We start from the raw sequence: 108,292 nt of genomic DNA, 5'->3' as shown, positions 1-108,292 counted from the left end.
CTTAAATTTATTAATTTACCTAGTAGTAAGATGCCGTCATCCTGCAGGGAAAAGAGGACAGGGTACTCACCAAATCCACTGCAGTCTGACATCAAACTCCTCTTGGGTACGTTTCACTACTGTCCAGCACTGCTCATTTCCTCACCTCCCTCATTATCAGTCATCTCCTAGCAAGAAGTAACTTGGAGGGGATGAGGGAAGAAAGGGAGGGGATGAAAAGAGCATTTGTAAAATTTGGTTCCACTGTAGGTACTTCAGCATCACAGATTAAACACCAAGATTTGACATCGGGAAATGCAAAAGAAAGCACTATTCCATATAAAACTGAAACTTCATCAACGTCCGTAGGGGAATCTCAAAGGGTTATATTTTTGTCCAGACCATCCCTACAATATTTTTCTTCCTCTAGTAAATGTTTAAGTAGTTCACATCAGAGAAGCATGACTTTTTGATCAAGCTATACCTCACACACTTTCTGAAAAGTATACACTTGAGCATCCTCCAGTGAAAGAGGCTTTTCTCATCTCTTCTGCATTGCTATGACTGGCAACAAAGCTGCATTAACACCTGTTTCTGTACCACAAAAGAAGAAGAAGAGAAGAAGTAATTTTGAACTTTTGGACATACTCTGCTGTCACACATTACCCAATTATTTCTCACCTGCTTGTTGCTAAAGAGAAAGTAAAACAATACGTGCAGTAACTCAAGTATACATTAGCCCCTTTGAGTTTTTGCACTTTTTGCTGTGCTGCAAATTCACGCATAAGAGCTGCACAAAGTACTATATCAAAATGAGAAGGAAATTCTACAAATTTGTGAATGCATACAATTGAAACATCTTTGTTTAAAGAGTATTTAACAACCACACACCATTGTGTCATTAGAATAAGCTGGCTTAGATGTATTTAAGTTATTTGAAGAATGTATCCTGGCCAGAATTGAGTTAATTAATGCTTCTTTTTAGGACAAATTTATTTTTCATTAAAATTAATCTTAGATTAATTTAAAAATGTAATGTAAAAGTAGTTCCTTTATTAAAACTGAGCACAGTGTAGGCCAGGCATTTGGTTTATGAATCCACCCATCTTGCATCAAAGTGTGTTAATCACAAATTTCTTGTTTTTCCAACCTTGTTTTCTGATCTAATCTGATTTTACTGTGCAGTACAGTGGAAAAACAGGCTGAGAAAAACTTCACTGACAAGTGCACACACACTGTGATCCAAATTAAACATCAATTCCTATGTCCAAATTAGGGCTGGGTATCGCTAAAAAAAATGTGATACCGGTACCGATAACAATACCGTGACTTTGATACCGGTTCCTGAACGATACTTTTTTTCGATGCCAGTTTTATAAAATCCATTTAAAAAAAAAAAGAAATTACAACATTACACATTATGGCACAAATCTTTTTATTTATTTTTCAGCTCCTAGTACATACAGCCCCATCTCTGTGCGTAACGTAGATCTTTTCCTGCAAGTCTCTACAATGTGTAACAGCCAATCACTAGCATTATTAGATCTTGGTAGAAGCATGCTGCGTGCTTACTGGCTCACTGACGCTAATGAGATTTACTCCTTAGGTAGTGGAATTTGGTATTGAATGACGTGGCATTTTTCGAGGAGGCAATTCGGTTGGTGCCTAAAAAGTATTGAATTTGGTACCCAGCCCTAGTCCAAATGGCTGATAGAAGAAGAGAAACTAAACAAAATTCAAACTAAAACAGGAAACATTCTGGTTCTTTCAAAATAAATAATTTGGGAAAGTCGATACCAGTGAAGCCACAACCTCAAGCGATACTTAGTATCACATACATTTCTAGAATTTCCTTTCATACATTAATATTTTTTCTACTTTATATTTCATCTTTCTATTTAATGATAAAAGTATGTGAATTAAGGATGGACTAAAAGTGATTTTTAACACAGCATCTATGGTATGGAACGCATCAATGCATGCAATTAAGTTCCTAATTGTTATGTGAGATTATAATTGTGATAGTTGTGTTTCAAATAGTAAACTTGAATTTTTTAATTTTTGAATTACATTTATAGTTTTATTTGTCTTGTTTTATAAATTTTATAAATAGGCTTCCTTTGATAGTTTTTGTCCATTTTTTCATTATGTTACTTATTACCACTGCTTTTAATTTTATATTGATTTATTGTATGCAGAGATGCCCTTCTAAGGTGTGAAGCCTTGTTTATTTTTTTCTGTTGTACTGATGTACAGAAAATGTTCAATAGTGTGAATGAATATAATCTCAGTGAAAAGCAACTTTCAGGCTGCCAAAGCATGATAGCATGGTTTTCAGATGTTAAATTAAATGAACACAAAGAAAATCATGTGTCGCACTTCAATTTAACAGGAAACATTGTACTCTGGTTATATTTACTGCTGATATTATTATTGTTACAATTTAGCTTATGGTTATTTTTCTTCCTCTGTTTCTGGTTCTTGTAGGGTCTACATGCATATTTCAACAAACAAATATAATGGATTTTATCTTGCAACATTTTTTATTATCTATGGAAATATGTTTTGGCATTTGACTTCTTAAATGATACACACATTGTAAGCATGCCCTATGGGACAAATCACATTTTTTTACTCTTGAATAAAATATGCATGAACAAAAATGTGTTGCATAGTCTCTAACTCACTGATGGAAGTATTCATGCTATTTTAAACTTTGACCCTGACTTACATCCAGATAGGCTACAACAAGGCCTACATGTATTAGCCATGTACTGTATGTAGCCAACCAAGAATATTAACTACACTTAAAGTTGATTTCTGTATCAGAATCATCACACTACAGTAACTTACATCTAACTAAATCTGCCTTAAATGTGCCTAAACATGTCAATGAAAGATGTAGACAGTTTGCCATTTTATAATGTTACCATAATCCATATTAGCTAGGCTAAATGCATTTTTGACGGTTGATTGGTTGGTTAATTAAAAATATCCAATGCATACCTGCTGAACTTCTTATTCTGCCACTGCAGGCAAAGGCAACAATGTACCACTTGATGGATTTATGGATTTTAGGAACACCTAAAAAAGCATTCACCAAAAAAAAAAATTCATAGCTCTGTTTTCCTCTTTCACGGGCACTTGAATGCACCACAAGTAGGTTTCAGATGTACGTCTTTAAATGAAGTGCTGCAGCAGCATCATGCTACACCTGCTGATGTTACTCAACCGTCTGTTCTTGTTTTTGTAAGTACAGTTAGTTAATTGACAGGGAAAGCAATGGGATGGACAATACTAATTACATATAAGTTGCGAACATAAAGATAACCAAGTAAATAACATTTTGACTCAAGATCAGGGCGATTTTCTACAGATTGCAGAGCTCACTCCACAGGATATGACGTATTGCCTCATCTCGTCCATCACAGGTCAGGGGGTCCAGTTTATTAACAGGGTGGCCCGTTAAACGCCGCTAAAACAATCAGACAGCAAAAACAGTCCATCTTTAGGCCTTCAGCTTAAAAAAATGGCCCAGCTGCAGGCCTGTTTGCAGCATGACAACAACCGCCATCGTCTGTTTATCGGATAGTGCGAAGGACTTTGGGTGGCTGCAGGCTTGCACCTAGCTAACGTTACGCAGCTGTCTGAAACCAAAGCTAATCGGCTATCTAACGTTAGCTGCAGCGGCTCGCTTTGCCATATGATATTGACGCACATTGCAAAGGCACAGACCTCTACAGAAAGCGATTGGATCAGCAAAACAACATCCGCAACGTTGAAATGGACAAAGAAGAAGCAGACCGGCTGATAGAGAAGGCGAAGCTGTGTTTACGGTCAGGAAGGAAGGATCGGGCGCTGCAGCTGCTATATGAAGCCCAGAATATTTATCCCAGCACCCGGGCCAGAGGTAAAATTAGCCGACGCACATTCTGCAATTGGAGTCTGACTAGCTAGCTAACGTTGCTCAACTAATGTTAGCTATTTTACTCGACTGTATTAACTGTAGGAAATGTATTAACAGGTTTTAGGATGGGTGCACTAAATGCTATTTTTAGAAGCAGAAAAAAATCTAGCTATCTGGCTTTAATACTTAATGTCTGTGTAGGCTGCATGCTGTTAAGGGCTCCCTCCCCCCTTGCAGTTCACAAACAGCACTATGATTGTGTGAGGCAGTGCTGTTTTAAAATCTGACTGTGTCTCTAGTTGCCTAATAGCTTTTGCAGTAATGGCATCATCAGGGAATAATGAAGTGGTCATAGAGCTCTTTGGGCACAACGTGCATGAGGCAGTTAAATCCCACAGGGTCCATTTTACAGCAGTTTTTCACATGTAGTGCAAGTAGTGAACAACTTTTGGTGCACAGTCAATATCACTCTGCAGCTCGTGTAAAAAGGGGTGCTAAATGAAAGGAAAAGTCTGAATAAATCAGTGGAGAAACATGAGCAACTGCTTATACACACAGCAAAAGGAATCATTGAATGGTTTGAGTATGACAATTATGGGAATCAAATACTTTGGCCTTCAACTTCACGTGATCTTAAACACTAAAAACATTTTGAGAGCAACATATGTTTGACAGCGCCCTCCACCAGCAGCATCAAAAGACCAAAAGGTGTTCATCCATCCATCTATGTCATGGGACATTGCAGCTGTTCTGGAAGCTTTAACACCTTACTAAAATTCTTAGTTTGTTTTCCCTTTTAATTGTATAACCCATCTGTATTCATCATAGCCAACAATATAGATTTTTGTTGACCATAATTTCTATTCTATCGTTTAAGCTTTCTCGATAATCTTTCCCCATTTCCATCTGAATTGTCAGTTGACCTGAGACACTGTGTTCTTGTTCTTAGTGCTGATAGATGCCATAGTAAGGAATGGAGGCACCACTGCTCCACAAGCAAACCACGTGGCTCCTCCAACGGGCTGGAGAGACGAGGACATTAGAAACAATGAAACAAGTAATGCAGGTGGGGACGACAAGAAGAGCTACACTGAGGATCAACGCCAGGGTGTTCTCAGGTGCACAGTGACTCGACTCTTTTACATTTGTCTTTCACATTGTTATGCAGCGACAGACTGACGACCGCAATCGTTCCTTACTCTATAACTTTGGCTGTGTTACATGCTCTGAATAACCTGTATTTTGGTCATACACTGGTTAAAATCCACGTTTGCTTGTATCTTTGCATGTAGACATAACAGTGACTGTCGGATGGAGCTCTCTGTAAATGTACATGTAGCAAACTGTTGTGGAAGAGTACACGTACGTAACCTCATGTGAGTTTGAGATAGAGTTCAGGCTTGTGTTGACCTCCATTATGCTTTTTTATATTGCAGGATAAAGAATTGCAAGGACTTCTATGAAATTCTCGGTGTTTCCAAAGATGCCAGCGATGAAGATTTGAAGAAGGCGTACAGGAAGTTGGCCCTCAAGTTTCATCCTGACAAGAACTTTGCTCCAGGAGCCACAGATGCTTTCAAAGGTACAAGTTTAAACAGAGGTGAAAGGAAAAACTGTTTTTTTTCCTCCAGTGAGACTGGTGACAATATATTTTTTATTGTCCATTGTTATTGTATCTTAAAAAAAGAAATAACATAACCTCCTTGTTGGAGGTAATGATACAAAGATGCTCCTTATAGCTCCAGAACCACCATCTGGTTCTCAGACCAAGCCCCCATGGACTGAGCTACAGCCCCTGCCCCCCCATTCTATTTAATTTTAAGAGATGGATCCCAGCATATTATATTTTAGTTTGAACTTAAAATATGTCGCAACCAAATGTTTACCTCCTCTCCCAACAGCAATAGGCAATGCATATGCAGTACTGAGCAATCCAGAGAAGAGGCAGCAGTATGATCAATACGGAGATCAATCCGCAGCTTCGAACGCACCCCAAACGTCCAGCCACAGTCGCCATGGATACTACAGAAGCTTTAACAGAGACTTCGAGGCTGACATTTCCCCCGAGGAACTGTTCAACATTTTCTTTGGAGGAAGGTTTCCCACCGGTGAGCCGTTGTGTTTGAGTGTTTGGTTGGATGAAGTGTTAGGTCAACAAAGAGGTGTGTTAAAAGAAGAAGACCAAAACCACTGCCAGGTGGTTTCAAACAGCTGGCATGTTAGAATTAATTTCAGGGAAAAATCACTGAAAGCCCAGTGAGTCATTGGTGATGAAATAGACATGTTACAGCGTTTTAATTTTGTCTTAAAGTCTCTAAAATTGTGTCTCTCTCTACAGGAAATATCCACGTGTACACCAACCAGGGAGCCTCCTACTCTCAGTTCTATCAGCCTCGTCGTCGACGTGCTTATGAGAGGCGCGAGGAGGTGGTGGAGGACAACCAGACTCAGGTCAGTGACTCACAAAACATAAAGACAAATCCCTGTTTAAACAACCACCGTCTTATGTTGCGATCTCCTTGTAGCATGGTATCATTCGAATCATTAACATGCACTGGAGAAATGACACTTTTTGGAGATGCATGTTTAACATGGCTGCAGTCTCATAATGATTGATTTTTATGTCATTCGTTTACGTTCCTCGTAACTGAAGTGCCTTCATTGCTTCATGGTTTGCTTCAAAGACACAGAAGTAGTGTGCTGGCATGAATCAGTGCAGCCTACATACAGTATTATATGCTTTGTAATCTGTGCTGATTTTATCTTCCCACAGAACACCTTCACAGCGTTCCTGCAGCTTCTCCCCGTGCTGGTGCTAATCCTCATATCAGTGTTTACTCAGATGATGGCGACTAACCCGCCCTACAGTCTCTTCTATAAGCCGTGAGTCTGTCGTGCCATTAACCTTCTTCCAGTGACATTTTCGCCAATCCCTGGGTTCCGCCATGGTTGACACCATATTTTCACTGAATACATATTAATCATGTGTTTGGGTTTCAGGGCCATGGGGCTGGTGGTCTCCAGGGAAACGCAGCACATGGGTGTACCATACTATGTGGATAAAAGTTTTGAGAAGGAATACCGTGGAGGTGCGCTGGATGAAATAGAGAAAACAATTGAGAGCGACTATATCGAACACCTGCAGGGAAGCTGCTGGAAAGAGAAACAGCAAAGTAAGGGAGCAGCTCATTTGGCTTAGGAGGAGGGGAGTCTGTTTTAGTTACGGTGCAGAGGTATCACTGACTTAGATAACTGTAAAATCTTCATTCATATGAAGTATTTTATATTGTTTCCTGTCCAGACCCTCAAATTCACATTGCATTCAGTTGGTCACTGTTAAAGGATAAGTGCAATATTTTGAGAGTTGGATAATAAGATTGATACTACATTTAAATATAAGGCTACAGCTGTTTCCAGTCTTTATGCTAAGCTAAGCTAACTGCCTGCTGCCTGTAGCTTCATATGTACCGTAGAGACATTAGGGTGGTATTGATCGTTTCATCTAACTCTCTGCCAGAAAGCTAAAAAGTGTATTCCCCTAACATGTTGCACTCTTCAAATCAAATCAACTTTATTTATATAGCACTTTACACACAACACAGTTGATCCAAAAGAAAAACCAACACGAAAAAGGAAAAGGAAAGGAAAACAGAGTGATAAGTAGTAACGATGATGATAATAATAATAGTAAAGGCAAAGTCACACAGAAGCTATAGTAACAACACAGACCTTTAGGAGAATTACCTGAGCTGGTTAGGCACAGTTTAAAGCTAATGGGTAGAGGTGTGTTTTTAAGATGGCTCTTGGAAGTTCTCAATACGGGGGGGAAAGATTTCCACAGTTTTGGGGCAGCGATTGAGAAAGCCCCATCCCCATAACTGTTAGTCCTGGATCTTGGGACAGACAGAAGTCTTTGGTCAGATGATCTCAGATCTCGGACAGTGAGTTATGGGGACTGGAGTTCTGTAATGTAAGAAGGGGGCAAAGCCATTCAATTCCTTTTAAAAACTAATATTAGGATTTTAAAAACAATTCTGTAGCTAACAGGCAGCCAGTGTAGGGAGACAAGAATGGGAGAAGTATGCTCCCTCTTTTTTGACCTTGTCAGAACTCTTGCTGGTACATTTGGAACTATTTGGAGACAGGATAAACAATACTGGGTGATACCAAAATAACGAGTTGCAATAATAATAAAGGCGGGAGGATATGAAGACATGGATGACTTCCTCCAGGTCAGTACAGAGAATTGACCTGAGTTTGGAGTTGATGCAGAGCTGCATGAAGATTCATTTTACTACCTGATTGGTCACATGCTGTGGTCCAAATAAAAGAACTTCAGTTTTATAATCCTATTCCTTTTAAGTGTAATATACTATATACATTATATAACATGTTGTAATGCATGTTACTTTTGTCATCCTGTCTTTTCAGAATCTGACTTGGCAAACCTTGGACAACTGTACCGAGATGAACGGTTAAAGCAGAAGGCCGAGTCAATGAGGCTGGACAACTGTGAGAAACTGCATCGATTGGTTGGGCGTCAGAGAGGCAAATGAGGACTGTTTGAGAGGAGAACACGTTTCTTTACAGACTTTACAATAATGCATTTTATTGGATTGTCTAATTTATCCAATCTGGCCACTTTGTAAAGAAATCTTTTTTTTAAGGTACAGCGCAGTCAGTGGGAGATTATGCCACTGGAAACAATGTGCCTTCTCTCCTCTTTGATGGTAGAAAATAGAGTTGCATGTTAGCTGCCAACCCTGGATGTGGTGGTAGCAGCATCAAGTGCAAACTCACTGTGGCAGTGTGTTCGATGTCTCAGAGCCTTTAAACTTTCTTATAGAAATGGCATGACATAAGGGGTCTCCCTTTGGGGTTATGAAGGCAGTAGTATGTTCACACATACAATTTTGTTTGTTCAGGTTTTGTAGTATACCTGTTTTTATTTATTTTTGAATGTTTTTGTGTCCTCGCTGACATTTTAGGTGTATTTATTCAATAGTTAATAGAGTGAATGTTACTTGAGATTCCTGGCTCATTATTGTTTTTTTTTCTGTAGGAAGTAATAAAACACAGTGACTTAAATCATACTGTAGTCTTTGGACAAATCTGAGAACTTCTGTACTGAAATGACAGAGGGCCTTTTATTTATTATTAAAACAAAGACAAATCAGGCGCCTGGTTAGCTCACCTGGTAGCACGGACGCCCATATATAGAGGTTTACTCCTCAACGCAGCAGCTGCTGGTTTGACTCCGACCTGCGGCCATTTGCTGCATGTCATTCCCCTTCTCTCTCCCCTTTCATGTCTAAACTGTCTTATACAAATAAAGGCCTTTTTTATTGTTTAATCATAAAAGTAGAAAAAAAGAGCTCCAGTAGAGCTTTCCTCAGTAATTTTGATTTGTCACCAGCAGTGAGTCCAGTTCAATCAAAAAGCCCATTCACAGTCCTGCACTGTTCTGCTGTACCTGGTAGATATGGGAAGCTCGATTGGGAGCAATATCTGTAAGGTAGCAAGGGCTTAAATGGCATGCAATAGCTTCTTTTCCTAAACCGTGCACAAGCCTGAATCATTTTGTTGTTTTTTTTTGGCCCATGTTTTATAACTGTAAATTCTGCACCTTTTTCATTTATACTGTTTTATAAAGAAGACACATTTTGTTTTGAAAATCTCATCTTAAAGAGAATTAACAATTAAAAATTGTGTTCAGAAATTCTATTAAATATCTGTGGAACTGAACATCTTTCTCCCACAGCTAGGAACCATAATTTGACTTTTGTCTTGTCAGTTCTAGTCATGAGTAGGACGCTAACTTTGTGGAGTTAACTTTGTTTATACCAACCACAGATGATTCAGTCTCTCAACATCAACATTTGTTTCTGTGCACTAAGACTGCCAAACTGCCTTAGCTGTTCTCATACTTCCAAAATATTCAGGTTCATCTCAAGCACTTTTAAGTTAATATTTAATCCTGTGTTCCCTGTTACTGTTGCATGCACCCTAGTGAGAGAGTGTTATTAGTTGCATATTTATTTTTCAGAGGACACATCTTAATGACTACTGACCCACTAACAATCTTAACTAATTAGAATATTGAAGTCCACACTGTAACTCACCAACATGTAAAACTTTTACTGTGACATGCAAAAAATCAGGTTTGGGTATCATTTGGTGTGGTAGTACACTTAAGCAACACTGCAGAATTCAGTTTTCAGCCAAATATACCTGGAAATTAAAGATGTAACCAGAATAGGTTTTGGCCTGTCTGATTTGTTCATTCATGATTTGATGTTTGTTTGACTGAACGCTTTGTTTGGTCACATTATTAGGAAAGCAAATGCAGGTGACAGACATGTGATGTGCAACATATTTAGTGATTATTGTTCAATATATAAGAAGACTACATTATCCCACTTAGGGTATAAGAATCAGTATAATAAATAAAGTGTCTTTATTTCAAGTTGATCAGGCAGTAGTCTTGCATTGCCAGATCTATCTCCACAGCGCTGTGGAGTGAAGTCAGTAAATCAGGCAGTGAGACTCATAAATATTTGGATTATTTATCTTCAAAAAGGTAATTAAATAACGTAAAATGTCACAGAAAAGCTGAACCAAACATTTACACTGTCAAAACCACTCACTAGTGCCTTTAGAAAAACATCACACATACAGTAAAGTGTGCTCCAAGGCTTTAATGTGTCTGTACATTCACACTGTCACCTTCATGTGATCTGTCCAGCTGCTTCCTCGAACATAAGAGTAGGAGGTTTGACTTACTTCACACACTGCATGTACAACTTTACGTAGTATCTTACCTTTTCTGTTTGACACTACATTTGAGCTATCAAGCTAATATATATTTATTTTTTCAAAATTGAACAAAAATGGCAAAAAAAAACTAACTGTTTACTTAAGTCAGTGGACACGGTCATAATGAAAACAAACACGATGTATTTGCATGCTCAACAGAAATGTGCAAGGACAAAGTGGTAGTTGACAACAGCAACAATGTGGTATCCTGTACACAAGGTAGCTCTGGTTTAATAAAAAAAAATATGAATATGTTTTAATTTTTTTTTTTTTATTAATCAGGTCAATTGACATAACAATAAACGTGACTAAACAAAAGCCAAATGCAAAACCCTTCCTTATCAACGGTCCTATACCAGAGTGGGAGCTTTGTAAAAGATGGTGTTTCCTGTTTGTGTGTAGCCATCGCTATGTAACAATAGTTACAGAGGTTAGGAAACAACACTGTTTAAAATATTTATCTTGTAATGCTTGTGTTATTCTTAACAGCTTCATGCCATGTTGCCACTGCTGCTTAAACTCGTTCCTGGGGACGGCCTCTAACTCACCCAGTAAGAGCATTCGCTCCATGTTGGCTTCTGCAGCGGTGCGGGTTCAAATCCGACCTGCTGCCCTTTGCTGAACGTCATCCCCCATCTCTCTCCCCCTTTCCGGTCTATCCAGTCATTAAAGGGAAAAGCCCCAAAAAATAATCTTTAAAAAAAACTCATTCCTGAAAAGATCTGCATGCTTTTCACTACTGACACATTACATTAATCATTAATTTCAGGAATTAGGCAAAGCAGACAGATTTAGAAAAATAAGGATATGAAATGCTAACTATTTAAATTTCCCATGGGAAAGTCAAGCCATGAACATTTTTGATTTGACAGCTCTTCAGCAGCAAGATATCAGCAATCTGTCATGGTTACTGCTGTGGTGTGTTTTGTGTTGGAATCGTAGAAAAATGGCAAATTCAAGCTGAACGTGGTGGGTTGGTGGTTCAATGAAGATTTATTGTTTAAACCTTTCCACCAAACAGTTTAATAACATGACGTTTTCTCAAAAATACTAAAATTGACTAAGAATATGCATGTCGGTACTGGTTCACAGGAAGTCTATCCTAGATGAAATCAATTAGGCACAAACAATACAGCCATATTTAAAAATGATCTAAAAGTTTTTAAAATTAGAAAACTAAAAAATAAAACTCAAATGATCCCATACAAAAAATGAAAATGTTTCTGTTTGAAAGTAGTATGACCATTTACAATTTCTAAATTAATCAGACTCTTTGGCCTCTGGTTTAACATATCATCACCAACATGGTATGTTTTCACGAAATCAACCACACTAATCTTAAGTTCAACCAAAACTCATGCAGGTTTAATTTGAGAGTAACTTTTATCTTCATTTATACAACCTGATGTAATTCAGAGCAGGCTAAGCCTAAGTGATCTGCACCACTGTAATCTGGGATTATACAGTTTGTAATCCATGTCTGTATGGCTGTCTCAGAGGAAATAAGCTTCTCCATATCACAGTCTATCTATTTAATTTAGAGTGCAAATAAGGTTATACTGCATTTTATGCAGAGTGAGAATCGGTGCAACTGACAGAATAAGTTCAGTTTTGTGGTTTCACACCTTTCACTTCAACCCAGCGACACTATTGTATACTGTCCATATACTGTTTGTTCATTTCTTCATCTTGAGGTCAGCTTCTATGGCACAACGGCGCCCCCTGGTGCCTCCATCCTGCAGTCAAAGAGAGGAAGAAGCAACCTATTATTAGACCACATCTTCACTCAAAGTATGTGACTGAAGCAACACCAGCGCTTCACAAACAAGTTGTGCTTCAAGATGTTGAATTCACGCATGACTTAGCCAATTATCATATTTAGCTCTATATGAATGAGTTAGCCTTTGTTTTGATATATACAAGAACTGTAGTTTATATTCTGTCTGCTTCCGGAAAAAAAGAAAAGAAAGAAAGGGAGAGTTGGAAAGGCTGTAGGATTGATACTTACAAAAAGAGAAAGAAGGAAGGCAGGAGAGGACATGGAGACAATGTCCTGTAGGAGGAAAACAAAGCACATCAGAGCTGCGACACAAAAGTGCATTTAAGACTCAAGAAGAAGCAAAATAATGCCAAGAATGATACACAGAATATATTCAGCAGAAGGAAAGGTTGAAATAAGATTTAAGAGAAGTACTGTTGCAACACAGACATAAAGTGGTATTTGCCACGTGGCCATTTTATCCATTTACTAATTATTTCCTCACTGCACTGCAATTGCACTACTTATTCACATCAGATATTTACATACACTACAGACATATTCATGTCAGCCATTTTTCAAAGCATAGCATGACGTTTTACAATCATCTCCTACCTTCCAGTCAACCACTTGTTTCAATTAACATCAGTACGCTATGAAACATCAACATTCAACAATGGAAACTTGCATCATTTGTCATCACAACATTTAGGAGTGTTGCTTCGTCACCAGCCAACTAGGTGCTTAAGTAACGAAGGAACAAATCACAGGGTGAATTATAGAATGTGTAAAAATAAAAGTAAGGTTGTTTTGTCAAAGTTAATGTAGCTCTTATCTAGGTGTTTTGAAAATGTTCATTTGTTACTGTAATCAGATTCTAGTACAAATCTAGTCTAATCAATCAATCTCTCTAATGCCAGTTCTTTTTAATACCGTTGTGAAATAATGGAAAACAATAGCTTTCTTGAAGGTAGAATATCAATGTAAAAACTTACTGTATGCTTTGGTAAGAAGTTGTCAGTAATGTTCTTTTTGCATTATTACATGTTTGCTTACCATTTTCCAAAGCATAAATGTTATGTCTTAAAATAAATGTCTTGCTTTTCAGTCAACCATTGGTTTGAAACATACAGTTATCACCACGGTGAAAAATGTATTGTCTTTTTATAGTAATATAGTAATGAATTTAAAGATAATCCGCTATCCAAGATTGGAGTTGAGTAAAAAAGGTATTGCATTAACTAACTGATATCTGTAAAATCAGAGCAATAAGATGAATAACAAACAAATTGTGACAGGTGGATTGTTGCAAAAAACAAACAAAGTTGACTTCTGACAAAAAGATTTTCACTAATGATGGATTACTCATTACTTGAATGTTTCCAGTCTCTGCAAGTTGATTTTTAAAGCATACGAAACCAATGGCTACCTGAAAGGATAGCATTCCAAAAACTAATGTCATGCTTTGGAAAATGTCAGGCAGATCTACTTTAGCATCACTTTCTTCTACCTTTAAGTCAGCCTGTTGTCTCACCCTTGTCTCTTCTTCTGTACTCTCTGCTTTTGTCAAAATTCTAGTGAAGCACCTTGTCAGTAGAGTCCTGTTTGCGTGTGCTCTCACGGCCCCTCAGGCTCTTGGCGCTGATACCAGACTCTGACGTCTCCATGATAAGCTGGGTAGCCAGAAACTGCTGGATCTGCTCCAGGACATCACGCTGCATCTCCAGAGCCATGTGGTACACGTCATGATCCAGGCTGTTGTACATGACCGCATTCTGAAACATCAGCATGATGTCCCTCTGGAACTCGGCAGTGGTCCGAATCACACCAGTCTCAATGTTCTTTTTTATGGCGGCAAGGTCCATGGGCCTGTAGAAGTAAAGAAGGGGGTTCGAGTGTTGTTACATGTCAATAATCCAATGTCATCTAGCAAAAACAAGGTTTTTTCTTAGTGTCTGAGAAGTTTATATTTGTGTGATGTAAGATCACCCCGAGCAGTAACTACTATTATCAACTATTAGTGAAATGAAAATAGCCATAAAATATGACCACCACAAACATATTCTGTGCTTACCTCTGCACAATACTGTGGTACCCAGGTGCAATTTCATCTGTTACTGGCTGCAGGAAGACATTTGCATACCTACAACAGGTTCACATAAATTACAACTGTTTCAGAAATGATACAAAGAATTGCATATCACATCAGAGGCTGAGCATCAGTAGCTAGTGTTACTATTAAAGGAACAGTTTGGATTTTTAAGTGGGGTTGTATGACGTACTTCTCCACAGTCAGTGTATTACCTACAGTAGATGCCGGTTGGCACGCCCCCAGTATGGAGAAGCAGACAGAAGTCCCGGCACAGAAGCTGAGTAATATACAGTACTTCTGTGGACAAGGGCTGCAGCATAACATATTGTAGCCACCTAAAAAAGCCCACCTAAAAAAAACAATATCAGTTTATTTGTACGCTATATTTTGAATTTTTTTCCCTGCTTTACCTTGCCGTCAGACAGCTGTTTCCTTTGGCACTACATTTTCTCAACCATAGAATATCTGTATTCCTATGGACGTTCAGTCTCCCTCTGTAAAAGTTCTTCTGTATTCTCTGGCTCATAAAGGTATCATCTTGTCCACAGTGAACGGCATTTTGTCATCGCTGTCATAATCATAATTTTTATTTTCTTGCATTTGCCTATTCCATAAACCGCTTAAAGTCTGACCCAAACAGCTGAACTGCGACATTATACAGTGTGTGGCACAGTTGCACTTCTGCATAGGAATATGGATACTGATACTGTTTTTTTAGGTGAGCCTTATTTTAAGTGGCTAAAGTGTGTTTTGCTGCTGCCCCCATTAACAGCAGTATATTGCTTTGCTTCCGTGCCTGGACTCACGTCTGCCGCTAAACTGGGCGTATGTCGATCGCCATCTACTGTAGGTAATACATTGACTATTGATGAAGTACCTTATACAACCCCACTTCAAAAGATCCCTTTAAGAGTCATATCTTGACCTGTGATTGGCCGCTGCACGCCACACCAGCATAATGGCTTTCTTCCAGATCTTGTGAGCTTGTAGAGCTTCCAGGTCCTCACTGCACACAGAACTGCACAACAATGGTATGTAAAAAAAGTACAAACAGAAAGGTCATGAGGAAATTATTACAGTATCAAGCAGAACCTGATCTGCGGCAACACACAGTGAAACATGTTGCTAGGTGACAGAACTGAAAAACAATCTTTCCTTGCAGTGTGTGCGCCTGTGTGTGTTTCACTCACAACTGCGATGAGGCAGGGCTGCTGGGGATGGAGTCTGCGGTTGTGTGGAGCTGTAGAGATGAGGAGGCCGTATGGAGGCTGTATCCATCCTCGCTCTCGCTGGCCGCAGGTTCTAGCTCCATCTCGCCGTCTGGCTCTGACAAGAATCCCTCCACCCCATCACCATCTTCTTCTCCACACACGTCTGGCCCATTGAGCTCATTGTACACTTTAGTCCCCGAGGCATTCTCTCCTCCCCCAGCGCTAATTCCATCCTCCGCTTTCATCTCCTGCAAAGACATAGAAAGATGCAGAGATTCAAACACAGCTTACAGTGCAGGAATACTGTGGAACTACGCACTTCTGCATTTCAGTACAGCAATTACAAGCATCATGTTCGCTCTGTCCTCGTTGGGTGCTATACCTTGGGATGCCTTTCTGTCAGTGGGCTATCTTCTAACACTGAGTCTGCCAAGATAGTAAAGATGAATAATAAGAAGGAAATGGTTATGCAAAATGCATAGTTGCATGCAAACTACATGTTATGAAGCAAGTGAATACTAGTATTCATGCATGAGTGTGCATACCTCCATGGGGTTTTTCAGGTCTTTGCTGTGGCCACTTCTTACTCTCACATTTTATAGTAACACCCCTTGAAATTTGGCTTTTCTGGTGTGCCAACCCTCCAGTCTCTCTCATGGCCTCAGGTTGTGGAGGTGCTGCAGTGTGGCAGTGCTCCAAACTCTTTGAGCTGCGTGAGGATGAGGAGGTGGGGGGAAGGCCCCTTAGTCCCATTGGGAATGCTGCAAGACCGTTATCTTGACTGTTGCAAACAGAGGAGAGTGAAGCTGAAGTCCCACGCTGAACTTCTAACAATTCTGTCTTCCCCTCCAGACAACTGTGAAAAGACAAGGACTGTGGGTCCCCTGTGGGTACTGCAGGGTGAGACTCATGGGGCTGGAAAGGCCCAGCCTCCCAGGCACCAGACAAAGCATGGCCGTTCTCCTCACACAGTGACAGCGCAGCCTCAACTGCAGCTGCATCCAAAGCCTCTACAATCTCATCTGCCTGTAGAGGAAGAGATATAACTCTAGATCTTACAGAAAAATTGAGTTTCATTTTATTTTATAGTTTGCATGTCCTGACCTGTAAATCACAGGGATGTTGGTGAGTAAACTAATGTCATAACTGTCTAGATTAATGACCAAAATATATATTTTAAAAGAATGTTTAAAACCTCAAGCAGGTATTTCTTTCACAATTTGTCGACAATTGATCTCAAGTGCTGTAAAAATATATAGTACTTTTCACCTTGTCCTCAATGATGGCAATAATGTCCCCCACTGTCTTCAGGTCCAGCTCATCCCCCATGTAGGACCCAGACACATCCTCCTCACTGAGCTCTGACACTTTATCCTCTGCAGAGACAAGTTGGCATCCAGGGGGCAAAGATGGCACCATAACATCCATCTCTGCACACAAACAACTGATTTTCAACTTTTTTGTTTTCCAAGATACAACTTTAAACTAGCAGTAGTAGCTGTAGCAGTTTGTAAGCACAATAAATCTGAACAATTGTTTGCTTTGGGTTTACAAAGATATTGAGATACCTCTAGATATCCACACAAGAGAAAACTGAACTGAAGTGAAATTAAATTCTCTAGCTACAAAGCAGGTGCCATTAAGGATGCGAGGTTTAGCCTGTTGATTAAGCGCGGAGTGGTTTGGGTCAAAGTGGACGGACCTGTACTTGCAGCAGAGTCAACAGGCACAGAAGTGGCAGCAGAGAGAGGAGCACTGGAGGCCGAGTCAGCACTGACCATGAAACCTAACGGAGCAGAAAACTGGGTTGGACTTGCCTCCAGGAGACGGGATAACATCGGGGCACCTGCCATGCAAGCATTCATACACATTAACACACAAAGTGTAGAGTGCAGACAAAGGAGTGAAGGCTTTGAGCTGGCCAAATGTATGAGCAAATAGGAGCAATTTTCTATAGAAAGCATATATACATTAAGGATGCAAGGAATAAAACTAACAAATATAAAACATGTTCCTACATGTTTTTTTGTGCCAAAGGGGATTCTACTATATATTGTCTTGATTGGAATTAAATCTTATTTCAATCAATTATTTTGTTATTATGTTATTATTATTTTTTTTATTATTTTTACTTACTTTTACTTTTTTACTACATGGAATTTGTCTTGATCAGTGTAAAGAAAATTATGAACAAAAAAAAAAAAAACACTGTATCTGTACCTGTTGCCTGAGAGAGAGGTTGGCTAGGCGGAGCCAGCTGCAAGTCATTTGCTGCTGTCATATTACCGGTGGTCACGTCACCCTCCCCAATCTGGGATATAAACGCATACATGCATGTCAAACATTTTCCAGTTTTCTTGTACACAAAGTGCAAATAAAAGCATTATTATTTATGTTGTATTAAAAAAGAAACTTGTCAAATCAGAAATGTTGTTGTTTGTCACATAGTAATCCATTATGTGAATGTGAATTTTATATGTACACTACATCATTTTATAAATACTAGAAATCTAAACTGAATGCCTTTGTGATATTTCTACAACTTGACTGGAATCCCTGCGTGTATGTTTATACAAAGGGCCATACAGGCAGCACTGCATGTCAGAGCAGAAACATTACCAAAAGAATGTGAGGAAAGATCTAGTAAAGAATATACGTATTCTGACATGTAGGGATTTCACATTAGCAGAGTAGGCTTCATAAAAATGGAAAAAACACAAAACAAGCTGGATAATTCCAGGAGGTAACTGTGACTTGCTGAACAACACTCCCTTAGCTGCAATGGGAAATTATGCTGTATGGAAAACACTGATGACATATGACAAAAGGCTTGAAAGTAAAAAAAAAGGTACATGACAGTAACCTGGAAACAAAAGCCAGTCATCTGCAGTTTGCGAAAAGATGCTTGTGCATTAAAACAAAACACTGAACTCTTCAGCTATGATGGCAATTTTAGCATAAAAACAAATGCAAAATAGATTTAGTGTTGTGTTAACTGTCAAATGATACATTTTTATTTCTTAAAACAAAAAGAAAATGTGTTAAGGATAGGTGTGTTTAGAGTGCATATGACCACAGATAGGCATAATACCCAGGACAAAAACCAGGCATATAGAGAACACTTCAATGGTTTCAAACAGTACTATTAATGAACTTGTGTAGCACAGCCTAAGACAACACCTCCATTCAAAAAGGAGTGGATTTAAAGTGATGGTTCGGAGTAATTTACCCTAGGGTCCTTTGCACCATGAGCTCGAGCCAAACACCCCCCCAGAAGCTTTTTTCACCTGGGTCTAACATTGGGTGAGTTAGCGTAGAGTAGCGTTAGCCGCTGAATAGCTTAGCGCAGGGGCTAATGGACCCACGTTTGTATCTCTTAAATGACCCCACTAATAATGCCCGAAATGATACCAAAGGTCTACACTAGTATATATAGGTTATGCACTCATAAAACAATGGATTGGAAAGTTTGTAAGTACACCAGAAGTTTATGTAAATAACACTTGCCTGCTGGCTTCTGCTCTCTGCTGTTGTAGCTGCTGCTGTGAGACGAGTGCTTAGGGACGTCTACAAATTACAACACCGAAAAGAGATGCAACAAAAATATATAATAATAATTTAATTTAACTTATTTTTTAAAGTAAGTGCTGTAATATAACTAGCAGGAGACAAGTAATCATTGAGGTACGTTTGGAGACATTACCTTATTTAATCATTAAATTAATAAATATTTTTGTTGTATCTCTTTTCGGTGTAGTAATTTGTGGACAGCCCTAAGCACTCATCTAACTGCAGGTAGCAGCAGCAGCAGCAACAGAGAGCAGAAGAGAGCAGGCAAGTGTTCATAAACTTCTGGTGTACTTACAAACTTTTCAATACATTGTTTTATGAGTGCATAACCTATATGTACTAGTGTAGAAGTTTGGTATCATTTCGGGCATTATTAGTGGAGCCATTTACGAGATACAAACGTGGGTCCATTAGCCCCTGCGCTAAGCTATTCAGCTGCTAACGCTACTCTACGCTAACTCGCCCAATGTTAGACCCAGGTGAAAAAAGATTCTGGGGGGGTGTTTGGCTCGAGGTCATGGTGCAAAAGACCCTAGGGTAAATTACTCCGAACCATCACTTTAAGTTGTTGTTCACACATGCACCCCATCCAACTTTACAAATCTATTGAGAGAAAATCCTGACACTGAGATATCCTAAGGTGAAAACTCCAACACATTACAATGCAATACATTTGCAAAGATGACTAAATGCTTAATGCAATTGGCAAAACAACCCACAGCTACGAAAACTACAACAAAAAGAGAAACAAAATGATTAAATACTTCCTAAACACACAGTAACTCTACAAATAATGAGATGAAGATGGGATGCCCTGCTGACTTGAACATTCATTACAGAGATTGGCACTGTTGGCATAATACAGTAAGTCCCCTCCACATACCAGTCTGGAATTTGTGGCCAAGATACTGCCTTTCTTCAATAACTCTGACAGGAGCGGAGATGGTGGTGGTGTGGCTTTCTGGCCCAGAAGCTTCTTTTGGGTGGGGTCATCCAGAAGTGACCCGTGGCTGATGTCATCATTACCGGGTCCAGAAGACTCAGCAATTGACATTAATCTGGCTGATCCTGAAGCCTAGCGACAGAGAGAGAAACGTGATGTCATATTTTTTTTCATACCAATCAAAGGTTGTCTTCACTGATCAACTCTGATTAAGTGTCTCTATTGTAGAGACTGTGGGAATGGTCAAGAATATTAGACCCTTTTCTGAAATATAAATAAAGTCATATTTTAATATATATTAGGGCTGCAGCTATCGATTATTTTAGTAATCGAGTCTTCTACTGATTACTCCATCGATTCAGTAATCTGATAAGAAATTACTTTTGTTTTATAGTAAACAGCAATAGTAAATACATAAACAAGAGGTTTACTTTTTAGAAAAAAGCAACATTTGTTTTGCCTAAATTGCATACAATAACAGGGATAAATACTTATATTTGTAAGCATTGGGCGCACGGGCCACCAAGCCCCTTATTCTGTAGGCCAAAGTAAATTTTTGGTGGCCCTAATGTAAATCTTTCTCGCCCCATTCCCCTTCATGCCTGCATGTCTTTACACTGGATATGCAAAAGAGCTTTTCACTAAGCCCAGGTAAATGTGACTATACAAAGCTTACAGCAGGGCTATTCAACTACTGTATACTGTTCTGGTGGACACATTTTCAGAACGGTAATACTGAGTGAGGAGAAAGAATGAAGAATGCGGACATCACCGGCATCGTCCGATGACGTCATTCACGTGCATATTAAGTAGTAGGGGCTGGTTTGTCTCTGGCAGCAGCTAAGTTTACAAGAATTTGTCCAAATTTCAAGATCCGTAGCAAACAGAGTTTGTTGCGTGGAATGGATGAGTAGACTGATGTTTTCTCCTGAGAGGATGTAGCATTGACGCCCTGCTATTGTGGAAAGCTAGTTCGACTTTACAATAGACACACTGTACAGAGTTTTCGTTTTTTTGCAGCTTTAAATGATCCCAAACTTTCTGTAATTTTCTCTTGCCTGTCTCTTCTCTTAGCCCCTTCACTTGAGGCAAAGAATTTAGTAATCAAATTATTCTAGTTACTTGAGGAATCGTTTCAGCCCTAATATATATATATAAATACCGTACAGCAGTGCTGGCAAGTTATTTCTAACAGTTCAAAGTTAATACACAGGATATTTTATATATATATTTGTCTTTTATCATTTGCCAAGTGCCATGGCCATAGCACAAGGTTTCACTCAGATTTGTAACATAAGCATTACCCCTACTAAAAATACAGTTTTTAAATGTTCCATGCAAAAGTATGATTATTAACAAGTAGGGCAGACTTTAAAGGTATAATATGTAGGAGGTATTGCTTACTGTTTTTAAACACACAGCGTTCAAGTTGGCCCCTCCTCCCCGGCTTAACAAGCCAGAAAAAGAACATGAGAGCAGCGGTGGTCGAGCGAGCTGGAGAGTAAAGGCAGAGAGGGAGCGCCGAACAAAGTAAATCGAGGAAAAAAACGTTATTTTCTGATTGTCTCACAGCGGTTACGCTCTAAAGCATAAATAATCACACCCACACCTCCGCAGGATGGTCTGTGTGTGTGTGTGTGTGTGTCAGTTAAACTGTGCATTGGTATGAGATGCCGAGGGGCGTGACACAGTGGTACCTGGGAATGGGCTGCACACCCTGCACGATGTTATTGGCTGGGTGTTACACACCCATTTGGAGCCCAAAGGCTCTTTGCTGACGCCCATAAATGTCCCGCACACAGAAAAATAATGAGAAAAGAGAAAATACACGCAGAGTGCAGGGTCTCTGCAGATACAGACACCGCCACACACATGATTTAAAAGGATTATTTTTGTATTAGTCTATACATTGTTTTAATATACCTTAAAATTCTTTTGAACCTTCAGTAACTTACATTTTTTGTTGATCCAAGAGCCAGTGTCAAACACTCGAGTGGGTCACCTGGTGAGAACTCCTTGCTTGGGGAGCTACAGTCTGAGGGTGAATGCATGGTGATGTTTGGCACTCGCTTAGGTGTGTTCTTTGCCACCTGTCTGGCTGGAAGAGGGAGGGGCAGCATATAGAGAGGATTCTCTTATCAGTCACACGAAAGCTGATGTTCAACTTTTTTCACAAGAAAAAGGTGCCAGGTTTAGTTGGTGTATTGGTCCAATACTTGACAACTATTAAACATATTGCTGTGAAATTTGATAAGAAAATTGGTGGTCCCCAGAGGATAGATCCTGCTGACGTTGGTGTTCCCCAGACTTTCTAGCGCTATCAACAGGTCAAATTACTAATATTACCAAACTGTCATCAGCCTACTGTGATTATTGATGACACAGGTTACAGTTATCATGTTTACATACATGTTAGCATGCTGACCATAGCATGTTATGAATTTAACAAGCTAATATGCTAAACTTTAGCATGTTATTAACATGCTAACTGTGGGCATGTTGACATGCTAATGTTTGCTGACAAAGTAAAGTCTACGAGCTAAGACTGAGCCAAAACTAGCAATGTTGAGCTGAGCCTGAACAGTTAAATCTGAGTTGTCCCAAAATGGCCATTGTATCAAATGTACCCATTTGATTTTGGTGGTACTAATGTATAAGAGGATAAGCTCAAAGTGAGTGTTCAGCTCCAACGAAATAAGAAATATGTCATAAATTTTTCCTGTGCATTTTTTTTTTCCAACAGTAATCCAGTAAAAGCAGCTTACCTATATAATGTTATCAATCAATCCGCCACCTCTAAAATATGTTACACTTTAAGCTAAGGTTAAATAATGGATAATGTGAGCATACGGGCCAAGTGATTGAAGAACAGCTGAGGATGTTTCAGAAGTAAACATACAATTTATGGAGCATCAATACAATTACGATAATTCTGCATTGGTGTTTTCCCCCTAAAATACCCCTTAAAGTGAAGAAGATACCCTGATAAGAAGCATTTGTGTTTTTTCTTTTCAACTCTGTTTCTTCCTCCTCCAGTTTCTCCTTCCTGAAAGACAAACATTAAGATAATATATTTTGTGGGTTAGTAGATAGTTTCTAATGTCTAAGCTTTACAAACAGAAAAAAAATGTACTGCATCATTGTATAAACAGGACAGATAGAAGGTTTGATGTCTCTTACTGCAGAACTTCTTCCCATAACTCTTCTAGTTTGGAATCTAGACGTCCTGCTTGAATCAGTTCAGCCTCTCTCTTCAGCTTCCTATAACAGAAACATATCAACAGCAGTTTATGATGCAACTACTTTGTTTTTTGGGGGTTTTCAAAACGACAGTGATGTGTTCATGCTGTTAAAAGCTATGCCTGTGCACCTGTGCTTCTCCTGTGTTTCTTTGATCAACCTTTTTAGTTCATCAATCCTGTCAGCTGTCAGCCTGCGTACTATCACGTCCTCCACTGTCTCCACCACTTCACTTTTCTCACCACGCTTCCGCCTTAAGGTAACAAATGCATTATTAGTTTAGGACATTGTTTTCTGGTATAAGACATGCATGTGTCAAACAGTATTAAGCTATGTGATATATTTTAGTTTGCAAGTCTACAAAAACATGCTAGAGATAAAAGTCACTTATGCGCTCACTTTGGGGCCTCTGTTGTTTCCAGGAGCTCAGAGTACTTGGAGGCACAGTGCTGTGAAGAGCCAAAGGTGAATCAAGAACAACTTTGTGACAGGACAAGATATAATTTGCCAAACATTGGTGAATTTGGTCACTGTGTTCTGCGGTAGAGTGAGCTTGGATTTTGTCATACCTTTTGAGAGAACCAGTCAGGTGGTCGCCCGGGTTCTGCAAATGGCTTGATGGCTCGACTGACAGATACCCTGTTGAGATTAAGAAATCAAGACAATCAAAGATGAAAACACACTGCAGGCTACTATTTCTGTTCCGGTTCATTGTATTTTTAAGACATTTATTTCTCCAAAGTCTAAATTATTCTATAGCCTATATAGTCTATTGTGTCCATTTGTTTGTTATTTCTATTTTTTGGAAGGCTTTAAGTTGTAAATTCATGCAAAATGTATGCAAAATTAAAGCCAGCATGCACTGGGCACCACCATTGAAAGCATGTAGCTACAGGCAACCACATGCCTACCTATGATTCAATCTTTTTATTTGCATGTCTTTGGATTGTGAAAGCCAAAGCAACCATCCTTTCAAGCACACATAGGGGCAACAATGCTGACAAAACAGTCACCCGTATTGACAATATCTAATCTAATCTTAAAGGCATGTTATGTAGTAAACATCGCTTACTGTTTGTTCACAGTGTTAAACGTTGGCCCCTCCTCCCTAGCTCAATAAGCCAGAGAGAGAGAGAGAGAGAGAGAGAGAGAGCAGCTATGGTTGAGCAAGCTAGAGAGTGACAGAGGAGAGGTAGTGCCCATTCTTTTTTAAATGAACAGCAAAGCCTAACTTTACTTTTAATGATATTAAACAAAGAGAAATGTTCTCCCCTCGTCTTAAAATGGTCATAAATCAATACTAGAGTAGCTACTTCCTTGTTTACTGCTGCAATGAATGAAATGCAGAGGAGCAGAAAAAAGCATCTGTCTCCACAAAATCATCTGTTGAGTGTTTGATGGTTATTAATTTGTGCTTTAGAATGTAATCACTGTGAAATGTGACCATATCTTAGGCTGAGCAATGTACCATGCTTGAAAAAAAATTGGTCAGTCTCTGTTTGCACTTTGATTATTGAGAGAGTACTACTTACTTTGATTATGGTTTACAATTTAAAAAACAAGTCTAGATTTTTACTGTTTTCATTTTTTATTTGAAGAAACTAAAGTAGTTCAGTTAGAAGGTCACACACAGCTTCAATTAGAAGTTAGAAGCTCAGGCCGCAGTTATTAGGTCTGAAGAGTTTAGTTATACAAGAGCGAAGTCAGTTATTTGAGTTTGTGGCAAAACCTTTCAGTGTGCACATTTTTCATTTTGAGACTTTTGATAGAATAAAAGACTATTTTTCCATTCATATTTCATTTTCTTTAAAATAGTGTTGAAGTCTTGTCTTGTTTCAGCGAACCCAATATGGTGTACCATCTTGTCTCGTCACACCCCTACTAAAATGTCCATGGGGAAAAATGCCAAATACATACATTCAATAATAGCATATTAAATAGCCTAATATTGTGTGACCTATAAGATATGTTGCCAAGACAACTTAGGGACCGTTCGGTATTTATGGAATGTACCACCGGAGGAAAATAGGGGAGGGTCATGTCTTTTTATTCTTTGTTGATGGGAGGGTCATCCAATTTTTTTTTAGTCTAGGGGGGAGGGTCACTCAACTTTTGTATTCATGAGAACAACAAAATTTCAAAGTGGCTTGTTTGGTGCATATTTATCTATGTAGCTCCATGAAGCTCTCTCAGTCTCAGCCCCTATCACTAGCAGATGGGTCCTTCCCTGTTTAGTCAGCCAGACAATTTGAGCTGTAGGAGACCGTGGGATTTCCCAAACTGAATAAATCCCGCTTCCACATATAAACACAAAACTACTTTGCTAGCTCCATCGTGTTGTAACTAAGAATATTTTTTTTTATTCATTAGCATGATTGCCGTACTGTTTAGTTCAAAAACATCCAAAACACTGTACGAAAACACAGCGGACCAGACGCAAGCTTTTATTTTGAAAAGTCGAAGCTCGTGGACAGCACCAGCCGGGAGGGAATGAGACGGAAGGTCTCCAGGCTGCAGCCATACCCGACTCAAATATCCTTTCAGTCGCGGTGATTATTTGTGAAATTATGCAAACAAGTTTTCAAGGCATTTGAGAAGGAAGGAGCGGTAGCATGCAAGCTCCCAAATTGACGCTCGTCTGAGAAATGGAGTTTTGGATAATGTTCAGCTTTGGCAGCTTTACCTATGCTAAAATATACAATGACTGAGGAGAGTCCATAGCAACCAGTGTTGCATTTCTTATTACCCAGTGTGCTTTGCTGAATGGTCTCAATGTTTTATTGTTTTATTTCATGTGAATACTAGTTTACTAGAGGAGTAACTTAGTATTTGAAGTAATGCAGTAATGCAGGAAGTGTGCATTTAATTTCCTAGTTTCCACAACAATGTTAGTGAGTAAATCTACTGAAATGGCCACCACACCATAACAGGGGAGTGTGATGCATAAGATCAGAATGCAGAGGTTTAGTCACATATGTCATGGCTGTAAAAAAAAAAAAAAACAATGGGCATCTGTACATCTTTGCCAAGCACAAACCAGTACAGAAGGCATTAATAAAGTGTTGGGGAGGGTCATCCCTTTTTTCCATATCATTTTGGAGGGTCATCTAAAATGTATTGTTGGTGAAGGGTGGGTCAGCTCTATTTTGTCTAAAGATCCCAAAACTCCTCTGGTAGCCCCTGAAATAAATAACGAACAGTCCCTTACATATAAATTATAATTTATACAAAAGTTGGGTTTTGCCTCTGTTAAGACATTGAGAGATTCAGGGAGTGCTGAGTCAAGCAGTAGAGCACTTCTATTCAATGCAAGCCTCGGAAGAACGAGGCAGTGGGGAGACAGGGTGGTTAAACAGCGTTTGGAGCCAGCATATTTTCCCATCTTACTCTGTGAATTAAGTTTTTTTTTACTGTTGTACAGTAGCCTATATGCTTAGTTTGCAAAGTTTGTGACGAGTTCATTCTGCTGACTTCTGCTGACTTTTAATAAAATTTATACCATGGTCTGGGTGAATACTCAATTCTGATTGGCTGCAGGGTGTCCATTAAAAAGTGATGCAGGACACCTACTAAAGGAGTTCGGTGAAACTGACTGTTTACTGTTCTAAATGAATGCGCTACATTAAATCAATAAGCAAATGTGGATTTATTATTTCCAAATCGTCCTCTGAACACCACAGGATGGCGCCAAAAAAACACAGGCTGCAAGAAGTAAGTTATACTGGCCCTCTGGACTGACTTTGTTTCACAGCGAATAACGTTATCTCTCACGTCCCGTTCACTGTTCAGCTCGCTGCTTCAGGCTGCGCCGCTGCAGCCGACAGTAACGTTACACATTGCGGATCAAATTCTTCGTAAAAGTCGTTATATTGTTTTGGGGACAATGACATGGCTGGATAGCTAGCTTGTCTTGTTGTTCAACATACTGTCAAATTATTTTTACTGATTGCCAACTGTACACAATGTTATTGATTTTGGATCTTGCTAGCATAGCGTTAGCTTTCTGGCTCGTAGCTAAACTGAAGGGTTCTATCAGCTGAGCGGACTATATAAATATCTCCGGTTGCTAAGGAAAGCAAGTCGTATCTAAGGTTCTTCCTAATTCCTGGTGGAGAGAACAACGTTTGCATTGCATAAGAACCTGATGGATGGGAATGATTGTTCCAGGTATTAGTCAAACCGTCAGGCGTAACCAGGGAAACAGAGTTATCGTTTGGATAAACTTTAGATTTCGATTGTAAAACTAATTAAAATATGAACTAATGTTTTAAAAATATGTTATTTGGCAAGTGACCATGGTGTAAGCAGGTTAATGCCCTTCAAGGTGTCCATTGTCAGGTATTAATGGACGACGGTGAGGCGTGAACCATCCGATGCGCAGCGGAGGACGATTGCCTCCGCCATTCAGACCATTAACCCTTACACATTTGTTGGAAATTGGATCATAGCCTTTGTGTGTTCTGTGTTTTATTGCTTTTTATTATACGGCTATTTAAATCATATGTCCGGTAATTGTTAGTGTTAACCCATATTGCCTTATTTTGTGCGAATACAGAGTTCCATCCTGTCTGTGTGTCGGTTAAACTTGTGTGTCTGTATCAGACGCTGAGGGGCGTGACAAAGCGGCAGTACCTAGGAATGATAACGGCTGCACAATGCACTCTGTTGCTGGCTGGGTGTTACACACCCACGTGGCACCCAAAGGCTCTTTGCTGACGTCCATAGACGTCCCACACACAGCAAAATAAGAAGAAAAGAGAAAATACAGGCAAAGGGCAGAATCTGCAGCTACAGACACCACTACACCCCTCTAATGGTTCATAATTGAGAGGGACTATTTTTGTATTATCATCATATTATACCTTTAAGTAAAATATTGAATGTGTAAAAAAAACTGAACTCTTTATACACTGCCATAAAGCAAGTAACCTCCAAAAACTTTAACATATTCATACATGTTCAAATTACAAATGGCTATGTATGACTGTATAATAGACCGGTGACACCCGTTTTGGACTAAAGTGGCAAGAATAGAGCAGTAGTAGCTACAGTACCAGTTCTGGTCTCCACTCTTCATAACAGATGTGGCCAAACACAGCTTCTCCCTCACTGACCATGGCTCTATTGGTCCAATGACAAGTAGCTTGTGTTCTGCAGATGTGGAAGAAAATGAACAAAACATGACACATGCAATATAGTTTATGTTCAACTGATTGTCCGCTGCAGTTCTCAGGCCTGGTAAGGAAACTGTTCATCTCGTAAACTCGGCTTAATTTGTATGCTACCTAAAGCTGCCCACTATACAGGACACTATGGACACATACGTGTTAAAATCAGTGCACCAAAAGCATGTCGTTTATACTGTTGGTGGACCCACCATTAGTGTAAATAGAGCTGTCAACTCGTAATGACAGCCATTAATACTTGCTGGCTCCCCTGCAGGGAGCGGAGGCTGCCGTGCAGGAAGTTAGTAGTGATAACATCAACAGTACGACACGTTCACTGCTAACGGATAGCATGTCATGTCATTTGCTATGTATCAACGTTAACGTTACTCACTTCCAACCCCGTTTGCCATTTTCCTGTCATTCCGACATCCCATACATCTTGGTAGATCGAAACGCAGCAATAAATATAACACTGGCGAGATCCGAAAACGATATACATCAAATTATGGACCTTAACATCAATGAATGTTACGTTATGGGTGTTGAGGCTTTCAAGATTTATCTTTCTAGCTAGCAAGCTCAATCACCGTTGTCCATTAAAGTCACTTGTCTCGCGTGTCTTAGCTCATTGGTAACTTAAAGATTAACTAGCTAGCTCAAACGCTATAACGTTATAGGGCTTTCTATGTAGCTAAACACTCGCAAACACGGTTTAATTTCGCGTTAACCTCGACAGTGTCTGTGCTACCAAGAAACAGCCAGACGATAAAAATGTAGCTTACTATAGTCACTAATGCTATTTGTCATTGTAGCTTGCAGCTAGAAGCGAACTGTTTGTACACGCCCACCACCACAGAAGCTGAATGATGGTAACGTTAGCTACACCCCGGGGTGCTTTTCCTAACTTAGCTAACTAGCTCTTTTAAATCGCTTGTTTTATAGTTTTACAAAAATATGCCATTTTTCTTGTGGCTGTAGAATAACAATACATCAACAACAACAACAACAACAACAACAACAATAATAATAATAATAATAATAATAATACATGTACAAATGTGAGACTAACCCTTTTTTTTTCTTTTTTTTTGCCTTTGAGCCTAAATGTAGGGAAGATATTTGATGCCACTTGAAAAACCTAACCAGTTAACGTTAGATACTTGTTGTCATACAATTAAGTTATGAATCATATCTAGCATAGCAATCATGCATTGGAAAAATGAAACTGCTGTACAGGTATTGCAAATGCACTGTAGCAAATTGCATAGCTTACTATAGCTAGATAAAAGATTGAAAATGCCAAAAAAAAGAAATAAAGTGAAATACAATACACATTCTTATATGTATTTATTTTTTCCCAATGGTTTTACTGTATCATAACATGTTAAAAAAAAACATTTATTTATGTCTCTGTAATAACAAAATTAATTGTTTTAATTGAGACATGACTTTTCCAAGCCCCCTGAGTTGTAGTCAATGGTCTACACAAGAGGGAGTATTTGCTATTCTTAAATTATACCAGAATACATAATTTCTATTTATAAACCACTTACACCAGAGTATTTCTTTTGTGTTATGTAGATCTACTCATAAGGAAATAAAGTATACCCAAAGACAGATCTGTAAATGTCAACATTAAACATGTGTACACAAGTGTTGATGGTATATGCAGGCACTCGGCCCTCCTCTCTGGTTTCAACGATCCTATGATGTAGCTTGTGTCATTAATGAACAATATGAGAGAGGAGACATGCTGGTTGGCTGACTGGATGGATGGAAAGAGTTTATACTTGTCAGGCATAGGAAACAATATTGAGTTGTTACTAAGTAGGACCACAGAATCTGAACAGTCCCTGCTTGGGTTATGCAACATAACACTGGACAAATTAATGACTGACTTTGTGACAGAGGTTGGTTAGATGAAACAGCGGCTCTTTCTACTCATACGGTCCAGTATCTTCCACAGAGAGAGACCAATTACTACAGGGAATCAAATGTTAATGAGGCACTTGACATTTAACTCCATAGCACTGCCTCTTCGCCCCCTGCTGCTGTGTGGAATAACTGTCAGCTCTACAGGAAAGACTGGAAACCTTGTAGAGGATAGGCATGAGTCACATACTGTAAGTCTAAGAAAACTCACACTTTGACAAAAACTCAATCACTTACCTTGCAAAGTTAGTGTCAGATAAAGGTTATTGCATGCTATCCAGTGATCCTGTGCATTTATTGTAGGAAAAAATTACATTTTTTTTTCGAGCTTGATAAGACCCTCTTGAAATGTTGCATTATTACCTGTGAATCATTGTGCATTTAGAGTCATTCCTTACTACTGCTATACTGTAAATCTGCACAATGTTCCATGTAACTTTGTCAGATAAACACCCACAGGTTACATCTGACCTACAGATAAAATCATAAAATACAAAATCAACATGTTTGCTGAAGGCGTAATAATGTGTTACACTGTAAAAGCACTTGAAACTGAAATTAATGTTGATGACATTTGGACGACTTTTTTTAATTTATTCTAACATTAAATTGTGGCAGATAATGAATACTGATTACTCATTATTGATTGCTCCTTCCCAATGCGCCTAAAATGAATGCACTCGGTAAATATATGTATTATCGATTTTGTCTGAGAATGAATTACAAATAGGAAAACAATTAAAGTCATAGGAAACAACATATTCTCTTGAGAGCTTCCTTATTATAATCTAATGCATTTTTATGTTGCTGTCAGGTCAGGTGTTATGCAGAAAAACAGGTGTTTTTTTCATCTCATTATAATAAACTATTAGCTATTTAAATATAATCCCTATTTAGGCATTTAGGCTCTTTAAAACAAAACCTATATTTAATGTTCCATATTGCAACACATGCTCCTCTATCATCTCAGGTAAGCAAGTGATAGGGACTCTAGAGATGAAGGTCACACCACATGTTGCCTTTAACTGCTGTTCTGAGCCAATCCTGGGGGCAGAACCACAGCTAGTTATTTGAAGGAGGGAACGTATTGAAGTCTTTCTCCTCATCTTTGCCATTAATCTCACTTCATTTGTTACTCTAAATTGGAGCGGGGGACCCCGTTGAAGACAAGCAGACCTTCATTCCAGGAGCCGGTTGCTGTTGGTCTGGTGAGTGATTATTATGAGTTAGAATAAATCTTGAAAAAAGTCTATTTTTGTACAGATTAAAATGGAAAGAGCTCATGCCAGACCATATACATCTACATGTATGTGTCTCCAAGTATTAATTATATCAGTATGTAGAAATCATTTGTATTGATAGAATTGACAAATTAATTTCACACCCACAGACACTGACACAATAAATAAAGTGCCTTTTGTTGTTGACCAATGATGGTTTTCATTTACTGCTCTCTAAAAGCAATGATCTCTTGCATCAGTCTACAGGAGCCCCTGAGCAACAGATTAGTAGCAGATTAAAAACATTGATTATAACTCTCTACATCTGCAGTTTATGATAAACCTATTTTGAAAGAGCAAAAAGTTAATGTTAATGTTAGGTGTATTTACAGCTAGCGGATGCCCTCCCCCGGGGAAGCTGCCCTCCTCCTTTGAGACCCTCCCTGTGCCACTTGCAGCTGAGACCCAGGGAGCAGAATTAACAAGCAAATTGAAACTGGCTTTAACCATGGCACACCTATAACTGGCACTGTTATTTCATGTCTGATAACTTAACATTTGATGGTTTCCTGCAGGCTTACTGACTTTAGTGGGAAAGTAGGATGTCAAACAACATGGCCAAGATTGCAGATGCTCGAAAGACGGTAGAACAACTGAAACTGGAAGTCAACATAGAGAGGATGATGGTGAGTCAGCACATTATGGAAGTACACAACCAATGATAATGTAAAAGTTTACAGCTCGCTTTAGATTGTTAAGTATGGCAACATGTCTTGTGTTTTAATGAATGAATAAAAATGCTCATTTCACTTTTCTGTCTCAAAAGATATTTAATTTTATGTTTTTTTTTAAAATTTACATCTGTTTTTAAACTTTAACTTGCTGAAAAGCAGTCAATTTTTAACAGATACCATTTTTTGTGATACATCTGACCCCAACCTCCAATCAAATTAAATTTCATAACCTTTCCATAACTGATATCAGTTTCACACTTGTAATTGAAGCAGGAAGTCTTTGATTCAACGGTAAAAAATAAATAAGGAATAAATGAATTTAAAATATTTTTTATCCTACACTTTCATTTTTGACTAACAACCTTTTATACAGATATCCAAAGCAGCAGCTGAGCTGATGGCCTACTGTGAAGCTCATGCCAAAGAGGACCCCCTGGTGACACCAGTACCTTCTTCTGAGAACCCGTTTCGAGAGAAAAAATTATTCTGTGTAATACTATAACCCCCACATCTATGCATTAACACTTTACATTTGCTATTTTAATGCATGAATTTCATTTCAGTTTTTTTGAGAAACCTGAGAAATGATCATCATTTGGACATGATAATGACGGCAATAAAGATTTTTCAAAAGTGGGTGCAAAGTTCATTTGAACAGGCCAGCACTGCTGCCTCTCCTTCTGTACACAGATTGTATCTGAGCTTATATATTAACTCAATTGTAGCAAAGTTCTCATTTTGGCAATACTGTTTTAGACTGACTAATTTTAAGGTATTCAAAGGCAAAATAAATGATAAGATTTGTTGTTCACACAGTTTGGTGTGCTCTACTATATTTGCTCTAGATCACATTTTCTCTGCATGAAGAAAATAGTCTCACATTAATGTGACAAGGACACGTGTTGAAGTAAATATTTTTCTTTCTTTTTTTCCCGAATAAACAACATGATCTTTAGTCAGGTATTGTTTTTCTGCCTGAATGTCACAGCTGTTTCCCAGGAGGATGTCCTTTGTTCACAGAAACTAATGCAAATGATGGGTGGGGCTATGTGATGACTCAACGCAGGTTACAAGTACACACAACAGGTGTGCACAGTTTGCTCAGACCAGAGGGCTCTCATTTTAACAGCTGCCAGGATTCAGGTTTCCAAAGTCTTTGGGAGTTAGCAGTAGAGAATAAGGTATGTACATTCTGTTAGCCATCTATTACAAGTATGATAGGAAAGGCTCATTTTCACATTTAGTAACTATAGAGGGACTGTTTTGTGACAACTAACTTACAGTATCATCAAATCAAACACGGCCAGTCCAGAAAAACTTGTCAAACTAAACGTGTGGGTATCAAAAAAACTGGTGCCTTATGCCTTCTGACATTGAGGATAACTAGAAGAAGTTACAAATGGTCAACTTTAAAAGCATTGATGAAGCCAAGAACACAAAAAAAGCCCTAATTTGCCACCTTAAGAGTGACCATGCTACATTTTTAATTCACAGAAATAGGCCAGTGGCAACATATTGAAAGCACATTACTCAGCTTTTCATATTTGATCAGCATCTCTTGAGTTGTTAGTGCGACCAGTTTATAATAAAGAGATACAAATTGCTTTAGTGCCTTCAGGTGGCCAACCTGTTCATTTACCGAACAGCTCTGTTAGATCAGAATTTCATTTTTGCAAGGCAAATAAGGTAGGGCCTGGTAATGGAGGGCTTTGTGGGTGAGGAGATGTTGGGAAAACAGGGAGCCAGTGGAGGTTCTGAAGGACGGGAGTGATGTGGTCACGGGAACAGGTGCGGGTGAGGAGACGGGCAGCAGAGTTTTGGATGTATTTGGAGTTTATTTAAGGCTTTTGCAGGTGAACCATAGAGGATGTTGTTGCAGTAGTCAATTCTGGAAGTGATGAAGGCGTGAATCAAAGTTTTGGCAGCAGAGAAGGTGAGTGATGGGCGGAGATGCATTTTTGAGGTGAAAGAAGGAAGTTCTGGTTATTTGGTTGATGTGGTTTCTAGGGCTGTCCTCGACTAAAGAAATTCTTAGTCGACTAACACTTATACAATTTTGTCGACTAATCGATTAGTTGATTTAATTGACAGAGCTGTGCGCTTTGAGAGGTGGTTAAGACTAGAAAAGCACAATATAAATGTAGTTAATTAACCATCTGTAAAACTGAGTTTCTCCACAATTAATCTTGCAAAAGCACCACTTTAAATCTTGTGTTTACCATAAATGTGCTCATAAGTTTCTTGGAAATTAGTAATTAAGCATGAATAAGCATAAAAAATGACTAATCGACTAAAGAAATCTTAGTCTACTAAGAGCAAAATGACTGATTAGTCGACTAATCGACTAAGAGGTGGTAGCCCTAGTGGTTTCCAAAAGTGAGGTTGCTGTCGAAGATGACTCCCAGGTTACGGATGTGTGGGGATGGAGACAGGGTGGAGTTGTTCACAGTGACACCGAAGTTATCGGTGTTCTTTTCTTTGTGAGGTATTTCGGGCCGATGAGCATCAAATATGACATTTACTTTGCAATAACCTACCATCCCGTGATTATGGGTTATTTTATTGTGGGTATATTTTTCCGTTTATTGACACTGTATTGCATGTAATCATTTACATTGCTCAAAACCCCAAAAAACAATGCTACGAATTTGTACTTTAACCTCAAAGTTAATTCAAAGGAATAACAGCATTGAGCTAAAAATTTGATGTGTTTCTATCAAATGTATCTTATTTATTACTAAGATGTGTTTTTTTTATGTTTTCAGGCCTAACAATGGCCAACTTTGGAGGACATGCCATTCCTGGCTCTTTTTTCCTGTTGCTTGGCTTTTGGCTAACCGTGAAACACGTTCTCCAACACTACTGGAGGACAAGTCAGCCTAAAGGAAGACACATAATGCCCCCTTTCTTGAAAAAAATGGACTTCTTGGAGGGAGGATTTATAATCTTTGGTTCATTTGTTGGTTAGTTTTCCTCTCAATCATCTCCACACTCCAAATTCTCTAAACCTGCTCTTAACTCATCTCATTTGTCTGATGTTGTCCTGTCCCCAGGTATTATGATTGAACAGTTTGTGGTGGATGGGCCACATGCCCATCTCTACGACAAAGAGAACAATTCATGGGTCAAGCTGATGAACTGGCAGCACGGCACAATGTATCTGTTCTTTGGGATCTGTGGAATAGCACTGGTTGCCAGTAGTGCATCCAAACTGGTGCCAGCTGGTGTTGACCGCCTTGCACTCGCCGTGGCTCTTTTTGTTGAAGGTAAGCTTTAGGTTTTAGTTTTACACTTTTCCTTTACATCACAAATATGTCACACTGGTGTGTATTTGAGTTTTGAGTTTGACTCTCCCATATCATCCAGGGTTTCTGTTTTATCACCACCTTCACAATCGGGCCCCTCTGGACGCTCACATCCACTCCCTGCTGCTCGTGCCTGTGTTCAGTGGATCGGCCAGCACCATGTTGGAGGTGTTCATAAGAGACAACATTATTTTGGAGCTGTTAAGAGCATGCCTGTTCATCCTGCAAGGCTCGTGGTTCTATGAGGTGATTAGCAAGAGACACTGAGAATGTCGTAAAGTGTGGATCAGTGTGAATATGCCCATAAACATTTCTTGAACTTTCAAAGCCACCAACAATTGGTACCACACAGTACCAATGTACTGTATACACTATACTCGATTCAAAACCAAGGAATACTTAAAGGACCATGGCAGTGTTTTTGACCGTTTAAGTCCATTTACTACAACGTGTGGATACTTTCTAGACTTTCCTCTAGACAGCCAATAGATAAAAAAAAATCCTGTATGCTTTTCAGTAACAAATTAGTTCCACCTTGTGGAGACATGCAAATCCATTACACTGACCTCAGACCTTTTTCTGTTTTGTAATTACCTTTTCATTTAACAGAACATTTTGCTTAACATCACAGGCAGTTGGCTCATTTATTTAATATATACTATTATACTATTTGTCATTTCAGATTGGATTTGTACTTTATCCATTAAGTGGACCGGAGTGGGACCTGAAACTGCATGACAATCTCATGTTCATTACTATGTGCTTCTGCTGGCACATAGCTGTGGCACTGCTTTTAGTCACCTGCATCTCCTCTGTGGTTTGGTTGTAAGTATCCTTTCTCTATACAGGTTTCAGAATGGAAACTTCCAAGGAATTGTAACGAAAACATGTTAAACCACTACTGGAATGCAGCAATAATGAGCTTGTCAGCCTGCCAATGCAGAGACAATCAGCCAAAACAAAAAATGAAATGGGCTATATTGCCTTCATAAACTTGTTGCCTTTATAATAAGTCTCTCAAAATCCTTTGCGGTGCTACCAGCCAGTGAGCATGCAACACATACTAAATAGACAAATAAATTGAAGTGTCTACTTGCCAAAACATTTGGGAACCTCTGGTCTAGGTTATCTAAGCGCTTTCCTGCATTATTGTACTGTATTAAACAAATTCAAGATGAAGAAATCGGATCAAATAATGATTTCTTAAGCAGTGTTAGAGACTTTTAGTTATAGCTTTCTTTGAAGAGAAAATAGCAGGAGTTTTTTTTATTCCAGTCTCTGAACCTGCATTGTAAAGTACCCTGTGAAGATTATTTTTTTGGGGGCTTTTCCGCCTTTAATTTGACAGGACAGCTAGGTGAGAAAGGGGAAGACATGTAGGAAATTGTCACAGATCGGATTTGAACCCTGGACCTCTGCGTCAAGGCATAAACCTCTCAGTAATTGTGCGCCCGCTCTACACACTGATCCAACCCGGCCACACCCCTGTGAAGTTTTTGGTTTTGTTTGCATTCAACATTTAACGTCTTACCATAATACGCTGTATCCCTAAGACCTGCTAAACACGTTGAATGAGTGTTTTATTGCCCTCGGCAGTCAGCAGAAATGTTTCACATTACTATTATACTATACATGATTTTGCTTGCTTGTGTACAAACTAGTAGAACAGGGGCCTGTTTCACAAAAGCAGAATATATAAATCCAGGATAACTGATAAAGCGAGGATTGACCTAGTCTAATCTGTGCATCCTGGCTTGGTGCGTTTCACGAAGGCCAAGCCAGGCTGAGAAGGAGCGACTAGGTCGAGCCAGGCTGAACTAATTCAGATGGATGCGCGTCCACGGATTTCCTCAAAAGACCGCGAGGTCGAGCACAGATTTACTGATGCCAAAATGGAGAACACGCATTGTACATAGGCTACTTTATACAGAGTGAGCAGCAGCTTCTTGTGGAAGTATGATGACGTGAAACACATTATTTGAATAAAAAGAAAATAACACGGCCGCTGTACTGAAACAGCGAGAGAAAGCGCAGCAGACGATCACGGACCGACTGAATGCGTAAGCAGCCTAAATATCTACATTAACTGACCACTGCTCTGAATGGAAACCGTCATAATCAGACCATTCAATGATGAGGCTACTAATCATTTGCACAAATTAACAATTGTACGCTTTGCCTTAAAAGTAAGCAGAAGATAATGTTACTCAGGAAATTTACCATGAAGATCCATTTTCTATAACGCTAGAATATGAAGCGTAAATATCTCTTTCACTCTGTTCCTCCCTCTCTCTCATTGGCTAAAATATTAATTTCCTAAGTCATATTAACTTCCACTACTCGCTTTTAATGCAAAGTGTACAGGTGTTCGTTTTTGCAAATGACAAGTGACACATTGAATGGTTTCATTTAAGAGCAGTAGTTCATAAATGTATATTTTTAGACTATCATTTAGTCTGTCCGCTATTATCTGTCACGCTTTTTCTCGCGTTTTTTAATTTTTTATAGAGGACGAGTTTCCTTCTCTACATATTATATGCCTTGCTCCCTGGTATATATGGACACAGAAAATAAAGACACTGAAGAAATTGCACTGTAAAATCTAGAAACTATAAAGATAATAAAGTGATAAATTCCATGCACACTATAAACATGAATGGAACAGAGTATATTCATCAGTTATTTCCCCCCAGGCAAAATATAAGGTCAAAAACCATTAAGGTGTCCTCTCCCTGTTGTTACATGAATGTACAGTAGCCTACATCACTAGATAGTTACTGGTCCAGTGAACTAAGACTATAATTTGGGAGGATTGTACAATAAGAATATGTTCTTAAAATTATACAATCCTCCCAAATTATAGTCCCAGTTTACTGGACAACACAAATTGTGTGCTAAGAATGCCAAATACAATGCACATGGAAGCAGAACAAACATGATCCTTATTGTTAAAGAAAAAAAAAGAAATGATACACTAAAATAATTTAAGGTGCATTGGGAACTATAGAAATGTACAGCATTGTATGTATTGCCCTTAGTAACAGACTTCATTTAAAACTCATTTGAAATTTTATCAGCCTTTTCTAATTATCTCAACAACTTCCATAATATATTCATCAAACTTCTTACAACAATATGAACAGCAGTCTTCATACAGCAATATAACAGTAACAATGACAAATTTATAATTATAAAAAAAAATAATGGTCGCAACTTTAAATAATAACAGTACTTAAATGAACAGCAATATGCACCTGTTCTATTTTAATCCAGGCTGATAACAAAAGGGTAAAACCACTGCTGAGTGAACAGAAAAGGTTCCAGGATTAAATAAATCCTGGCTGTTAGCCTGGTCAGGACCAGGCTAGCTGCACAGAATAAATCTCCATGGTGATTTATGTGCCTCTGCTTTCGTGAAACCGAGTCAAGGCTAAATTCATCCAGGATAACCAGGAAATCCCGGCTTAATCCCTTATCTTGGTTTTGTGAAACAGGCCCCAGGAGATGCACACATAAATTTAAAAAACGGCTCTGCACTACCAATAGTGGTCAAAACTGAGGCCTTGGTTTGGCTGTTCTGAAAACATTTGGAAATGTGACTTTCCATTCAAGATACTGCTTGTAGGAACACTTGAACATATCAACACCATCAGTTAACTCTGAGTAGGCTAGAGATGTGTAATCTTAATGTTGTTCATGCATTTGCTAAAGTCTTTTTTTTCTTGTTCCAATAGCACAGTGAAGCGGTTCTCAGGAAGGGGACTGGACATAGAGATTGGAATGCGAAGTACATCCTCCAAAGCAAGCTCCCAGAAAGCTTTGCTTGAAGAGTCGGATGAAGAGTGAATGCATGATTATGGTTCTTTAAAATTTTACTTACATTCGATTAGTTTTGGTCCATGAGACTAAGGGTGTTTTTTTTAACCTGCCTTGTTTAGTTCGGTTGAGTCGAACCCTGGAGCTTTTACCCCCTTGGTGCAGTTTGTTTGGGCAGGTGTGAACAAAGCAATCGCATTTGGGTGGTTGTAACTATCCACTCCCTATACATGTTTCAGAATGGAAACTTCCAAGGAAATCTAACAAAAACATGTTAAACCACTACTGGAATGCAGCAATAAGGAGCTTGTCTGCCTGCCAACGCAGAGACAATCAGCCACAACAAAGAATGAAACTGGCTATATTGCCTTTATAAACTTGTTACCTTTAGAACAAGTCTCTCAAAATCCAAAATTTGTAACCTACAGTTACAAACCAACTCTGGTACGCTTTGATACGGTTAGTTTGTAGTGAGAATGTGATCCGACCCACTTACCAGGTACTCCTCAAGTTTGAGTAAAACGGTTCCTGTAGTCACGTGTGCTTTACAATCTGCGATGCGGCAGAGAATGCAAACAGTAGCAGCTTGCAATATTTCTCTCACCAAAATATACTGCAGTCAAGTGCATGTCTCTGTGGTCAAACCAGCCCCCGCTAAAGTTGGAGACAGACACCGGCAGAGTGAAGTCCCGGTGAGCAGAGCAGACATAGTAACGCTGTTCGTGAAACAATGTCTGGAAAATTATTTAAATGAAATGAGCTGGTTTGTACCATGTAGTTGGTTTGTAGTGATGCCTTTTGGTTTGCTTTGATTTTTCTCTGTGTGAAACCAAACCAAGGGGAAAACGCTCCAAGTTAAAAAACTCATCAACTGATTTGGACCAGAGTTAATGAACTATAGGTGTGAAAACGCCCCAAGTCTGCTGTTTTGTAAAAAAAAAAAAAAAAAAAAAAACACCTGTTAAAATATGATCTGTTGTAATAGTCTGTTAACGTATTTTAAAAACACAAAAGTACACGTTACATAAATTGTAATCTGAAATGTATGGCTCGAGAGTATGGCTTATTAAATTAAATATAACACCTAATAATAGGACAAAAAAATATATTAAAACAAAAATTAACAAGTCACAACATTCAAATAAATCACAGACTTAAGTTTTACTCATTTCACGTTTGCTAAACATACATTACATCAAACATTTAAAGAAGTGAAAAGAGAATATCCTATTGACAGTCAGAGAAAGTTGACCAATCATATAGAAAGTTGAATTTGTAGTTTAATATGATTTAATGAGTTATGATTTGAGGTTGTATTTAGGTAAAATATCAACAGAGCAAATGGTCTTTTGAAAGTTTGTAAGCCACTGAAAGAAAAAAGTAAATCTGAATTTCTATAGTAAGACTGCAACCTGCCAGAAAATGGTTGTAGCTGTCAACAGCCTGGTGAGCTGTTTTACATAGTTTAATATTTTGACTATAACGATGTGGAGAATATAATTTAGGAGATGGAATGTAGTTGAGGAATAATGACAATTTTCAATATACTGGTGATAGTGGTAACTTTGCACAGACCAACACCCTCCAACAGAGAGTGTCAATCTGAACACAAGCCCATAGCATTTACAGAAAAGTATTAGGTTTCTGGCTATGTGGGTATCATCCGAATGGAAAACAAATAAAGGCATGTTGTACACTGTAATAACAATGTTATGAATACACATGCAAGAGTAGTAACAAGCCAAATGATCCTGAAAAAGCTTGAGAACAAAAAAGTACTCCAACAGTTGAATACAGTCATGTATATATTGTACAGTGGACCTACGATTCATTGCTGACTGACAAGATAGGATCACTGTTTAGGTGCAGGTGGGGGATCGGGGGCACATTTGGGTGAAGGTGCTGTTGTGACTACGACTGTGGACACCGATTTCGGGGAGCCTGTTGCCATGTGCTGCTGAAGCTGCTGCGCCTGGACCGTCTGGATGCGAACCTAAAAAGGAGAAAGACAGATAGTTAGCCTTAAGATGCTCTGTGTTTATTTAACTGGACCATAAAGCAGCTGGTTTGACTGAACAGGTTTCACTATGAAATACCTTATCATTTGCAACACCAAAAAAGTGTAATTTAAGCTAACCTGGGTGGCCTGTCCTTGCTGCTGAAGCTGCTGGAACTGCTGTGCTGTGACAAAGCTGACCGGTTTGTTCCCTGCGATCAGCTTGGTGCCAGCAGGCATGGTGGTTAGGATGATGTTCCTGCCCAGACTGCTGATACTGCTAAGAAAAGAGAGGAAATGAACAAAAACAGGTCACCAGCCCAACTAACAGCTGTAGAGAAGGACCATGTATAGAAAAAAAGACAATACATAATACAATAAATAAATATATTTAAGAGAATCCAAAATGTATGCTTCTGCCACTACAATGTAAACTAAATATAAACAATAGTTGCAAGGTAGTTGCCTTCACCTGATGATGAAGGCCCAATAGAGCTTAAACCTCAAAGCATTGAATCTCACAGCACATGAAATAAAATAAATAAAATACCTAAATAATACAATCTTTACAACTCATTTTACATTTTATCTTTACAATCAAATTTTCTATTCATTTTATCTGGAAAATGTCTAAAAAAAGAGAAAGTGCAGATGATGAGACTCACTTTGTGTTAAGGCTTCCTTTCACAATTGGTGTGGTCACAACACTTTTGCTCTTCAGTGGTTGGTTCAGGACAGAGAGAGGCACAGTTATCCGTGCGGGTAACTTTCCCTACAGTGTTGTCAAAAGAAGAGGATTGTTCTTGAGTCATGGAACTTTCAGAATTGATTTCCTAGACTTAAGTAAGTTCCTCATTGATGGATTATTTCATGAGAAAACTATGCAAATTAATAAATCAACTATTAACAGAGAGGCATTTGTCAAGAAGAATACTGTAATTTAAATCAATCTGATTTTTTTTATTTTTTTTATATAGCACTTTTAGTACATGTAAATGTAGCACATCCAACTGCAACTTAAATGATCACTTATAAACACATTTCATTTCCCTTTTATCTTTGGGAGAAAAATAAAAAGATTTGTGCTTAGCCATTTCTATCTGTTATCTCATCTCAGATCACATCAAAATCATATCTTGAGTTGTTTGACTTTTTACTACTTTATATCCCATGACCTAGGCGAGTGAAAAACACTTGGTTGAACCTGCATTACAATATAACACTTATTATATGATATAATGGTTTAGGAATATTTAGGATTTCTGGTGTACCATATCTGTAATCATATTAAATAACATACCTTATCCGAAGGGAATGATTGCCAAAACTTAACAAAAAAACTTGCCATTTCCTTAAAATATATAGAGAAACAATCATTTCCTTACCGTTTGTGTGGTAACCACTGTAGCTGGGACCTGCCGCACAGTGGCTGTAGCAGTTCCTAGTGTCAGAGGTGAGCACGAGACTCCAGGAGCCACTGTGATCCCCTTAGCACCAGCCACAACACTGGCAGCCATGGTCACGATATTAGCACATGTAGACGCTGTGAGTGTTTTACTGCCGGTGGTGGTTGTCATCGTGATGGTCTGACCCTGTTTCTGTGGAATAACACCAAGGCCTGGCATTATACGAATGGTGGCACCACTCTTGTCAGGGGAGGTCACGCTGGAGAAGGTCCTACATTTTTGGTCAGCCATGGTGACAGCCAACGTGGGCATCAGACGTATTGCTGTGTCTCCTGCAGCCTTTAACAAGTTAGTGGTAACAGGGCCTGCTTTGGTGGTCTGTACTTCCCCTGTGCAGGATGTAGCACTGGAGGCAGAGGAAGGTGAAGGGTGGGGCGGTGTCACATGGAGAGTTGCTGATATGCTCTTGCTGCCTGTAGTGGCACTGCTAAGGAAATCAGGGGTGAGTTTGACAGTTGCAACTGGGGATTTGGCAAGAGTTGCCATCATATCTGGAGTGATCCGCAGCACCGTCTGGCCTTTTGCGTCTGTGGTGATGGAGGACGGTGGAAGACGTAAGACATCTTTACCCTGGATGCGCAGATTTGTAGCCGTTATTGGAATTCCTGCTCCTCCGGTCTTCATTCCCAATTGGCCTGTGATGGACACCTTAAAAGAAAAGAAATTTAACATACCAAAAGATAAATCTTGTGATCATTAACATGGCAAATGACATTTGTTACTTATTTAAAGGATAGAGATTTTTACTATTATAGTCAGCTCCATAACCTGAAGACTTTTTTCTGTTGAGGCCAGATTTCCTATGCAGGACAGAGGTTGAACCAAACGGAACTGAAAGACTTATTTCTGCCCTTGTACTTTTAAGTATGTCTAAGTTACTTATTCATTAAAGGAACACGCCGACTTATTGGGAATTTAGCTAATTCACCGTAACCCCCAGAGTAAGACAAGTCAATACATACCCTTCTCATCTCCGTGCGTGCTGTAACGCTGCCTGACGGTTCCAGCATTAGCTTAGCCTAGCATAGATCCTGCAGGTAACTGGTTCCAACTAGCCTACTGCTCCCAATTGTGACAAAAGTAACAAAATAACGCCAACATGTTCCTATTTACATGTTGTGATTTGTATAGTCCCAGCGTGTACAAAAAACAAGGTAACATGAGACACAGCCATCTTCTAACAGTAAACAAACCGGGAACTATATTCTCAGACAGGCTTGCTGCGAGCATATCACTCCGCCCAAGTACTATATTCTTCCACCTAAGAATATAGTTCCTGGTTTGTTTACGGTTAGAAGATGGCTGTGTCTCATTTTTGTACACGCTGTCACTCTATAAATCACAACATGTAAATAGGAACACGTTATTTTGTCACTTATTCGAGCAGTAGGATTGCTGGAACCATTCACCTGCATGTTCTGTGATGGGCTGATGCCGCTGGAGCCGTCAGACAGCCTTACAGCACGCACGGAGATGAGAATGGTATGCATCGACTTGTCTAACTCTGGGGGTTACGGTGAATAAGCTAAATTCACAATAAGTCGGCGTGTTCCTTTAAAATTTGGCATTGAGTATTTAAGGAGTACAATTTGTCTATCTCTTATCTACTTGTAAATAGCTTTTTGTAGTTTGACGGCATGGCTACCTCTACACATTTTAAATCTGTGCAACAACCACCTTCCAGTCTGGTGGAGACATTCTTACAGGAAAGACACTTCAGGAAAGCCTAACTGGCCAAATATCCCAGTTGAAACAGACTGGTTCACCTGTTTGATATTCGGGCTGGTGACTCCTTGCAGCATAGCAGGGGAAACAGGGTTGTTAGCCGGGCTACCAGGTGATCTGGCTTGAGGTTTGGCCACAGCTACAGCAGACACAGACAGGGTGGTCGGCACCTGGACTGGACTACTGGCAGACTGACTCCTCAGAGGCACAGAAACCACTGCCTATTGATATAGATAATAAACACAGACAGAATTATTATGCATTTGCAATATGCAAAAACAACAAACACAGCTCTTCATCTGATTACCTGTGAAATGCTCTTGGCTGACATTGACACCGGCATCCTGATCTGGTGAGGGGTCTGATGTACCAGCGTGGCCTGCTGACCTCCTACCGAAGAAACCAGACCAGGCTGAGTGGAAACAACCCGCACCTGAGGGAGGGAGCCTGCCGCCAGGTGACTCACTATCCGAGCCGCGTGTTGGGATGTGACTGGCTGTGAAACTGGTGGACAAGCCTGACTGGTGGGTAAGATGGTTCCCAGCTGGGGCAACGAGGGAGGGGACACAAGAAGAACACTGGGAGAGCGAGATGGGGCAAGAGAGGAGAAAAGCCTATTTCAAATTACACAGATATTACACAATATTAATAAGAACAACTCTTGTGTCACACTGACCCTGTGCTGGTTTTGATTGTATCCGGGACTCCGGTCTTTGTTGGCGTGGTGGTTGTGCAGGGTAAGGGCGACATAGGGGTTCCAGGTGTGTTTGGGGTAGGTGTTGTTGGGGTTGGTGACATGGGACTGGAGCCTATATCCTGTCCTGCCTCCAGACATCCCGTGGTTTTACTGCTTCCATCTTTACTTCCGGACTTCTAAAATATTAACAGGAGATTCTTAACCAACACGTTGCTCTCAGACACTGATAAACAACAACTTAGAACTCTAAGTGGGAAAACAATAACTTCCACTACAGTAGCGCAACTTCCAAAGTGTTTTCCACACAGTAAATAGTGTATGTTTTACATTGTGTGCAGCTAAGTGTAGTTTCTGCAGTCAAATGGAGGCAGTGGACTCACAGGCTTAGATGCAGGTTTAGGTTTCTGCTGTAGGGCTTTTCTTGCTTTTGCAGCAGCAGCTTGAGCCTGGTGGATCCTCTCTGGATGAAAGAAACAAACATGGAAATTAACATTTTTCCAAATCCTAAATACAAGGAGCATATACTATGAGACACTTTGCTCATCTCCATGGGAGTGCAATCCCACTATGGTAAAGAACAAGGTGATAGAAGGATAAAGGAATAAAAGGTTGAACATATTCTAATTCTACACATCCATAGTTTAAAACCACACAAATTATTAGAATTATATCTATCAAGCAGATATACAGGGGTTATTAGGAAATTAAGTAAATCTTCTATTCTGACAATAGTGGATAATCAAACTAGAAAAAAAGGCTCCTTGTTGGCTGTTTCTAATCAAAAACTACAGGATTAGAGATCTTTACACTTCTGAACAAACTTCAAATGGTGAACAGCTAAACCCTAAAGTCAGGAAAATGGTTTCTTACCAAACTCCTCTTGACTGCGACTGCGGTGCAGGTAAATCCAGAGCTTGCGTCCTATATCATACTTTACACAGGGGTCTTTCTCATAGTGAAGTCTATCCAGAGCCCCACTGACAACTGTGTTCACCTAAATGGCAAAGAAGACAATAACTTAAAGACTGGAGGCCAATGTAAGGTACACACACGTCACTCTGCCAGAGTAAGCTGAATGACAACAGAAAAATAAAAATGGCATGGTTTTATTTCAGTTAGCCTAATAGCTAACTGAGATAAGATCCATATCAATGCAAATCAAACCAGTTATTAGTCTAACTGCAATAAAACCATGCCAATTGTGAGATATGGTGAAGGGTATGTGATGATGTGGGGCTATTTTAATTCATTTTTTTTTAATTAATATCAGGATGCATAGTATCCTGGATCCATGAAAGAATCTGCCTTCCTCTTTAGGAATTTAACATAGGGGTATGTATAATTATGGCCCCTGTATTTTAAAGGAAGAACATTTATTCATTTACGATACATTATTCATTCACAAAAAAAATTGGTGTCCTTAAAAGATTGGATTTTTCCCCTTTTTTATAATTAAGGCATTAAGATCAATTTCCAAAAGGTGATTTTTTTTATTCCTCTTTTTAGTCAACTTTAGCATGGGTATGAATACTTATGAGCAGCACCTAATATATATATATATATATATATATATATATATATATATATAATAACACACCTGTGCACTGGTGACATCTGGAGCAAGAAACTGTGAGTCTTTCAAAAGTTCACAGATCTCGGCCCTAGTTCCTTCTCCATTGGGTAACCTGGCTGCTGCATCCCTCACTATGGAAGGAAGTGGTTGGAAGTCAGAAGTGTCTGATTGGTTTCCTTTGCACACACTGAAAACTGATTCTCTACAGCCTGACAAAGGAGTCAGAGTAAAACAGAAGGCCTAACCCAGAGAGAGAATGGTGACATATGGTGGTCGGTCTGAGCGGAGCAATGTGTGCTCCCTGGCTTTGTTGAGAGACATCTCCTTATCAAACACCCCTTTAACAGGCCCCACCACAGATTCAAAGCCGTGCATCCTAAAAGTGAAGGCTTTATGTGGCTGGTTGTATCGCTGCTGCTCCTAATAGAACAAAAAAAGTATGTATGTAAAACTTAGTACGTTCATGTCCAGGCAAAATGTTGTAAATAACAAAAAGATTCCAGCAGCACAAACAAACCTGGATTTGAAAGACTTGTCTCTCATCTCCAGTACTGGGCCGCACCACATAATCAGTTGAGCTGCTTGGTTAAAGATATTACACTGTTAACTTCAACAACCACAATATTGTAACTCAAACTGCTTTATTAAGTTAATGTCAGGCTACAAATAACTATTATCTTTATCAATAGTTAAACTACTGATTTTTTGATTGAGCAATTAACTATTTGCCATCTAAAATACACAAAATTAGGTTAGTAATAAAGGCATCCTTAGTCCTACCGACAACGCAAAAAACAATAATCAATTAATTTATAGTCAATCAGCTAGTTAATTAGTTACAATTTTTGTGATTTTATCACATTTGCAATGCCTTATAGATCGCTGAATCTTACACTCTCGGTGTGGGAGAAGTCATCTCTTGCATGTCTTCATTTTCTGTCTGTGGAAGAGAGAAAAGTCCTGTTTACATTTTGTCACAAATAAAAAAAACAGTGTTAAACATAGTAAACAAAAATAAAGTAGCATAGCATAGTACAAACTGCAGAGTCATTGCTGAAACTGTACCTGTAATATAATAATTGTACTACCTTGATAACTAAATCTTTGGAGTCCAGCCACAGCTGACAGAGTGCACTGAGATCCTTCTCTGTATCCTGAGTGGGGCCTAAAAATAAATGATTGACTTTAATCCTCAATAATAAAATCAGCCTGAATACCAAGCACTGCATTAATCAGGGATTTTAATAGCTGCTTCCTCTTACCAATCCACCTCCACTGCTGAGAGTCATCAGCAAATTCCAAAAATGGAGAAAAGCCACTGGGGAGTGCCATCATCCCATCTGATTAACAAAGATGACATACAGTAGATGAGTAACATGGGGTGGATAATAAAGCCTGAACATTTCAGCGTGACCACGGCTAGTTACCTTTAGTCTCTCCTGCAAGAAACTGCAAGGCTTGAAGAACCAAGTCAGACCAACATGGGACAGATGAAAACCACACGTTGAGACAGCTGGCTGGAGAAGACTGCCACATTTGAACTTTCTCCTCTAACTGACACACAATGACAAACATCACAATGTAGGCCTTATGTGTAGTCGGAACTGTGATCAATTTTATAATATGTATGTGAGACTCTGTAATGAGTGCATACCAGTGAAGTGCTGTTAAGGGTTTCTGCCCTTAAGATGCTCTCCAACAAGCTGAAGAAACTGATAGCTATTTCTTCAACTGGAACCGGGCTGCTCTGAGACTCTTCTACAATTCTGCAATAATGGCATGGTTCTTTACATTAGTTTTTGATTACAGGATACCCACTGAAAATATACATATTGTCACGGCACGATCTTCCTATGGGCTGTTCTGCATGGCTGTCAGGCTGGGTAGGAGGGGCTTACATGGTCACAGAGACTGGCAGTTTACAAAGGGGAAGACTGGGAGCAGCTGCGGGAGATGACAGTTTGAGGATTGGAGTTTCAGGAAGAGATGCTGTTGCTGATTGTCGCGACAGAGATCCCTTTTCCCCCTATTAAGTTGTGTTAATGTTATTTGTCCGCGTCCTTAAATGTCTACAAATGAACTGTCAATGAGGCACCGAGGCTAACCAGCATCGGAGGACGGAGAGCGGGTTGACCAGGTGACGGAGCGGAGCAGCACCGGGCAACGAAGCGACAGGAAGGCCCATTTCACCTTACCTTTAGCCTAGCGCTTATCTGTGGAGATTCATAAATGCACGGATGGCCAAACTCTGGAAGACCCTAGACAAGTAACGATAGTATCAAGTTTTCCCAAGGTTGTGGTTATGCCGTGACAATATACACACACTATTCTGTAGGAATTTTTGACACCAGTGTGTCACTAGACTCACTCCTCCTTGATGTTGGGCAGTGGAGTAGATGGTGTGTCTGGCAGGGAGTTGATGATGCTCGTTGGTGGAGCTGTTGGGGTGTCTGAAGGTACCAGAATTTCACAGGGATCCTCAGATTCCACTTTTATTGTCCTCATTTTCTTCTTCCTTCTCTCATCCTTTATCTTCTTCTTAGGCAGAGACAGATCAAAAAGCGCTGCAAGAAAAAAAGGAAAGGATACAACCTATCAACTGTATGTCATGAAATCAGGGAAAGCAAGACTTTGGTTTAAGATTCACCATAATACTTTTACTTACGCACAGTCCCCTTCCGACCAATATTTGCTCTTGAAAGTATGTCTCCAAGGTGGAGCTCAGATGTCATCAAGTCTGGATGATCCTGAGTAAATCAATAACTAATGATATACTGTACAAATTAAGACAAAACCATATATGTGTCTTTATCTCCTGACACCACTTACAGGCTGTCGCTTCCTCTTCTCCCGATGGTTTTGCAGCATGGCTTTCAAGTCCCGCTCCCCTAGTTCTATTTTTTCTGTAACAAAAATAAAACACCTTTAGACATTATATTTGCTGTATTTAAACATTTGAGGAACATCATCCTTATATGGCAAAAATAACTGACCAGTAGTCTTCATGTCTTGGGTGGAGAGGCTGGGAAGAACTCTGAGCGAGACAGTGGATGTAGGAGAGGGGGGTGATTGGGGTGCTGGAGTCCATGATGATATGTCTACAAGCATTATGCAATAAGACTCTCATTAGTGTTCCCAAGCTTATTATTAGAGAAATGCTTAGAAAAAAGGTATCATTATCGGCAGTTAAGCTGATGAAAGAACAGACTGACCGTCATCATCAGTTGAAGCATTGCTGTCTCCACACTCAGTTTTGACCTCCTTTAATATGCGGCTCAATCGTCTTCTCACCCTTGGCTCCCGCATTTCAACATGAGTCTTGGTCGGTAACTTTCTTTTTGGTGGAAAGTCCAGACCATTGTGAACCGCAAACTCCAGCAGCTCCTAGAAAAATAAGAAGCATTAAGACTAACAGCAAAAGGCCATGTGCCTTGTACCTCAAACTTTAAAAATACCTTTCTGGAGACAAGGATGTGCTTCAACATTTTGTGGTAATATTGCTGAAGGGAGTACAACTGTCGCTTCCTCTGGGACTTGGCACACAATTGTCTGTACTTGACCACCTCAGGATTGAAGTAACCATCTGGGTTGAGATAATGAGTCATGATCAGGAAGTGCTTCAAAAATGTACTCAGCATGATAAAGTTGTATTTTGGTGGGTAAATAAGTGGATAAGTAGGAAATCACCTCTGAATTGTTTTTGTGCAAGATAAAGGGGATTTCCAAACTTAAAGTTTGTGTTGTTGAATAGGTCACCGATGGTGCTGTCCTGCTCAGCAACATTGTTGTCAGGAAACTGTGGCAAAAACTGACGAAGGTGCTGCCTCTGGGAATCTGACAGTACTTCACTCCAGGTGCTTTCACTCATCACAGAGAAGAAAATGTCAGGCTAATGAAAACAAAAAGGTAAACAGCAAAAATGAATGCATAGTCTACATTGTGTTTGAACACACGAATAATCGTAAAAAGCAGAAAAGAGCAGCATTTTATCACTGAGCGCCTGATAACTCACGTCCTCAAGTAGGTCCTCTGGGAGGTTCAATCTACAGTTCCCCAGCATGCATTCCTCTGTGATTTGTCCATCGTTTTCCTCTTTTGGATCGAGAGGGTCTGTAAGCATGTGGGTGAGGGCATCCATTCTTCTCCTGCTCCAAGCTTTAAGCCTTTCACACAGAAAAAAACATGGCTAACGTTACAAACAAAACCTCGTTTCAATCTGTGGACGGCCGCCAACCGATGCGTTTGCTTTCAGTGATTCTTGCAAACCATGTTGTGCTTTAGAGTTTTAGAATAATCTGGTAATTCAGTGCATGAACATTTGCAAGCATTTACCAATGTCAAAACATTAGCCACTTTGTACAGTAGCTAACGTAGCGCTGCTTTGCGAGCTAAACTACCAGCTAAGTTAGCAAAAGAGCCAGGTAACAATTGGATTCCGGTTTCAACACAAAAATACTATTACTGTTCGATATTTTGGCAAATTTGCTTATTATGAATACGTTGATATTGCTGGTTAAAAACGGCTAATAGCTCTTACCTGACACTGCTTTGTGTTTTGGAACTGAAGGGGGGAACTATTTTACCGACGTACCGTTTTCTTCTTCTACTGAAATTGGATGACACAAACCCGCCGCGCGTTTCACTCACTGCGTTTTACTGCCCTCCACAGGACATCAAGTATGTATACATAAAACTGTAAAATTATGCACAACGCGTAATAACTTCGTTTCTTAACAGTTTGCTTTTTGTACTTAGTATGATCAGAGACGGTTTAGAACTATTAATATAGCACATTTGGTATTATTATTCATAACTTTGGGCCAGAGAAGAATATAATTCTTATTTAACACATTAAATCATTCGCACATTAGCTAGCTAACTAGCTAAACGTTGAAAATTAGTTAGAGCTAACGGTAGCAATATAACGTTATTGTCACATAATGCACAGGAGAGACAAGAGCTTATTTTAAAGCAAGAGCAGGAGCAGTTGAAAAAAGGAGATGTTGTGCACATCCATGTCGTTGCCTATGCGAACTTTCTCACTTTGAACAGTCAAGAGCAGGAGCAGACCATGATGTAGCTAGCAGACAGCTGACAGCTGTCATCCGTGCTGACAGTGTTCCCAGGGATGGCTAGTTTCAGCCATTTAGCGTTAGCATTCGTTTGTTTTTATTCTCATACACACATGCATTTTATGCTGAAAAATAATACAATATCTCATTTATTAGTTTAGTCTTATTACAATATATTTAAAATAAAAACAATACATATAATAACTGATAAAGTAGATAACGTTAATAAAAATACAAGTATTTATCATTGAACAACACAATATCTATCTATCTATATATATATATATATATATATATATATATATATATATATATATATATATATATAATTAGTATATTTAATGTGTATACTCGCACATGTCCTGGAAGTTTTACAATGGAAAAAACACTGTTAATACAGTCCCTTATTTAATATATGTATGGCATTATGAGAGTTATTTGTTATATTATATCTCTATTTAATTATCTTATGTTAGTGCCATAACTTATAATGTAACAACTTAGTGCAACACAATGGTCTAGATACCTTAACAGGAACATTTGAATTGCTGGTTCAGCTTTGTCAGCTTGCTCCACCTCTTTATGATGCTGTAATGAACAGGAATGAACAGTTAAGCCCTCTCCCTCATACCACAGCCAGAGAGAGGCACAGGACTGCCCTTCAGAAACCTTCACCAACATTGTTCTGCCTTATGTGGTGGTCTTAGGCAGCAGGAGTTACAGAACTAAGAGATAAACATTTTCCCATTTTCATCAAGGTTTCCTTTTAATGCCTTTGGAGAATGGCAGAAGGTGCAGATGGAGAGGAAGAGATTCAGTTCCTGCGCACGGTAAGTGATGCTGTCTGCATCTTCTCAAAAAGTATTAAAAACATGGATTGAGTCAATAATGAACAGTAATTGGCCTTTTGTGTAATGAATTGTTGCTTCATAATAGATGATAGACATTTACTGTTGGGTAACTTTCTTTACATAGACTGAGCACAGATTGCCAAGGACAGGTGGCTGGTTTGGTCTGCATTGTTATCTATTTATACCCTTTTAGGGTTCTTGATATATTACTGCTTTTGTCTCAAATAAGAAATCTTCTGGTGCCAGGTGACAGTTAATACATAGACAGCAACAGATTACCAAAAACATTTAGATACAGTTACATGAAAGTATTATGACATTTTGACAGGGATCAATTTACTTTGATGACAATTAGGACAATTTAACATTTCATTAGAATAAAAATCCACCGAAAGACAGAGTTCAGTTTCTATGAGTAGGTTGTGTAAGAGGCAGTTTAGTCTATTTGGGAATTCAAACAAATCCATCCTAAAGCAAGATTGGAGGCAGCCAGACTAATTTGATGACAAAATAATGCTGGAACTAATAATTCATTAATAGTGAATGGTAGTATGAACTAGTGGGCTTAATTGTACAAGAGACACAACGTCCTGTCGATATAACCATGTTTGTTGCTTGATGTTATTCCAGATTAAATATGTGGTTCTGTTGTTTTTTTGCTTTTGTAGAGAATGAACATAGGAATGATTTAAGTATTCTGGGTAGTTTGCTATCATTTGTATTTGTATCAATAGTCTATGTTCCTTAGACTTGTCCTTTATCTCAAAAGGTATAACCACCCATTTCCATAACATTTTTAGAAAAAAATGTCATTTGACAGGTTGCAGTGTCCCGAACCTAAATTGTTTGATTTGTGATTACTCAGGGATTTATTTGCCCAAACATCATGTAATATGCACTTACTTTGTTGCTCCTTGGAAATAAATGGCTGGCACAGATGGTGGTCATCTCTTGCATATAACTTATTATCTGCTGTTAACGATACAGTTCTGTATCGAACTATTTGTAAACCCACATGACGTGACATTGGTAAACCGCTTACTGTGCATGTCCCACACCAAAATTGAAAATTAGCACATTTGTTCTTCACTGTAGGCCCAATTTGTGATTTAGGTAACATCCATTTTTAATATAAATATCTTGCTTAGGGAGTTTCAGTACATTTCAAAGTTTAAATTTAAAGTTTAACATTTTGATTTTACATTACATGTTATAACATATTAAGTTTAAATGTAGTTTATTTTTGCTGCATTACTCACCGCTGAGCTATCAGATTTCCAATTTAGATCTCTGGGCCAAAGTCTACAGAAGGGCATTGTGGCCTTGCAAGCTGTCTTCTGTATGTATCACTCTTTATTTGGATAGTCAGTGTTGATACTCAGCTATTGTAGATGTTTCACATAATGTCACTTGAGTTTCTCTAGACCCTGGTAACTCTATCCCTGCCATTAGCATAAGCCAGACACTGATTATCTATAGACTGCATTATAAGTATCACTTCAAACTCAGATCCTTGTAGCCACTTGATTATAAGTTGTGCATCCTGAAGTGTGACTGCACTCTGTGTTTTTGCTTAAAGAGACTTTTATGTAATATTTTGACAAGTATGAACTCATTCAAATTCTAATGTTTTCTTTTACACATTTAATCTAGCAGCTAGATCTAAAAAGCACATTTCAGTTGGCATTGCCTTATGGCTTGTAACACTGCACTAAAGTAAAATATGTTAACAATGTGTCATAAAGTTACTGTCAGTCTATAGCTGTTCACCCTGAACTCAGAGTTCTATATATACTGTGTGAGGATTAGCAGGTTCAAAGCTTGGCCCATTTCAGCACCTGCTTACTTCAGTCCATGTGGGAATTTTACTCCTAAAGTAGTACTAGAAATGTTTATTATTAGATGCAAAACATGTTGTCAGTTTTCTATAGTAGTTCTTACATGGCAAATCTAGCAAAAACATTGGAATTTGAGATAAATACCCAGCTGCTAGCCTCATGTTGTCATGTTGCATCTGTCTTTCAGTCTGTCTGCCTGTCCGTCTGTTGGTGTGTCTGCCTGTCGACACATTCTTGTCCACACTGTAAATTAGGAACAGAACATGACAGAAACTTGATACTTACTTCTGTCATATGCTATGGTAGAATTTTACTCTAGTAGTTTGCTGTCAGATGCATTTAACTTCAATATAATGGTTGTTGTAAATTATTAGGAAACTACTGACTTGACTTTCATGTCTACTGTACAGGATAGGTATTTCATTGTTATTGTTTAGTCAGATATTTGAGTAGTCCATGTGTTCAGAACATGAGATAGATAAAAAGGAAACAGACTGCACCAGCACCCCTTTTACAATATTTCAAACTTGCATACATTTACTTATGGACAATACAAATTCTTTTAAATTTTATATTTATTTTTGCAGAATTTGTTGCCAGTTTACAGCTTCAGAAACAAGTATAAGGCACGAATTACATTAAATTACACAATAGTTTAACCCAAACACACAATTGACAACTATGTTGAACTCTTCGCTAAAATAGTATTTGTTACTTACTGGTATGTGCCTTGATTATGGGTATGCATGAACCAGAAGCATTTGCAGATAAAAAAAAACATAAACAGCTGAGCATGAAGTTTTGAGCTGAGGTGAATTTTGAATATTCCTCTTCTCAGCAAGCTGACTAATTCTATTGAATCTCTGCAATGTGGGCCATTTATTTCCTGGCAGTCAAATCCTAAATATCTGTTGCTTTCCAGAAGGGGATGTGTGAACAGCAGGTGCAACAGCCTAAAATAGAGATCTGAGGGGGAGTGGCTGGTGTCTTGGAGCCAGAGAGGTGGGGAGATTAGAGCTGTGCCAGTGACAGGCACAGAGAAATATATAAACAGGACAAAAACAACTGAAGGTTGAGAAAAGTTGTGTAAGGAAACAGCTGTTTTTGCAGGTTATTTTATTTCATGCATAGTCTCAAGTTTCTGTTATTTATGTTGGCCTCAATGTTGTCTCTCTGATTCAAGGTTTGGTGGTCAAAACTGAATAATGTATGTGGTGAGATACGGTCAGACATCTACACTCTCTGTGTTCCTTTGTTAACTGGTCCTTGGTACGTAGCCACCTCTAAATTAGTTTTACTTGTAATGTCACCCTTCACAAATATAGTAGAGTTTGCATCATATGGATTTGACCTTTTGATTCCATCAGAGTCATGAATGGCAAGTTTAATAGGCTAACCCATGAAATGTAAGGCATAATGCAATCTAAGATTTGCTGAATCCATTAAAGGGAAACTCCATACATTTTACACATGAAAGTCTATTTATAGGTCCTGGAGAGTACTACAGTACAGCATATGTGAAAACAGTTGTCAAAAGCCTTTTGTGGCTCCAGAGGGAGCCGCTCAAAGTCTGACAAATTGCATCAAGTGATGTCATTTGAGGCACTACTAGCATAAAACACCTGAATGAAACTGTCGGCAGTCTTGTTGCATTGTGGGTAATATAGGCGTCAGGTTTTGACAAGGAAGAAGAATGAATAGACAAAAATAGCAATATGCTAAAGACATTGTACATTTATCCTTGTTTTTTAAAGGTTGTTGTTCTTTTTGCATTGTCCCTGTTCAAATAAAGAAACATAACATAACAAAAGATGATGTCTCTGGTTCTGCTGCATCTATTTTTTATACTTTTGTTTTAGCTGTTAATTGTGAGTCTGACAATGTTATAGGAGTGCAATGTTAATTGGTGTAGCATTCCTTTAAGATTTAAGTTTTGTAGCATTAGAAGATATGTAGTTCTCCTTTTGACAATTTTGTTAATCAGAATTGGTATAGAAAACCTTTTTACGGTAAGTTTAAGTTTATGTGTTTTTTACTTAATTAATTGTTCCAGGTCTCCATCTCAGGTTTCCCTCAGACAATTCCTGCTGGGGACCTTTGTTGCATGTCAATCCCTCTTGCTCTGTCCCCATGTTTTCCTGCAAAAATCCCCCTGAAAACTCATCCTATTTCACACTAGACTTGTATTGTTTTTGTAGGATGATCAGGTGGTGCTGCAGTGCACTGCGTCTATTCTTAAGGAGCAGATCAAGCTGTGTCTGTCATGTGAAGGATTTGGGAATCGTCTGTGTTTCCTTGAGACCACCTCGAACGCTCAGGTAGTAAAAACATGGGTCTTAAAGGTGCTCTAAGTGATGTGATGCGTTTTTTAGGCTACAACAGTTTTTGTCACATACAGCAAACATTTCCTCACTATCTGCTAGCTGCCTGTCCCCTGAACACACTGTACACGGTTGGCACAGTTTGTTTTTGTTGCCATTTATGGAGCCTGGGCTGTCTACAGAGGCCGCGTTTTTTTACAGTGTGTTCAGGGGACAGGCAGCTAGCAGATAGTGAGGAGATGTTTGCTGTATGTGACAAAAAATGTTGTAGCCTAAAAAACGCATCACATCACTTAGAGCACCTTTAATGCATTTTATCTAATTTCTTTGAGAATTTGAGTTTCTACTATTCACTAGGTTTACTAGTTGTCCTGTGTTTCAGATTGTCCCTCCAGACCTTGCAATCTGCTGCTTCATTTTGGAGCAGTCCCTGTCTGTGCGGGCATTACAGGAGATGCTGTCCAACTCTTCTGTGGATGAGGTAAGTCACAATTAGGGGGGAATTAGTCCTCTAGTATTAATAATTAGTACTAAATGTGTATTGTTCATTCAACTGAAACTCACTTTGTTTCTTTTCTGACTTGACGGCACATGGTCCTTCACTCTCCCACCTGCCAACCTTAGGCTGTCGATTTGGACAAATGGGTATGTTTGCTTATTTTCCCCTGTCACTGCCTGAAACTAAAAGTCCATGTCATATCTGAATTGGAGCTAATTTTCACAACCTCATTAGTGTTATTATGCATACAGTGTTCATCATGCAACTTCGTTTTGTTTTGCACATTTCAATTACATTACAATTAACCAAAAGACATGGTCATGTTTTTCTTTTTTTACACTCCTGTTGAATAAGTGAATTTGTGGTGTCTTGTAATCCCATGTGGGATGGGCCAAGATGTTTGGCATGACACAGAAATAAAATATAACTAACTAACTAACTAACCTACTGCTCTAAGCACATGCTTGGACTTGCCCTACCGTTATTTTAATATTAACAAGATATTAAATCTTCCAGTCATCACAAGGTGGGGGTCACCGAACTCTGCTGTACGGACATGCCATCCTCCTGAAGCACACTCACTCCAGCATGGTGAGCACATTTTCAATCAAGTACAGTATGTGTCTACTGTTGCAACTGCTCATGTCCTCTCCTCTAAGCAGCAGTTGTCCTCACAATCTATTATTCTCTAAATTGTTTGGAGTGCATGTCATCTCACGACACTACGTTATTATCCCTCTCTTTATGCTACAGTACTTGAGCTGTTTGACTACTTCTCGCTCACTGACAGACAAATTGGCTTTTGATGTGGGTTTGCAGGAAGACTCCACAGGTAGCTATCAACTTTACTGTCCATTATATCCAACACACTCCGATGTAGATTTCTGTATTCTAAATCTATTTGTCCGTCACAGGAGAGGCCTGCTGGTGGACCATCCATCCTGCCTCTAAGCAAAGGTCTGAAGGCGAGAAGGTCAGGGTGGGAGATGACCTCATTCTTGTCAGTGTTTCTTCAGAGCGATACCTGGTAACCATGATTTTATTTACTTTCACTGTAACTGACAATTTGTTGTCAATAAATCCTACCAATAGTATCACCTGCACTTTTTTTTAGCATCTGTCCTACGCCAGCGGTGACTTGATGGTAGATGCCTCTTTCATGCAAACGCTGTGGACCATGACCCCTGTGATGTCAGGATGTGAGCTGGCTGAAGGTCTGAAATTTTGTTGTTACAAAAAAAAAAAAAAAGTCTCTTTGTCCATAATACTGGACTCTCTCTTAGCAATATGACTCTTTTCCTATAGGTTTTCTGACTGGAGGGTATGTGCTCAGGCTGTTCCATGGTCACATGGACGAGTGTTTAGCAATCCCAGGTGCTGACCAAGGGGACGACCAGCGCAGGTGACCAAAATCTTTAATTGCTGTACATGCCATCAAGTATTAAAACACTGAACTGATAGATTTTGGTTGTTTTAGCTTTACACTGTCATTCTCAACCATTTTCCGAAGCATACCATACCTTTTTCAGTATGTGCTCTACATCATAAAGCACATGCATTTTAGGTGATGCATGGTGTAGGAACTGTCTTGAAAGCTCTTCCACTCCTGAGACTTGAGTTTGGCTGACAAGCAGCCACATTTTTAATGAATAGGACAACCCCTTATTCTTGTTATAAAATGCAAATATTCTTTTCTGCTTACATTGCTTGTTTCTCAGCCCCAGGAGTTTCCAGAGTACCACATAATGATGGAATAACTGAGAAATGTTCATTGTAATGTGCTACCTCTCTGAATACATTTCCAAGTGTCTGCAAGTTGATTGTCATAGTGTACTATCATAAACTGTAACCATTGGAAATTAACAGAAATATTTTGGAATTTTTCAACTTCAAATTTCCTGATACATACTGCATACCATTAAATGGCATGTTTTTTCAGAGTTGCTCATTATGAAGGAGGGGCTGTATGCAGCCATGCTCGATCATTATGGAGACTTGAGCCACTGCGTATCGCGTGAGTGTCTTGATTCCTTGTGTAAAAAACGTTATATTATTACAAACCTTCACTTTTAGTGACTTTACAGTGTGTCCCTGTTGGCAGTTGGAGTGGAGGTCACATTAAATGGGGCCAGTCTTTTCGGATACGTCACATAACAACAGGCAGATACCTTTGTCTGGATGAAGAGAAAGGACTGCTTTTGGTGGACCCAGAGAAGGCAAATTCCAAGATGTCAGCCTTCTGCTTCCGAATTTCAAAGGTAATTGTCATGCAAAGTCAGCTGTGCCAGAAATCTATTAAGCGTTTGACACTCTATTGTGCAGTGTAGAGATTCTTACCAGCCTTAATGAAGAACACACTTTTTATTCCAACTACAGGAAAAAATTGAAGTGATCCAGAAGCGAGATGTGGAAGGCATGGGCACACCGGAGATCAAGTATGGAGAGTCCATGTGTTTTGTACAGCATGCTTCAACTGCCCTCTGGCTTACATATGCTGCTGTTGATGCCAAATCTGCCCGTCTGGGTCCTCTAAAGAGAAAGGTAAAGAAGAATTCAAGATGATCAGCAAAATATAAATCACCAATGAGTGCTGGAGCAACAACAACAACAACTGAAACACAATTATGCACTGTATGTATGTATGTATGTATGAGTGTTGAGTATATACTTGTGTTTTAAGAGCACCTGTGTTCAATTATTAGGCAATACTCCATAAAGAAGGTCATATGGATGATGCACTCACAGTGGCTCGATCTCAGACCGAAGAGTCCCAAGCTGCCAGAATGATTTTCAGCACAACAGGCCTCTTCAACCAGTTCATTAAGTAATGCTACTTCAGTTTATTCAAATCTTTGCTAATAGCCATGTTTTTATTTTTGAGTTACAGCATATTTGTTATGGTATTCTCATGTTATTTTGATGTTTCCAGAGGTCTAGATGCTCTAAGTGGGAAAAACAAATCTGCCAACTCCACATCTCTGCCTATGGACACAGTGGTGCTCTCCCTGCAGGACCTCATTTTCTACTTCCGACCCCCTGAGGAGGAGCTGGAGCATGAAGACAAACAGTTTAAGCTTCGCTCCCTCAAGAACAGGCAGAACCTCTTCCAGGAAGAGGTTGGTCTACCTACTGAGGATTGACTATTCATGAAAATGTATAACAGCGGAATGTCTGGATGTAAATTTAGTTTGGTTGATTTATATCCATTCAACACATTTTTTATTGTTATTAACAGGGAATGATTACTCTTGTCCTGGACTGTGTTGATCGGCTCAACGTCTACAACACAGCAGCCCACTTCTCAGAGTATGCTGGGGAAGAAGCCGCAGAGTCATGGAAAGAGATAGTAAATTTACTGTATGAATTGCTAGGTATGCCCATCTGTTGATTTGTTCTGTGTTCATGGTGATTTTAGATTAGTCATTATTATGTCCCCCATATGAAGCCAACTTTCTTGTTTTTGAATTTGATGCACAATCTTTTTTGCTTCTCTTCTTTTGTGAAGCTTCCTTAATCAGAGGGAATCGTGCTAACTGTGCCCTGTTCTGTGATAACCTTGACTGGCTGGTCAGTAAATTGGATCGTTTGGAGGCATCTTCAGGTATCTAAGACATATAGAAGCTCATTTATATGTACAATGTACATTTTGTTTCTTGTTTGTTCTCTGCAAAAGCCAAAAAATGTTAGACTGATCACTTAACTGAATGATGAAAAGTTTGTGTGCTGCTCTCTAGTATAAATGATCACCCGTCATTTGCCCGGTCACTTGAAACTGAATTTGATTAGTTACAAACAGCAAATGGGGGGATACAATAACAAGAACATCTGACAACATGATGCAATTTAAAACAACATTCCTGCAATGCTTGGATTGCTGTGTAAAAACTGGTAATTTTTAAAGCTATAGATTGGTTGCGTTACATTTTTACGTGTTCCTGTTATTGTTTCCAAGGGTGTATTATATTGTATTGTGCAATATAAACAGTGTGTATTTATATATTGTCACATTTGTATGTCAGGAATCCTGGAGGTGTTGTATTGTGTTCTGATTGAGAGTCCAGAAGTGCTGAATATTATCCAGGAGAATCACATCAAATCAATCATCTCTCTGCTGGATAAGCATGGGCGCAATCATAAGGTCAGGAACATGTAACACTGCTTGCTGACCCGTTTGTTGAGCAAACTGAATCAATTGATTGCAGTTCATATATTATATATAAAATATTGTATTATATGAAATCTTGAGCTACAAAGCAACACTAGAACTGTCTTCATCGATTTCTATCTCCTCTTTTTGCAGGTCTTGGATGTGCTCTGTTCTCTGTGTGTGTGTAACGGGGTGGCTGTAAGGTCAAATCAGAATCTCATCACAGAGAATCTGCTTCCAGGTCGGGACCTCCTTCTTCAAACCAACATTATCAATTATGTAACCAGGTGGGTCAATTTGTATTAGCACACTTTGGAACAGGCTTAAAAAGTGTTATGCTCTTTCTTCTGTGCTGAAGCCCAGTTATCAACACTTGTTTTGTTATCTTCCTTAAGCATGAGACCCAACATTTTCCTTGGAACTTGTGAAGGATCCACACAGTATAAGAAGTGGTATTTTGAGGTTATGGTGGACCAAGTGGAGCCTTTTCTTACGGCTCAGCCATGTCACCTGCGTGTGGGTTGGGCTCTGACGGAGGGCTACAGTCCTTACCCTGGTGGAGGGGAAGGATGGGGGGGCAACGGAGTTGGGGATGACCTCTACTCCTACGGTTTTGACGGGCTTCACCTCTGGTCAGGTAAAGTAAACATGGTATGACTTAGAACTGATCTTTTGCATGCATTTGATCTTGTGCTTTTGTGACCATACCTTACTTTTTCTGACATTATGCCTACAAGTTACATAGATAAACTCCTTAAGATTTAATGTATATTGACAACATATTAGTTAATTTTCTTTATTTGTCCACAGGACGTGTTCCGCGTCATGTTGCCACACCTAATCAGCACATCCTTGCATCAGAGGACGTGGTCAGCTGTTGTTTGGATCTGAGTGTGCCCAGTATTTCCTTCCGTATCAATGGGCATCCTGTTCAGGGCATGTTTGAGAACTTCAACCTGGATGGCTTGTTCTTCCCTGTTGTCAGCTTCTCTGCAGGCGTTAAGTAAGGCATTGTGAATTATAAAATTAAGTATTATGAATGTCTTTAATAAATGCAGTATAGTTATTATATATGAGACTAATGTTAATTTTCCACTCTAACTGCAAGGTTGCGATTTCTTCTCGGAGGGCGTCATGGGGATTTCAAGTTTCTCCCACCTCCAGGCTACGCTCCGTGCTATGAAGCAGTGCTGCCAAGGGACCGTTTGCGAATTGAGCCCATCAAGGAGTATAAACATGATTTTGATGACATCCGCAACCTGTTGGGTCCAACTCAGTCCCTCTCACATACAGCCTTCACTCCTTGCCCTGTAGACACTATACAGGTAAAATCTTATTATATTCTTTTTCATCCTCATCTTTTCCATTAAACTAACTTAAATATTATTCTTTCAGATCGTACTTCCTCCTCATTTGGAACGCATTCGAGAGAAGCTTGCAGAAAATAGCCATGAGTTATGGGCTATTACTCGCATTGAACAAGGGTGGACCTATGGACCAGTAAGTGTTTTCAGTGTTTCCTGTAGTAAATGTTGCTGTGCACACTAACAATTCCCTTACAATTTTTTTGCACTTTACTTTTTAAAAATCAATGTCAAGTTCCGTGATGACAACAAGAAGCTGCACCCCTGCCTGGTAGATTTCCAGAGTCTGCCTGAACCAGAGAAGAACTACAATTTAGCAATGTCAGGAGAGACACTCAAGTAAGTCAGCGCCCTCGCTTAATTAGAAGCACTGTGCTTTCGTCTTCTTGTATTCCTAACGCCTCATGTGATTCATTTCAAAGGACACTGCTGGCACTAGGCTGTCATGTAGGAATGGGAGATGAGAAAGCTGAGGAGAATCTGAAAAAGACCAAACTCCCCAAAACGTGAGCTGCATGGCATTCATTTATTTTGATTCAATTTGTGACATTGCTTCTCTTTTATCATGTATACTGTTAATGGCCTTGTAAAGGCTTTCTCGGACCCATTCTGATCACAAAACATTGTTCGTTAGTTACATGCAGAGTAGCGGATATAAGCCAGCCCCTCTGGACCTCAACCATGTCAAGTTAACTCCTAATCAGAACACTCTAGTGGAGAGACTGGCAGAAAACGGACACAATGTGTGGGCAAGAGACCGGGTTCGCCAGGGCTGGACATACAGCATTGGGCAGGTACCACCATTTGTTTTTCCAGCACTTGTACATGCTGCATGAAAGTTCTTTTATTTATTCTATTACATTTTCATGTGCGCATTTTAATTTTTTTTTTTTAATAGGATATAATGAACAAGCGCAATCCCCGTCTGGTTCCTTACAATCTACTGGATGAAAAGACTAAAAAGACCAACAGAGAAACAGTTTGCGCAGCTGTTCGCACACTCATCGGATATGGGTACAACATAGAACCACCTGACCAGGAGAGCAGTAAGGTTGCACTGCTATCTACAAGCAGGATGGCAGGAATATTTGTTTATTTTTTTTATTTTGTCCTACAAGATTCATTATTAAAGCTACAGGTGTTTCATTAAAACTACAAGCTTTTCTATTAAGTGTTCATTATTGTGTTTGTGTTAATGTAGGTGGGCATGGACCAGCAGCTGGTGATAAGATCAGAGTGTTCCGAGCAGAGAAATCTTATGCTGTCACACAAGGAAAGTGGTACTTTGAGTTTGAGGCTGTGACAGTTGGGGAAATGAGAGTTGGCTGGGCCAGGCCCAGTGTTCGTGCAGACACTGAACTTGGTGCAGATGAGTTGGCATATGTCTTCAATGGCTTCAAGGTAGGAGAGAGACCTAGCTTACATGCTTCTAAAGGATTTCAAAGCCTCTGTAATACTTAACTCTAACATTTCCTATTCAGGCCCAACGTTGGCATGTAGGAAATGAGCCATTTGGTCGTCAGTGGCTTTCTGGTGATGTGGTGGGGTGTATGATTGACCTCACAGAGATGAACATCATGTTTACACTCAACGGAGAAATGTTGATCAGCGACTCAGGCTCTGAGATGGCTTTTAAGGATATCGAGATAGGAGAGGGTAAGTAAAGTAACAACTAATAGCAAATGAAGTTCTCAGGTAGAGACACTGGATATCAGCACTTATGGATTTGTGTTTCTGATGCTGATCATGTATGTATCAAACATCCCTAGGCTTTATACCTGTGTGCTGTCTGGGCCTGTCCCAGGTCGGCAGGATCAACTTGGGTCAGAACGTCAGCAGTCTTCGTTATTTTACCATCTGTGGCCTGCAGGAGGGATTTGAACCCTTTGCTATCAACATGAAAAGAGACATTACCATGTGGTTCAGCAAAAGCCTTCCCCAGTTTATCAATGTCCCTACTGATCATCATCACATTGAGGTACTGTGCATTACTTGCTGCAGTGTTTGAGATATTTCTTTGTTCCCATTATGAATAAGTTAGTATTTTCTAGATTACCACCTAGCCCCCTTTCATTTATGCTCTAGGTTTCCCGTGTTGATGGGACAGTGGAAAGTGCGCCTTGTCTCAAACTGACCCACAAGACATTTGGATCTCAGAACGCCAACACAGATCTGCTATTCTTCAGACTTAGCATGCCAGTTGAGTTTCATGAGACCTTCAAAGTCCCAGCAGGGACCACCCTTCTTACTCGAGCCCTGACAATCCCTGAGGATGAGGCGCTAGAGGTGGACCCAGACTCTGACTTTGAAATACTAAAGAAGTCAGCTACTCGCAAAGAGCAGGAAGAGGAGAAGAAAGAACCCTCTGTTCCTAAAGAGATCCCTGCCATCAAAAATGGAGAAAATGAGAAGGACGCATCAACTGAGAAAAGCAAGAAGAAAGGGTTTGTATAGATTAATGTAGTGATTTGAGATGGGGTGTATGGGGAAGAAGGCTGGGATACTGTGTTTACATTTTCATATACAGTACAGGCCAAAAGTTTGGACACACCTTCTCATTCAATGCGTTTTCTTTATTTTCATGACTATTTACATTGTTGATTTTCACTGAAGGCATCAAAACTATGAATGAACACATATGGAATTATGTACTTAAAAAAAAGTGTGAAATAACAGAAAACATGTCTTATATTTTAGATTCCTCAAAGTAGCCACCCTTTGCTTTTTTGATAGTGCTGCAAACCCTTGGTGTTCTCTCAATGAGCTTCATGAGGTAGTTACCTGAAATGGTTTTCACTTCACGGGTGTGCCTTGTCAGGGTTAATTAGTGGAATGTTTTCCCTTATTAATGGGGTTGGGACCATCAGTTGTGTTGTGCAGAAGTCAGGTTAATAAACAGCTGACAGCCCTATTGGACAACTGTTAGAATTCATATTATGGCAAGAACCAATCAGCTAAGTAAAGAGAAACGAGTTAACAAATGAAGGTCAGTCAGTCCGGAAAATTGTGAAAACTTTGAATGTGTCCCCAAGTGCAGTCGCAAAAACCATCAAGTGCTACAATGAAACTGGCTCACATGAGGACCGCCCCAGGAAGGGAAGACCAAGAGTCACCTCTGCTGCTGAGGATAAGTTCATCTGAGTCACCAGCCTCAGAAATTGCAAGTTAACAGCAGCTCAGATTAGAGACCAGATGAATGCCACACAGAGTTCTAGCAGCAGACACATCTCTAGAACAACCGTTAAGAGAAGACTGTGCGAATCAGGACTTCATGGTCAAATAGCTGCTAGGAAACCACTGCTAAGGAGAGGCAACAAGCAGAAGAGATTTGTTTGGGCCAAGAAACACAAGGAATGGACATTAGACCAGTGGAAATCTGTGCTTTGGTCTGATGAGTCCAAATTTGAGATCTTTGGTTCCAACCGCCGTGTCTTTGTGCGACGCAGAAAAGGTGAACGGATGGATTCTACATGCCTGGTTCCCACCGTGAAGCATGGAGGAGGAGGTGTGACGGTGTGGGGGTGCTTTGCTGGTGACACTGTTGAGGATTTATTCAAAATTGAAGGCATACTGAACCAGAATGGCTAACACAGCATCCTGCAGCGGTTTGCGTTTAGTTGGACCATCATTTATTTTTCAACCGGACAATAACCCCAAACACACCTCCAGGCTGTGTAAGGGCTATTTGACCAAGAAGGAGAGTGATGGAGTGCTGCGCCAGATGACCTGGCCTCCACAGTCACCGGACCTGAACCCAGTCGAGATGGTTTGGGGTGAGCTGGACCGCAGAGTGAAGACAAAAGGGCCAACAAGTACTAAGCATCTCTGGGAACTCCTTCAAGACTGTTGGAAAACCATTTCAGGTGACTACCTCTGGAAGCTCATCAAGAGAATGCCAAGAGTGTGCAAAGCAGTAATCAGAGCAAAGGGTGGCTACTTTGAAGAAACTAGAATATAAGAAATGTTTTCAGTTATTGCCCACTTTTTTGTTAAGTACATAATTCCACATGTGTTCATTCATAGTTTTGATGCCTTCAGTGAGAATCTACAATGTAAATAGTCATGAAAATAAAGGAAACGCATTGAATGAGAAGGTGTGTCCAAACTTTTGGCCTGTACTGTATATGGAGTAATTGCTGCTATTATTTACAGATTCCTTTTCAAGGCTAAGAAGGCTGCATTAGTAACTCCACCACCTGTTATCAACATTCCCCGCTTAGTGGAAGATGTGGTGCCAGATGACAGGGATGACGTAGACATCATCCTCAACACTACAACAGTATGACTATAGCTTTTATTTATATGGTTATCATATTCATAGCCATATCAAATCCATGCCCATTTGCTCATTTTTGCTTATACTGATAACTGTAGACCCAATAAATAACATACAATATAAACAATGTTACCTTTATTACAGTATTTTTCAAATTGAACTTGTCTGCCAGTACTGTAATGACTTTAACATTTCAAGTCATCTTTACCTGAAACTGTACTGATCTTAATTTCCCATTCACCTCATTCCTTTAACAGTACTATTATTCTGTGCGAGTGTTTGCGGGGCAGGAGCCCGGTGGCGTGTGGGTGGGCTGGATCACGCCTGACTATCACCAGTATGACCCACATTTTGACATCAGCAAAGTGAGAAATGTAACAGTCACTGTAGGTGATGATAAAGGAAACATTCATGACAGGTATGTTACTCTTCTCTAGACTGAAACCAAAAAGTTTGTGTTTTCTTTGAAAATGACAAAAATGCACCGTTTCTGATTTTTGTCTGTCTTCCTCAGTGTAAAACGCAGTAACTGCTACATGGTATGGGGAGGAGAGTTCAGCAACTCCCAGCAGACCCGAGTCAGTCAAGAGGATTTTGTGATTGGCTGTCTTATTGATTTGGACACAGGACTCATGACTTTTACTGCTAATGGAAAAGAGATCAACACATTTTACCAGGTCAGATAAGCTTCATTCTGGTATTCACACAGTTCGTTATTTATAGTCTTGGTCATTTAATGCAACTATGTTCCCTTTTTGCAGGTGGAGCCCAACACAAAACTATTCCCAGCTGTCTTTGTCCTTCCTTCCAGTCAGAATATGATTCAGTTCGAACTAGGCAAGCTCAAGGTCAGTCACAAAAATAACCAAATTACAATTACCAACTTTGTTATGTAACTGTCTAATATATAATTTGTTTTCCTTTACTTGTCTTTCTAGAACATTATGCCAATCTCAGCCGCCATGTTCCGGAGTGAACGCAAGAACCCTGTACCCCAGTGCCCTCCTAGACTGGATGTCCAGATGTTAACCCCAGTCATCTGGAGCCGCATGCCCAACCACTTCCTGGCTCCAGATACAGGACGTGTTAGTGAGAGACTGGGCTGGATTGTGCAGTGTCAGGAGCCACTCACCATGATGGCCCTCCATATCCCAGAGGAGAACAGGTCAGAGCTACATCACTCAGCATGTATCTGTTGCATTGTTAGGAGTTACAAAAATGCAATGCTTTCTTTTTTTTGGTAAAATTAACCCTTTTGTATCCTCTAGGTGTATTGACATCCTTGAGCTGTCTGAACGTATGGACTTGCTGAAGTTCCACTATCATACTCTGAAGCTGTATGGCTTAGTGTGTGCTTTGGGAAACAACCGTGTGGCTCACGCTCTGTGCAGCCATGTGGATGAGTCCCAGCTTTTCTATGCCATAGAGAACACCTACCTACCTGGACCAATGAGGAGCGGCTTCTATGATCTGCTCATCAGCATGCACCTGGAGTCTGCTAAGAGGAACCGGCTGGGAACCAACAAGGAATTTATAGTTCCAATGACAGACGAAACACGCAGTATCACTCTGTACTCTGATAAATCTCATGCCTTACCTGGGGTTGGCCTCACTACATGTCTGCGTCCCAAACTCCATTTCTCCTCCATTGGGTTTGTTGGAACAGATCCAGACATCTACACACTGAGTCCAGTCATACCCTTACAGGTAAGTTTGAACAGGTTTTGCATTTTAAGGAACTCCTGAGTCAGTTATACTCATACATGTGCTTGTATTTCCAGGTGCTAAAGACCAAGGCCCTGAACATGCTTACTGAGGCTGTGCAAGATGGAGGTCAAGCCATGAGAGATCCTGTGGGAGGTAGTGTTGAGTTTCATTTTGTTCCAATCTTGAAGCTCATCAGTACCCTGCTCATCATGGGTGTGTTTGATGATGAAGATGTCACACACATCCTAAAGATGCTTGAGCCCACAGTCTTCAGTGGCAAGAAAGCAGAGGAGCCTGCTGAGGAGAATGCCAATTTGAAGGAAGAGAATGAACAAAAAGCACCTCTAAAAGTAGGACCGGTGAAGGAAGAGGAGCACGAAGCCATGGGGGAAGAAGAGGAATTTGAGGATGGTGGCTTGGGTGAAGAGGAAGAGGAAGAAATGGAGGAAGAAGAAGAATTAGAGACAGAATCCACACATGAAGAAATGGTGGCTCAGACAGAGCAATTAAATGGTGAGAAAGGAGCTGAAGAAACAGAGAAAGAGATTAGAGAGGAGAATAAAGAAGAACATCTAGAACAAGGACTCTTCCAGATGAAGCTACCAGAGTCTGTCAAATTGCAGGTATGACTGGTCTTTTTAGAAGATACAAAAATGCTCTTCCTTCCAGTGATACTGTTAGTAGTATAGTATTAGTGATTCACTTTACTTTTGTTCTTTAGATGTGTACTCTACTGCAGTATTTCTGTGACTGTGAACTACGTCACAGAGTGGAGGGCATCACATCCTTTTCAGACCAGTTTGTCAGCCAGATACAGTCCAACCAGAGGCAGCGCTACAATGAACTTATGCTGGCCTTCACCATGAGTGCAGCTGAGACTGCTCGCAAGACCCGTGAATTTCGCTCCCCACCACAGGAGCAGGTACACCCACACAAATGCACACAAAGGGAATAGAGTGCATTTGTTGATTGTTTAATTTATCTCCATCCTAGAAACATGGTTTAAAAAAGCTAGTAGAAATTTACCCTGCATTTGTGCACAATATTTTTTTGTTCATGTGTATTTTAATTTATTCTGTAGAATACTGGGCAAATGTAGATTACATAATAACAAAATGAGAACTTTTCAGAACAGCTGGTTTAAAAAAGTGTTCACTCTGGAAACATTCACAGAAGAGTAAGCATGTCCACTATATCTTACCAAAGAAACTCCTTAAATAACACAACGCTTCCTAAGATGAACCATTTTTGGCTTTTGAAAAATAAAATTAGAATGAGCATACTTCTTTTCTTGCTGTTGTGTAGGTCAACATGCTCATGAACTTTAAGAACTGTGCTGAGGATGAAGAGTGCCCTGTTCCTGATGAAGTCCGCGAATCTCTGCTGACTTTTCATAATGCTCTGCTGGCTCACTGTGGTCAGTCTTCATCTACAGTATCAATCAGCATTTGAAATAAACACTGCTGATAGCAGATTCAAATATAAGTTACAGTATCTAATTTAAGTCTTCACTCTTAGGTGTTCATATTGAAGAAGAAGAACAAGAGGAAGAAGTGGATAACTCTCTCCGGGGACGACTGGTCCGTTTGTTGGAAAAGGTGAAAAGAATTCGCGAGAAGAAGGTAGAGGTGGAGCCTGAGCCACAGGAAGATAAAAAACCAAGTGAGCCTCTCATCTTTTGCATGTCACGTACACACATGATTGTCCATAGTTAAAGGGATGGTTCAGAGTAATTTCACCCTAGGGTCCTTTGCACCATGACCTCGAGCCAAACAACACCCCAGAAGCTTTTTTCACCTGGGTTGAACATTGGGAGAGTTAGCGTTATCAGTTGAATAGCTTAGTGCAGGCGCTAATGGATCCACGTTTGTATCTCGTGAATGACCCCACTAATAATGCCCGAAATGATACCAAACTTCTACAGTAGTACAAATAGGTTATGCACTCATAAAATGATGGATTGGAAAGTTTGTAAGTACACCAGAAGCAATCTTACTGCCCGGTAGCAGTAGCAGCAGCAGCAGCAGCAGCAGCAGCAGCAGCAGAGAGCAGGAGCCAACAGGCAAGTGTTATTTACATAAACTTCTGGTGTACTTACAAACTTTCCAATCATTATGAGTGCATAACCTATTTGTACTACTGTAGTAGTAAGTTTGGTATCATTTCGGGCATTATTAGTGGGGTCATTTACGAGATACAAACGTGGATCCATTAGCGCCTGCACTAAGCTATTCAGCTGATAACGTTAACTCGTCCAATGTTCGACCCAGCTGAAAAAAGCTTCTGGGGGGTTGTTTGGCTCGAGGTCATGGTGCAAAGGACCATAGGGTGAAATTACTCCGAACCATCACTTTAACTCACGATTAAGCGCAAATTAATCACACATTTTTTATCTGTTCTAAATGTACTTTAAAAGGGATATTTTTCAAGTTCCGAAGTTCACACTGGGGTCAAAATAATGTGCTGTGACCGCGAGTGCTGCATCGCTTCCAGATTTCCAAAACTACAGAGCCGCCCGATGCCCAACTCACAGAACGCACATGCGTTAATTGCACGTCAACAATAATAGTGCCGTTAATAGGAATTTGCATTAACTCATTATTCACATTCATATTGACAGCTCTAGTGTGTATGAATATTTGCCTGGAGAAAAGCAGCTCTGTTTCATCTTTGTATGGGCTGTGTGTTTAGTTGAAGTGTTTGGCTTATCTCTTTGGTGCAAGTGCATGGAGCAGAGCAGTGGAGGTCCGCTGAGATCTGAGGCATTGGTTGCCAGGGAGGGAAGTTAAACACTGCCCACACTGCCATGACACACAGCTGGATTTAATTCAGTAAAATATCTCTTTTACTCTTTGTACTTTGCCAGGCACATTGCAGGAGCTGATTTCCCATACTATGATCCATTGGGCCCAGGAGTCATTTATCCAGAACCCTGAGCTAGTGCGTATGATGTTCAGCCTCCTTCACAGACAGTATGATGGGCTGGGTGAGCTCATGCGTGCCCTTCCCAAGGCCTACACCATCAACGCAGTGTCAATTAACGACACCATGGACCTGCTGGAGTGCTTGGGCCAGATCCGCTCATTGCTTATTGTCCAGATGGGTCCAGAAGAAGAGAGGCTTATGATTCAAAGCATCGGGTTAATTTTATTTAATATATCTGGCCTTACAAATATCCCTCTGGGACAATAAATCTAATATCTTGCCTTGAAGTAAATTCTTGGATAATTGACAGAAACTATACGCCAACTTAATGTTTGTCTTCCTTAGGAACATCATGAGTAACAAAGTTTTCTATCAGCACCCCAACTTGATGCGAGCTCTGGGGATGCATGAAACTGTCATGGAGGTCATGGTTAATGTACTTGGCGGTGGGGACTCAAAGGTATGTTTTTTATTCCACTCAACTGCATTCTAATTTTGCTTAATACAGTATAAAAATCGACCTTGCTTTATATTACCACCAAGTAATAGACAGAAATAGACAATAAGATCCAGGTAATGCTACTTAACTTTACATTTGTAACATGCTCCCTTCCAATAGGAGATCCGATTCCCTCGAGTGGTAACAAACTGCTGCCGTTTTCTCTGCTATTTTTGTCGCATCAGTCGTCAAAATCAGCGATCTATGTTTGACCACCTCAGCTACCTTCTCCAAAACAGTGGCATCGGTCTTGGTGATTTACTTTGTTGAGTTCCAGCATTATTCTTAATGATTTATTGTGGATTTGTGAACTGTGATTAAGCTGGGCATTATGTGCTGTTCTTTAGGAATGCGGGGCTCCACCCCCTTGGACGTAGCTGCAGCCTCTTGTATTGACAACAATGAGCTGGCATTGGCTCTCCAAGAGCAGGACCTCGAAATGGTAAAATACAATCGATACGTACAAAACAAGCATTGTGCAAAATTATTTATCATGGAAATACACTTATCTTTCCAGGTGGTGAAATATTTAGCTGGATGTGGACTTCAGAGCTGTCCAATGCTACTGTCTAAAGGCTACCCAGACATTGGCTGGAATCCTTGTGGCGGAGAGAAATACCTTGACTTTCTTCGTTTTGCTGTATTTGTCAATGGTCAGATTTTTTATTTGCTACACAATGCAATATTTAATTCTAATGCCCATAATCTGTTTTCTCCCTTATAATCAGATAATGCTTTGTTTTTTCCCCTTCTGTAGGAGAGAGCGTAGAAGAGAATGCCAATGTGGTGGTACGTCTCCTCATTCGCAGGCCTGAGTGCTTTGGTCCAGCCCTTAGAGGTGAGGGGGGTAATGGTCTGCTGGCTGCAATCGAGGAGGCCATCAAAATATCAGAGGACCCTGCAAGGGATGGCCCTAGTGTTAAGAAAGACAGACGCTTTCCCATGTAAGAGCTCTTAGCTTTGGTTTGAAGGCCTTCTTATGGTATTTAATGAGTTGCCACAGTGTGTGTTATCTCCTCTGTGTTGCTGTAGCAGAAAGATATAGAGCCACTTTATTTTTTTTGGTAGGTTTGGTGGAGAGGAGCAGCACGAGGAGAACAGGGTGCACCTGGGAAATGCCATTATGTCCTTCTACTCTGCCCTTATTGACTTGCTTGGACGCTGTGCTCCAGAGATGCATGTAAGCTGTTTAGTAGCTACCATACCAGACTTATCAAACAGCTTGAGAAAAAAGAAAGATACAGATGTAAGACATCTATTTGAAAATGTCCTTATTGAAAAACCATGCTTTTGTCTCTACAGTTGATCCAGGCCGGTAAGGGTGAGGCTTTGAGAATCAGGGCCATCCTGAGGTCTCTGGTCCCTATTGAAGATTTGGTGGGAGTCATCAGCCTTTCTGTTCAGATTCCTTCATTTGGAAAAGGTAAACACTTGGGAAAACATATAGAATTAATGAAGTTAGGTGCCTTTAATTAGTGTTGAAAGTGTCCACTGCCATCAGTTCACTTCTGTCCAACTTGAATATTGTTAATGATTTTTCCAAAATGTTTTCTTTATGTCGTTGCTTAGACAACAGCATTATAGAACCAAAGATGTCAGCTAGTTTTGTGCCAGATCACAAGGCTCCCATGGTTCTGTTTCTGGATAGAGTGTATGGTATTGACAACCAGGATTTCCTGCTCCATGTGCTGGAGGTGGGCTTTCTGCCTGACATGAGGGCTGCTGCCTCTCTGGACACGGTAAGCCTCAAACAATTTACAAACATACAGTTGTATATGGTCCTTGGGGAGGAGTGCAGATCAGGATTAAAAACATACTGTTGGACTTAATTCACTGCTAGAATTTCTGTTCAACAGGTTGCTTTCAGCACCACAGAGATGGCCCTCGCTTTGAACCGCTACCTGTGTTCTGCTGTGTTACCACTAATCACCAAGTGTGCCCCGCTCTTTGCTGGCAGTGACCACCGAGCCATAATGATTGACTCAATGTTGCACACAATCTACCGGCTGTCTCGTGGACGAGCCTTCACAAAGGCCCAAAGAGACATCATTGAAGAGTGCCTCATGGCTTTGTGCAAGTGAGTTTAACCTCATGGCAAACATGTTTTTTCTAATGTAATTTAATATAGCCAGGTTTATAGTTGAACTTATCTTTGTTCATCTTTCTTTCAGACATCTACGCCCATCCATGCTTCAGCACCTGCTAAGACGGCTGGTGTTTGATGTGCCCATTCTCAATGAGTATGCCAAAATGCCACTGAAGGTATGAGGACCTTTTTAAACATTTTAAAATTATTAAAACACATGCTCTTCTAGTATTTATTTTTCACTTTTATTTTATTTGCATCATGCAGCTTTTGACCAATCACTATGAGCGTTGTTGGAAATATTATTGCCTCCCTAATGGTTGGGCCAACTTTGGAGTCGCATCAGAAGAGGAGCTGCATCTGACCCGCAAACTGTTTTGGGGGATCTTTGAATCGTTAGCACACAAGGTGGAGCTCCTGCAATATTATAATTATTAATATATTGGATGGTGTATGGGCATATTGTAATACATTGTTATTGTAATTTCAGAAATTTGATGCTGAGATTTTCAAAATTGCAATGCCATGCATCTGCGCCATTGCTGGAGCCATTCCTCCCGACTATGTAGATGCCAGCTACTCCTCCAAAACAGAGAAAAAAGCATCAGTAGATGCAGAGGGAAACTTTGATCCTAAACCAGTAGAGACCACAAAGTAAGATGAGTTTTGTCATTATGCCTTCCAATGCATAATGTAGCTCTCTGTAAAATAATTAAAGCTAAATGCACTGATTATTTCTCCAACCACAGCACTATTATCCCTGAGCGACTGGATCCCCTCATCAACAAATATGCTGAATATACACATGATAGATGGGCCTTTGAAAAGGTAGAACTTGTTTTCACTCACTATGATTATACACAATAATCTAATACTATTACTCAGCTAATTCAGGAGCAACATGTTGGGTTAGTTTAATTAGAACAGCTATACATTATGTGCTTAACTTAAAGTGCTCATTTTATGATTTTTGGCTTTTTCCCTTTCCTTTATTACGTTATATATCTTTTTTTGTGCACATTATAGGTTTACAAAGTGAAAAAGTCCAAAGTCCACCCAAAAGGGACTTACCATCTTCCAGAGAAAACACTGTTCACAAACTGCTCCAAACAGCTCTTTTGTAGTCCAGCCTTTACTTCCATAACACACGTTATAATGCTTGCCTAGCTGCTAGCATGCCTAGCATGGCACGCCCTCATACTCTGCAACTGACAAGCTAGCAGTACTTACTGTGCATGTGCGACTCCCAAGAAAGATGGTACAGAAGTGGAATGCCTCACCCTGTAGCTAAAACAGAGAGCTCAACACACAGGGTGAAAAGAGGAGCTGCAGCAATGGGCAGTACAACAAATATATGATGTTTTCTGAAAATTAAACCACATAAACCTATTCTGGTACAACCTCTAAATACAATTATGAACCTGAAAATGAGCATAATATGAGCACTTTAAGAAGAAAGCCATTATATTTCTAAGCATAAATGACAGCAGTAACACATATTGTTTATGTATTTATGTTTCAGATCCAGAATAACTGGTCATATGGCGAGGTGCTGGATGAAAATGCAAAAACTCATCCCATGCTCAGACCATACAAAACCTTCTCAGAGAAGGTAGGTTCACGGTTCGCTGTGCATTAAATCTTCCTGTACTTTTACTTCATCTGTCCCTGCTTTTGATCACACAGACATTTGTTTTTCTGGTAGGACAAAGAGATCTATCGTTGGCCAATCAAAGAGTCAGTCAAAGCCATGCTTGCATGGGAATGGAACCTAGATAAAGCTAGAGAGGATGAAGAGTCAGAGAAGAAGAAGGCAGTATCACGAAAAATCTCACAGACTGCTCAGGTATAATGCAGTTCTATGAATGTACTAATACTTAATAATGTTGTCACGGCAGTGTTATTTTTTTGTACAGTATATAATGATAACTCTTTCTGTTCTAGGCAACCTATGACCCAAGCCATGGCTACAGTCCGCAGCCCATTGATATCACACACATGGCTCTTTCAAGAGACCTGCAGGTACATGTTTGAACCTTCTGTGCTATAATCATATAGCATAGCATTTGATCAGTATTCATAGTTTATATCTGTTCACAGTCTATGGCAGAGCAACTGGCAGAAAATTACCATAACACCTGGGGACGGAAGAAAAAGTTGGAGCTGCAGGGCAAAGGTTAGATATCTTTTTTTGGAGGAGGGAACCTAGACATATGGAAAATGAAAGATTTGGCTCATGTCCAATTTCTTCAGAAGTTTTGATTGTGCCCCCATTTGTGTAGGAGGTGGAACACATCCTCTGCTGGTGCCTTATGATACTTTGACAGCAAAAGAAAAAGCACGGGATAGAGAGAAGGCTTATGAGCTGCTCAAGTTCCTGCAGCTCAATGGATATGCTGTCACAAGGTAATAATGCAGAAGAGCAATTTATACAGTTAGCAGGGGATTCTGTTTGTTTCATACTATTTAAATCAATTTTCATTTAATCTGCTAAAATGTAATAGAAGTGCTTTAAAAATGCAAAAATGTTTTATTTATAAAGTACTTTATGTACTATATTTCAAAATACTCACAGAACACAAAAAAAACAGAAACAGCAAGAAAAGTATTTTTAGTTTTAGGTAATACTTTATGTTTTTGTTTATGATCATATATTATGATAATTTAACTATAAGGGAACCAGTATTGAAGTTGGGAAATATTTCATTAAATTCAAGTACAAAGTACAAAGCTTTAAACTCTGTTTCACTTTAGGGGCCTGAAAGATATGGAGTCTGACATCTCATCCATCGAGAAGAGATTTGCTTATGGTTTCCTGCAAAAGCTGTTGAAATGGATGGAAATTGCCCAGGAGTTCATCGCTCATCTTGGTACTGTGGGGCAAGAATGAAGGACATATATTATAACATCTGATAGAATTAATAACACATTTCTCTGTCACTCAACATAGTTGTTTGTTTCCAATGTTATTGTGATACTATCATATTTTGCAATGTGTTTCACAGAGGCTGTGGTAAGCAGTGGACGAGTGGAAAAGTCTCCTCATGAACAGGAAATCAAATTCTTTGCCAAGGTGAGACTATTGTGTGAAATAAGAGTGATCACAGTTTTGAAGACCCAAATTGTCCTTATCTCTGGACTAAGTGTGAAAACCCTCTTTGAAAACTCTCTCTCTCAGATTTTGATGCCTCTAATCAACCAATATTTCAAAAACCACTGCCTCTACTTCTTGTCGACACCTGCAAAAGTTCTGGGTAGTGGTGGGCATTCTTCCAATAAGGAGAAGGAGATGATTGCAAGGTGATCTTTCTTTTATATAAATATGTATAACCCACATATTTTCAAATATTACTTTCCCCCTTTTATCAGTGTCTCTTTTCTTGCTTTTTCCTTTCTTTCTCTGTCCTTTTCTTCTCATCATAGTATCTTCTGTAAAATGTCTGCTCTGGTGAGGCACAGAGTTTCTCTCTTTGGTAAGATGCCACTTTCTCAACATCAATCTTTCTGAATCTTTTCACTCTTTTCTGTGTTTCTCATATGTAACTGTAATGTATTTTTCCATTTCCCAGGTAAGGGCGAGTGCAGATTCTCTTGTTTTATACAGTATGTGTACACAGTGATCTGAATTCTATGAAAGACCTCATATCAGCAGAACTGTATTTGTATGTGCAGGAACGGACGCTTCAGCAATTGTAAACTGTCTTCACATTCTGGCACGGTCATTGGATGCAAGGTTTATTATTTTTGAAATTTCTCACAAGGTGCATAATGCCATTGAGATTAATACTTGCTATAAATATTTTTGTTTTTCATTATAATCTTTTTTATTTGCTTGATTAGGACAGTAATGAAGTCGGGGCCTGAGATTGTGAAAGCAGGGCTGCGGTCATTCTTTGAGAGTGCTGCTGATGATATAGAGAAGATGGTAGAGAACCTCAAACTGGGCAAAGTATCCAAGGGTAATCAGGTAATAGAAGTACATTATATCTGAAATGGTCTTGAACATATTAATCCCTGACTGTTGCAAATTATCTGTTAAACATAGGCCCTTAAATATCCTGAGTCCATGATCATGTGCTGCTTCTCTCCTTTAAAGCAAGTAAAAGGTGTGTCCCAGAACATTAACTACACAACCATTGCCCTGCTCCCAGTGCTGACCTCCCTGTTTGATCACATTGCTCAGCATCAGTTTGGAGATGATGTCATGTGTGAGTGCTTTCACGTTAGTACTATTTCTGATTTTACATTATAAATAGTTTATTTATTAATGTATCCTGAAACTGCTGTACCTGTCTCTGTTGCTTGCATAAAGTGGATGATCTACAGATGTCATGCTATCGCATCATGTGTAGCATCTACTCCCTTGGTACTGTCAAGAATCCACATGTTGAGAGGTAACTCCATATCTGCATGCATTAAAATCTATATTTATAAGTAGTACTTGGGAGCATCTTTTTGCACTCTCCTTTACATTTACAGGCAAAGGCCAGCTCTTGGAGAGTGTTTGGCTCACCTTGCAGCAGCTATGCCAGTGGCCTACTTAGAGCCCCATCTAAATGAATTCAACGCTTTCTCTGTCTACACCACAAAGACACCCAGGGAGAGGGCCAGTGAGTGCAGTATATTACATTTCCTCAGATTTGTTTTCTGTCTGACAAAGTCTTGTTTCTGAATGAAATTTTTTTCACTATCTTTCTTGTGAAGTCTTGGGCCTTCCCAATGAGGTCCAGGAATTATGTCCAGACATTCCAGAGCTAGATGCTCTGCTAAAGGAGATTGGGGACTTGGCAGAGTCAGGGGCTCGTTATACTGAGATGCCTCATGTGATTGAAATCACCCTGCCCATGCTGTGTAACTATCTGCCTCGCTGGTGGGAGAGAGGAACTGAGAACTTCCCTGAGATGGAGGGCCAGATCTGCACTGATGTCACATCAGAACACCTTAATCAGCTGCTGGGCAGCATCATGAAAATTGTTGTCAACAACTTGGGTATCGATGAGGCCTCTTGGATGAAGAGGTTGGCTGGTAAGCACCTTTTTTAACTCTTTTAATTCTTAAGTCTTCACTATGAATGAGTCACAGTCTACACCTGAGTGAGGTGAAGTGTGATGACACAATTTGTTTTCTCTTTTAGTGTTTTCACAGCCAATTGTCAGCAGGGCAAAGCCAGAAATGCTCAAGTCCCACTTCATCCCAACAATGGAGAAGTTGAAGAAACGCACTTCAAAGGTGGTAGCTGAAGAGGATCATTTGCGGATGGAGGGAAAATCAGAGGGGGATGAGGAAGATGGCACTATACGTGATGAGTTTGCTGTCCTCTGCAGAGACTTGTATGCCCTTTATCCTCTACTTATTCGCTACGTGGACAACAACAGGTACAATGCAATTACTAACACCAACATATTATAAGTTTTGAACTGTTAATCTGGCCTGTTACTGACAGAATTTGCATACTGCACTCGTCTTTTCATTTATTGTTCATTAGCCAAGCTTGTTATGACTTTTGGGAGCTTTAAAGTAATGTGTTCTGCTTCAGGGCAAGATGGCTGACATGCCCAGACCCAGATGCAGAAGAGCTCTTCCGAATGGTTGGAGAGGTCTTTATTTTCTGGTCCAAATCTCATGTGAGTATTTTAATTTGGCCTTTGAATGCAGCCATTTGTTGCAGCCCACATTCTTTACTGTATGTTTGCCTACTGTATGTATGTTTCTCTCTCTATTGTAGAACTTCAAACGAGAGGAACAGAACTTTGTGGTGATGAATGAGATCAATAACATGTCATTCCTCACCGCTGACAGCAAGAGCAAAATGAGCAAGGTAAGTTAATGGAACGAGTGCTGCAGTGAGGCCGGTATCGTGTCAAATCTCAATTCAGGCGATTGTGTAACAACGTTATGTGTTTCTTTTTCTGTGCCCTCGCTGTTTTTTATTTTTATTTCAAGATTTTGTTAATTTACCAAGCATTTTCAACCAGGTATAAATGGTAATTTATTAAACTATTACCCGTAGTATAGCTGTAGGAAATTCAAAATATTGTATTACAGTCTATAATCCAACGAATCAATCGAAATCAGAAAGGCACTTAAACAACATTACGCATAGCATAGCCTTCTATACATTTTGGAGGTTTGATTTTAATTCGCTATTTTAGAACGATAGCAGTTGTGTTAACAATATTCTCTCTTTGGCTGTCCCTTGTCCTCTTCTTTTGGGTTGCGGCTGGGTTTCCAGGGCGGGGACTCAGAGGTTAGACTTTGTTCCTGCACGACCGCTGTGCTGACCGCATGGCACCTCACTTTCGGGGAGCTTTTCATCAACCTCTCCAGCACACTGGCACAACTGATCCACATACACTCTAACACATCCACCAACACACAAGTGCACTTATTCACTCGTGCGCAAAGACACTCTCAAAGACGTGCACATTCTCATTCAGAGAGACATGACCTGAGACAACTAATTCAGTGCCAGTGACTTTTCTGTACATGCATGTACAGCACATGTATCTGATTAGTTATACATACTTTGCAGTCTTGTAAGAGTGGAACAAAACTCATTTGAGAATTTGTCATTGCTATAAATATATAGTTACATATATTAATAGAATATGAAACTCCTAGCCAGAAGTCTCTTCTAAGTAGCGACAGATGGAGTTCGGATCCACTTACACTAACATTAGTATTGCTATACCCCAGTGTACAAGCCTCCGCACTTATGTACTGACACAGAGTCTTAGATTAGATCACTCCATGTCTTACACAAAACTACTGATATATGTCTACTTAGACTTTAACTAGTGCAAAAGTATATATAAGGAAAACTGTAATGAATATGCACTAGGAAAAAACACACATTCTCATAAAGGATCACTGGACAAAAGGGCAGGCCCCTTCTGCGGGCCATCCCCAGTCCTGCCAGTGTGTGAGGGGGGGAGTCTGGAGGCGCTTGATGAAAGTACTCAGCAGTAGAGTTGGGCTCATGACACTGGGCTTTACACCAAGCCCAATGTGGCAGTGAGAGCGCAGTGCCATCATCCTGTCACTGAGTTTGCTCTTTTCTGATCATAGTTGAGTTGGAGTCTTCTAGTATGTCTTTTGTTTCTTTTCGTTGAAGGATGGTTGACCTGTAGCTTTTGTAATGCAGCTTTCTGCCACTAGGGGATGATGCTAGTCTTCTCTGTGCTCTTTCTTCTCTCCTCCCTGGAAATGCCATGGCACATCATGGTTTAGTTTCCTTTACACTCCCTAGTATCCACACTAACACATGACTCGATGCTTAACGTCACTGAAGCAGATTTCTTGAAATATTTGTTGGGTTCCCTTAAAAATGTGCTCAAAATGACCATAAACCTAAGCAATACATTAATTCAGACTTATTATCTATATTATTATCCAAAATGCTTTGCACCCTGTTTCCTCTAAACTAGTTCTTTATAACACACTTGCGTCTGGCACTTAATTGAAGCCGTGGCTAGTTAGTACAACTGGCACAGATAGTGTTTGTTATTAAACTTGGATAGGAGGGTGTAGGGCCTCTGGGAATGACTTAATTGTACATGTCTGACAATGACACCCCAACAAACACCTACAATGAAAAGATTGCTGAGAGAAAGCCTGTAACCGGCCTCTTCTGTTCGCTTTTCCATTGTTTAATAAATTAACAGACCTACCTGTAATATCTAGCCATTTTACAAGGCTGTTAACAACACCATTATAACCGACTTTGGATTTTGTTAGATTTACCTATTTGACTCTCAAAAATTGTCCAGAATATTTGCACTCTACGCTTTTCTGTGAGGTGGCTGTTACTGTGTGATCCTGTTATCTACTTCTATGGCTCAAATAGAAATACCCTGTGACCTATTCATAGAGCATGCATTTAATAGACTAAACATTCATATTACAAAATGCATTCATATATTTTATGCTCTTATATACATTTGCACATCTTAGAGGACTCCAGAAAGAGCAGATAACAGAAGGACTGAACTCTCACAGTAACAGAGCAGGAGTTAAGGAGCACAGGGACATATACCATAGACAGTTTGTTTTACAGTAGGTGTGTGATTTTAACAGCCTGCTACTAATAGGTCTAACTCTAATTTCAAGAGTTTTGTTCTGTAACTTCATCTAATATTTTAATATTTCACCAAGGGCTGCTGTTGCTGTTGTTGCAAAATTTAATTCACAATTAGAGAAAAACAGGAGTTTGTTTTAGCTATTTATCCTATTCATGGAATGCTGAATGGGTTGTCACTTGAATGAAATCTGTTTTCTGTTGCATGTTTTGTAAATGCAATTTCACTGATTTACTTTTTTGTAAGACCCATTCCTTTCAGCTTCCCTTTCCCGTGACATCTATATCCCCACTTTGGCCACACATTTTCACTATACCCTCTACTTACCAGTCTGAGCTCAGAGAAACAATACAAACATTTTATATTTGGGGAATAACAGAAAATAGACATTCAAATGTCGGCACTTACTTTTTCTTTACACATTGTTGACAGTAACATGTTTAATAAGAATCCCCAGCTGGGTATTTCTACATGGAGAGACCTACTGTTTGCATACTCGCATAATGAGCAGCTTGCAGTACTGTATAGTGCTTAGTCATTACTAAAAGGTAGGATGATGTTCAATAGTTTGTAATCAATTTAAATTTTATATTTACTTTGTATGATGTACAGTAGCATATGCATAGAATAAGTTGCATTTTTGCTCTTGTGGTGTTGCAGTCATTCCTATCAGTATAGGGAAAACATATTAATTACTAAGGGCTTATATCCACGAAAGTGACTGCGTGGCATTGAATCAAGGCTGTAAATGTGTTCGATACAAAGCAGTGGTAACTGTCTTGTCATACCTCTGGCATTTTATGAGATACTGTGAATGTTTTTTTGGTTATTGTCCCTTTTCTCAGGGTGGAGGCTCAGATACCGAACGTACCAAGAAGAAAAAACGTGGAGATCGTTACTCTGTGCAGACTTCACTTATAGTGGCTGCCTTGAAAAAGATGCTCCCCATAGGCCTCAACATGTGTTCTCCTGCTGATCAGGAGCTTATCAACTTGGCCAAGATCCGATACTCTTTGGTAGTTTTTTCTGACTTTGAATGAACTTGATTCTGGTAAAGATCTGTTGTCTGATTTGTATCATGTTAAATACTGTAGTATAGTAACCATTCCATAACAGTTTTACCTCCCAAACCCTTCTTAGGGGGACAATGGTTGATACAACTGTTTACTTTATAGAGAGACACTGATGAAGAAGTAAGAGAGTTCCTGCAGAACAACCTTCATCTTCAGGGCAAGGTATAATTCCTGGACTGTTAGTCTAATTGTGTTGTATTTACTTTCAAGGAATCAGATTTGTGATAATAAATAATCAGTCACAAATACATATCAGAAAGCTCTGTTCTATCCCTGTTTTTTGAAAAGGTGGACAACCCATCGATGCGCTGGCAGATGGCCCTGTATAAGGAGATGGCAGGGAAAGCGGAAGATGCTGACGCTCCATTGAAAGTTGTCAAGAGAGTGCAGGAGGTTTCTGCTGTCCTCTATCACCTTGAAGTGGTGAGTTGCCATTCTCAACCATACCAGTACCAACTGTAGGAGACGCATACTGTCGCTCCAGCACATATGAGTATGATAAAGGATCTCTGACAGAGATGGAAGTAGCTTTGTAAAAATAAGGTTGTACTTTACTAGTTGCGTACATATTATTTGAATTAGATACAGACATTCTACTATTATGTGTATGTGAAAATGATAAACAAATTGCTCAATATTTTGGAGTTTGGTACAAGCACAATATGCAGCTATGATGTTAAAAAAAAATGTTGCTGCTTTACAAGCACATTAACAATACAGAAAAAAACTAATACTTTGTTTAGAAATCTCAGTAATTCATGCGATAATAACCAATCCACTTTTTTCCAAAAGAACAAATCAGAGGAAAACATCAGCAACGCTTAACCTTAAGCTTTACTTAACTACAGGTTTCAAAAATATGGTTAGGACCCCTGTGCTTAAAATATTAGACTAATGTGGTGCATATGTTGGAGGGAAAACAGTCAAAAAAAATTAACAACTCTGACCTGCTGGACATAAAAAAGTTACCATAGATAGATACCATTATTTTGGCCACACTGCCAATGTCTTCCTTCTCTGGTACAGACGGAGCATCCATTTAAATCCAAGAAGATGGTGTGGCACAAACTGTTGTCCAAGCAGAGACGCAGGGCTGTGGTCGCTTGCTTTAGGATGACACCACTATACAACATTCCGAGGTGAGGTAGCTACATCAAGGTCAGAACTGACATGTACAGTATGGGGTGTTCACAAAATAACTACAGCGGATGTATGAAAGTTTTGTTGTTTTGATTTACTTGCTTTGATTTTTTTGCATTGCAGGCACAGAGCTTCAAACATGTTCCTTGAGGGATACAAACGCAATTGGCTTCACTCTGAGGGCTACTCATTTGAAGACAGGATGATAGATGACTTATCTGTGAGTGTCATCTCACATCTGTTTCATCTTGAAAGGGTTTTTCTGGGCCATTACTTACCCTTCCTCTCCTTGTGCATCCCAGAAAGCAATGGAGCAAGAGGAAGGAGATGAAGAGGAGGAAAGAGAATCAAAGCCAGACCCCCTCCACCAGCTTATTCTGCATTTCAGTCGTACCGCTCTGACAGAAAAGAGGTTAGATAGGTCCTAGCTGCTACAACACTGAAAATGCAGGAATGTGATATCAACACATGGTGGCATGTTATTCCTTGTTTACCAATTTCTTTTTCTGTCTCCATTTCAGTAAACTTGATACAGATCATCTTTATATGGCATATGCAGATATTATGGCAAAGGTGAGTCATTGCAAAGGGTTTTGACTATGTGTTGAGATTTGTGCATAATGTACTTTGAAATGCTTATATTATTTTCTTCTCTCCATGTATTTAGAGTTGCCATATTGGTGAGGAAGAAGAAGGGGGAGAGGAAATGGAGGAAGGTCCTGAGGATGAGATGCCCTTTGAGGTGCGACAGTCAGAACTGGTAATGGGCGACCAGGGGCTAGGGACCAGGAACACAGTGGAGCGGTAGCTCTCAACGCATTGAGTGACGTCATCATCAGAACATTACTTCACAAGCACATTGCTCCCTCTCTCTCTCTCTCTCTCTCTCTCTCTCTCTCTCTCTCTCTCTCTCTCTCTCTCTCTCTCTCTCTTTGTTTTGTCTCATTACCTCTGTCTGTTCTGTCTGTGTTCTGTCTCCTCTGTTAGTATGTTCTGCTTCATTCATTGCGAGTTGCTTGATTTAGAAACGTAAAGCTCCAATCCAGATGGTTTTTTACTGTATCACTTACTATATGTACCCTAATCTTTTCAAACTCACTACAATTTGGTACAAAATGTTATTACAATCCAATTTTAACAAGCACTGTAATTATTTAAATGTACCATGTACTGTTTTTAGAAGACTTTTTAGTCTTTTGTGTGCTTGAATCTGGATTGGGTCTAATTAGATTAATTTAATTTAACATCAACAATATTAATTGCTAATAATATTAATATTAATCATCACACTAATAATAATTCACTTCAAAATCAGTTATCAACTCAGCTTGATGGACAATGTTAACCACTTTGGATAAAGTTATGAAAATCAATCAATGTGTAAGAAAAATGTAGCTCAAAGGTTTTCTTGTTACGCCATAGCTGACCATAATGTCCATTCCTCTAGTTTTACTCTGTACAGCTCATAGAATTGATGTGGACTGACAGGGTTTTTAGTTTGTTATGATTTACCTTAATAGAAAACACCAGCTGCCACTGTGCTGACCTTTTCTACATTCCATGTGACAAGTTTAGTAGTCGGACACTGCACTCATTGGGACACCCAGTGCTGACTCTACTGTTAGAAGCAGCTGGAGCTGAACTATTATAAAAGATTTTTGTTTCTTTGACCATAATCAATTTTTGTGCTTTGTCCACATGTATTGTTGCTTTAAACTACTAAAAAATATTTATAAATTTAAAAATGCCTTCAAAACGTATGAGGGCTTATATCAAACTGGGGAGTTAGACATGCTAAAAGACTTTACAAAACGGCCGGAGATGATATTAGATGTATTATTAAAGGCCATTCAAATTTCTATTAAAAATGATTGTGAATGTGATTTAACATAAACTCATTGACTAGTGATGTCATTCCTCCCAGTTTATATATCTGTCCAATGTCTTTCTGTCTCTTTCAACATTGCTTCATGTAATCCCTCTCACCTTCATAACACCAGTCTTCATTAACTGAATGCTATTGATCAATGTTCCCTTCCCCCACTCACATAGCATACTGACAGACTACAGTGAAAGCCAGTGTAGGATACTGTTAAAAGCTATATATTCATACACATACTCATAGTTTTAAAAGTTACATATATCATACACTGCATAGTTCAGAATCAGGTTTCATTTTGAGGTCCAACTGCACAACACATAGTGGGTAGAGCATAACCAGGCATATGTGGGTGGTTGGGAGGGGGGTTGGATGTGGGAAGGGAGGGAGGGGAGGGGGGTGTTTTAGGGTCAGAATGTGGGATGCTGCAAATTGATTTGTGATGTGGCTGAACAAAGAATGTCAATTTGTCCTCCGAATTCAGAGATATTTAGTTGATTGCCATTTTCTTTCTAAAAAAGAGCATTTCATTCCCAGTTGGCTCAATATGTTAAATAAAGAAGTGTGCATTAGCACAAGTAGAGATTAATGATCATTTAGAGCCATTGCATGAAGGCACATTGCTATGAAATACCCAAGAAATATCTCTGATACAGAGAGATTACAGCTCTTGTTCAACGTTTCTTATTTGCAGGGCTGCTGCAGTAAAGACACTTTGACAAACTATATGGCTAAAATGCTAAAGCAAATGGGGCTGTTTCCTGTAGTCTAACGCTTGCTCCATCCAGCAAACGTGAAGAAGTAGAGTAACAACTCCATGACTAATAAAGTGTGGTGACAGTGTGTGCAAGAGTCAGACAGGTATTTTAAATAGACAGTAACAACCCATAATGCAAATGCTTGTTAAAAGACAATGTTACTGCACATAGAATATAAAAGAAATTAAGCATTAAGCGTCAGAATAGTTTGATATAAAATAAATTGAAACAGCATGACATAACATTGATTTCATCAATAGTTAATTCACAGAATTAATTAACTTAACAATTGATGAGATCAGATGCGTGATGCTACAGTTATGGACCATTTGAGAAAAAAAAAGGTAAGTAGATTAGACCGTAATAAATTCAAAAGTTAGGGACTTGTGTGAAAGAAGAGTGAATGTGAATTGAAATCAAGAATATGAATGGATAGAATGGACAACCTTTCTTTACATTTAAACACCTGAAGCCTGTTGCACCAGCTAGACAGTTAGTAAGTTCAAACTTAGCCTAGTTCTTAAGTGTTTATTAAGTGGAGTGTCAATACTTTTTCTAAAACCAAATTTACTTAAGTTTCATTGCTTGCCCCACCAATTGTACACTGGATTTATAAAGATAAGATTCTCAACAAAAGATTTATCTTAACAAGTTTCAAAAAGGTTGTTGGGTTTAATACATTAGATTGGACACCATCAGATACTGCTTCACAGGGACGCCTGTCATCTGAAGGCATGTGCTACGGTTAGGAAGTCAGTTTGAACACCTTCAAATTTACGTCCTTGCTCCTAAATATATCTCTGATTTATTGACCTGGTATGTGCCCTCTCGACCATTAGGATCCGTGGATGGAGCCCTGCTGGTTAATCCCAGGTCACAGTTTGTGACAAAGGGTGATGGGGCTTTTGCTGTTAGAGCCCCCACACTATGGAACTCTTTGCCTACTGAACTCAGACACACTAAGCCTCTGGCCTCTTTTAAATCTCTGCTTAAAACATGTATCTTTGTTAAAGCATTTGTAAATGTTTAATATATGTTTTTATTAGGGCTGTCAATCGATTAAAAAAAAATTAACTAATTAATTGCACAATTTGCTGTAATTAATCGCGATTAATCGCTTTTTTAAATTGAGACTGAAGCTTATAATAATGGATATTTAAATGCTAAATCATTTAACTTTGCAAATATGAAGAAAAAAACAAACAAGGAAAGGTTCTGCTAAGTTCAGAATGTTTAATATCTTTCAGAACAACAGCAGCAACAATTTGGCTTATTTAGTCCTGCTGAAGGCTGCTGGAAACGTGTTTCAGTGAACTATTTTAGTACAATATAAGATCGTATTCTGAACGGCCGCCATGACAGTCTGGCTCTCAATATCCGGAGAAAACAAACCCATGTGACGCGTTCGTCCAATCAGCTGCCGGTTTTCATTACTTGGGCAACAATACAGAGTAGCGCCGCCTGGTGTTATGGAGACGTATTACGTTTCTCAGCCGCCACATGACGCATTAACGCGTTAATTTTGACAGCCCTAGTTTTTATTAATACAGTTTTAATTCATTTTATTTGATCGTCCTCTGTGCTCATGTCCTTTGGCCTTATTCTCATTTTATTTGGCTTGTCTGGTTTTATTTCCTTTGTAAAAGCAATTTATAACATTGTTAAGAAAAGTGCTATATCAATAAATTGTATTGTTGTTGTTGTTGTTGTTATTGTTATTATTATTATTATTATTATTATTATTATATACTGCTTAACTCACACAAACTGCCTTGTGATGATACAGTGACTTCCTGTTTATATAGTTCATTGCTCTTGATTAAACAGCGTTATGTTTCTTAGCATCTGATTTACACATTACTTTACTAGCTAAGACTAGCTAAGAAATCATTAGTTTAAAACTAGTAGGTAATAAGAACTTAGGAAGGACTTAACGTTCAAACTTAGTAATGGATTTATTAATAGCTGATGCAACACAGTCCTGGTGTATTTTAGACTGTAACTGAATATTTCATTAAATATCTGACCTGAAAGAGTCCACTCTATCTGTTTAAATTCTCTGTGTGAAATATAACAAGACCAAATGCTCATAATGTTTGTGTCCACCACAGGAAAAAGAAATGGAGAAACAAAGGCTATTGTACCAGCAGTCCAGACTTCATAATCGTGGTGCTGCAGAGATGGTCCTGCAAATGATCAGTGCCTGCAAAGGTAGTTTTGCTCCCTATCTTCAGTCAACACTTGACTTTACCCTTGCCAAGTTTAAAATTTTTTTCATGTAGGTGAGACTGGACCAATGGTGACTACAACCCTTAAGCTGGGTATCTCTATCCTTAATGGCGGAAACTGTGAGGTTCAACGGGTATGTGTTCTGAAAACATTTTGTCATTTTGAATTTGAAGTTACCTTTATGGATTATCCCCCCTCCCCCCTTTTTTCTGTCAGAAAATGCTGGAGTACTTGAAGGATAAGAAGGACGTAGGTTTCTTTTTGAGTATCCAGGCATTGATGCAGACATGCAGGTCAGTTTTTAATCAATAAACACAATTCTCAACTTTTCAATAGTGAAGTAAATTTATATAAAGAAAAATAAAAAATGTTTTTTATGATCTCTGCAGTGTGCTGGATCTAAATGCCTTTGAGAGGCAGAACAAGGCAGAGGGGCTGGGCATGGTTTCCGAGGAGGGCACTAGTAAGTATTCATACTCTTTTTCATCCACATCACACTTTTTCACAACTAATAGGGCCTAAAATACAGCAGGCAAGACATCACACCACAGCCATTGTTTAATATTATCATGGAATAGATTATCTGCATCATTTCAAGGCGCAGATTACATTTTTAAATACACTTACCTCACCCATTTCATTTCACAATAAAGTACACAATCACCAGCAAGGGGACACAAATGAAGATGGCACACATTTTGTCTGAATGAGGAATCAATTGCATATACTGTAGACCACAACAACAAAGTAAACACATTCAAAGTAAGTAAGTGGGCGATTTCAACCCAGCAGCACAAGTAATGGTAGCATCACTCAAGTGAACAACATTTGCAACGTGGACTACATTTCCAATCCAATCCAATCGGATTTGCAACATGGACTACATTTAACACCCTTCATCATCTAAACAGGTGACCTAAAAGTAATTCATGCAATTGTATTTAAAAATGTCATCACTTTGCAGCACACATTTTGGTGACATAGGATTGGCAGCTGTGCAAAGCATAAACCAATTAAAAACCATGCTTATGGTTAAAAAATAGGTTCTACATGTGTAAGAGGATTGTAGATCAGAGACAACCTGTGCTAAAAACAGCAATATTTTTGAGCAACATCATATACATTTTACAGGGATAATTATGGAGCAGACAACTCTGCTCTATCCAGTATCAGATCTTACAGTATAGTGAGTCAGAATGGTCAAAATGAAGAACCCAAATCAAGAAATGGCTGGTCAAGAGATGGTTTTGTTAGTTACTGCAAATATGGAATATGCCTTATCACCATTAACATATAAAATAAAATAAATAAATAAATCAAGATAAGACATGAATTAATGAATTGACATTCTGAGCACTGATTAATAATTTTCCTCTAAATGTTTTCCATCTGCAACATCCTTTGTACAAATTTAACTGAATGATTAGTTTCCTAACCTTAAATATTAACACTTGGATAACTGTTAAATGATTAGATTTAAGGATTTGCCGATGTTTGTATACAAAGTGTTCAAAGTTGGCCCCTCCTCCCCGGCTCAAGGAACCAGAGAGAGAGAGAGAGAGAGCGAGAGCAGCAGTGGTGGAGCGGGCTAGAGAGTAAATGAAGAGAGGGAGTGCCGTCAGCGAGAACAAAGCAGGGAATCAGAAGAATAAAACTTTATTTTCTGATTGTTTCCCGGCGGTAATTTTCAAAGCACAAATAAACACAACCACACCTCCGCACAACACATCACCCCCCAATGTCTCTTGTCTGATGTGAGGAGCTGCAGTGCTATGAATGTGCATCAGTATTAGACGCTAAGGGGCGTGACAAAGGTATTGTGAATATAAACGGTCTGCACACCTTGCAAGCTGTTATTGGCTGGGGGTTACACACCAACTTGGGGCCCAAAGGCTCTTTGTTGACGAAAACAACCCACACACAGCAAAATAACAAGAAAATACAGGCAGAGGGCAGGGTCTCTGCAGATACAGGCACCGCTACACACTTTTACTGGGTCATAAGTGATGATTTAGAGGGATTATTTTGTATTGGTCTATACATAGTTTTTTTAGGAAAATACTGCATATTAGACCTTTAACTTTGACTTGTTGATTGGCCTTCACCTACTTCACCACTTTTCTCATCTAATTCTTGAGGTTCATTTGAAATTCTACCTGAATGACTTTGCCATGGAATGTTGTTAATCTCCACCTCCTCATCTCTTATTAGTCATCTACTGTTGTCAACACACTGATCCTCTCTCCCTTCCCCACGATCACTGCCACCTCTCCCTTGTCCCTCCTTTCATGGTCCTCAGAGTTGAACCTAGATCGGGGTAAATCATGTTTCTGTCCATCTGCCTCTCTTATTCCTCTTTATCTCCTCTGTCCCTTTTGCTCCATCACTTCTTTTTCTAACACTGAAATTCCATGAAGAGAGGATTGGATGACTGTCCATCTTTCATGTTCATAGCTCCTGACCCTCTTCACATTTCTTGTTCATTTCAAAAGTCACTGAATGGAATCTGGTCTTTTCTGCTCATTAAATACTACTGAAACTGTTGGTGAAACCATGAAAAATAATTGTGATAAATAGTGATGGAGTTCCTCATTTTTCAACCTTAATAACTTCTTCTCTATTTTTGACATTAAAACATGGCTACATGGCTACACACAAATCAATCAGAACATTATTTTTAACCCTTTAAAGAATAAAAACAAATCTGGTCAATTTGAATATACCAACTCTTAATTGCAACGCAAGTTGAAGCTCTTGTAAGTCAATATCTCACTTCTCCTCTAACTGTACTTTTGATACGACTAAAGAATGTGCACTCTCTTTCTCTGATGAACTGTATGATGCGCTGGATTCCCTTCAATATTTTGATGGACAATGCCCCAACCTCTCTTATATTTAACTCTGCTGCGTTAGAGCAACGTTGGTTTGTGCTGCATGATTCTGTGTCCGTGTGTCTGCGTGTGAATTCATTACAGCCAGTGGTGGACTGGGATTTTAAAAAGGCAACAGGCAAGTACGAACACAGTACACAGTCCATATTTATAGAATATTTAAAAATGGTGCTGTGATTTTATATACGGGATGATAAACTCCTAAAAAAATCCTGATTTTTCCTTATCTACTCTAATTCTTTATGATTAATAAACACTGTAAAATAAATTAACAGATTCATTGATCAGCCACCAGTAAAACTCCAGATGCACCAGTTCACCCCTGAGTATAATACTGCAATAATTTAATGCTGTCTTTCTATCTGTACAACAATGCAACAATTATTATTGTCTACTTAGTTTATACATGTTGTTAATGTGACTGTATGTCTGATATGTTTCTATGTTTCCACTGCAAAAAGTGAAAACATTGTTTTTACATTAACTTTATGCATGTGATGCTCATGCCTTCTGTATGTTGTTTGACATTTGCTTGTATGTCAGACCATTATCAGACCACAGGCATTTGTATTTCTTCTATTAATATTATGTATACAATAGGCAGAGACAAGGAATTGGAACAAGGGATCATTTCTTAACAAACTGATATCAATAGTTGAGGCTGGCGGTGAGACAGGAGCTGGGGAGCTGAGCATGCAAAGGCAAGGGAACTGTCAGAGGGAAGCCAGGCACAGAGAGTCCAGAGAGCTGGGGATAGCTAAGTTGTTCCAGTGCTGTTTCCGCAGGAGAGGGGAGGAGGCAGGAGTCGGACTCTGGAATGCTGCAGGCAGAAGGAGACAAAAATTAGCAAAAGCCCAAACAAGCAAAGAGGTTCAAAGAAGCTGGAACAAGACTAGACATTGTGGTGAAGTTGAAGCCCGGACTGCATACCAAATCGCATACATTTTCTTTTTACTTTTAGTACATAACATAATCCAGCTGTCCTTACATAGTACATACTGTACATACTTCGTCATAACATTGCGTCTTGAACTTTGACCCTCTTGCTCATATATCTGTTGTATGTTTCTGTCAATGAGCTGTTGTCAGGCTGTCATCTGTCTGTGCACTCTTGCTGGCTTAGTTGATGTGAAGTATCTTCGGCTGTGCAGAGGATTGTTGGTCAGAATAGCCAGAAAAGCATGTTGGCTTGCTTACTGCAAAAAATGACCGGATGCAGTAGGACATGTGGTATTTTGGCATACTGCATTGGACATACTATGTATTGGGACATACTAAATATTTTTCTGGCATACTACATATATAGTATGGTAGTATGGGTATTGAAATGCACCCTGAGTATTTTAAGCAGAGAAGATTGGAGATGATTAGCAGCTTGCTGTCCGACACCTGCACACCTGATCCCACTCCTGTAATTAGAACACAACACAGACAGAGACAGTTCTGACCTGGTTTTAAAATCAGATCTGAGTGATCGGATCCCAAGTGGACAGCTCTAAGTCCAGGTGAACACACTCTCAGGACTCATTGAGATCCGATCACTCAAACCACATTGGGATGTGGTCTTGGCCAAATCTGTCCACATTCTTATTGAGGATGGGTATGTGTCCTGGGCCACATTAGAGACCGCCTAATCAACTGTGAGCGTAACTACATACTCAGTCAAAGTATTTTCCATGTCACAGAAAAAACTGAAAGTGAATTGTGTGTTTTGGATGTTATTATCATACTGGTCACACATCGGTGATGTGTTGCTGTTTTTGTTCCTGTGCTGCCTGCTCTTATACCCCCGGCTGTCTGGAGGTATACAATAACGTTGAATTCACCAATATGTAGGATATTACAAAAAAAACATTCCTGCAAATAATGCAGATATAACATAGGAACTAAACTTAGTAGTTAGAAGCTACAAACGTATTGACAGCTGAACACATAAAGACACTTTTAAAAACCTCTTTTTCTCCTGCACACGTCCTGCCGCCCGTCAGTAGACATCCTTATGTCAGTAGACATCCTTATGTCAGTACACAGATAGTGCCTTTTCATTAACGTTAGTCATTGCATGTTTCTCATGTATGATTTATGTGAGAGTAACAACTGACATTTATAAACACACTTACACACAACCAGCCTATATGCAAATGGTAATGATGTACGTGTATATTTGCATACAGACCCGGGAAGTAAGATTCGACAGTGACAAGTGGTCACTCAGGATGCGTTTGACGACACATTCTACTGCCAGGTCAAAAAAACTTATGTAGAGCTGTGATCGGATCACTCAGGACAGATGTTAAAACCAGGTCAGAACAGGCCCAGGGAGAGGGGGAGAAGCTCCTGGCTGGGGGGAGACCCTTATCCTGATTTTAGGATGTAATTTAACACTTTTGTTCATTTCATTTTTTTTAGATGAGAAAGTGATGGCAGATGATGAGTTCACCTGTGACCTCTTCCGTTTCTTGCAGCTGCTTTGTGAGGGTCACAATAATGGTGAGAATGACTCGTGTCAAATAAGAGCCAAATTAATTTCAAACCAAGTTATGAATTTCATTGAAGCAAACATTGTCAAGGGTTACTACTTTTCAAATGATCTTTACTTTGCTGCAGATTTCCAGAACTACTTGCGGACACAGACAGGCAGTACAACTACCATCAATATCATCATCTGTACCGTAGATTACCTCCTCCGACTCCAGGTGCAACTTTTAATTTAGCCAAATTATTTTGTAGTTGTGCTACAACGGGATGTGCTATTGAATGTGGAGCTGTAGTATGCCTTTAATCTTTAATTTTAAGTCAATTTATAGTTCCCACATGCTGTTTATTTGGTAGCTAAGATAATAAGGAAAGTCAGATGAACAGGACACTGTAAGTACTTTATAGCATTTTAAATTGAGTAAAAATTGATAGACCATATTTGATTCTTGTTAAAAAATATTTTTTTATTGGAGTACTCTACTTACCTCTCATTTTTTTTCAACCAAGGAGTCTATCAGTGATTTCTACTGGTATTACTCCGGCAAGGACATTATTGATGAACCAGGCAAAAAGAATTTCTCCAAAGCTATGACAGTGGCAAAACAGATTTTCAACAGCCTAACTGAATATATTCAGGTAAAATTTGAACAAATCAGGCATTTACACTAGCTGGTTGTTTATTATGTGTGTAACACACTGGTTCTTTCTTCAGGGCCCATGCACCGGCAACCAGCAGTCCCTGGCCCACAGCAGGCTGTGGGATGCTATTGTCGGGTTCCTTCATGTCTTTGCCCACATGATGATGAAGCTGGCACAGGTACGCTCAAACGATTCAATTAATTATACTTTTCAAATTAAATGTTTTGCTGTAAACATGTAAAATAAATGAAACACAAACTCTGTCCTGTGTGGACTGAGCTCCCTGACCTCAAATCTACACATATATAATCAATGTTGACAGAATAAATCTGTTATACAACTTTGATCTTAAGACATATTTTACTTTCAGTGACCATGACAGAAATCAATGCTCTTTAAGCAAGGTGTCACCCCAATTGTGCAGTGATGCTCCTTTTCTGTTTCATTTTGGCTCTCTGTAGTTATCATGAGTCTCAAAAGTGAGGATCAAAATAACACTTTTGTTAGTGGAAGTTCACTAAATTAAAAAAAACATTGCCAAGCCTTCAGGAATGTCTTTCTGTGGACATATAGTAATAAACCATACAGCGGCTCCTTACATGTGCATGCAAAAAAAACTATATTGTCACACGCCTAATAGTAAACATGCTTGTAAACTTGAGTCCAGTACTGCATACGATCAGCCTGAATATTACATTTAGGGAGCAAAGTCACTTTGGAATTCTTGATTCTGTAAGTATTTCAACCACTTATATGTACTTCAAGAATGGGCTGGTTTCAAAGTGGTTCTTCACATTCATATCAATTGAAGACAAAATACATTCTGACATGTCACAGCAGGACAATCACAGGTGTAAATACAATGAATGATGGCTGAATTCCATTTATGTGCTTCAGGTCAGGGTCCTGGAATTGTGCGTGCTAGCTCACTGTCACACTTTGATGGCTTACATGGAAACTTGAATAGAAAATCGTCATCTTTTTTTTCCCAGCCAGTTCTATACCGTTTAGTTTTTGTCAATAATATAAAAATAATAAAAAATGTATTAATTATTCAAATATAAAATTCACTTAAAGGGCATTTAACACTTTAACAAACTAACCTGAGTGAAAGTGTGGAATCACATTGATTTCAGACCACATGGTGCAACTTTATTGCTACAAATAAAAGGAAATAATACGTTGATGGAGATCACCTGGCTTTTCCACTCTTTACAGTGTAGTCATCCTCTATGGATGACTGAATCTATTGGCATACCTATATTATTAGCACAATGATCTGCATGAATAACCCTTTAATGAGTTAAGATCCGGGCCACAATGGATCCATAAGTTCCCAGTTCAGCATACTCTAAATGTGTTAGGAGTATGCTGAGCTGGGGATTTATTGATGACTAACACATAATTACTTTCCTGTGCACTGGCCTTCTTGACCTGATAGTCTCACAAGTATCAGCTGTTCTGTCTTGCAGTCATCATTTTTGAAATACTATAGTAAACCAGTGAACAGGGGATATTTAAAATCTGTAATTCCAAAAAGTTAACTAATCATAGAATATGTAAAAAATATGATGTATTATTTAGTGTGTAGAGTAGTAGTAGTAGTAGAGTATTTGAAAATGTAATTTATGTAATTGTTTAACAACTGAATAATGTATCTATTATTTAAACTGTCTTCCACATGGTCAATGCAGGGTAAAGTATGTATCCATTTTATTTATCTATTGATGTGATATTGTGTTTACTATTTTTTAATTTATTCAATGTTGGTTTCCCTTATCAGGTAGTTTTACTCCCACCTGCTTTTAAAGATGAAATAATAATATTTGATGTGAAATGTCTTAATTAGGGGTTTGTATATTATAGAAGGTCTAAAATGGCCGCATTAAAACAAACCATTTGGTGTGTCACAATTAAAAACAACTCATTCTGTTATAAAAGACAAAAAGCTAAATACATTTCCTTTAGATTTATTTTGCATTTAATTAAGACACATTAATGCATACTGTACATAAAAACAAAAAACAATGTGTATTGTAATTAACTTTGTTCATTTGATTAATTTGTTTTAATTTATTAGCATTTGAAATCTAGCAGAGAAAACAGAACTCAGTGAGAGCCTGTATCTTTCCAAACTAAACTGAGCACAAGGTAGAAGGTGGAAGGTTTTCAAAGGCAGATGCTTCAGCGTCACGTTGAGTGATCAACACATCCCAAGCCATTGCGATTACCTATTACTGGTATTATGTACAGCGTGATAAATTTAAAATCATCAATATTGTAATTGACAACAAACATTGTTTTCTTTTGCTAAATCACATAATCCATAACAAAAAAGCAGGTGACTATAAAACTTCCTGAGAGAGGGACTGACTTTTAACCTACACTGTTGAAATATACACTTATTTGGTGTTGGAATATACATTTTAATGTGACATCCACTCTGTGTGCACACATTTAACAGGGGTTATGATTCTGTTGCCATTTTCATTCACTAATAAATAACCTGAAGTAATATGCTTTTTATTTGTGTTGTTTTGTGGCTTCTGGTGATTTTGGTTTTAACACTATTTCAGCATTAACATAACATTAGTATATATTTGTATAGTAGGCTAATTTAAAGTAGGTTAATTTTTGTTACTTCCCCCCTAATGTATATGCCAAGATGTTCGTTCTGTGTCACAAAAGCTTCAGCCATTAGATATAATGGTCACTGTCATGGATATTTAATCACTATTCAGATAGGAATAGTTGACATTTACTTTGTGTTTGTATTTCAAAAACAAAATTATAGAATTAATAGTATACTACTACTACTACTACTACTACTAATATTACTACTACTTATAATAATAATGATAATAATAATAATAATAATAACAACAATATTATTATTATTATTGTTACAAACAAATGTGTTGAAACCAGATTTGTAAAGGTGGAGGAGATTGATTAAGTTTAGAATCAGACATTGAAGTTTTTCTAAACCATTTTTACAAATTCTCTCAGCATGAGGGTTGGGTTATTTAACTTCTTTTTGCAGCACCGTCTTTGTTGTGAATGTAAGTTTATGCAACACACAGTATCTTTGCTATATGATAAAATAATTTGTGCAATAATGTGCAATAACTGTTGACACTTTGGACTTGTTTTTCCACTTCACCAATGACTATAAACCCCTAATGTTTTGAAATGTTGTCATTACTGTAAGATCTTGTGCATCTTTTTATGGCCATAGGACTCCAGCCAGATTGGTCTGCTGAAGGAGCTTCTTGACCTACAGAAAGACATGGTTGTTATGTTGCTCTCACTATTAGAGGGTAAAAGAGTTTTATCGTATGCTTAGTTTTTCAGCAGTTTTTATCTCTGTTTTGTCCTTTTAAAATGTCTCTTTTAATTTTACTCTGTATTGTTCAGGAAACGTGGTAAATGGTACAATTGCCCGCCAGATGGTAGACATGTTGGTAGAGTCCTCCAGCAACGTGGAGATGATCCTCAAGTTCTTTGACATGTTCCTCAAACTAAAAGACATTGTGGCTTCGGATGCTTTCCGTGATTATGTCACAGACCCTCGAGGACTGATCTCCAAGAAGGACTTCCAGAAGGCCATGGACAGTCAGAAACAGTACTCGCCTTCTGAGATCCAGTTTCTTTTGTCCTGCTCAGAAGCAGATGAGAATGACATGATCCACTATGAGGAGTTCGCCAATCGCTTTCAGGAACCTGCCAAGGACATCGGATTCAACATCGCAGTGCTGCTCACCAACCTGTCTGAGCACGTCCCCCATGACACCAGGCTACAGAACTTCCTAGAACAAGCAGATAGTGTGCTGAACTACTTCCGCCCGTTCTTGGGCCGTATTGAAATAATGGGCGCCAGCAGAAAGATTGAGCGCATCTACTTTGAAATCAGTGAAGTGAACCGCAAACAGTGGGAGATGCCCCAGGTCAGAGAGTCCAAACGACAGTTTATCTTTGATGTTGTCAATGAGGGCGGTGAATCAGAGAAGATGGAAATGTTTGTCAACTTCTGTGAGGACACTATCTTTGAAATGAATATTGCCTCACAAATTTCAGAGCAGGAGGAAGAGGGAAAGGGGGAAGAAGATGATGAGGGAGATGAAGGCGGAGGTGAGGGAGGACCAGGAGGGGGAGCAAGTGGAGGAGGTGATGAGGACAGCAATGGAGAAGAAGGGCAGCCTGAATCAAGCTCTGCCTTTGCAGATTTCATAAACAGCATGGTAAGCTTCTTCAGCATTTTCACCTTCCGTAACCTTCGCAGACAATATCGCAGAGTGAGAAAGATGTCCTTCAAGGAGATTGTGGTGGCTTTGTCCACATTTTTCTGTACCATCCTAATGAGTATACTGCACTTCATTTACAATGTGTGCAAAGGTTTCTTTATGATCATCTGGCAAACACTGTTTGGAGGTGGCTTAGTGGAGGGAGCTAAAAATATCACAGTGACTGAGATTCTAGCAAGCATGCCAGATCCCACGCAGGATGATGTGCATGGAGATGGACCAGGGGAGCCAAGGACAGGTGAAGAACAAGACACTGGAGGTGTAACGGACAGTGGGGAGACTGGGAGTGGAGAGGAGGAAGAGGAGGATACCCAGGAAAAAGAGGGTGGGAGGATACCAGGTATTGATGCTCCAGGTGGACTTGGAGACATGGGTGTAGAATCACCTGTTGAACCTCCAACTCCTGAAGGAACTCCCATAACAAAGAGAAAAGTGGTGAGTTTTATGCTCCTTGGGTGAATAACATATATGTATTTTAACGAATTCACTGGGTGGTTATCAATCCAGTTCTTCACTGGTTAGCAATCTAGTTTTAAATTCACGCTACTCTTTTTATTGACAAATGCCTGAACCTAAGACAGAAAAAGATCAAGTCTTGTACCATATATTTGTTAAACAGAAAGGAAGAACATTTGAAAGAAATATATAAAGAGGGAAGGCTAAAGCATTGGTGGTTATTATGTATTTTTTTATACAGCCACCAGAAGAGACTGAGTCTAGCCAGAAACCGCCTGAACCTGTTCCTGTAGAGGAACCTCCTCCAGAACCTGAAAAGGCTGAGTAAGAGTCTTGACTTGTTTCTTGTCTACTTTAGTTTGCTCTCAACATATCTTCTCTCTGTCATGCTTCTAGATAACCGACATGCCTTTTAAACCAAGATGATATACTGTAGATAAGAATGTTTTAATCGTATGATTTTGGGATGTAATGTTTGTGTGCTGATCATTTCCATGCAGCAATTTATTGTGCTAACTACCAAAATACTGCACCATCAACAGTACTACCAGTATATAATGTGCAGTACACTTAGTGTGACTATAAAGTATTGGGCCTCTCTGTAGGGGATGTGGAGAGGAGAGACATAAGCAGATTAATTGCAAATTCAGAGGGTTGAACATCTGCAGCAGTAACAGCCTTACATCATGATCTGATTTTGATGTTGATGAAATACAGACATAAAACACTGTGTTTTGGTTGTCAGTGTTGAAACTGGAGAGAAAGCAGAGAAAGAATCCCAGAGCAAGGAGGAACAGCCAGAAGAACCGAAGAAATCTGCCCAGAAAAAAGAAAAGAAGCCGAAAAGGGCAGGAGGTTTTCAAATCTGGACTGAACTGGAAACCCAAAGAAATAAATTTATGGTGACACATTTGCTAATATTTGTTTCAGAATTGATTTCCTCGCATTAACTCAATGTCACTCTGCACTTACCAACTCACCAATCAGCTGAAAAATATTCGTCTCTGATTTGTAGAACTACCTCTCCAGAAACTTCTACAACCTGCGTTTTTTGGCTCTGTTCCTCGCATTTGCCCTGAACTTCATTCTGTTGTTCTACAAGGTAAAAAGATAGTATTGTATTTAAATGATTATGTTGTACTTGAGTGCTCAAGAATGCACTCTTATATTTTTCTTAGTGTTTGGTGCATGTATCAAATAATTGATCCACTGTACCAAGCTGCCTTGTCTGTAAATTGTTCTGTTCTGTTTAGGTGTCTGACACCCCACGTGAGGGTGAGGAGATGGAAGGATCTGGACTGTCGGAGGGAAGCGGGCTGTTCGAAGGCTCTGGGTTCTTTGAAGGCTCAGGGGAAGAGGCTGAGGGATCTGGAATGAATGAAGGAGATGAGGACGAGGAAGACGTCCCAATTTATTTCTATTTAGAGGAGAGCACTGGCTACATGCAGCCCACATTGTCCTTCCTTGCTGCCCTGCACACAGTCATCTCCTTCATCTGTATCATTGGCTACAACTGCCTCAAGGTATGATGGACACAGTAAAAACAACTGTTGATTTAGCGAGTAACATTTGACACTTTTGCCTCATAATAAAAAATATAGAGAGATTTTTAAACTATGACCCATGTTCTTGCCTTATACTAGAAGTTGATTCCAAAATATACCTCAATATACCTCAGTTTATTTTATATAATTTGCAATTATTTTTGTCAGATTCCACTGGTGATCTTTAAAAGAGAGAAAGAACTTGCAAGAAAGCTGGAGTTTGACGGCCTTTATATCACTGAGCAGCCTGAGGATGATGACATTAAGGGCCAGTGGGACCGACTGGTCCTGAATACACCGTATGTGAATAAAGAAATAATTTGTCTCCTATCAGATTCTTCTTAATGTCAAGATTAAGTAAACACGCAAGAAATTTATTTCATACCAATAGGTTTTCTTTTCTTTAATCGATAAATAATGTCCCTTTTTTCACAGCTCTTTCCCAAACAACTATTGGGATAAATTTGTCAAAAGAAAGGTGAGTTGTGTTTGATTTTGGTGGTTTTAAAATGGGCTCTGTAAAGCCTGTCAATGTGTAATGTGTAATGTCTGTGTTCAGGTTCTGGATAAGTACGGAGACATTTATGGCAGAGAAAGAATCGCTGAGCTCCTGGGTGTTGATTTGGCCTCCCTGGATGTCAGCCAACAACATGAAAAGAAACAGGAGGAACCAGACAACTCTGTGTTTGCATGGTAAAGTACACATTTAACCAACACAAATTAGATATCATTCTTCAAAATTTGAAATTGTAATCCACCAATATTGTATTTCTTCAGGATGACATCTATTGACATCAAGTACCAGATCTGGAAATTTGGCGTTGTGTTCACAGATGGTGTAAGCAAAACCATATTTACATGTATATTGCACAATATACTATACTGTACAGTGATATACTATACTATATGAACAGCACCTTACCTCTGAGAACTGAAATAACATTCCTTGTTATCTCTTTGTAGACCTTCCTATATCTCTGTTGGTACACAATAATGTCTTTGCTTGGGCATTACAACAACTTCTTCTTCGCCTGCCACTTGCTGGATATTGCCATGGGCGTCAAGACTCTGCGCACTATCCTGTCTTCAGTCACACACAATGGCAAACAGGCAAGTGCAGGAAAAAACTCAATATTATTAATTTTGCTTCAGTGTGAATGTACCAACTCTGTTTTCCTTCTTGTCTCCACTAGCTCATGATGACAGTGGGCTTGCTGGCTGTGGTGGTGTACCTTTACACTGTGGTTGCCTTCAATTTCTTCCGCAAGTTTTACAACAAGAGTGAGGATGAAGATGAACCAGATATGAAATGTGATGACATGATGACTGTAAGTCACTGTTGATGTAAAAAAAAAAAAAGTGCACTTTGATACATCCGTGTCCACACCAATTCCCAAATGATGTGTATTTACTTTACTTTACAGTGTTACCTGTTCCACATGTACGTGGGTGTGCGTGCTGGCGGAGGCATCGGAGATGAGATAGAGGATCCCGCTGGAGATGAATACGAGCTTTATCGAGTGGTCTTTGATATAACTTTCTTCTTCTTCGTCATTGTCATTCTACTGGCCATTATTCAGGGTAAAGACAATGCTGGTCTTGAATACACTTTAAGAAATATCATTGTCATATCAGTGGGTACTAACACAAGAGTAAACTTACAAGCAAGGAAAAAGGAACAATGTGAGAATCTTTTGGAGATTTACTTTAACCTGTTGATATAGGGAGGGGATTTTAAAGGTATGTTTGGCAATTTGACAGATTTTATAAACATGTCTAATTATAATGTTACTGTACAAATACTGTAGGTCTGATCATTGATGCCTTTGGGGAACTCAGAGACCAACAAGAGCAGGTCAAGGAAGACATGGAGGTATAATATTTTCAGTTGACACTTGTACCCAATGTATGCACAACATGGCTTTAATCCTCATCACTGATTTTTTGTGCAGACTAAATGCTTCATATGTGGCATTGGAAGCGACTACTTTGATACAACACCACATGGCTTTGAGACCCACACTTTGGATGAACACAACCTTGCCAATTACATGTGAGTGTACCTGTGTTTGTGTGTGTGTGTGTGTGTGTGTGTGTGTGTGTGTGTGTGTGTGTGTGTGTGTGTGTGTGTGTGTGTGTGTGTGTGTGTGAGAAAATATACATATAACATGTTGGTCCTTTTCAGGTTCTTCTTAATGTACCTCATCAACAAAGATGACACAGAGCACACTGGGCAGGTCAGCCTGAACTGTTTTGTAACAGTTTTTTTGTATTGGTGTTTTGTGTATTATTAGAATTCCCACTGACTGATAACAGTCTGCTCTCTTTCAGTTTCTTGTCTCATGCTGTGTCCTTCTTTGACTTCTTGTTCTTACGTGTTCTGTTTTAGGAGTCATACGTGTGGAAGATGTACCAGGAGCGTTGCTGGGACTTCTTCCCTGCTGGAGACTGTTTCAGAAAGCAATATGAGGATCAACTTTCCTAGCCAACATGTACTTACGCAGCATACGGAGGAAAAATTACAACTATTGAAGCACTACTTGTGTTCATCATTCTTGAAAAAACTAATTTATTTTGTCATGAAAAACAATTGTCATGAACAATTAACAGATTGAACATTACTACAAACTTTGGTCACTTCCAAGCAGAGCAATATTCAGTAGGCTACATCAACATCATCTTTAGCAGATGTAATAAATTGCAGTGTCCTTGAGGTGGCTGGCAAGAAACTGCCAGTAAAGACTTTTTATATGCAAATGGTATTAACGCTAAATTGTTTTTTAAGTGTAATCATTTATTTAATCATATATCAAATTGCATGGAAATGTTGCCTGTATCTAGCCTGACAAGCCAGAACCACATCAAGTTGGCTCTGGGAACTCACCATTGGCAGGGCTCAATCCGAGGGGCGGGATAAACGGTTGTCTTTCAAATTCCCTCTGCACACAATAGGATGTGTGCAACGCTAGTTGATAGATTAAACTTTTGCCGTATCTGGTCGGCAAAACACCGAACACATCTTCCTTTTTTTAAGAATGACTTCAGTGCTTAACTCCAAGTCTTTCAGAGTGGCGGCCATAGCTGATTCGAAAGAAAGCTGTTTGCCAGCAGTAGCAGCCATCTTCTTTGTTTTCAAGTGGCAGGGAATTCACGCGGAACCGTCGCAACTCTGCCGTCCTTAAGTTAAGCCCGCCCACCGACGCTATACACAATGTGATTGGCCTGACCAGAATTTGGCTTTTCTAGCTTGCAAGCCAACAGAGAGTTGCTAGTCTGACCCTGGCAGCAAATTACATTTGCTGCCGCTAGGGTGCGTCTAGATTTCTAGGCTAGCCTGTTTCACCTATTTAGGGAAATAAATTATTTTTAATTTGTTTTTCCCTGAAAGGAGAAGATAAAACCACTGTAAGTGCCTAAGCAATAACACAAGCTGCATCAACTACCACATTACGTAAAAGAATATAGTTTTTAAAAAGTTGGCTTTACACCCTTCTGTCGTTATATGTAATCAATCATTTTATTCACATTAATGATATATTTCCTTTGTGATTATTGTCACTTTCTCTTATCACATTTATATTTATTTCTTTGTTTAGTTTTCTTCAGATACTGTACCTTGTGTTTGATGTTAAATTGTTTTATTTATTGTTTTTCAAGGCAACTTAAAGTCTGCCATGATGAATACATTCTGTAAAAGAATAAACGTCATTGTAATGTGATTTGACATTGATTTAATCTTGCACTTATCAGCATCATACTGTATGTATATGTATGTATGTATGTGATAGGTGGTGGTAGTGTCCAGCCTGTGAATCCTTAAAATGTGCATCCAAGTCTGCAAAATTGACATTATGGAGTCAATCATTGTTCAATGAATACATTTTACTAAATGATATAGGTGGTGATCAAAAGGTATTTAAATTACATAGATTGTCAATTGGCACCTTTGCAAATCCACAGAAGGTTATCTACAGTTGAGCTTTACTGACAGCACTGACATGTTTTAACAAATCTGCAGTTTCTTTTCCTTTAAGTTAAGTAGGAGCCGGTGAAGAGAAGAGGTGGTTAGCAGGGTGGGTTGGGTCACAGGTGATGTTAGTGGCCCTGCTTTGGCATTGGGACTCAAAGATGTCGTTGACTGCTGGTAGTTGAGTTCCGATGATCTTCTGGGCTCCTTAGTGACCCTCTGCAGTGTCCTCTGTTCCATCCTGTTGCATCTGGCATACCATGCTGTGATGCAATTAATCAGTAGCTTTCCACTGTGCACCGGTCTTCCTTAGCTTCCTCAGGAAATCTAGACGCTGTTGTGCCTTAACAGTGACAGATGAAGTGTGCGGGACCCAGGAGAGGTCCTCTTTTATGTGAACACCAAGGAATTTTAAACTGGAGATCCTCTCCATAGAACACATGGCCGGGATCTGTTCTCTTGGACCTCTAAAGTCCATTACAATCTCTTTGGTTTTCCCGTTGTTCAGAATGAGATTGTTAGTGCAACACTAGGTGGTCAGGATTTGTACCTGATCTCTGTAAACTGACTCGTCATTGTTGGAAATCAGCTCCACAACTGTTGTGTCGTCCACGAACTTAATGATGCAGTGATTTCAAATGATTTTAGTATGTCCTACACCTGTTGTGATAGACACTGTAATAATTATTGATCAATTAATTTTGTATATATTGCCCACCCCTTGTACAGTATGTGCATGCTAATTACATTATCAACACTTTCAATAATTTTGAATGTGATAATAATTGGCGACAACGATGAATAATATGCTATGTATGTTATTGTTCTAAACTCATGGGAGATTTGCAACATGACTCATTGTGTACTGTTTCTATGTATTGTTGTAGGAATATTCTACTTATTTAATAATCTTGAATGGATTAAAATAGAATCTGGCTGCATACATTTTTATTTGTAAATATTCCGGCTGCATACCATAACAGGCTTTTCCGGTGTTACACCAAAATCTGTGAAAATTTAAAGCAAGACCACACAAAGAAAAGGTTGAAATCCTCAAGTCGAAAGGTCCATGTTTTGGATGATAAATATTGTGACATATGATCAGAGAATGCAAAAGGTGGCTCATATGTGACATCTGTCAAAAGAAACACCCCACTTTACTGCACATCAAGACTGAAGAGGAATGCGCTCACAAAGAAGTGAAATATGTCAGGGAAACACCCAAAGAAAAAATGAGCGCTCTGGTTTCCATGACAAATCGGTGACCATACTGGGGCCGGAAAAGATTGCGCTCTTTCCATTCTACCTGTACAGGTTAAACATGTCAAATAACCTACGCCTTTTTGGACCCTGGCAGTACTGCAACATTCTGTACCGAGAAGTTGCTGAATGAACTTAACGTCCAGGGGCAGAGAACGAGGATTCTTCTAAAAACAATGGGACAGGAGAAACCTGTTAGCAGCTACAAAATAACTGGTCTTGAAGTATGCAGTCTCCAAGGTGGCTAATTCCTGACGCTGCCAGAGGCATACACCCACTCAGAGATTCCTGTTACAAAGGAAAACATAACATGTACTTAAAGTATTAAAAGGAATACTCAATGCAGGAAAAGTACTCAATGCAGAAAAATCCTCACATTTTAGAAACTGGAATCGGTTAATCATTTCAGCTGTACTTGTAGGCCTGTATATGGCTGGGTAGTTTAATTTATAATAAAACATCATATTTTATCAACAATGGGTTTAGTGTGCAAAAATCTTAATTTGTAAAGTAGCCTAACTAGTAACTAAAGCTGTCAGATTAATGTAGTGGAGTAAAAAGTACAATATTTCCCACTGAAATGTAGTGGAGTAGAAGTAGCAAGTAAAGTACAAGTACCTCAAGTACTTAAGTACAGTAGCTTACTTGTGTAAATGTACTTAGTTACATTCCACCACTGTTTTATCCAGTTGTTACTGTGCTTTATATCTAGGCTACTAGTGGAGTGCATTTGGAGCGCGTGCCTTTTTGGAGTGGGCTGCATTGCTCTTTAGTTCCCAGTATTATTATTTGTCACGACTTGATAAGCGCTCTTAAACAGTGCGCAGAACGGCTGGAAAAATGAGCGCAATCGCTGGCAACA

At 39.3% G+C, this 108,292-nt stretch overlaps 6 protein-coding genes across 18 annotated transcripts; 4 read left to right on the top strand and 2 right to left on the bottom strand.

Moving 5' to 3' along the window:
• Positions 1 to 3,146: 3,146 nt before the first annotated feature.
• On the top strand, positions 3,147 to 8,977 carry dnajc18 (DnaJ (Hsp40) homolog, subfamily C, member 18). Its single transcript, XM_028595090.1, has 8 exons — positions 3,147 to 3,889; positions 4,836 to 5,004; positions 5,323 to 5,468; positions 5,788 to 5,994; positions 6,225 to 6,337; positions 6,660 to 6,769; positions 6,887 to 7,059; positions 8,318 to 8,977. The coding sequence occupies exons 1-8, from the start codon at positions 3,763 to 3,765 to the stop codon at positions 8,440 to 8,442; spliced, it is 1,170 nt and encodes a 389-aa protein (XP_028450891.1). The 5' UTR covers positions 3,147 to 3,762; the 3' UTR covers positions 8,443 to 8,977.
• A 1,809-nt stretch (positions 8,978 to 10,786) lies between these two features.
• brd8a (bromodomain containing 8a) lies at positions 10,787 to 29,544 on the bottom strand. Of its 10 annotated transcripts, none has more exons than XM_028595884.1 (21): positions 29,077 to 29,544; positions 28,572 to 28,668; positions 24,087 to 24,156; positions 23,917 to 23,966; positions 23,648 to 23,770; positions 23,458 to 23,538; positions 23,259 to 23,323; positions 22,233 to 22,375; positions 21,682 to 21,771; positions 20,218 to 20,409; positions 17,985 to 18,075; positions 17,467 to 17,610; positions 17,034 to 17,194; positions 16,310 to 16,790; positions 16,147 to 16,190; positions 15,744 to 16,012; positions 15,479 to 15,571; positions 14,536 to 14,604; positions 14,048 to 14,330; positions 12,711 to 12,755; positions 10,787 to 12,438 (listed from the first exon to the last, which is right to left on the bottom strand). In XM_028595884.1, exons 1-21 carry the CDS (start codon positions 29,117 to 29,119, stop codon positions 12,379 to 12,381), a joined length of 2,694 nt encoding a protein of 897 aa, XP_028451685.1. In that variant the 5' UTR covers positions 29,120 to 29,544; the 3' UTR covers positions 10,787 to 12,378. The 10 variants fall into 10 exon arrangements, 8 of the variants coding, with proteins under 8 accessions (XP_028451685.1, XP_028451689.1, XP_028451686.1 ...); XM_028595888.1 differs by having other exon boundaries at positions 17,467 to 17,550; XM_028595885.1 differs by having other exon boundaries at positions 29,468 to 29,544.
• A 2,895-nt stretch (positions 29,545 to 32,439) lies between these two features.
• On the top strand, positions 32,440 to 33,073 carry gng8 (guanine nucleotide binding protein (G protein), gamma 8). Its single transcript, XM_028596176.1, has 2 exons — positions 32,440 to 32,523; positions 32,945 to 33,073. The coding sequence occupies exons 1-2, from the start codon at positions 32,440 to 32,442 to the stop codon at positions 33,071 to 33,073; spliced, it is 213 nt and encodes a 70-aa protein (XP_028451977.1).
• Positions 33,074 to 33,685: 612 nt separating this feature from the next.
• tmem45b (transmembrane protein 45B) lies at positions 33,686 to 39,760 on the top strand. Its single transcript, XM_028596193.1, has 6 exons — positions 33,686 to 33,752; positions 35,337 to 35,534; positions 35,625 to 35,837; positions 35,938 to 36,122; positions 36,559 to 36,701; positions 39,611 to 39,760. The coding sequence occupies exons 2-6, from the start codon at positions 35,345 to 35,347 to the stop codon at positions 39,720 to 39,722; spliced, it is 843 nt and encodes a 280-aa protein (XP_028451994.1). The 5' UTR covers positions 33,686 to 33,752; positions 35,337 to 35,344; the 3' UTR covers positions 39,723 to 39,760.
• A 1,068-nt stretch (positions 39,761 to 40,828) lies between these two features.
• Positions 40,829 to 55,801, bottom strand: nfrkb (nuclear factor related to kappaB binding protein). 4 transcript variants are annotated; one of them, XM_028595288.1, is made up of 28 exons: positions 55,630 to 55,801; positions 55,055 to 55,153; positions 52,748 to 52,809; positions 51,162 to 51,312; positions 50,837 to 51,038; positions 50,605 to 50,732; positions 50,362 to 50,533; positions 50,143 to 50,247; positions 49,979 to 50,052; positions 49,815 to 49,896; positions 49,518 to 49,713; positions 48,804 to 48,915; positions 48,577 to 48,703; positions 48,412 to 48,489; positions 48,238 to 48,314; positions 48,043 to 48,089; positions 47,667 to 47,727; positions 47,395 to 47,569; positions 47,174 to 47,280; positions 46,447 to 46,570; positions 45,957 to 46,036; positions 45,556 to 45,752; positions 45,187 to 45,457; positions 44,921 to 45,100; positions 43,074 to 43,802; positions 42,354 to 42,460; positions 41,830 to 41,968; positions 40,829 to 41,685 (listed from the first exon to the last, which is right to left on the bottom strand). In XM_028595288.1, the coding sequence occupies exons 3-28, from the start codon at positions 52,759 to 52,761 to the stop codon at positions 41,545 to 41,547; spliced, it is 3,876 nt and encodes a 1,291-aa protein (XP_028451089.1). In that variant the 5' UTR covers positions 52,762 to 52,809; positions 55,055 to 55,153; positions 55,630 to 55,801; the 3' UTR covers positions 40,829 to 41,544. The 4 variants fall into 4 exon arrangements, with proteins under 4 accessions (XP_028451089.1, XP_028451086.1, XP_028451088.1 ...); XM_028595285.1 differs by lacking the exon at positions 52,748 to 52,809; XM_028595287.1 differs by lacking the exon at positions 52,748 to 52,809 and having other exon boundaries at positions 41,830 to 41,965.
• On the top strand, positions 51,756 to 105,116 carry LOC114566648 (ryanodine receptor 1). Its single transcript, XM_028595284.1, has 108 exons — positions 51,756 to 51,826; positions 52,980 to 53,051; positions 57,109 to 57,228; positions 57,614 to 57,712; positions 57,856 to 57,876; positions 58,247 to 58,321; positions 58,484 to 58,562; positions 58,645 to 58,757; positions 58,845 to 58,944; positions 59,036 to 59,132; positions 59,670 to 59,744; positions 59,832 to 59,988; positions 60,107 to 60,271; positions 60,433 to 60,554; positions 60,660 to 60,846; positions 60,966 to 61,101; positions 61,236 to 61,331; positions 61,750 to 61,868; positions 62,031 to 62,164; positions 62,273 to 62,514; positions 62,688 to 62,880; positions 62,986 to 63,202; positions 63,273 to 63,377; positions 63,477 to 63,580; positions 63,664 to 63,747; positions 63,876 to 64,035; positions 64,140 to 64,287; positions 64,443 to 64,642; positions 64,723 to 64,897; positions 65,011 to 65,219; positions 65,327 to 65,685; positions 67,394 to 67,520; positions 67,775 to 67,935; positions 68,032 to 68,194; positions 68,279 to 68,365; positions 68,456 to 68,682; positions 68,786 to 69,224; positions 69,299 to 69,847; positions 69,946 to 70,146; positions 70,530 to 70,641; positions 70,743 to 70,886; positions 72,091 to 72,364; positions 72,495 to 72,609; positions 72,769 to 72,901; positions 72,996 to 73,090; positions 73,166 to 73,301; positions 73,406 to 73,592; positions 73,717 to 73,828; positions 73,951 to 74,071; positions 74,218 to 74,387; positions 74,505 to 74,725; positions 74,820 to 74,910; positions 75,002 to 75,142; positions 75,225 to 75,388; positions 75,484 to 75,562; positions 76,257 to 76,346; positions 76,440 to 76,580; positions 76,679 to 76,756; positions 76,835 to 76,910; positions 77,017 to 77,140; positions 77,489 to 77,604; positions 77,740 to 77,807; positions 77,913 to 78,034; positions 78,158 to 78,207; positions 78,407 to 78,467; positions 78,575 to 78,701; positions 78,831 to 78,942; positions 79,047 to 79,128; positions 79,214 to 79,344; positions 79,439 to 79,759; positions 79,869 to 80,109; positions 80,271 to 80,358; positions 80,460 to 80,552; positions 80,967 to 80,981; positions 83,658 to 83,828; positions 83,988 to 84,047; positions 84,174 to 84,308; positions 84,912 to 85,024; positions 85,149 to 85,245; positions 85,328 to 85,437; positions 85,547 to 85,598; positions 85,693 to 85,785; positions 89,774 to 89,873; positions 89,945 to 90,024; positions 90,108 to 90,184; positions 90,281 to 90,354; positions 92,191 to 92,208; positions 95,192 to 95,272; positions 95,390 to 95,478; positions 95,768 to 95,896; positions 95,973 to 96,077; positions 99,138 to 99,219; positions 99,317 to 100,638; positions 100,901 to 100,983; positions 101,405 to 101,561; positions 101,675 to 101,761; positions 101,913 to 102,182; positions 102,372 to 102,502; positions 102,639 to 102,681; positions 102,763 to 102,896; positions 102,981 to 103,041; positions 103,167 to 103,313; positions 103,397 to 103,531; positions 103,628 to 103,784; positions 104,012 to 104,076; positions 104,156 to 104,256; positions 104,389 to 104,440; positions 104,593 to 105,116. The coding sequence occupies exons 2-108, from the start codon at positions 53,004 to 53,006 to the stop codon at positions 104,686 to 104,688; spliced, it is 15,231 nt and encodes a 5,076-aa protein (XP_028451085.1). The 5' UTR covers positions 51,756 to 51,826; positions 52,980 to 53,003; the 3' UTR covers positions 104,689 to 105,116.
• The last annotated feature ends 3,176 nt before the right edge of the window (positions 105,117 to 108,292 follow it).

The sequence above is a fragment of the Perca flavescens genome, chromosome 13 (genome assembly GCF_004354835.1).
Source record: "Perca flavescens isolate YP-PL-M2 chromosome 13, PFLA_1.0, whole genome shotgun sequence".
NCBI classification, from domain to species: domain Eukaryota; kingdom Metazoa; phylum Chordata; class Actinopteri; order Perciformes; family Percidae; genus Perca; species Perca flavescens.
Note: the sequence above shows the minus strand (reverse complement) of the source record. Positions and strands in the feature narration are given on the sequence as shown.

Excerpts from the sequence above, each read along its gene's own strand:
- dnajc18 (XM_028595090.1), top strand. The coding sequence starts at position 3,763 with ATGGACAAAGAAGAAGCAGACCGGCTGATAGAGAAGGCGAAGCTGTGT. Across the intron at positions 5,995-6,224 it reads TGGAGGAAGGTTTCCCACCG|GAAATATCCACGTGTACACC; the intron begins GTGAGCCGTTGT and ends CTCTCTCTACAG. Across the intron at positions 7,060-8,317 it reads CTGGAAAGAGAAACAGCAAA|AATCTGACTTGGCAAACCTT; the intron begins GTAAGGGAGCAG and ends CTGTCTTTTCAG.
- brd8a (XM_028595884.1), bottom strand. The coding sequence starts at position 29,119 with ATGGGATGTCGGAATGACAGGAAAATGGCAAACGGGGTTGGAA. Across the intron at positions 17,195-17,466 it reads TGACTCTGCTGCAAGTACAG|AGATGGATGTTATGGTGCCA; the intron begins GTCCGTCCACTT and ends GTTTGTGTGCAG. Across the intron at positions 14,605-15,478 it reads CGTGCAGCGGCCAATCACAG|GTATGCAAATGTCTTCCTGC; the intron begins GTCAAGATATGA and ends AACCTGTTGTAG.
- gng8 (XM_028596176.1), top strand. The coding sequence starts at position 32,440 with ATGTCAAACAACATGGCCAAGATTGCAGATGCTCGAAAGACGGTAGAA. Across the intron at positions 32,524-32,944 it reads TCAACATAGAGAGGATGATG|ATATCCAAAGCAGCAGCTGA; the intron begins GTGAGTCAGCAC and ends CCTTTTATACAG.
- tmem45b (XM_028596193.1), top strand. The coding sequence starts at position 35,345 with ATGGCCAACTTTGGAGGACATGCCATTCCTGGCTCTTTTTTCCTGTTG. Across the intron at positions 35,838-35,937 it reads CGTGGCTCTTTTTGTTGAAG|GGTTTCTGTTTTATCACCAC; the intron begins GTAAGCTTTAGG and ends CATATCATCCAG. Across the intron at positions 36,123-36,558 it reads AAGGCTCGTGGTTCTATGAG|ATTGGATTTGTACTTTATCC; the intron begins GTGATTAGCAAG and ends TTGTCATTTCAG.
- LOC114566648 (XM_028595284.1), top strand. The coding sequence starts at position 53,004 with ATGGCAGAAGGTGCAGATGGAGAGGAAGAGATTCAGTTCCTGCGCACG. Across the intron at positions 63,378-63,476 it reads AAGGGTGGACCTATGGACCA|TTCCGTGATGACAACAAGAA; the intron begins GTAAGTGTTTTC and ends ATCAATGTCAAG. Across the intron at positions 76,581-76,678 it reads AAATCTCACAGACTGCTCAG|GCAACCTATGACCCAAGCCA; the intron begins GTATAATGCAGT and ends TTTCTGTTCTAG.
- nfrkb (XM_028595285.1), bottom strand. The coding sequence starts at position 55,691 with ATGTTTTTTTTTATCTGCAAATGCTTCTGGTTCATGCATACCCATAAT. Across the intron at positions 50,248-50,361 it reads TGCTTCAACTGATGATGACG|ACATATCATCATGGACTCCA; the intron begins GTCAGTCTGTTC and ends TAATGCTTGTAG. Across the intron at positions 41,686-41,829 it reads AGCAAGGACAGGCCACCCAG|GTTCGCATCCAGACGGTCCA; the intron begins GTTAGCTTAAAT and ends TCTCCTTTTTAG.